This window comes from Trichomycterus rosablanca, chromosome 5, assembly GCF_030014385.1.
Source record: "Trichomycterus rosablanca isolate fTriRos1 chromosome 5, fTriRos1.hap1, whole genome shotgun sequence".
In the NCBI taxonomy this organism is placed as follows: Eukaryota; Metazoa; Chordata; class Actinopteri; order Siluriformes; family Trichomycteridae; genus Trichomycterus; species Trichomycterus rosablanca.
Genome location: NC_085992.1, coordinates 23,247,134 through 23,391,312, shown reverse-complemented (window position 1 = coordinate 23,391,312; position 144,179 = coordinate 23,247,134). Strand labels below are relative to the sequence as shown.

Here is a 144,179-nt window from a genome sequence, read left to right as displayed (position 1 = left end):
ATGTTTTCATGGCCCATGCCGTGTAGTAAGTGATCTTTTGCCATTCAACTAGTAAAAATATTATGTGGCCACTTACACTTATCAGCCATAACATTAAAACCACCTCCTTGTTTCTACACTCACTGTCCATTTTATCAGCTCCACTTACCATATAGAACCACTTTGTAGTTCTACAATTACTGACTGTAGTCCATCTGTTTCTCTGCATGCTTTGTTAGCGGTCTTTCATGCTGTTCTTCAATGGTCAGGACTCTCCCAGGGCCACTACAGAGCAGGTATTATTTGGGTGGTGGATCATTCTCAGCACTGCAGTGACACTGACATGGTGGTGGTGTGTTAGTGTGTGTAGTCACAGCTGGATTGAGAATAATCCACCAACCAAAAATATCCAGCCAACAGCGCCCTGTGGGGAGTGTCCTGTGACCACTGATGAGGGTCTAGAAGATGACCAACTCAAACAGCAGCAATAGATGAGCGATCGTCTCTGACTTTACGTCTACAAGGTGGACCAACTAGGTAGGAGTGCCTAATAGAGTGAACAGTGAGCGGACACTGTATTTAAAAACTCTGATCCACTCATACCAGCACAACACACACTAACACACCACCACCATGTCATTGTTACTGCAATCCAACACCTAAATAATACCTACTCTGTAGTGGTCCTGTGGGGGTCCTGTGGGGGTCCTGACCATTGAAGAACAGGGTGAAAGCAGGCTAAAATAGTATGTAGAGAAACAGATGGACTACAGTCTGTAATTGTAGAACTACGAAGTGCTTCTATATGGTAAGTGGAGCTGATAAAATGGACAGTGAGTGTAGGAACAAGGAGGTGGTTTTAATGTTATAGCTGATCAGTGTATTTTCCTAGTAATGGCTTAGTGATCCATTTTTGCAGGAAAGTTAACATAAAAGTGAATTGGCTATTAGTTGCATTGAAAATGTTTCAAGTATCCTTTTAAAGAATGAGAATATAGTTTTAATATGCTGCAGCAGTAGACAATTTAAGGTTTCTTCATCCACATAATTAATCTTTAGATTGAACTTCAGACCACAGCCATCCAAGCCTGTGAGAGTTAAGCTTGGTTTTAGATTAGCCATTAAGACTTACATCAACTGGAAAAAAATAGTTGAAATTGAATGGAGGGTTTCAAGTACTGGAGTCGCCAGACGTTCTGTATTGGTCAGATTTTGGTACCATCATGCTATATATGGTCTAACTACATGGTCTATTGTTAAAAAAAAACCTGAATGTAAAACTGATTACTGAAAAAATAAAATGAATTTGATTTACACAAAAGCCTAACAGTATACTATGTACTACCACTGTTTAATAATTCACCCACACTTTTACCTGCTTGCAAACTAAGGGGCTGCTATATGTTTTTGGAAGATGGTAAGGAACAAGTACAGCAAGAAAACCCTTACATACATGAGTAAAACATGCAGAACCCCCGGTATCCCTGATTGCTCTGAGGCCCTCACACATCAGGTACATTATTCAAGTCACCCATTGTTTCTGCTTAGGCTCCAGACCCACCATGACCCTTATCAGGATGAAATGGCTACCCAAAGTAAATGAATGTATATGAAGAAATAGAAGAGGCTGAATTGCTTGCATAGGCTGAACTGCTTACTCCTATCCGAGGAGAGCCTTGACTAACGCACGTGTGCAGTAGCCGACTGCATCTTTTCACCTGCACAAGGCGAGTACAGAGAGACACACACTGATCCCCACTACATTTACATTTTCGGCATTTAGCAGACGCTTTTTTAATCCAAAGTGACTTACAGTTGACACAGTATACAATCTAAGCAATTAAGGGATAAGGGCCTTGCTCAAGGGCCCTACAGTGGCAACCTGGCAGTGGTGAGGCTTGAACCGGCAACCTTCTGATAACTGGACCAGTACCTTAACCACTAGGCTACAGCTGCCCACTATTCCTCGCCCTGGATACAGGTGCCATCAATCAGCCAGCAGAGGTCATAATTGCATCAGCTATGAGGAATCTCCTCCAGCATCCAACCCTGATGGACAAGCCAGTCCTCAATCATTTCAAAATAAATGAAGCTTGGCACAACCTTGAATCTTCCGAGATTTGACCATCTGGGCATGAAGGTAGGAAAGAAACTAACAGTCACTCTAAGAGCTCCGAAGGTCCTGTGCCAACTCCTACTGCAGAGTGGCAAGACAGACTGCACAACTGAATAAAAGGCATATATAAATGAATATTTATTATGTTGCGATCAGGCAGTACAACTATCAGTTAACTTTAAACTGTTGTGTTGCTGTATTCTGAGTAATTCTAATTTTAGCACAGGAATCTGATATAGCAGTGGTTCTCAAACTTTTTAGACCGAGTACCACCCATTGTCAAACCAAAACTTCCAAGTACCACCTATGTCTCTCATCACAGAACCACATATAGCACACATTAATTAGGTGTGTGTGTATATACAGTATATACTGTATATATATATATATATATATATATATATATATATATATATATATATATATATATATATATATATATATATATACAACCCCTGGCAAAAATTATGGAATCACCACTCTTGGAAGATGTTCTTTCAATTGTTTAATTTTGTAGAAAAAAAATAAATCACAGACATGCCACAAAACTATCATTTCTCAAACTGTCAACCCTCTGGCATTAAGAAACAATAAAAAAAGAAACAAATATAATAGTTGTGGTCAGTCACAATTGCTTTTTTTTAGATCAAGTAGAGGAAAAAAATATGGAATCACTCAAATCTGAGGAAAAAATTATGGAATCATTAGAAAACACTGCACCATTATTACTTTGTTGCACCACCTCTGGCTTTTATAATGGTTTAAACTCTCTGAGGCATGGAGTTAACTAATGACAAACAGTATTCTTCATCAATCTGCCTTCAACTGTCTCTTGCTGTTGCCAGATCAGCTTTGCAGGTTGGAACCTTGTCATTGACCATTTTCTTCAATTTCCACCAGAGATTTTCAAATGGATTGAGATCCGGACTATTTGCAGGCCATGCCATTGACATTATATGTTTTCTTGAAGGAAAGTTTTCACGTCCTTTGCCCTATGGCAAGATGCATTATCATCTTGAAAAATGAAGTCATCATCACCAAACATCCTGATGGAATAAGAAAAGCGTCCAAAATTTCAATGTGGACTTTGGCATTTATTGAAGACCATCTCCCCTGTGCCTTTACCCGACATGCAGGCCCATATCATCAACAACTGTGGAAATTAACATGTTTTCTTTAGGCAGTTATCTTCATAAATTTCATTGGACAGACACCAAACAAAAGTTCCAGCATCATCACCTTGCCCAATGCAGATTCGCGATTCATCACTGAAGATCACTTTTATCCAGTCACCCACAGTCCACGATTGCTTTTCTTTAGCCTACTTTAACCTTGTTCTTTTCTGTTTAGGTGTTAATGGTGGCTTTTGTTTGGCTTTTCTGTATGTAAATCCCATTTCTTTTAGGTGATTTCTTACAGTTCGGTCACAGACATTGACTCCACTTTCCGGCCACTTGTTTCTCATTTGTTTTGTTGTGCATTTTCTGTTTTCAAGACATATTGCTTTAAGTTTTCTATCTTGATGCTTTGATGTCTTACTTGGTCTACCAGTATGCTTCCCTTTTACAACCTTCCCATTTTGTTTGTACTTGGTCCAGATTTTAAACACAGCTTACTGGGAACAACCAACATCTTTTGCGACATTCCACAATGATTTATCTTCTTGAAGGAGTTTTATAATCCTCTCATTTGTTTCAACTGACATATCTTGTGTTGGAACCATGATTCATGACAATCTGCTTTGTGCAACAGCTCTCCGAGGTGTAAGCACTCTTTTTAAACTGAAGAATAATTAGCAAATCTAATCTGCTGCAGATGTTTTGTTTTTAAACTGCAAATTACAGAGTGATTCCATAATTTTTTCCTCAGATTTGAGTGATTCCATATTTTTTTCCTCTACTTGATCTAAAAAAAGCAATTGTGACTGACCACAACTATTATATTTGTTTCTTTTTTTTATTGTTTCTTAATGCCAGAAGGTTGACATTTTGAAAAATGATAGTTTTGTGGCATGTCTGTGATTTATTTTTTTTCTACAAAATTAAACAATTGACAGAACATCTTCCAAGAGTGGTGATTCCATAATTTTTGCCAGGGGTTGTATATATATATATATATATATATATATATATATATATATATATATAGGCAGTGATGGGAATTATGGCTTCTTGACAGGAGCCGGATATTTTGGCTTGGTTCCTTTTAAAGAGCCATTCAAAAAGTGAATCTTCGTGCTGCTAGGTAAACTATAAGACATCCCCGATATTAACATAAAATTTGCATTAAATGTAGGCCTAATTCAAACATCACTTAAATAAGAAAGATTAATTTCAAAAGGCAAAAAACTACAGGGAAGAGACAGACTTTGGTTGCATTTCATTAAGTTTTAGAAAAATCCTTTCTTGTACAAAGATGTGACTGAGTTTGATTCTGCTTTAAAACATAAGCACAATAAAATAATCAGATTTAACCTAATTAAACAAGTTTATAGTTTATTTCTGAATTATTTGTCATTATACTACTAGCTCTCTCTCTCTCTCTCTCTCTGTGTGTGTGTGTGTGTGTCGCTCGCTCATTCTCCGCGATACTGAAAGTGTTTTCGGATTTGAGTGAGTGCGCGTGTTTAGCGGAGCAGCCTGGTGATGTCAGGAACGAGATCAGTGAGATTCAAACACAGATCTGCTCTGACAAAAGCGAGAGAGCTACTGATAACTTTACTGATAACTTTACTGATAACTTTACTAATAACATTTTGGAAATTTCGAGATGGAAACTGCGAACGTGAAGTATAGACTTAATGAAGTACGGTGTCTGCGTAGCCCCGAATATTTTTAAAAACACATTAGTTTAAATACAACTTGTTTTAATTAAACTGATTTTATTAAAACAGAATTATAAGAACTTTGAAACAGATTTTATTAGTAATTTACACATTTTGTTTCATATTATTTTTTATTTATAATTATTAAATGATTTATTTTTTCGGTCCATGTAATTACTTTTCCGAGATTATCTGGCGTACCACCTCATGCTGCTTCACGTACCACCAGTGGTACGCGTACCACAGTTTGAGAACCACTGTGATATAGAATCTGAAATGTGCATTCTATGCTCAAGGATATATTAAATGTTGGGCTGAATGCAAGAGATCTGATCAGCATCAAGACCTGGGTGACTTTGATAATCATTATGACTAGTTGATGTATTTCTAAAACGTGAAGGAGTGCTCACAGGCAGTCATGGTAAATCACCGGCTATGGCGTCTTGTATGGACCAACAGAGGGACTACTGTGGCTTAATTAAAGTGATTTGGTGATTGTAGTAAGCCAGTCAAATTCAAAATTTGATTATATTTACAAAATATAAAATGAACATTTTGTAAATCTTTTTTTTTTTGTCAGTTAAATAATGGTTTAAGAAAATTAACAAATCACAGATTCTTGTTTTTATTGCACTTTACAAAATGCCCCAATCTTTCTACAGAAAGGTTTAACTAACCTGGCCGAGTGTCCACACACAGTTGGCTGCGTTTGAGGGAGGAAAAGTTTCTTCCCACTGCCGCTGTGATATGCAATCTCCAGGAACTGTTCCGGGTAATAAGGTAAGATAATAGGAAGGTGCTGCAGATAAGACGTGACGGAGAGGGCATGTGGTGATCTTTGATGAGATAGGAGGGGTTCTGCAAGTGGCAAGCAGACTGGATTGGAAGATAACGGTGGAGAAATCCAGAAAAAAGGCTCTGGTTTAAAAAAATTTATTCTAAAATGAATCAAAGTAAAATGCTCATAAAAGTCACAGCACAGTAAGTCTTAAGGAATTGGGTTTGATGTCAGGAGTTTCACATGTTCTTTCATGGGTTACCTTCAGGTATGCTGGTTTACACTCACTGTCCTCTGAATTACCCTTCGGCATAAGTTGTGTTTGTAAGTGTGTATGTTGGGATAGATTGGCATCCTGTCAAGGTCCCGGGTGTGTCAGAGTGGCACCAAACCATCCCCCCTTCCCCACCAGGAGCCTAATAAATGAAAAGTCAGGCAACAGCACCTTTAACTTGTTTATTTGGTTGTTTCAGTAATCGGTAAACACACTGAAATCCACGTAACCCATGGTAAAAACAATCAACAACGGTTGATGAACAGTAAGCAGAAGAAACACTTTAAATCTACTGAGCATCAATTTAAAAATAAAAAAGGCCAGCCTGTGAGGTAACGGCTATAAGGTTGCTATTTGAAATTTGGTAAAAGAAAAGCCTTGCAGAACATTCTTTACATTTATCAGCCTCATGCTCAAAGCGGAGGAGGATTATGGGTAATGTATTTGGCGCAACAGTAATGCATAAGGTAAACATTTCATTGTCGTACACTGCATGCAGCTCTCCTGAGGTCCTACAGGGGGCGCTCTGACAGGGAAGTGTAACTCTTCACTCGGGAAAAATATAGCGGTGTATACATTTTGTCCAGGTCAAATGCTGTGATGACGGTTTCTCCAGTTGATCTAAATAATCAGAGGATATTAAAAAGTAGATATAAGATTAGAGATATAAATTTAATTAGACTTATTAATCCAGACATTCTACTCACTAGAACTTTCGAAACAAATCTCACATGCAAATATTAAATCCGTGATATCATATATATTATTATTTAATATACATTATATTATATATCATCAGAGGTGGAAAGTAACGAGTTACATTTACTCGCGTTACTGTAATTGAGTAGTTTTTTTGTGTACTTGTACTTTTTAAAGTAGATTTTACAACCTGTAATTTTACTTTTACTTAAGTATGTTTTGTATTAAGAATTGTAATCCGCTACATTTTAAATAACATCCGTTACTGAGTAAAAAAAAAAAGAAAACAATAAAAAACTCGACATTAAACCGGCCCGTTAGGCTGTTTGATCCGGCCCGCTGAGCATTTACGCATTTGTGTGCTTTAGAGTAGGGCTTGCGAACTGAATCACTGAGTTAACGAGTCAGAAACGACTCACTCTGTTTCATTATGATGTTGTGCATAAACAACTCCATGAATCGGTTCATTTGGTGAAGAGATTCAGATGTATAAAGCAATCAGAGCTTCAGAATTCACATTCTGAGCGGAATTTCAATCTCTTTCTTCATTGGTTGTTGTATAAATGACAGTTTAGAGAACGAATCACCAATTTAAGCTTTTTACCGGGAAAGCCAAAAGAATAAATATAGTTTTCATTAGTTAGGTGGATAAAACAGTTGGGTATGGATTTATATATTCTGGAAACATACAAGATGGTCTTACATAAAGTGGATTATATCCCTAATGGGACAACACACGGATATAGATCAGGTAAGCAGATAAGTGGTTATGATTTTCTGCTGTTGCTGTGTGACTGATCTGGGTCGCGGTTCTGCTGTTTATGGTGCAACGTTCATTTTGCAACGATAGCAAAGCATTATGAAATATTGTGATTTTTTTATGTTCATTATTTTTGAGTATTTATTTAAATAAAATGGACAGCATAAATGTGATTGTGAGATTCTGCTGGTTTGTTTTTGATTTTGATCATGTTCCTATGACGGTGTAAGACCCGTCATATTTTTCATAGGTGCAACCCTAACCGCCTAACCCTTTTATTGAGGATAAACAGAAATAACGCTGTTTTGAATTGATAACAGCAATTGTTAGGTGTGTAGACTGGTTAAATCCACACATGAACTGCTAATATGCAGCATGGCTGGTGAGCTGTGTGTAGTCTGCTGTATCATTCATCTATCAACTTCTGTTGGAAAATGACGTCCCTCCTTCTGTTAAAAAAGTTACGAAGTTACGTTTACTCCGAGTACATTTTAAATGAGTTACTTTTTACTTGAGTAGATTTTTAGACTAGTAATTTTACTCGTACTTAAGTAAAAAATCATTAAAGTAATAGTACTTTTACTTGAATACAATATTTTAGTACTCTTTCCACCTCTGATATCATATATCAATATTATTTATTAGGATTTGTAAAAAATATTTTCTTTATGCATTTTCTCCCCTTTTTCTCCCTTTTAGCGCGTCCAATTGCCCGATTGCGTCATGCTTCCTCTCCACCAATGCCGATCCCTGCTCTGATTGAGGAGAACGAAGCTAACCCACGCCCCCTCCAACACGTGGGCAGCATGCCGTATGCATCTTATCACCTACACTTTGATGCATGCAGTGCAGCTCAGCGTTGTGTACGGAGAGACACACCCTGAGAGCACTCTTTTCTCATCTCTGTGCAGGCGCCATCAATCAGCCAGCAGAGGTCGTAATTGCACCAGTCATGAGAGAGAGAGACCCCATCCGGCTTAGTCTCACCCATATCGGAACAACAGGCCAATCGTTGTTCATGTGGCCGCTCAGAGCTGGAACCAGAGCTGGGATCTCGAATACATCGTATTGAATCTCAGCTCTGGTTCCAGCATGTGTTTTTACCACTGCGCCACCTGAGCAGCATTTATTAGGATTTTAACATCACGTTTTGCACACTTTTGTTACATTCATGACAGAACTGGTTACACAAATTTCCTCAGGTCACACGTTTAATGTCAAACACAGTCATGGACAATTTTGTATCTCCAATTCACCTGACTTGCATGTTTTTGGACTGTGGAAACTGGAGGTCCCACAGGCAACCCATGCAGACATGGGGAGAACATGCAAACTTTACACAGAAAGGACCTGGACCGCTCCACCTGGGAATCAAACCCAGTATCTTCTTGCTATGAGGCGACAGTGCTGCCCACTGAGCCGTCCGTGATATCAGTTAAGACTGCCAGTTCCTGCAGCAGAAAAACATCCCTCACATTACTGACCCACCTTCATGCTTGACCAGGGTCATGAGCCTCACTTTTCTTGCCCCAGACAAACTGTTGATGTATATGGCCTCACAGTTCCAGTTTTGATTCATCACTCCATAGAACTGTGTCCAAAAACTCTGCAGACCTATCTAAATTCCTTCTGGCATATTTTAGTCGCCCATTCTATTGCTTCTTGGTCAAAAGTGGCTTGCATCAAGGTGTCCAGCCATGAAGTCCTTGGTTGTTAAGTGATCATCTTCTGGTTAACACTGATGCATTTGTCTCAGGATTCATCAGGTCTTCTTGTAAGCCTTTTGCAGTAACACAGGGTTTTTTACTTGTTGTCCTGATGAGATTGCTGAGGCCTTTGGGTGAAATTTTGTGCTTTCTCCCACGGCCAAGCAGGTTTACTGCTGCATCATAAGTTCGGAACCTCTGGTCAATACTTTTAATGTTGTTGCTAGGAATGATCAAGGTCTTGAAAATCTTATACCTACTGCTCTTTTAGGTAGTAACAGTAGTAACAATACTAAATAACTAATCTATTTTAAATAAGTCATTTATTTTCTTTATTCATTTGCTGCAACATTCAACTGATACAGACTTCATTTAAAGCAAAATCTAGCTCTGCAGAAAGGTGTTGAGATATAAATCTCTATTTACTTTAGAAGGAGGGTTCTATATGGACAAGAACAACCTCAAACTATTCCATAGTGTGCACAGATGTACAGTACCTGTATGTGATGTGGCAGGAGTGGTGGATCCATACTAGCTTGTTGAAGCGTTGGCGCCCCCTGGAGAATAGCTGCAGTCCCACATGAAAGGAGCACTCTGACTCAGGCGCTGGGTTCCGCCTGCAGAACCGACTCTTCTGGTACTCGGGGACCTTCAGTAATCATAAGCAACATAAGCAAATCCACATTCGTTTCAACATTATTGCCAAGGTAATAAAATACATGAGCCCTGTACCAGTAACTATATCCACCAAGTGCTGCAATCATGTGGGTGTAGCTAATAAAACGGGGGTTAAAATACTAGGGATGTAAATGATTAACCAGTTAACTGATAACTGACAAGTAATTCACTGTTCGATTAATGACATTCATATTCATTACCAACAGGGTCATTCTATAATTTGGGGTACATTTCACATCACCAAAAAAGTACAAAAACAATGTTCTCTCAACATATCCACTAGCTGCAAAGCTTAAACATAATTATTTTTTATTTTATTTAAAAGGGCAAGTAGATGTAGACTACTAGGTAACTTAGTTGACAGGTAACATAGTTGACAATTTCCCTATTTTGACCCATAACTTCAGTGGTAGACCTTGCCTGGCTGACCACATGTCATTTCTTGAACAGAGTAATGTCTAATTTGAACATACATTTGAATTAAAATTATTTAAAAAAATTGTAACCATAACATAGTTGACGGTCAATTAATATACTCATTGACAACATTCTATTATAGATGAAATATTTAAAAAAATAAGAGAACATTCACCACAGTTTGTTCAATATGCCCTCTACAGAGAAAAATGATATCATGTAATGCTGGTCACATAGTTTTAGAACAAACCATTTTTGAGTTGCTGAGTGGAGTTCTGTTAGTAACATAGCTGACAGAACTTTTGCGGACATTAATAAATAAAGATATTTAAATTATTTAAAAGAGAAACTCAATTTAAAAAATATTATTTTTCTTTAGTATTTAAACTTTTGAAATAAATAAAAAATAGATGTTGTTGCCCTTAATGATTTTATTCATTATTTTGAAACCAAGGCACCCTTAACTTAAAAAACGGACACAGCAAAAACTGTTCATTTAGTTACAGTGCTTGTAACTTTTATAGTGTTCATTTGTATTCCTGGGTAAGGTAAGCTTCTGGTTAAAGTGTATATTTTTTGCTGTAACTTGTTCTAGACTATCTTTGTAACTTTGATTATTAACATTGCTAGAATTGAAGTAGCATTTAACTATTGTCAAAAGATAGTCTGTTGATGCATTAATCTGTGTTTTGCTGATTGGTTAAAGTGGCTTCAGGTGCCTATTGTTGGAGGCCTAGCTGTGAATTGAGGGGCAGGGCTAAGCTTAGTATAAAATTAAATCTCCGGTACCGTCTGTAGTGGCTGGTCTTCTCTATCACTAGGTTTTTTTCTACTAATCTAAACTAACTTTGGGTAAGTACTATCAGTCTCTGACATTGTTCAATCTATCAAACTTTTTTCTCAGCATGTGCTACTCAAACATTCCTGTGCTTATATCTCACAGACCCTGCAGACATCAGAGGGCACATTACAGGAGCAGCAACACCAGCAACCTCATCTACCCCCAAATGTTGCAACAATCTCAAACAGTGGTGGTAGGTGGGGTCTGGAACTGTCAATCAGCCATCCAGAAAGCTGACTTCATCTCAGCTTTTGCACTTTCTCACAGCCTTGACTTCCTGGCACTGACTGAGACATGGATCACCACCGAGAACTCAGCAACACCAGCAGCCTTATCCTCTGCCTACACCTTCTCTCATACACCGAGAGGATCTGGTAGGGGTGGTGGTACAGGTTTGCTCCTGACCAGGAAATGGCACTTGACTCCTGTGAATGTTTCTCACCTTTACATTTCATCCTTTGAATTTCATGCTATTACTGTTACTTTTCCGATTACTCTTCATATCGTTGTCATCTACAGACCACCTGGCGCACTGGGAGACTTCATAGAAGAGCTGGATGTTCTTCTGAGTTTCTTCCCTTCAGATGGAACTCCTCTGACTCTTCTTGGTGACTTTAATCTCCCTACACTTCAGTCCTCCTGTCTTCTTCCTCTTCTTTCATCTTTCGACCTCCTCTTTAACCACAGCCCTCCGACACACAAAGGGGGCAATCTTCTGGACCTGGTCTTCAGCCGTCCAGCTTCTGTTCTGGACCTCACTGTCACCCCACTCCACCTCTCTGACCATCACTTTGTGTCCTTCTCTCTCTGTCTCCCAACTCTTCCTACCTCCAACCACACTTTCACCCTTAAAACACGCCCCAATCTTCACTCTTTATCTTCCTCCCTGCTGATCTCCAACATCCTAACTTCACTACCGAACCCTGACATGCTTGCTACCCTTCCACTCAACTCCGCAACTAATACTCTACTCTCTTCTCTTTCAACATCCCTCGATCAGCTCTGTCCTCCTACCCTCAAACGAGGAAAACCTTCTCACCCTGCTCCTTGGCTTTCAGATGCACTGCGCAGCAACAGAAGAGAATTAAAGGCAGCTGAGAGAAAGTGGAGGAAATCTAAGCTCATTGTGGATCTCCACTCCTACCACGATCTGCTGTCCAGGTTCTCATCCGACGTGACTGCTGCAAAAACATATTTTTACAAATCCAAGCTTGAACAATCTGCTGCTGACCCACGTAAGCTTCATGCTATCTTTTCCTCTCTTCTGAACCCTCCTCCTCCTCCCCCATCTGCCTCTCTCACTGCTACTGACTTTGCAACATTCTTTCAGGACAAGATTGACAAAATCAATCAATCCTTCTCTCCGACTGACCCACTTTCAACTGACCCTCAACCCACCAACACACTCACCAGCTTCACCCCACTCACCATGGATGAGGTTACACAGCTCCTCTCATCCAGCAATCCCACCACATGCACACTTGACCCTATACCATCCACCATCCTTAAAGACATCTCACAGGACCTAATCCCCTCCATCACACCCATCATCAACAACTCCCTGACATCAGGTGTTGTCTCTACTGCTTTTAAGAAAGCTCAGGTTATTCCCCTTCTTAAGAAACCTACACTAGACACTACAGACATTAACAACTACAGACCTGTCTCACTCCTCTCTTTTCTATCCAAAATTCTTGAACGTGCGGTCTATAACCAACTATCTGCCTTTCTCACTCAGAATGACCTCCACGATCCGTACAAGTCTGGCTTCAAGGCAGTGCATTCTACGGAAACAGCACTTGTAGCTGTTACTGAGAAGCTTTATGCAGCCAAAGCAGCCAAACTGTCATCTGTCCTCATTCTTCTTGACCTCTCTGCAGCCTTCGACACAGTGAATCACGGCATTCTCCTGACCACTCTCTCCAACCTTGGAGTAACAGGTTCAGCATGGCAATGGATGGCCTCCTACCTGGAAGGGCACTCCTACCAAGTGTCATGGAGGGGATCCATATCTCCCCCATGCACTCTCTCAACCGGTGTTCCTCAGGGCTCTGTACTTGGCCCACTTCTTTTCTCTATCTACACCCGCTCTCTGGGCAAGGTCATAGCCTCCCATGGCTTCTCCTACCACTCCTATGCAGATGACACTCAGCTCGTTCTGTCATTTCCTCCTTCAGACACGCAAGTCTCAGCTCGCATCTCGGCATGTCTGCAAGATATCTCACAATGGATGTCGGCTCATCGTCTAAAACTTAATCCCAGCAAGACAGAGATGTTGCTCATTCCTGGAGATCAGTCTCCAACCCAGGACCTAGTCATTTCTCTGGATGACACCCAGATCAGACCATCTGATAAGGTAAGAAGTCTTGGTGTTGTCCTTGATAACCAGCTGACATTCTCTCCTCATATAGCCAACATGACAAGATCGTGCCGGTTCCTCCTGTACAACATCAGGAAGATTCGTCCATTTCTCTCCAGGGAAGCTACCCAGATTCTGGTGCAATCACTTGTAATCTTCCGGTTGGACTACTGCAACTCCCTTCTGGCTGGAGCGCCCATGTCCACTATTAAACCCTTACAGCTCATTCAAAATGCAGCTGCACGTCTGGTTTTTAACCAGCCCAAACACTGCCACATCACCCGACTGCTGCGTTCTCTTTACTGGCTTCCTGTAGCTGCACGCATTCAGTTTAAAACACTGACGCTCGCCTACAAAGCCAAAAATGGACCAGCCCCAAGCTACCTTCGTGGCCTAATCAAACCCTGCTCTGTACCACGCAACCTCCGAGCCACTAGTCTCGCTCGACTTGATCCTCCACCCAGGACTCAAGGAAGACAAGCATCAAGGCTGTTCTCTGTTCTAGCGCCGAAGTGGTGGAATGAACTTCCTCTGTCTGTCCGAACATCTGAGTCTCTTGCTGTCTTTAAAAAACGATTAAAAACCAACCTTTTTACTAAACACTTAGGCTGACTTGTACTTATTTACTAACATTTTGTTCCATTATTTTCCATTTCAAAAAAAAAAAAAGGCACTTTGGTTCTAACAGGTTTTAGCAGATTTATGTTCTTCGACTGTTTACCTAAACTTGAGAAATGAAATGTTCACTATAGAAGCACTTCTGTAAGTCGCTCTGGATAAGAGCGTCTGCTAAATGCTGAAAATGTAAATGTAAAAATCATGACACATTTCAAGCTAAATGAAGCATAGGATGCACATAATGTTTTTGTGATATTACAACATGTTTTCCATTAATAGGTAAAATATGACATTTTTAAAGAAAATAGTTAGAATAAATATAATTATTATCAGTGGACATGGAATGTACCCCAAATTATAGAATGACTCAACAGCTGATGCTTGATTTGATTGGAGGGAGCAAAGCCTGCAAATAATGCACACTGTTTCTTGATGCATGCTCAATAATCCAGGTACACAAATCCACAAAGTTGAATCAGTTCATCTGGACACAAGTTGACACACACTGGAATGCACACTGTTATGGGTGACAATTGTAGCCTAGCAGTTATGGTACTCGCCCACGGCTTGCTCAAGTGTTTTTTTGTCTGTTGGTCCTGGATTCTGTTTAAGACAATGTACATTGTAAAAAGCGCTATATACAGTGTATCACAAAAGTGAGTACACCCCTCACATTTCTGCAGATATTTAAGTATATCTTTTCATGGGACAACACTGACAAAATGAAACAATGAAAAGTAGTCTGTGTGCAGCTTATATAACAGTGTAAATTTATTCTTTCCTCAAAATAACTCAATATACAGCCATTAATGTCTAAACCACCAGCAACAAAAGTGAGTACACCCCTAAGAGACTACACCCCTAAATGTCCAAATTGAGCACTGCTTGTCATTTTCCCTCCAAAATGTCATGTGATTTGTTAGTGTTACTAGGTCTCAGGTGTGCATAGGGAGCAGGTGTGTTCAATTTAGTAGTACAGCTCTCACACTCTCTTATACTGGTCACTGAAAGTTCCAACATGGCACCTCATGGCAAAGAACTCTCTGAGGATCTTAAAAGACGAATTGTTGCGCTACATGAAGATGGCCAAGGCTACAAGAAGATTGCCAACACCCTGAAACTGAGCTGCAGCACAGTGGCCAAGATCATCCAGCATTTTAAAAGAGCAGGGTCCACTCAGAACAGACCTCGCAGTGTTCCAGCATGATAATGACCCCAAACACACCTCTAAGACGACCACTGCTTTATTGAAGAGGCTGAGGGTAAAGGTGATGGACTGGCCAAGCATGTCTCCAGACCTAAACCCAATAGAACATCTTTGGGGCATCCTCAAGCGGAAGGTGGAGGAGCGCAAAGTCTCGAATATCCGCCAGCTCCGTGATGTCGTCATGGAGGAGTGGAAAAACATTCCAGTGGCAACCTGTGAAGCTCTGGTAAACTCCATGCCCAGGAGAGTTAAGGCAGTTCTGGGAAATAATGGTGGCCATACAAAATATTGACACTTCAGGAACTTTCACTAAGGGGTGTACTCACTTTTGTTGCCGGTGGTTTAGACATTAATGGCTGTATATTGAGTTATTTTGAGGGAAGAATAAATTTACACTGTTATATAAGCTGCACACAAGACTACTTTTCATTGTGTCAAAGTGTCATTTTGTCAGTGTTGTCCCATGAAAAGATATACTTAAATATCTGCAGAAATGTGAGGGGTGTACTCACTTTTGTGATACACTGTAAATACATTTCACTTCACTAGTAATCAGAAGGTTGCTGGTTCAAACCCCACCAATGCCTTGAGCAAGGCACTTAACCCCTAATTGCTTAGGATGTATACTGTAAGTCACTTTGGATACAAGTGTCTGCTAAATGCCGAAAATGTAAATGAGTGACAGCTTAATTTACTAATTGGGGCTAAATAATGCATCTTGTGTGCATGGTTTATTTTTGTATTTTGAACATCTTGATTCAAAGACTAACACAGCATTACCCAAATAATATACTGTAAATTCTTACCCTGTTAGTGTTACATTATAACATGACAGTCAGTTAAACTAATGGCAATATTTATTCTAGACTGGATGCTACTAGATGGGAAATACTGTTTTCACACAGCCATACAGCTCAATAAGTCAGCCTGGGTAAGCTTCCAACACAATGGGCCTAATGTTGGTCATGATGTCTTCAGGTTTTAGTGAGCAAACAAACAATGTTCCACAAGACTATCATTTTTTGCTATCAAAGACACCAAAAAGTGTTGCATAAATGCCTAGAAGAAATCACCTTCTGCTAGATAAATCAAAACCAGTTTCTCTAATGTCTTAACCAACCAACACAGTAACACACTCTGGTTAGGTCTGGGGTGGGAGTGGCCAGGCCCTGTGATGGATTGGCGTCCTGTCCAATCAGGTCTGTATGTAGACACCCGACCAGCCGATAGAAATGCTGGGAATTCGAACTCTGGAACTCTGGATCCTAGTGGTGCAACACACCTTAAACACTGAAGCAAATAAACGCTTGTTGTTGAATTTCCCATTGGTGTAATCATGTTAGAACCCAGTCAAGCTAGCAATAGGTTTTAAGCTCTTAAATATTATTGTAGGTGTTGAAAAATTGTGGAAGTATTAACACAGCAGGAGTAAAAAAAATCTTCTACTTCCTAATTCTCTAAATAACATTATTCATTTTCTTTATTTGCTGTATTATTCAACTGATACAGACTTCATAAATACCTAGAAGAAATCACTTTCTGCTAGATGTATCAACATCAGTTTCTCTAATGTCTCAACCATCCAATGCAGTAACACACTCTGGACAGGGCACCAATCCATCGCAGGGCCTGGCCACTCCCACATCAGACCTAGCCAATCAGTTCAATATGTAGACACCTAACCAGCTGACTCTGGATCCTAGTTCTGCAAAACACCTTGAACACTGAAGCAAATGAAGACTGTTGAATTCCCATTGGAGTAACATGTTAAAACCTACTGCTAGCTTGACCTAATGCTGGGTTCTAAGCTCTGCAATACTATGAAGGGGTTAAATAATTGTGGAAGTATTAACACAGCATGAGTAATAACACATCCTGCTTCTTTTAATAACAGCATGAGTAATAACACATCCTGCTTCTTTTAATAACATCATTCATTGTCTTTATTTGATGTATCATTCAACTAATACAGAATTAATAAATGCCTAGAAGATGTCTCAACCATCCAATACAGTAACATACTCTAGACAGGGCACCAATCCATCGCAGGGCCTGGCCGCTCCCACCTCAGTCCTAGCCGATCAGCTCAATATGTAGAGCACTACTGGAAATTCAAACTCTAAAACTTTGCACCACCTGAGCACTCTGAAAATTACTCAAGCTAAAAATATCAGAAGAACATAAATAATAGTACAGCAGCACATACAAAATGAATATTCTAGATTAACACAGACAAGGCTTACCTCCTCCTTTCTTTTCGAGACAACGACATAAACTTTGGTTTGATTGTCTGTGTCCTGGGACAGCCGATAGTGGCCACACAAAATCGAGTCAATCCTGGACAAAACACAGTAAACACACTTTAGCATTTAATAATACAAACCTAACCACATAGTTTCACAAATAAAAGGTTCTGATGACTTTGAGGATGATGTAATTAATGCCAGGGTTTGGACTTGCAAATACTGTTTCTTTAGATCTACAATGTTTATCACACAGTTGCTGTTCAGTTTGTCCCAGTCCCTACACCCTACATACACACATACATATCTAAGTAGGTAATTATTTGAATGGTGGTAAACAGAAGGAGGAAAAAAAGCTGGGTTAGTGAGGAGAAGAACATTTGCAGCAGAAAATTATCCATTTCACAAAACATTATACCCCATTATATGTTAATTGGCAATGGAACAATTATAATTATCATGTTGGCAGCTTTCTGGCAGACTACATGTTCTAGTACCAATGTGGTAGTGCTGTTACTTTTTAAATTGAATGATTATTGTAGATGAAAAAATCATCTACATTAATAAAGGCTATGTTCGGTTTTCTTAGGAGCGCTGCTTAAACACAGTACCGCAGAGATCCAGGGTTCAAAAAGTGGGCTACAATCGGCCAGTGGGGCATTTATACAGACATTATTGTCTGGGAGAGGGCACAACCAAACAGCCTAGCCATTGGGAGGTGCGCTTGTCAATGTGATCTCCTGTGCCGGCATTAAAACTGTGCCAAATCTGGCATGCAGACCAAAATCAATCATTCTCGCCCAATTTTTGGCCAGTGATTTTGCAGTTTCACCATTGCCTTATCTTGGTCAGGGTCAAATTGGGGTAGTTGTCCCTGAAAACACTGGGCACAATGCAGTAACACACCCAAACAGGACGTCAATCGAATTTATCCTGAGCCTCAGTCACTCACTTCAGACACAGCCAATCTTGTCTGTAGACACATGACTGGCCAATAGGACCGCTGGGATTTCAAACACTGGATTCCAGTGGTAGTGGGCTAACGTAACTTAGCGCTGCGCCACCCGAGCACAAAAATGTGATTTTCTTAATGCAAACATTTTGATGTAAAAACTGTATCTTTTACGTTAACATAATGAGGCTATTTATAGAGGACTGGATTTTTTAAAGTTCAACACGGCTGAGAAGGTGCAATTCTGTCTCCTAGATGCAACAGCCCCATCTCCATCTGAACCTTCAGGTGTTTTGTTTAAAGACATAACATAAATGACCACTTCAGGCATCTGATAAGCATAAACCAGTTCTAAATATATAAAAGCTGGAGTGTGTTAACAGTGTTTAGGGGTATCAGGGTTTAAAACACCTTGAGTTTTTGATGTGCAGACGTGGAACAACGACCAGGGGCTCCTCAGGTGTAGTCAACATAATCACTTTACCTTCAGGAAAGAAGCGTAGGTACCTGCAAACACACACACACACACACACGCGTGCAGTTTAACATTCAGTCTACTGGCAACACTCGATTCAACTTATTAACATATGCATGTATGTATGTATAGGCAGTCTGGTGGCGCAGCAGTCTATTGAGCTAAACCATCAACGCTGAGATTTGGGTTTGAATCACTGGAGTTGCTACACAGACATGACTGGCTATATTAGTGGTGGGCTAGCACATTAGACCCCTGCATCATCCAAGCAGCCCAGTATTTTTTTTTGACAGCTGCAAGAAAGTTCACTGATAACATATAATTTTTAAAGCTAGTGCAAGCAATTTACATTAAAGCCACATTTATGAACGTAAATCTATTATACAACAACCCGCAGACATACTATAGGGAAGCAGTTCACCCATTCAACTCATTTCCCATACACTGCATGTTATTTTTCTCTTGTTTGTAACATTAAAAGTGCTTGTTTATTAAAAGAAATGTTTTATTAGGGCTTTAATAAGGTTGCCGAATCCTCACACTGACAACCTTGATTGTTTAAATAAGTGTGTACTGCTAACTATTAGATTTTATTTTTAAATTATTCAGTTCAGCTTAATTTAATATTTCAATTTATGATTATAGTTTTTAGTATTTAACAATATAAACTCTGCAGTAAGAAGAGTTTAATAACTTATGTACCATTGATGCTGTTTCATTAATGGTCTACATTAAACACTGTGATGATATTAATAAAGCCACATGCCACATCCCAGGGTCAATTTCATATTTGCAAACAGGAATGACCTCAGTCGGCTACTACTGTTAGGGCCACAGCAGATCATTCCTTCACATATTTAGCTTGGTACATTTTTTATACCAGATTTTCTTTCCTGACAGGCTTGACACAGTCACTAAGGAAGCACTGATGTGTCCCATCAATGACTAAATTCCATAATACGCACACATGCACTCTCTGTATTTGTGAGCCCAGTCAGGTATTCAAACCCCTAGAACCCAGGCACTGCTCTTAATAGATGAGCCACAAGAGCTCAGTAGTTACTTGCAAAAATGGGAACTCAGTCATGCCATTAAGTGGGAACTGCAAAAAAAACCAATCAATTGTAAGGATATAAGCAGTATTTTAATAGTTAGCAGTTAACTTAAGTAACTGTATGGATTTAATAATGTGGAATCAGTCAGCACCAGATACTTTGAAGTCATCATTCCTGGAATTAGCACTAAAAGGCTTTGTTATGACTGATATTATGTGATGTGTTTTGTGCTGTAGCCAGCCACACACAGGCAGTTTGCAGAGATGTGTGTCTTATTCCTTACACAACCAATTTAGATCTAATTCATTAGCAGGCTTAATGAGGTGTGTTAAATGATGTGGAATCATAAGCGGTGAGCACAAGCCAACAGCTGCCTACCTGTAATAGTCCACCTGGTGCCATGCTCTGTAGAAGCCATCCAGAGACTCCTCACCCTGACGGCTGTATGATGTTTTACTAACGTAAACACCTGCAGAACAATCAACAAGAAAAAAACAAACAAAAATAATTTAATTTTGAATTGAAATCACAGAAATACTTTCAAAATATTTCCAAACAAATAGACAAAGTAAATAAAAATTCAACAAACTATTTATTAAATTATTTACACAAAACTAGAGAACACAAAAATAAAAGGCTCGGGGGGTGCAGCAGTGTACTAGGCTGATAAAAAAGTTGATAAAACGGAAAAAAACTCCAAGATGAATGAGGGGAAAAACTAAACAAATACACGCATATGATTTACCATCAAAGCGCACACGTGGTCTCTCTAAGAACATTTCCCTCCAGGAGGTGAAGGGCAGTATTTTGGTGCAGCTCCGGCCCCACACCCTCAAACAGGCCAAACGCCAAATCTCAGGGTCTCTGTGAGAACACATTAGGGTTCACATGTGATACAGAATTATTTCATTTTGTGTTACTTTTTGGTCTGTTGGTCCTGGAGTCTGTAAAGTTGCTTTGAGACAATGTCCATTGCAAAAAGCGCTATACAAATAAAATTGACTTGAAGGCTCTAATACAAATGTAATGATAAAACAGCCATTTAATAGTGACACATTTAAAGACTTTTTTTAACCAAAGAAAAACAACTGATTAGCCAGATGCATTATACTGTACATATGCAGGACATATGTATAAGCTTTACGGCACGTGCTACCAAAAGGTTTGTTTTTAAAGTATAAAAAAAAAAAAAAAAGGTACTAGACAATATTTTGACTGCTGCCATGCAGAATAAAAAACACCTCTCGACACATTAGTCACAACATATGTCATAATTATGAAAATGTTGTGATGTACATTATAACGAGCTGTCAAAGACACGCCATGTACGCCTACAGTTGCAGAGAATTTTACTCCCCAACCCCATACTGTTTGCACACACGACATGTTTGCAGACTTTTCAAGTGTGACCAGACACTGTTTTTCTTATTTATTTGCATCGACCAAAAGTCTGATTTGGGGTTGGGTACCTGACTTGGGAACCCCCAAAGCTGTATAAGTTGCGAGGTGTTATCTTGTGAGTGAGGTTGAACACTGGCCAGCGTACTCGTGGCAAGGTGAGGTGAATTATGGGAGGCATGACAAATTGAGCACTCCATTTCTGAAGTTGTGATGGCATTTAACATTCCTTTATCCACAGTGTCAAGTGAGTATGTAAAGAAGTCATAACCACCCACAGTGGACAATGCAGTGGCCGCCCACGGGTGCGTAATGATCATGGCCAAGTGACTCAGTCAAATCAGTTTCACACTCAATGCAGGAGGCCCCACACATATCTCTGGCAGGTCGATGCAGCATTATGCATAATAAAATCTTATAATAATGCCACGCTGACACATTTTTAGTCTGCTTGGCAGCAACACACCACCAGACAATCTAGCTATATTTACTATATACTATGGAGTCATTTAAAGTCCACCTTGCGCAAATGTAAAATCCCCTGCAGACTAGAGAGAGCTGTTCCAGCGCTCGCATATCCAAATCCCAGCTTACAACCCAACGAAAGATGTACATCAGCACCTCTGGAGGCAACGCTGCATACACACAACCAAAGAAGAACTTTAACACCCAAGATCAGGATATCAAAATCTCAAATTACAATGCCAACACCAGGTTTTAATTGTTACCTGAAATATGCACCTGTGATGTTTCCACCTCAGGATCACAAATCTTCTGAGAGAAATGCCCCAGAGTTAGCTTCTGCTGGAAATATGCAAGGAGATCATCTATCTCACCATCATTTTCATTCTCTTTTAAACTGGAGGAAAAAAGACAATAAGAATGCTAGAGGTTCCAGAGAAAAGTTAACATTAAAAACAAAAAACAAACAAAAAAACTAAAAACTCAAAGCACTCAAGTGGTGCAGATGTTCAACACACTCCTGAGTTCAAATCCCAAGCTCTGATAATGGCAGGCTGGGCTTACCGGAGGAGATTACTACTGCAATTACGACCTCTGCTGGCTGACCAATGGTGCCTGCAAAGAGGTTGCAATTGCAGTAGGAATCTTCTTGGCAAACCCAGTTTACCAGCAGCACAGCTGAGATTTGAACTTGTGAGTTTGAAATGTCAGTACTGGTGTATGTCAGTACTCTACATGAATTTGATCATGCAGTTAAAATTTCACTGTATATGCATTTATAGTCATTGTACTGCATTTTACAAAATTAATTTTTTATGGGAATTGGCTTTGAAAAATAACGTTATTAAAATACAAAAACAAGAATTTGTGATATGTTAATTCTTTCAACTTTTATTTAACTGACAAAAGTACAAAGAAAATATTTCCAATGTTTTCACAGACCAACTTAATAGTATTTTGTAAAAGTAAACAAATTTAGAATTTGATGAAAGTAACACCTTCAAAAGAAGTTGGGGTAGAGGTGCATTTACCACTGTGTTCCATCACCTTTCCTATTAAAAAGACTTAAATGGTTTGGGAACTGAGGAAACTAATTGTTGCAGATTCGCAAGTGGAAATATTGTCCATTTATGCTTGATACGATACTTTCACTGCCCAACAGACTGTGGTCACTGTTGTCTGATTCTCCTTTTCATGATACACCTTACATTTTAAAAAGGAGACAGATCTGGACTTCAGGCAGTCCAGTAAAATACTCTGGCACACTGTTGTAGCTTGTGCAGAATGAAGTCTGATATTTTCTTGCTGAACTAACCATGGGCTTCCTGAGAAAAAAAATGCCACCTTCATGGCAGCATGTGTTTGTCTAAAATTCCAATACATGCCTCCATGTACCATCACACACATGCAAGTCACCCATGTAATGGGCACTGATACACTGTCATAGTCTGGACAGTCCATTTTTTATTTGGCACAGAAAACTTCCCTAAAAAAACAAGCTGAAACATGGACTCATTGGCCCAGTTCAGCTCCGATGGAACGTGTGCTGTGTCAAGACAACTCAGCAGCAATTCCACAAAGAATTGGTGTATGGTTTTCCCTCAGGTTGCATTTCTTGGTGCAGTTGTACTCTGTGTTACGTGACAACAGTTCTCCGAAGTACTTCCATGCATATGTGGCTATAATCACAATAACATGACAGATGTTCATGCAGTGCCATCTGAGAGCTCAAACACCATGCACATTCAATTCACATGAACTAAGATTTCTGCCGATTCCCTAAAGATTTTCACAATATTAAGTATGGTAGACGGTAAAACACCTAAATAGGTCTAAAGGATTTTGTGGATCCCATTTTTATACCCAATCATGTGTCCCTCACCAATTATCAGTTCACCAGCTTGTTGTGGGATGTTACAAAACAGTGTAATTTGAACATTCTATAAACGGTTTAGTTTTATTTTGTCCCTAGTGCCGACTTTTGAGTGTGTTGCAGACATCAAATTATTATTTTTGAAATACATTTAAGATGGTCAGCCAAAACATTTAAAGTAAAATGTATTTGTACTTTAGTAAGATAACTAAATTTATAATAGAATCAACATTTCACAGATTCCTGTTTTAGTGCATTTTACAAAACTAACTTTCTAACTTTTCCAGAAACAGGGTTTGTATTTGTGTGTGTGTGTGTGTGTGTGTGTGTGTGTGTGTGTGTGTGTGTGTGTGTGCGCTATGCACTGTATGGAAGGAGAGACCGTGCAGTGTACTTACTAGCTCCCACCAACTCTATCTGGATCAGGAGATCTGCTGTAGTTGATTCTAAACTCAATGTCAGGTACAAGCTGCATTGCACTCTTATAGTACTTGATGGCTGCAATAACAAAACATGAAGTCATGAATGCAGGCTAATATTCTCAAACTCATTTTGTGTAAGTAATACATTTGTCTTGCAATTGAAATGTACCTTCATAAACGGCTCCATTTTGTTCCTTGTTGACAGCCTTCAGGAAAAGCTCTCGGGCCTGTGAAACAGTACATTCCCAATTAATACAATGATTGTTTACTAGTGCCTTTTATGTACTGAATATGTCTTGTAGGAATAAAGAGGGGAAAACAAGCTATTCTAAAAGTCATCCAAAAACTCTGTTCAAACAATTATGCATTGTTTTCCATGATTACATTAAAAAAAGAAGTTACTCAATAAGCGCTTCGGTGGCTGAGCAGTATAACACGCTAGCACACCACTTGCAAGTTCAAATCCCAGTAGTGTCACCGACCTGGCCAGGTGTATACACAATCACAACTGGCAGTGTTTATTTGAAGGTCTGACGGAGTATCCGGTCGCTGCTATATGCAATCTCCGGGATAGGGTCCGAGCGCCTCCGCAATGGAAAGGTTAAGAATAACACATGGAGCTTAATGTGGCTCTATGTACACAATACGGCTCCATGAAAAACCTGTTCATGTAAACGTGAACTTTTAAATGAGATTGAATGTGCTCCAACACCCTTTCAAGACTAATTCATCTAAAGGATGCATCCCAATTCACATTCCAATCACTAAATAGTCCTTTATTTTTATCCCAAATAAATCTGATGATTACCAATAAGTTTGTTTCAACAAGTTTGTTTTATACACAACACATTTACACTTTCAAATACAAAACATCTTCCAAAAAATGGCAGGTCATTTTATTTGATAGTGGGCATTTATTTAAACAGCACAAAAGAGACTTTTTTTTTTTTTCACCTAATTACCCATAGAGATTTTTGGAAATATATGCTCATTCCTGATTTAATGCATTTAACACATCCCAAAAAATATAAGACAGACCTAATTTATGGCTAGAGAGTTTGTGCATTAGAATAGGCATCAACAAAAATTGTGCTGAAGCCATTACATTTAGAACGAGTGTACAAATAAAGGATCAGACAAATAAGTTTATTAATTAAAACATTAAAGATCTTGTCTTTTTATGGTTTTAAAATGAATACAGGTCTAAAAAAAAATTGCAAACCATTGCTTTCCTTTTTTATTCACATGTTCCTCCACTGTCAAGTCTAATGATGATGGTATAACTTCAAATTGTCCAAAGTATGCTGTGCACTTTAAATTCACAGTACATACACAAACCTATTGCACAGTTACCTACTTTTTCCTCACGGACCAGCTCCTGCCTCTTTTTCAGATCAGCAGCTTTAGAAAGACCAGTCCTAATGCCAGAGTTGGGCTGCAGCTCTGACATCCACTGAGCCCTAAAAACACTAAGCTCCAACTGAAACAAAAGTATACAGATTACCACCCATATATATATATATACGTGTATATATATATATATACATATATATATATATATATATATTAGGGCTGTCGAAGTTAACGCGATAATAACGCATTAACGCAATCTCAATTTAACGCGATTAAAAATAATAGTGCCGTTAACGCAGATTCTAGTTCATGTTGAGACTTGACTGGTAGAACCAACGTTTTAATGTCGGACTTGCCACCGTTGTTCATTTGCGGTTTGTTAAAATAATATAACTGAGCGTCGTAGGGATGCACTTGCATAATAAAGAAATAAATACACGGTATATTCACAAGTTGTCGGGAGCAAAACACTTTATTAACAATCTGTTACGGCACTGAATACCGGAGTCAAGCACGCTAGTCCATGAACTATGGAAGCCCCAAAAGGGTCAAAACACACTCACTTCGTGTAGAAACGTCCACTTTTCACATTTCACTTAAAATACCTTGTTTTCTATAACATTTACACAGATTTTATTTAATGCGATTAATCGCGATTAACTATATGAAATTCTGAGATTAATCGCGATTAAAAATTTTAATCGTTTGACAGCCCTAATATATATATATATATATATAAACAAATGCAAAACAAGACACACACATACATATATACATACCAATATCATATGAGAGGGACTGTTGTTATACTAAATATTAAGTATATATGCTCAGGTAGCACAGCAGCATTGGGGTATCCCACTACCGCTGGGACCCAGGGTTCAGACCCACAGCAAACCCTACTGCCCTACTTGGCTATTGGGCGGTCAGTTGATGGCCTGTTATGGCTTTAGCACCCTGTCTGGTTTTGTTACTACATTGCAGGCAGTGATTTATAGGAAACCAAATCCACCAATCCATCCTCAGTCACCCCAACCTCCTGCATGTCTTCGGTCACGGCATCCATAAACCTCCATAAAACCCATCCAATCACTCCACAGCATTCCTGATATACTTTTCCTTCAAAATTACTACAGCATTTCTCCTCCCATCTGCGCCATGGTAGAACAGGTACACTCAGTTAACCTAGCCTTACTCTTCTTCTACTTGGTCTCCTAAATACATCGTTTGTCGACCTTTCTCTCCATCATATCAGCTAGCTCTCTGCATTTGCCAGTTATAGTGCCCACGTTCAATGTTCCAACTCTCATGCCACATTCCTATCCACTCTCTCTCTCTCTGCTGTAAAACATTCACAAATCATTAGCATATGGTGCCTCTTGGCCCAATAATAAAGTATGACTCTGGTGACCATTTTAATTAATTAATTTTGTTAAATAAAGCCTTGGGATAGCGGCTGCAGCTTTATTTATGGTTTATTGCCGTTTCAGCCCTTTAGGGGCCAATTCATGGCACACTCTTGTTGCTATTTACAGAGTAGAATTTGGATACAGTGGTTATATTGCTGCAGTGATTATATGAGCTGCTTCAAATTAAGGTGTTTCAAAAAGTCCAGGATTTTCTTAGGTGGGGTCTTCTCAAAGATGTCTTTAAGATTTTCTTCTTAGTAACATTTTTAATGCTGCTCATTTATTTAATTAGCCTATTTAGTTGTAAGGGTTTCTTTGTTGAAATCTACATTCTAAATATTGCTGGATTTAGAAACTGCAGCTACATTCATGTTGCTGTTCTATATTGCTGCAACATTAGCTAAATACGCTGGGTTTTTTTTTTCCATTTACCACTAAAGCACAAACACACTTGCACACCAAACAAATGCTGGCTTTCAGAGGAGCTACAGATGTATAATAGACAGCAAAAATGTATTAGTGGTCAGAAATGCTACAAACACTAGGCACAAAGCTCGTAGCAACACATTAACATTATACACACACCATTGAGTTTCATATCATCAAGGCATTTTAATTACCAGTTTTTTTCTTTCTGTAACTTCCAGTTTTGCGCATATATATGTGTTTCATTTTATTTTGCTATGTACATTTTGTTGACCTACCCGCAAATGGGAGTCCTCAGAATTTTCATCTTCCTCCTTATCGACAGAACCAGCACTGGCATTTTTGTTGCTTTCATCCTGTTTGTGGGTGAGAGAATAAGTTCTTGTAAAAGAGCTGTTATAAGCACAATCAGAATGCTGGTAAACAAACCTACTTCCTCATTTTTTAAATATCTCATACAGTACCATTAATCATTTATTCCCTAATGTTAGATTATACATTTGTTAAAGACTAGTGCTACAATGCTAGGGCCATCTGTGAGAGATATTTCAAAAAGTATAAGACTTATTTCCTATGATTTAACTGAAGAACTGAAAAATCCCAAAATCAGACAAATTGTTAGTTGGAATGCAGTATACACCGATCAGCCATAACATTAAAACCACCTCCTTGTTTCTACACTCACTGTCCATTTTATCAGCTCCACTTACCATATAGAAGCACTTTGTAGTTCTACAATTACTGACTGTAGTCCATCTGTTTATCTACATACCTTTTTAACCTGCTTTCACCCTGTTCTTCAATGGTCAGGACCCCCACAGGACCACCACAGAGTAGGTATTATTTAGGTGGTGGATCATTCTCAGCACTGCAGTGACAATGACATGGTGGTGGTGTGTTAGTGTGTGTTGTGCTGGTATGAGTGAATCAGACACAGCAGCACTGCTGGAGTTTTTAAATACCGTGTCCACTCACTGTCCACTCTATTAGACACTCCTACCTAGTTGGTCCAGCTTGTAGATGTAAAGTCAGAGACGATCGAACATCTATTGCTGCTGTTTGAGTTGGTTATCTTCTAGACCTTCATCAGTGGTCACAGGACGCTGCCTACAGGGCACTGTTGGCTTGATATTTTTGGTTGGTGGACTATTCTCACTCCAGCAGTGACAGTGAGGTGTTTAAAAACTCCAGCAGCATTGCTGTGTCTTATCCACTTATACCAGCACAATACACACTAACACACCATCACCATGTCAGTGTCACTGCAGTGCTGAGAATGATCCACCACCCAAATAATACCTACTCTGTGGTGGTCCTGTGGGGGTCCTGACCATTAAAGAACAGCATGAAAGAGGGATAACAAAGCATGCAGACACACAGATGGACTACAGTCAGTAACTGTAGAACTACAAAGTGCTTCTATATGGTAAGTGGAGCTGATAAAATGGAAATGTGTAAAAACAAGGAGGTGGTTTTAATGTTATGGCTAACTGTGTATATTGTTTTAATGTTTCAGTGTGAATTCAATCATAACTTATAAAGACACTGCACTTGAGTTAGAAGGTAAATCTTAATACATCAATCAATACTGTGAACTTTAAATGAATTACTACAATAACTATGCATTTCTGGTGATTTTTGTGTAATTTGCAAACAAAGCTTACACTTTTCTACACAGTGTTAGCCTCTCAGCCTGCCAGTCATTTTAGGTTCTGATAAATTACATTAATAAGAATGAACATGTTTAAAATTCAAAGTCCTGAAACAAAATCAGTTGTAGTTGTCTACTTGAGGTTGAACAAGCCTAGCCTGTGTGTGTGTGTGTTTCAGTTAACAGTTTTAACACAGGTGAACAAATACAAATTTGACTATGTGAAACACCTGCTTGGCAGGTTAAACATTAAACACAAATCTTTGTGTGAGTGATTACATAAGCTTCTCATAAAAAAAAAAACTGAAAGACCACACTGTGGTAATATAAGACATTAGGTTACACATTAATACAGTAATGTTAGCTATTACACTTTTTGCTTTTCATGTAGCTATTTGTTATGATTGACCAATTGACCTGAGACAATGTTACAAAAAAAATCTTTAAAAGCCCAGAGGCAGTAAGCAACCATGACCAGGCCTCTGTTTCTTGAATGAGGAAACCCCTATTAAGCTAAAGCTGCAGGACAAACATGTTTTTAAAAGTGCTGTTAAAATATAATACGAACCCAAATCTGAAAAAGTTGGGACAGTATGGAAAATGCAAATAATAATAATTAAAAAAACACTTGCATTTACTTTGACTTTTATATGATTGCAGACAGGATGAACCTGAGATATTTCATGTTTTATCTGCTCAACTTCATTTCATTTATTAATAAACATCCATTCCTGCATTTCAGGCCGGCAATACATTCCAAAAAAAGTTGGGACGGTAAAGCATTCACCACTTTGTAATGTTGCCATTCCTTTTCACCACACTGAAAAGACGTTTTGGCACCGAGGATATCAAGCGATTTAGTGTTTCAGCTTTTATCTTGTCCCATTTTCGCTGCAAACATGTCTTGAGATGTGCAACAGTACGGGGTCGTTGTCACATTTGTTCTTCCAAAATGCTCTACTGGGGACAGGTCAGGACTGCAGACAGGCCAGTCCAGTACCCGTACCCTCTTCTTCCGCAGCCATGCCTTTGTAATGTGTGCAGCATGTGGTTTTGCATTGTCTTGTTGAAAAATGCATGGACGTCCCTGGAAAAGATGACGTCCTGAAGGCAGCATATGTTGCTCTAAGATCTCAATGTACTTTTCTGCATTAATGCTGCCATCACAGAAGTGTAAATGACCTTTGCCAAGGGCACCGACACGACCCCATACCATGACAGACCCTGGCTTTTGGACTTTTGTTTTATTAGGATTTTAACATCATGTTTTACACTTCTGGTTATATTCATGACAGGAACGGTAGTCACTCATTACACAAGGTTAATCAGTTCACAAGGTTATATCAAACACAGTCATGGACAATTTTGTATCTCCAATTCACCTCACTTACATGTCTTTGGACTGTGGGAGGAAACCAAAGCACCCGGAGGAAACCCACACGGACATGGGGAGAACATGCAAACTCCACACAGAAAACACCCGGACCGCCCCACCTGGGGATCGAACCCAGGACCTTTTTGCTGTGAGGCGACAGTGCTACCCACTTAGCCACCGTGCCGCCCTTTTGGACTTGTAGCTGATAATAGTCGGGATGGTTCGTTCGTCTTTGGTCCGGAGCACACAGCGTCCATTTTTCCAAAAAAAGACCTGGAACGCTGATTCATCTGACCACAGTTCCACACATTTCCACTGTGTGATGGTCCATCCTAGATGCCTCCGAGCCCAGAGAAGTCGACGCCGCTTATTGACATGGTTGACATAAGGCTTCATTTTTGCACAGTCAAGTTTTAAGTGGCATTTGTGCATAATAACAAAGGTTTGCAAAGTAATCCCTTGCCCATGTGGTTATATCAGCTATTGTTGAGTGGCGGTTCTTGATGCAGTGCCGTCTGAGGGATCAAAGATCACGAGCGTTCAGCTTAAGCTTGCACCTTTGGCCTTTACGCACTGAAATTCCTCCTGATTCCTTGAATGGTTTAATGATATTATGCACTGTAGAGGGAGACATATGCAAATACCTTCCCATCTTTCTCTGAGGTTCATTGTTTGTAAACATTTCAGTTATTTTCTTACACATCTGTTGAAAAACTGGAGATCCTCTGATCATACTTGCTTATCAAAGACTCAGCCTGTCCCAACGTTTTCTGATTTGGGGTTGTAAATAAAATACAGTACACTTTAGATTTGTAGAACATGTTGCTCGCTTCAGAACTCTTTGTTGCACTGTCTGTTAGTTTACTAGCACATTTATATGGTGCTTGTAATATCTGTAACAGTAATCCGCGCATACTGCAGCCAGCCAAGGCGTGACGTGACATTTTAAGCTACCCAACTGGCTGATCAGCCTCAGTCTATATTCGTATCAGATTGTAATTTACTGTGAGAGCATTGACATTAACGACACAGAAACTGTAAGATTACTACAGTACAAAATCCATTCGCGGAGGGGGTGTAACTTTCAAGTTGACAAATCGATGTAGCCACATGCCATTAGAGATGTTTGCTAATTTACTATAGTGTATTTAGGAAAGCTACCATTTCATATAGCTGTTTGTGACAATCAAATAGAACCGCTGTAGTTTATTATTATTTACTGTCATTTTGCTGCAGTGCTGGATTTGCTGCATGTAAACTTAGCCAGCCTTAACATTATAGTACATGCAGAAGTCTGTTGTTTTTCCCACTCGTATTCCGAAAGGCTAGTAAACTAGGATTGGCTGGTGGTATACCGCCCCTACATACTGATTCGACAATCTCCAAGTCTGTTAAAGCAAAGTAGGCGGGTCATAACTGAAAACAGGTGGGAAATGCAAATCTACGTCATAAACTTTGCATTAGCAATTTTAGTCAACAAGCAGATTAGCAAGCAGCTATATGCATCGAAAGATATTTACCATGTCGGTTTCTCTCTTAGCTTCTGGGTGCAGACGCTTTAATCGTGTAATATCAGCGTGTTTACAGATCACGGTCGGAAAAACGGACAACGCAGCGAGAAAATTTGCGAGCTCGCCACACGGCAGCCATCACGCTAAGTGTTTGAGTAGAATCTAACCTGCAAGATCGCTGCAGCTCTGCTTTATATAGCAGAGTCATGTGAAGCAAGTCGTACTCAAATACCTGCCAAACATCAGCTCTGATCTTCAAACTAAATGTTTAATCAAAGCAAACAGCACTGACTTTTAAACTGTCTTTTACAAAAAGTTTATTAAAATCATGATGGGTGCAACACAATCCAAGAAATGCAGAATTTTGCAGGGAATTTAAAGATTTTTACCACCTACAATCCATTACATTACTAAAAGATTCAGATAATCCAAAGAAATGGGCGGCACGGTGGCTTAGTAGGGTAGCAAGAAGGTCCCGCTAGATGCACAAACCAGTGCATTGTAGTGCCGGTCCCAAGCCCGGATAAAATAGGGAGGGTTGTGTCAGGAAGAGCATCCGGCATAAAAATTGTGCCAAATCAATGTGGATCATGATCCGCCAAGAGCCGACCCCGCAACCGAACGGGGCAAAGGCCGAGGAAGAATAAAATAATCCAAAGAAATATGCATGCATAAAGTGACACCCCCCCCCCCCCCCCCCCCCAAAAAAAAGGAGAATTAAAAGCCTGTGACTTTTGATACCTATTAATGTAACCACATGAGGTTGCTACTTTACTGTGCAAAGCAAGAGCAGCACGATGACTTCAATTGGTACCACTGTCGCCTCACAGCAAGAAGGTCCTGGGTTTGATTATCAGGGGGAGCGTTCTTACCGTGTCTGTGTGGGTTTCCTCCAGGGCTCCGGGTTCCTCCCACAGTCCAAATACATGCAAGTGTGGTGAATTGGAGATACAAAATTGTTTGCAACTGTGTTTGAAATTAAAAAGACTTAAACTGATAAATCTTGCGTAATCAGTAACTACCTGTCCTGTCATGAATGTATCCAAAGTGTGTAAAACATGATGTTTAAATCATAATAAATAATATAAATAAAAAATAATACTGTGCAAAAAGCTAAATAATACAGATATTCCGAAACTGCAATGATTTTTCTAGGGATTTGACAAGGTATACAGAGCAACAGATGGACCTTGGTCAGTAAATGTATGCCCCCACTGCATCTATATAGAAGGTGTACCTTCTAAAAGGAAAATGAATTGACATTTAAGACAGGTGTTCCTAATTAAGTGCTTGAATACAGGTCAAAAATGATTTGCAAATCATTGTTGTCTGCTTTTATTTACAGTTATCCTATTTGAGCAACTATTATAGAACTAGAGTTGTAAAATACTGTAGCTCTGATTTTAAGAACAAAGTGAACAGTTTGATTATTATATAAAGTGGGATTATTGGGGTGTAAAAAAATCCATAAATAAGTTTTTATTTACTTATTAATTGTATCAGTGTTTTTAGTGGGTAAAACAGTTGTTGATGCAGCACACCAACATGGATTCTGGGGACCTGCATTCAAGCCTTGCCCTAGGTCACTGTTTGTGAGAGGTTATGCATGTTCTACCTGTCTTCACATGAGTTTCTCTCACCCTCCAAGACACAGATAATGTAGATTACCTGCTCTAAACTGTCTGTAAGTGTAAATAAGTAAAATACTTTGTTAGTGTGTGTTGTCTGCTCATGGTTTGATTGTTAAACGTCTGTTCTCAGTTTTTGGAGAAAAGACACAAACATTTTCTACAATAAGGAGGCCAATTTGGACCCAGTTATTTCTCACTGGAGTGGCACAATTCAACCTCTTCATGATGCTCTAAAATCTTAGTGTACTTTTCTGCTTTAATGCTGCCATCACACACCAGGCGCAAGTAGATAGCTCACAGACAGCCATGGTGAGTACCCACCAACAGTGGACAAGCCATGCAGGCACTGGAACTGGACATCGGAGCAATAGATAAAGATCAACTGAACTGACGAATCCTGTTTTCTCCAATACTTTGTGGATGGCCAGGCATATGCACATCATTTAAATGGCACCAGAATGCACTGTAGGATGGCTCATCAGTGTATGTCTGTATTGACAATGAGGAGGTATTTTTTTCCAAAAGAATGGCCAAATAATTTTCAAGGATCACAGTGAAATTTCAGACATTAGATCCTAGTCAGAACATCTTCCTAACTACAGTCTAGTGCCCAGCTACACGTCCTGATATTGCAGAGTGAGACGTGGCCCTGGGTCAACAGGGGAGGTGCTTCAATCGAAATCGTTCAACCAGTCACAAACTAGCCGCCGCTATGACATCACCACATTTGCCGGGCCTTTCTCGTTTTTCTCCTTTTTTTCTATTTTTCTCATTTTTTAACCTCAACCAGAGAAAAAGCTCCGTGCCACGCACGCACTGAATCCCCTTGTTATAATACATGCTTAACATGTAGTAGTACAGTTTTTTTTGCTTACACAGAATAATATTTTACATATTGTAGCTAGCCTTGGCTTGGCTAATCTCTCATAGCTTTTTGCTATGCTAGCTAGTAGTAGTTAAGCTAGCTGGCTAACCTAATGGTAAATCTGAGAAATTTATTTCATGCTTTGCACACTGTTAATATTTTGCTTGGAACAATGATTTCCAACATTCTTTCAAATACTGAAAGTAACACAGTTGCCGGATCTTTTAGCTTGCATACTCATTATACCTAGCTAGGATTAGCTAGCCCCGGCAAATGTGGTGATGTCATAGCAGCAGCTAGTTTGTGATTGGTCGAACGATTTCAATTGAAGCACCTCCCCTGTTGACCCAGGGCCACATCTCACTCTGCAATATCAGGTTGTGCAATGCCAGCTACATAACCAGAAGTTGTAAATTGGTTGGAAGGGTTCTGGAAAAAAACGAATTAAACACCTAGACTTTGCCAGACGTTTAACTAAAAATGTAAGCGGGGCCGAGTCAAATTACACAAAATTAGAGCTTTTTGGCTACAAATGTCAAATAAAGATGCACCCATACATGATGGTGGATCTGTGATATTATGGGGCTGCTTTTTTTCAAAGACCCTGGACAACTTGTTTGATATATTTTATCACAGATTCCATTATGTACCAGCAGATATTAAATCAAAACCTGAAAGACTCAGCCAGGAAGCTTAAACTGTAGTTGTTTGGAATTAACTTCCAGCAGGACAGTGATCTATGGCACACCTTATAATCAACACAAAAAAAGTTCACTGACAACAGAATCAAGGTTTTGTCATGACCGTCCCAGTCTCCTGACTTAATAGGAGAGTCCACATGCTGACCTTGGAATCTGAAGGATCTGGAGAGATTCTGTATGGAGAAAAGGTCTGCCATGTATTATACGGATATATACGATATATATACGGATATTAAACATTATAAGACAAGCTGTTATGTGTAAAATCATGCTGAGATTTAGTTGCCAGATTTAGTTTAACTTCTCTTGATAACTGTACATATGATATGTAAGTGCAGTTGACAGATCAAAAGGATAAGCAATAAAGTTTTTTTAATCACCTTTTTAGTTAATTTTCAGAGGATCAAGTAGATTGGCTTTGGGTTAATAAGAAAGATAAGAAGAGCTCTAAAAGCCCTGTGCAGGAAACTGTTGGATGTAACATGATGTAACTTGATGTAACTATATCTGCAGCATTCCATAAATCAGACATGTATGATGAGGCAAAATTACTTGCCTAATATTTGACATTTTCGGCATTTAGCAGCTGCTTTTATCCAAAGCGACTTACAGTACTGTGACAGTATATTGTCTAAGCAACTAAAGGTTAAGGGCCTTGCTCAAGGGCCCAACAGTGGCGGGGTTTGAACCAGCAACCTTTCAATTACTAGTCCAGTACCTTAACCACTAGGCTACAACTTTATTACAAATTTATTTATTTATTACAAATACTTGTAATAAATGTTTATAATTAAGCTACTTTTTAAATTAAACTTACAGTTCATGTTGCCTTCAAGATGACATATTGTCCAGTAATGTCTATGCATTTTTCAACAAGACAATGAAAAACCACAAGCTGCACACATTACAAAGGTATGTCTGCAGAAGAAGAGTACGCGTAGTGGACTGGGCTGAGAATTTTGAAACAAAAAAATTCGACATTGACAACATGTTTGCAGAAAGAATAGGACAAAATGACCTGAAACAATCCATCATTTAGTATCCTCTGTGCCAAAACATCTTTTAAGTGTTGTGAAAAGAAATTTTAGCTTAATTAAAGCAAAAAATACAACAACCCCCTCCATGCTATAAGTGTAAAAACATGCAAATTTTTTGTCAAAGATATCATTGCTTGGGTCTCCTGGGGTTAAGCCATAACAAACTCAGGAACAAAAGGGCAGTTGTTGCTCAGAAGTTAAGTTAATTAGAGTTCATTAAAGTTAATTACTGAACTAGTAATTAGAGGACTGCTAGTTCAAGCCTCACCATCGTCAATATGCCACTGTTGGGCTCCTGAACAAGGAAGGTCCTTAACCGTCAATTGCTTCAACTATATTCAGTCACAATTTTTAACAGATGCTTTTATCCAAAGCGTTTTAATACTGCAAATGTAATGTCGGACAAGCTCACCAAACCTTCTTATAAACATCCTGACCAAGGTGGGAAAGAGGGTAACTATTCATTAATCATCTGACCTTTACTCGCTTCCCCAGCCATTGGCATGTCTTCATTTGATTAAAACTAATTATTGCTTACACCTGTTAATCCCGTGTGCACATACAACTTTCACGGGATATCTCTAGATGATTTGTTATTTTTCCATTCCATTGACTTTGGTCTATTTTGGTCTTGAGAAACACTTCAATTCAAACATTCAGTTTGTCATTTCCAAACTGCTTAGTTTCTGCGTTATCCTTGTACAGGTACACACACAAGTACAGTATGGTTTCTCTTCTAGAACTGTACCTGAAAAGAAAAACGTGTATTCTTGGTTATACTGATTATGTCGACTGTGCAAGAAGAATGTCATTATTTTCAACTGAAGTAGAACTAAAGCCCATTTTCATATCAACTCAAATAACCCAAAGTTAAGAAAAATACTCCACATGGGCATAATAAATTCATAATTTCATAACATAATAGAATAATAAGAAAAGTGTCGCCTATAAAATGTTTTCATATGTTTAAGTTTTTAAAACGTGGCTGTTTGAATTTTGTGTGGATTTCTCATGTTCCTGACTTGCTTTACTGTTGTGTTTACAAATGGCACACCAATGTACTGGGAAAGCGCAGTTTCCTATTAGGTAAAGGAGGAGGAGGAGGGGTTAGTAGCTCGCGTTGTACAGTATTTGTTACATCCATCTATCCATTCACGTCTATTCGAAACGTTAAATGCTATATTAAAATACCAACACGAATAATCTGTAATAAACGGGTTTGATTGTTTATTTTCAGGTTTAGTAAATGCGCGCGTGTTGTGAAGCTTTATGGCTGGATTAGAGTGAATCATCTTTAGCTAGGCTAGCGAGCGTTACAACGGGTATGCCTGGTACTAACAGGAGGCCTGAACTGCGTTGTTAAATCGTTTAAATAAAAAAGAAAAACACAGTTTTTGTGTCGCAATGGAGGAAATTCTAAGAAAGCTTCAGAAGGACGCATCTGGGAATAAATACAAAGCTATTCGTGATGCTTGCGGCGTGGCGTATGGTGAGTGTTCATGTGTTTGTGCATTACACCTGTCAACATCTCCATATTACATTCATTACAGTCGGAGATTTAAGTCTCCGTTTATATACAGCTTTACAGCTATACTTTTAGTATTATACTTGCTATTTACATGAGTGTCATTCATAATGTGGTGTTCTACAAAAAGACTATATTTTAAAGCTTCAAAATGTAAATTTGCTTTGACAGTAACTGTAAAATGTAACGTCTCCTAACGTCTGCCTACTACACTTATTAGTACAGTTGCTAACAATATTATTTATTATTTATCTGTTTGCAATAAACCAGTCACACAAGAACAATTTAAATAGCCCACAACTAATATAACAAGTGGTTAATCCAAATTCAACACTAACTGCACTCTCAGAATTATTCAAACCCTTCATGACAAGCGTCTTTAGTACTGATTAGAGCATCATTTTGCATTATGACCTGCTGCAAACATGATGCACAGCCAGACACCAGCTTCTGGCAGCGTTTTTAAGGAGTCTTAGCCCATTCCTCATGGGCAGGGGCGGCACGGTGGCTAAGTGGGTAGCACTGTCGCCTCACAGCAATAAGGTCCTGGGTTCGATCCTCAGGTAGGGCGATCTGGGTCCTTTCTGTGTGGAGTTTGCATGTTCTCCCTGTGTCCGCATGGGTTTCCTTCCACAGTCCAAAGACATGCAAGTGAGGTGAATTAGAGACACTAAATTGTCCAAGACTGTTCCATATTCCATTCATGTCATGAATGTAACCAAAGTGTAAAACATGACGTTAAAAGCCTAATAAACAAACAAACAAACTCATGGGCAATGGCCTCCAGTTCACTAATATTCTTGGGTTTACACACTGCAACCCCCTTTTTTAAATCCCACTCAATATTTGTATGGGTGGTTAAGTCAGGTGACTGTAACGGCCCCTTCAGAATCTTCTAGGACTTAATCTGAAAACTGTTGGAGTCTGAGATATGCTTGGGAGTGTCGCCCAAGCTTCAGCTTTCTAACTGAGGGCATTATGTTTTCTCCTAGAATTGCTGAGCCACTGCCATGCTTCACTTTTGTTTCATCGCTGTACAGAACATAATCCCAAAACTTTTGTGGCTTACTTATATGGTTTTGAGGATGCTGGAGCTTTTGGGTTAGTAGAGGTGTACATCTTGGAGTTTGGGCATGGAGTATGCTCCTTACTGTGCAAACTGAAACTCAATGTCTGCTGCCACCACATCTTGCTGCAGGTCCTATGCAGTCACTTAAGGGTTTTTGAATACCTGCTTCTTAAGGAATCTGGTGGCAGCCATTGATCGCTTCCTCCTTGTGCCACGAGTGGGTAGTGTAGCCAGTTTTTGTTTAACCTGCAAACTCTGCTTCCAACTGTATTTTTAGGAACATATCCAGTTCCTTGTTTGTGCAAGGTAATTATAATGTCTTTTAACTTTTTGGATAACTGTATTGACATATTTCTTACATGCAGTCAAACCTCAGTCAAAAAGCCCCTAGCCAGTCAAGTTATTTTATGTGTTTTATCTTAAGCACACCTGAGGCAACCAATAAAGCCCTTAATTAGTTGCTTTAGGTGTGCTTGAGACAACCCCATTTGCAAATGTGTGCTGTTATGATGGATTTGATTGAGATTTGAATATCACTCTAAGACTGCAGTAGTCATTAATAGTGGCACTTTGTGTTGAATTTGGAGAAACCACTTGTTATATTAGTTGTGTTGAGCCATTTAGGGTATTTGTTGTGTTTAGATGTTCTTATTTGATTGGTTTATTGTAAACACCACTGTAACACCACAGGTGGTGTTCTATTTTAACATAGTTGCAATCAAAATTCATCAATTTATTTAAATTAAATGTATTATTACATTTATATTCATTTGGACTATAATGCTTAGATTTGCCATGCACTAGATTACTGTTTTGGGTCTTTATTATTGCATTTATTTCTGGACTGGTAGGTAAGCATATGTTAAGACTTGATCAGTATATCAGATTGCATTAAATATTCTAAAGTAAATAGCAGATTTGATACCCATCAACGTTGTGTAGTGGTAAACTTGGGTTGTGTGGACTGTCTTACGTCCTCCAGTGTCTGTATGGATTTTTTCACATTCCAAAATATGCCACCAGGTTGAATGGCCTAGGTGTGTGATGAATATTTTTGAATTATTGGTTCAGAGTGCAATTTTAACATGTACACATTATGTTGACCCTGTACAGTGTGTACCCCACCTTTGTGCTTAGTGTTCTCATGATAGCTGATCCAGAGCAACCCCAACCCTGATCATGATAAAACAGCTGCTGACAAATAAATAAATAAGAATTGTAACCACATTGCAAAAAAGACTGGTTAAAAGCTTTCTTTGATGTGTCTAAAAAATTTAATTAAGCAAAAATTGTATACTGCTGAAAAGCTATGGAAGTGCAGAACATCAACAATGGACTAGTACGCACACAAAGCAGTGATTAGTCACCAGTATATTGAACTGTGTAATTTGTTACAAAAAAGACTAAATTACTTGTGCAAAATGTTTGAATCACTGTTGTTGGTAATCTCATATTCTACCTATATATCTTTTTCTTTCGGGTGCTCCCATATTTTGGAGTTGCCACGGTTGATCATTCTTGACTGCATACCCGATTTGGCACAATCTTTACTCCAGATGCCAATCTTGTCACAACCCTTCTTATTTTATTTGGGCCTGGGATCGACACTAAAGGCACATGGTCTCATGTCTGCATGGATGCCTGACTCCTGCTGAGATTTGAACCCTGGACTCAGTGGTAGTTGGCTAGTGTGTTTTACCGCTGTGCCACCCGAGCGCCTGTTTATAAAGTTATTATAAATATTATGTCAACATTCTCATGCAACACTCTGTTTGGAGTACAACATGTTTGGAGTGTTGCATGAAGTATCTGTTTGGCTATTTACTTCAACATTTATGTAGTTATATGCTGACCCCAGGGCTGACATTGCAATATAAAGGGAAAAATGGACCATGTAGTATGGGCCATGTAGGAAATGTTGATGCATGAGGCAACTTATTTCCATGATAAACAATATAGGATAGCCTTTTATTATCCCACAGGGGAAATTTGCAACGTTACAGCTACTTAAAGAGATATAAAAGTGTTTATACATATATGATTTTGGCATTTTAATTTATTTAATTATGTCAACAACATCAAAATGTTTTTGACCAACCGCTGACAAAGCCAGACTGCACCTTGGTTGGGAAAGGCTTGTTTAAGGTAAAATAACCACGACACCTAAATATCCACATAGCCAATATTAAATATATGCTCCAAAAACCGGATTGTCATGGTTATGTTTTCTTGTCAGATTGCCCTCAGCGGGAGCTCTAAGGAATTTGACAGGCATCATGCTGTCTCCTTTTGATGTGTTAATAGTGTAGCATGTATGCCAAAGTGAGACTAATTGAATTGTGTTGCAGGGGTGCAGATCATTTCAGGCCATGGCCATAAACATGTAATGGGATTTTTGGGTAACATATTTTGGGTTCTTTATTTCTTTTGCTTTAACAGAAACCCTGAATGCTCAAAATGGATCGATCAGAATGTCACCCTCTAAGCTCAGGTAAGCAGTGTTGGATTTCATTTCTAATGACTCACTATTTTTGTTCCCTGAGGGATAAAGATGTTCAGCCTTAAGTGTAAACTGCTGTCTTTTTGTCCTTAGCTACAACCACAAAGCACTGCAGTGTCTGCACCAAAGCACCATAACAGCTTTTTATGTTTGGATTGTTATATTTGAGCTCTTTACTAAAGGTTTTTGAAGGATTTTGTAGACACGACAGGCTTTGAAAGCAACGCACTGAGCAGTATTGCATGAGTCACTGTTCTCTTTTGAAGGCCACCAGCGATTTTTAATGACTGCAGATTATTTTGGTACACATGCATTTTCTCCTAGTGAATCAAATAACTACATAATTAAAGCATTCTATAACAGGTGTGTGCCAGGTGTACAAGTAACTTTTTCTGCAATTTCCCCACCGCCGCAGACTTAATCTTTCCTTAGCCGCTGCAGAATCCAACAGCTGTAGACTCCAACCCTGACTGTATTGCATATGGAGAGCCACGCTGAGCTCCATGTGATGGTCATAAACCTAAAGGGCTACTCCATGTACAGTTCGCCCTCACAATGTCCAACAGGGGGCGTCTTGCCAATCCCGACTAGACAATGATAGCATCATTTATGGGGCTACAAGGAGGACCTATATGCAACCTCTAAATTCCATTCCTCACCATGGTCTAAGACCAGCCCTATGAGTTTTCAGAACAGCTCAGCTGGAAAGCTTATATGTAGAAGCAGATGAACCTTCAAAGGCACCAATTAGCCTGCAATACATTGTTAAACTCCTAGACTACAGACAAAACTAAATCTAGAAAACATCCACATCCTAAAGGACACTTTAATAAAAGCACACACACAATAAGAACTCCCTCTGTGGAAATTTATATAAAGTCATTTTTACTACTGACTGTATATAAATCTGCACCCATGTGTTTCTGTTCTGGAGCCATCAGTGTAGATTTAGTGATTTGGGTAGTTTCCACTGATGTTATAAAACTGCTTTTGGTAGGTCATGGGGAGGTGTTTTGTTTTGGGTCTCAGTTAGTTTAAAAATGACTTTATATACATTTATATAAAGTCATGTATATAAGTATGTATATAAAGTCATGTATATAAAGTCATTTTTAAACTAACTGAGACCCAAAACAAAACACCTCCCCATGACCTACCAAAAGCAGTTTTATAACATCAGTGGAAACTACCCAAATCACTAAATCTACACTGATGGCTCCAGAACAGAAACACATGGGTGCAGATTTTGTAACAACTGACCAACAACACAGCATCCATTTATCCAAACATAGTTCCACCACTGCAGAAGCTTACTCCCTATTACTCACTGTGGACTTCATACAACAAAACAAAAAACATCTGTTTTTTAATCTGTTCAGACTCTAAATCCTGCCAACAAACTACGGAATCTCAAACCATCCCATCACTGATAACATTTTCATAAAGGTGGAACAACTAAGAGATGGAAACCACAGAATAATCTTCTGCTGGGTTATCTTGTCACTGCAGGCTACCAGGAAATGAGCAGGCAGGACAGACTTGCAAGAAATACTGCAAGAAAAGAAACTACCAATTGCTACTTTCCATCGTCAGATGCTTTTTCCACAATAAATACATAGCAAAAAACCAAAAGACTAGAAGATAGGAACAGTCAATCAAACCACATGAAATTAGAGAAGACCACACCCAAGAAAATCCTAGATTTGTTGAAACAACTGCTTTTAAGACACTTAACATAATTACTGCCGATACATAACTTCTCTATTGAAGCCTTAAACTGTAAACACAAACAAGAGTATGCCATAGACATTGCCTATTGTGTCTATTAAGTGGCAATTAACCATAAATAACCTTGCTGTCTCTGTTCTGAATAACGGAAGCTAAATTCTGACTCCAAAGCTTAAACTGTAGTTCTTTCTGTTCTCATTAGCTAGTGCTGGAAGCTTAGCAATACATATACAGCCATGTTGTAGAGTTTTTTGTAAGGTACCATCTGCCTGCTCTTTTTTTTTAGGGAGAGATGCCTCTACCCACTTCAGCTCGCTCTGGAGTCCAAAAACCCCAAGCTGGCACAAACTGCTCTTGCAGGAATGCAGGTAAGGCAGGGCATTTTTAAAAATTTGTTTAACCAGATTTTTTAGCACAATGGGAAAATTAAAGCCTGTTTAAATGACCTTTATATTTTTATGGACTGGATACGATACTGCTGAGAATTCTGAGATTTCGTCTTTGTCTTTTGAGATTTTGCTATGACATCCAGCAAGTTCCCGGAGCAAACCACTCAGTGAAGCTCTGTCACAAGCGGATCAACGATTGAAAAAAGATGTCTTAGTTGATACCATTGAGTTTTGTTTGAAGCAGATACAATTGGGTCAAGCAGCAGACGAAACATGCTAGGCTGTGAAACATTATTGTTAAGCTGGCTGACCTGAGAAACACGCTGTCTACAAAAAGATCTAAAACTTTTTTGGCAGGTTGGAGCAGGGGTGGGGAGTTCAGAAAAGAAAGCTACATGAGAAATCATTCACATATACAGTATGTCTGCTAAATAAGAACCATTTATACAGAAGCTACATTTGCATTTTCAGCATTTAGCAGACACCTTCATCCAAAGTGACTTACAGTACTGTGACAGTATACAGTCCAAGCAATTGAGGGTTAAGGGCCTTGCTCAAGGGCCCAACATCAGCAACCTAGTACTGAGAAAATATCCTTCGTAATAAATCTTTGCTCAATCTTTTTCAGAAGATTCTGTGTGAGGATCGCTTTGTTGCCGTGGAATCAGAAGTGCCAGAAAAGCAGCTGTTGAATCAAATGCTGGAGGTTGTAAGCGTGACGCCCTCCCTTCACGAAGACTTGCAGGTTGAGGTCATGAAGGTCAGTCATTTATCTCTATGCAATCAAAAATCAAATCAACATCTTTTGTTTGAACCTTTTTACTGCTATGCTCCATGTGATTTGTGGAGCATTACAGAGATGGTAACATTTCCGGTTGTAGGGTAAGCTGTGCGCGTTTTGTGCTGCTGCTCCTGCCGGTGCTTCTTTTTCTCTGTTTCGTGTGCTTTATAATTTTCGTTTTTGTGACCTGTTTTTTTTTCTGGATTTTCTGCTTTGACTCTTCGCTTTTTCTGGATCATGACTAACGCTAAGCCTTCCACTTTTGCCGGTTGCTATGTGCTTGTGTGCGAGCTCTCTTCACATAGGCCGTTCCTTTAGCTTCAACATGGGTGAATGAACTTCACTTCTCTCAATCTGTTGTTTACTGCCAGTCCGGCTTTAGTTACGTCCATTGCTGATTACCGGTCTGTGGTTCTGGTTGTGTCTCGGGCTAACGCAGCCTAGCTTTTAGCTTTTAGCTTCCCGGTATTTTTATGTGGAGATTGTATGGCTAGCGGTTGGATTCATGTAGGTCTTCTGCTTGCGCGAGCCTACTTGTACCTGCACGATTTCTTGGAACTGTTATGTTACCTTATTTTTTGTCTGGATCACTCACCTGTGGATTATTCGCCTAGTCATGTGGCAGCTGGCGGATTTTAAAGAAATCTCTCAGCGTGTTTACTCCTTGGCTGAACTTTATCATCTATGCTCTTCATATCGTCTTGACTCCACAACTTACTATTTATGTCATTCCATTGGCATTACACGTGTTTTAAGTGAGGTCCCACGATCCATATCTCTGTGCACCTAGGCTGAGTGGTCGTGGTGGGGGTCTAGCCGTCTTCTTTAGCAGTAAATTAAAAATAAATATGTGTAAGATGTAGAAACGGCTCATTTTGAGTACATGGCTCTTAGGATCTTGGGCCCTAGTCCAACTGTTGTACTATTAGTTTACCGTCCCCCTAGCAACCCCCACATTGACTCCTGTGGGAGTCAATGTTTTTTTTACATCCTGCCCCTTGGTGAAATATTTTGTCATCATGGGTTGAATTTTCACTGCTACGTTGACGACACCCAGGTTTATCTAAACCTTATACCATCTGATCCATTTCCACCCCCATCCCTTACCGAGTGCATCCGGGATCTTAACTCATGGCTGTGTGCGAACTTTCTTCTACTGAATGCCCATAAGACTGAGTATCTCATTATTGGTTCTAAATCCGCTGTCTCTTCTCTCTCTAACACATCCCTCACTATTGCTGGTATCTCTGTTCAGTCCTCTTCCAAGGCACGTAATCTTGGGGTGCTGTTCGACCCTCTCCTGTCACTGGAGCCACATATAAGTTCATTGGCAAAGTCTGCCTTCTTCCAGCTTCGAAAGGTCACTCGTCTGCGTCCGTTCCTATCTTTTAAAGCTGCTGAGACCCTAAACTGGACTACTGCAATTCTCTCCTCTATGGACTTTCCCTCCAATCCTTGCAGATTGCTCAGAATGCTGCTGCCCGAGTACTGACCCGGTCAAAAAAACATGACCATATCACCCCGGTACTTGAACAACTTCATTGGCTTCCAGTCAATTGTACGGCCTTTATAGCAATGGATGGGCTTGTAAAGAGATGTAGACACATCTCATGTAAAAGTAAAGCAAACAGGAGGCACCAGATCACAATTTGGAGCGTGACAACAAAGGTCTGAATTAGAGATGGGACGATCGATCGGCTATGAATCGGTATCGGCCGATTTTTAATCAAAATATGCTATCGGCGATCGGCGATATTTCCTAAAAGTAGCCGACCCGATCGTGTGATATATAAAGATCACGTTAAGTTAACAGCTCAGTGGATTGATCCAGACTTTGAGCTACGAAGCACCAACCATCACATCACCATTCATCAACCATCGTACAGAAACCATCGTGAAAGCTCTTCATGACCTAAAATAACATCATTAACGTTGTGCATCATACATACGATGTAATTTTGCTGATTGTAATATTTACTTTAAAAAGATAATTCAACCCGGTCACATCTGAGTCGATTCTATCAGCACGTTATATAAACTCCTGGTTCACTTTGGTAAATCGTGAGCGGTTCTTACTTGTGATGTAGATGAGAACAGAAAACGTTACAGAGCCAATACGAGGCAAAAGTTTATTCATTACCAAATTCGTTAGTTCAGGATCATCTGCTGAACTTTTAGCTCCTTAGACGGAACGAGTCTGACTCGGTTACAGATCTGTGGTAATAGCAGTTTAATTAAGCTTTTTAATGAAGCTTTTTAATGTAAGAGAGTCACACAAAATGTTCTGTAGTAGTTGGTGTTTATTTAAAACCACGACATTTAATTAATAACAGTAAACACGGAGAGATAACTGAGAAGAGAAACTTACGCTTCGCGAAAAATGACTCGTGAATCAATGAATCACTTATAGCGATACTATAAGTGATCGCAATCGGCTATCGGCAGATGTCCCTGAAAGGAGATCGGAATCGGTGCCAAAAACCTTGATCGTCCCATCTCTAGTCTGAATAACTGAATACATGAATCATCAATTACAATTATGACATTATCAATTTGTAACTTGTGTGTCTTTTTGTCAGGTTTTGTTGTGTGTCACCTACTCCTCCAGCTTTGAGATGACTGGAAACAACATTTTAAAAATTGCTGAGGTAAGACTTCTACAACCGAAACAAAAAACTCTTAAATTCTGCCCATTTAAGCAGTTGAGCACAAGGTTGTTGTGTGTTATTGCAAATAACATTACAGCTGTGATTTTGTAGCAGGCACAAGACAACCTTAAGTGTTCTATTGCTTTTATAGTATAGTTTCCCATCAGTGTTTATTTTAAAACTTTTACTTTTATGTATATTTGCCTTTTGTGCTTTTTTACTAGCTTTTGTAGCCAAAGTATTTAGTGCTTTATATATTATGTGCTAGTAGCAGATAATCAGTACCTAGTTTTTAATTAACCAAACATTTCTGTATCAGGTTTTATTTTTAATGTTTATGAAGTAACATACAAATTAGCATCTTGTTTCATTGGTGTGACAATCCAGAATGTCAAGATGACCCCAATGCATGTTGGTGTTTTAATAAATTAAGTGTCTGGATGTGTTGCAGCTGTGTATTCAGATCTACACACCGAGCTGCCATCAGCGCAGCATTAACACTGCAGTGAGAGCTACACTCAGTCAGATACTAGGGGATCTCACTCTTCAACTGCACCACAGAAAGGACGGCTCGGTAGGCCATTCGACTCAAAGAACACGAACACACACACACACACAAACAAATGTAATGACAACAATAGAATTCAGAACAACAGTTCTGATATAATTTATGTAGCCAGAGTAGAATCGTCAGACTATTATCCACAGTGGTTAATAAAACTACTCTTTACTACCGTAGGTAGCAGAAAATCTTATAATGCACAACACATCAAACCCTGGAAGTGGCCGGTTTACAATAACAGATGGCCACATTGGATTCTACTTCTGCCAGCCACAACCTGCTATCTGGGGCTACAGTGAGCAGTGTGTAGGTTTATTAAAACTGGCCAAAAATGACCTGGACTAATAAACGCTGATTTTAAAAGTCAACTGTTAATGGAATCACTGTGCAGCTGTAAAAGACAGGACAGGACATTCAATTTTCTCATATTTTATGAAAAATAAGGCACAAAGAGATCACAATTAATAGCTAATAAAGACTGGCTTTTATTTATTGGTGTTTAGGTTTGTACATGCATGTGTGCATATATTTCGAAATTAGATTCAGTTACTTTATCATATTTAACAAATGCATAGAGATTTTAAAACTTTTACATTTGGATTTAAATAAAATTTGGATTTGGATGGTGCTGCCAGAACACCACAGGAAAGTGTTCAAATTCATCAGTTCGAATCATAGCAGTGCCACTGACCTGGCTGGGTGTCACAAACACAATTGGCCATGACTGAGAGATGGAAGGTTAGTAAGGGGCACTGCAATATGCAATCCCAAGGACTCTCTCTTGCAATACAGTTCTTGTGTGGGATTCTAACACTGGCAAGTGATGAACTGCCACGTATTTGAAACATGTTAGTGTGGGCGTGTGGTAATCTGGAAAATTTGGGACATTTTGTGAAAAGCAATAAAACAAGAATCTGATTTGTCATATCTGTGATTTAAATAAAGGTTTAAGAAAATTAACAAAATCCAAAGAAAAGATTTCCAGTATTATCACTGACCATTAAATATAGAATTTCATGTCTGCAACACACTTAAGAGGTGAGATAGGCAGGTTTGTATTAGGGCTGGTACCAATCTGATATTGGCCCAAATCACTGCATCGGATATCGGAAGGAAAAAAAACGTGTAATTCGATCCGATACTGTTGCTTAATGTAAATAACACTTAATGTAAATAAGGCCATTGTTTGTGTGTAAAGCAAATAACACACAAAGATACGTTCCAACAGAGCGCCGTTTATTGCCAGCTCACTCTGCAACTGCCACAACTTGATGACAAAATGAACATGTGCCACTGATCTACAACTCATCCGCAACAGCCATTCAGAAATTAAAACACACTGATCTACTAAAGCTTTTAGCATTTTAAAAAATCTTATACTACTGCCACATCTAAAAACACTGTTTAAACACAATAAAAATCGCTTTATGTAATCTTGTCCCAGCTTGGAGATCTCTCACATCCTCAACGATTAATCCATTAGTGTTATGAAATAAAACAAACTAAACCGTTTCCCGTTTAGTCTTTGAATAGTTTTGTAGTTTTTTAAATAAGTCCGCTTTGGTTTTTAATAATCTAAAAACGCGACAGAACTTTAACAGAAAATCTCAACTCTGCATCAATTCTAATTGGTCCATCGCGTTTGATTGACATCCACATCTTCCAATTGTAGACACTTTTGTTAAACAAGCCAAAAATGCTGCTAAATGTTCTGTGTGTAAAAGTTAAAATAAAAAAGCAGTTTTGTGTAAGTGTGATGTTGTAGGTTCTGTATTTATTCCTTTATTTATTTATTATTTTTACAGTCTGAGTATTATTATTTAAATAGCTAGTCTAACCATGGGGCATTGAGACATGTATTATTACTGCTTAGTTGTTTGAGAGGAGAAATGACGGTATCGGATTGGTATCGGTATCGGCAGATACTCAATTTGCAGTATCAGTATCGGACATAAAAAAGTGGTATCGAGTCAGCCCTAGTTTGTATTATAAACACATCTTATTTCTACACCTTTAAAAACATTTTGCTGGTTTTAAGTGCTTTGTTCTGTGCTTTAGACTGCAGATGGACTGGAGTCTTCGGTGCCAACATACCAGCGCAAAGGTACAGGTATTTAAGTTCATTAACACCTGAACTGAAAACAAAACTGCAACTAACCAAGTTCATGAGTTACTAATAAAGAAACTGGCAGAATTGTTTTTTTGAAAGGTACACTTTTTTGCCAAATCTATGTGGACATGCCACATGAGCTTGTTCTATTCCGGGACCATTGGCATAAATATGGAGTTGTCACCCCTTCCTCTTTGTCTGAGGGAATTTTGAATTTGTGAGGACAAGATGTCCTGTTGGACAAGAAGCCCTGACTCACAGTTAATATTGCAATTCCAAGATATTGCAAAGGTGTTCAACGATGTTGAAGTCAGGACTCTTCTTTCTTTCATCAAACCATGTCTTTTTGGACCTTGCTCAGTATTTAGGGGCATAATCTTGTGTATAGTGTATAGTTGTGATTGATTTCATACACCTGTTAGTGATGGGTGTGGTGGAAACGTTACTTTTGGTAACAGGGTTGTTATATATATATATATATATATATATATATATATATATATATATACAGTATATATATATATATATATATATACAGTGTATCACAAAAGTGAGTACACCCCTCACATTTCTGCAGATATTTAAGTATATCTTTTCATGGGACAACACTGACAAAATGACACTTTGACACATCTGCAGAAATGTGAGGGGTGTACTCACTTTTGTGATACACTGTATATATATATATATATACATATATACAGTGTATCACAAAAGTGAGTACACCCCTCACATTTCTGCAGATATTTAAGTATATCTTTTCATGGGACAACACTGACAAAATGACACTTTGACACAATGAAAAGTAGTCTGTGTGCAGCTTATATAACAGTGTAAATTTATTCTTCCCTCAAAATAACTCAATATACAGCCATTAATGTCTAAACCACCGGCAACAAAAGTGAGTACACCCCTAAGAGACTACACCCCTAAATGTCCAAATTGAGCACTGCTTGTCATTTTCCCTCCAAAATGTCATGTGATTTGTTAGTGTTACTAGGTTACTCAGGTGTGCATAGGGAGCAGGTGTGTTCAATTTAGTAGTACAGCTCTCACACTCTCTCATACTGGTCACTGAAAGTTCCAACATGGCACCTCATGGCAAAGAACTCTCTGAGGATCTTAAAAGACGAATTGTTGCGCTACATGAAGATGGCCAAGGCTACAAGAAGATTGCCAACACCCTGAAACTGAGCTGCAGCACAGTGGCCAAGATCATCCAGCGTTTTAAAAGAGCAGGGTCCACTCAGAACAGACCTCGCGTTGGTCGTCCAAAGAAGCTGAGTGCACGTGCTCAGCGTCACATCCAACTGCTGTCTTTGAAAGATAGGCGCAGGAGTGCTGTCAGCATTGCTGCAGAGATTGAAAAGGTGGGGGGTCAGCCTGTCAGTGCTCAGACCATACGCCGCACACTACATCAAATTGGTCTGCATGGCTGTCACCCCAGAAGGAAGCCTCTTCTGAAGTCTCTACACAAGAAAGCCCGCAAACAGTTTGCTGAAGACATGTCAACAAAGGACATGGATTACTGGAACTATGTCCTATGGTCTGATGAGACCAAGATTAATTTGTTTGGTTCAGATGGTCTCAAGCATGTGTGGCGGCAATCAGGTGAGGAGTACAAAGATAAGTGTGTCATGCCTACAGTCAAGCATGGTGGTGGGAATGCCATGGTCTGGGGCAGCATGAGTGCAGCAGGTGTTGGGGAGTTACATTTCATTGAGGGACACATAAACTCCAATATGTACTGTGAAATACTGAAGCAGAGCATGATCCCCTCCCTCCGGAAACTGGGTCGCAGGGCAGTGTTCCAGCATGATAATGACCCCAAACACACCTCTAAGACGACCACTGCTTTATTGAAGAGGCTGAGGGTAAAGGTGATGGACTGGCCAAGCATGTCTCCAGACCTAAACCCAATAGAACATCTTTGGGGCATCATCAAGCGGAAGGTGGAGGAGCGCAAAGTCTCGAATATCCGCCAGCTCCGTGATGTCGTCATGGAGGAGTGGAAAAGCATTCCAGTGGCAACCTGTGAAGCTCTGGTAAACTCCATGCCCAGGAGAGTTAAGGCAGTTCTGGGAAATAATGGTGGCCACACAAAATATTGACACTTCAGGAACTTTCACTAAGGGGTGTACTCACTTTTGTTGCCGGTGGTTTAGACATTAATGGCTGTATATTGAGTTATTTTGAGGGAAGAATAAATTTACACTGTTATATAAGCTGCACACAGACTACTTTTCATTGTGTCAAAGTGTCATTTTGTCAGTGTTGTCCCATGAAAAGATATACTTAAATATCTGCAGAAATGTGAGGGGTGTACTCACATTTGTGATACACTGTACAGGGGTTGGACAATGAAACTGAAACACCTGGTTTTAGACCACAATCATTTATTAGTATGGTGTAGGGCCTCCTTTTGCGGCCAATACAGCGTCAATTCTTCTTGGAAATGACATATACAAGTCCTGCACAGTGGTCAGAGGGATTTTAAGCCATTCTTCTTGCAGGATAGTGGCCAGGTCACTACGTGATGCTGGTGGAGGAAAACGTTTCCTGACTCGCTTCTCCAAAACACCCCAAAGTGGCTCAATAATATTTAGATCTGGTGACTGTGCAGGCCATGGGAGATGTTCAACTTCACTTTCATGTTCATCAAACCAATCTTTCACCAGTCTTGCTGTGTGTATTGGTGCATTGTCATCCTGATACACGGCACCGCCTTCAGGATACAATGTTTGAACCATTGGATGCACATGGTCCTCCAGAATGGTTCGGTAGTCCTTGGCAGTGACGCGCCCATCTAGCACAAGTATTGGGCCAAGGGAATGCCATGATATGGCAGCCCAAACCATCACTGATCCACCCCCATGCTTCACTCTGGGCATGCAACAGTCTGGGTGGTACGCTTCTTTGGGGCTTCTCCACACCGTAACTCTCCCGGATGTGGGGAAAACAGTAAAGGTGGACTCATCAGAGAACAATACATGTTTCACATTGTCCACAGCCCAAGATTTGCGCTCCTTGCACCATTGAAACCGACGTTTGGCATTGGCACGAGTGACCAAAGGTTTGGCTATAGCAGCCCGGCCGTGTATATGGACCCTGTGGAGCTCCCGACGGACAGTTCTGGTGGAAACAGGAGAGTTGAGGTGCACATTTAATTCTGCCGTGATTTGGGCAGCCGTGGTTTTATGTTTTTTGGATACAATCCGGGTTAGCACCCGAACATCCCTTTCAGACAGCTTCCTCTTGCGTCCACAGTTAATCCTGTTGGATGTGGTTTGTCCTTCTTGGTGGTATGCTGACATTACCCTGGATACCGTGGCTCTTGATACATCACAAAGACTTGCTGTCTTGGTCACAGATGCGCCAGCAAGACGTGCACCAACAATTTGTCCTCTTTTGAACTCTGGTATGTCACCCATAATGTTGTGTGCATTGCAATATTTTGAGCAAAACTGTGCTCTTACCCTGCTAATTGAACCTTCACATTCTTCATTAATTGCACATTGCACCAGTAAGAGCAGATTGGCCACCAGACTGGTCCAATTTAGCCATGAAACCTCCCACACTAAAATGACAGGTGTTTCAGTTTCATTGTCCAACCCCTGTATATATATATATATATACTGTTACTGTATGTATGAATTTTGGCATGTTTTTCCCATGTCCACGTGGGTTTGTGCTGAAGGCTTCTAGTTACTCAGCTTTAGCTGCACCCACACTACTGCCTCATATACAGTAGACTACCAATTGCTACCTTCAACACACATAAAGAGATTTACCTCTTCTTTTCACAAGCCAGTGGCGGACATAACAGCCAGTAGTGTCCGTAGAGCGTCTTGCCAGGCCGGGGTTACTACAGGGTTAGAATATGCGCTACCCAAGCTCTTACATTTCATAACAAATTTGGAGGTTCCAGATGTTCCTCCATGCCAAATTCCCCAAACCATGTCTGTATGCACATTGTTTTGTACACAGGGGTGCAGTCATGCTGGAACAGGAAAGGGCTTTCCCTGAAATCTTGTGTCAAAGTTTTATTCATTTTATACCCCATTTTAGAGATGGTGGCTCAGTGGGTAGCACTGTCGCCTCACAGCAAGAAGGTCCTGGGTTCGATTTCCGGGTGGAACGGTCCGGGTCCTTTCTGTGTGGAGTTCTCCCCGTGTCTGCGTGTCCTCCCACAGTCCAAAAACTTGCAAGTGGTGATATGGAGATACAAAATTGTTCATGACTGTGTTTGACATTAAAGGCTTGAACTGATAAATCTTGTGTAACCAGTAACTACCAAAGTGTGTGAAACATGACATTAAAACCCCAATAAATAAAATAAATAGCCCATTTCCAGAAAGAAATGGTACATTTTTCTAAAACGACAACTGTAATTTGTTAAATGGCTTGAGCTTTTATATAACTGATAAGCTGTAGGTGGCACATTCTGTAGTTTTAATTAATTAACAAATTTTTAAAAGCATTTTTAGACAGTGTCCTAACTTTTCTATAAATGGAGTTTGTACTTTGGTCATATAGTTTATTTTTCTGGGCTGGGTAAATAAAATCCCCAGTACTAAGAAATATGAGCAGTCTATGTTTTAATCATTTGTTCAGGAAGCAGCTGTGTCCAGTTCTGGTGGTGATTATGGGAAACCCTGTCAATGACAAGACCATCACTTCAGCTCATGGTACTCCATCACAGGAGGTGGATGCCACGTCCGGCCCAGGGGTGAGCGATCAGGGCCGGGGTTCTGGCTGTTCTTCCAGTGCCCCCGCCATGATCGGACCCGTGATCCGCACCATCTGCTACATTGCAGCCGAGCTGGTGCGTCTCGTAAGCTGTGTGGAATCCATGAAGCCTGTGCTGCAGTCTTTATACCACCGCATGCTGCTCTACCCGCCACCACAGCACAGAGTGGAGGCCATGAAGATCATGAAAGAGGTAAAGCCACCATAAATCCTTAGCTATCAATAACTTTTATTAATGGAGAAATGTTCATATTTTAATAAACAATCTTACCACCAGATACTTGGAAGTCCACAGCGCTTGTTTGATCTGGCTGGCCCATGTGTGCTTGAGCCTGAGCCCAGGAAGAGATCCTTCACTAAGAGGAAATCGTATCTTGACCTGTTTAAGTTGTAAGTGTGAATCTACCAACAAATAAACAAATCAGTAACCTGGGTGCCGGTTTTGTGTGCAGGCATTACAATTGTCATTATATTGCTAAACAAATAGGCTATAGGTTTTATTATTATTATCATTATTATTATTATTTTTTGCATTTTTCCCAATTTTCCTCCTAATCTAGTCGTATCCAATTACCCGATTGCATTATGCTTCCTCTCTACTGATGTTGATCTCCACCCTGGTTGAGGAGAGCCGAGACTAACACGACACGTGTTCAGTAGCCGAGTGCATCTTTTCACTTTCACGAGGGGAGTTCATATGCGGATCAGCATTGTGTAGGAGAGAAACACCCTGATCAATGCATTATTCCTCATCTCTGTGCAGGTGCCATTAATAAGCCAGCAGAGGCTGTAATTGCATCAGTTATGAGGTCCCGTCCAGCACCCCCCCCCAGAACAACAACCAATCGTTGTTCGTGTAGGCACCCAGCCTGGTGGCAGAGCTTAGCTTAGAACCGACGAGTTCGAAATACCTAGCTTTTATTATTTTTAGTATTATTTTGTGACCATGTTTCTTCTCCCATCAATCAAAAAAATAAAAAATAAACTTTTTTTTATTTGTATAATGCTAGCGATGGTGCTAGAGCAGTGGTGGGCAAACTGCGGCCCGTTAGGCTGTTTAATCCGGCCCGCTGAGTATTTACAAAACTGTCCTAAAACCGCATTAATTTAAATCTTTTTCCTGCACTAAACTTGCGTTTTAATTGATTCCACTAGATGGCGCACACCAGGCGGTTATGTTATGAAATATATAACGTGTCTCACACCGTCATAGGAACATGGATTCTGCTGTTTACCATTTATTATTTTTATTCTTTATAATAATAAACCAGAACCATGTTTTAGGCAAACCAACATCCATAAAGAACATCATGTAATCATGTAACCATAGTGCAACAACATTTTTACATAATTCGAACCTAGGGTGGAAAAACATGAGCCACGCGCTCTGCCCACTGCGCTACTCAAACAGCGGTGTAATGAACAGGCTGTTATGCTGATATTCCTGCGCACACATGGCGTTACTGAGACTAAACGTGAACACTAAGAATAATAACCAAACGCTTTCTAATTCCCACGGTAGCAGCAGTTTCCTTCTGTTTCATACAGATCGCCCCGTCTCTGTCTCATCTGCTGCATTTCTCTACCATTGATAAAAAATACAGAATAAAGTGCGTCCCGTATCAGTTCAATACGGAACGCAGCCTTTAGTTTCCAAATAAGGAAGGATTCCGTATTTTATGGGACGGTTGGCAACCCTACTATCACCCCAGCATGATCAAACCACTTGACTGGTTTAAAATGTTACACATAAACCATTAACTTATGTTGAAAGTGCTGCTTTAAAGGCTGAATTGGTTTTGTTTAGACGGCGATACACCAAGTGGAAACAAAGATAAAAATAATTTTAAAAAATGCATTAAAAAAAATCACATTCACGCATGTGTAAATGTGCACATAAAAGGATGAGTCTGGTGTTTCATTTATATTAAAATATTCATCCTTTAATCACGAAAATAAAGGTTTAAACGTGAACTTATATTAGTTCCAAACCCCCGCACCCACCCGGCCCGTCTGTCAATTTTTAAAACCCAGTGTGGCCCTTGAGCCGAAAAGTTTGCCCACCCCTGTGCTAGAGCGTGTGGAACAGCAGCCTTCGATCCCTTCAAATGTCACTTTGTGTGTGGATTTCTTGTTTTCCATGTCTGTTTGGGTTTCCTCTGTCTGATCTGGTTTCCTGCTACACTAAATTAAAGCAAGTGAGTAAATGTCTGAGTGTGGGTTGCCCTGGAATGGTTTGGTGGCCTGTCCAGGGTGAACACCTGCCAGGAACCACTGGACCCACAGCTCAGGATGAAGCTCTCTCTGAAAATAAATAATAATAAAACACTAAAGCAAGTTTGACTTTAGACAGTTGAAAAGCTTATTTGCGCTGACCAGAGATGGATTCGTATTGAGAGCTTTACTGGATAATTAGGTACAAGCTACTGTGCCCTTCCACTACTCATGCCGACACATCAGACAGACTGTAGTAGAGTATTAGATGTTGCAGCAACAGGTGATTTCCCCATTCATCCTTTTACTCCCTCAGACACAGCCAAGTGTGTATGTTGGGTGTCCCTTCACGCTAATAGCACCACCAAGACTTCAACTCAAAAATCTTTTTAGAGGTAATAGACCAGTGTAATAGTCTACTGCTTCACTCATGCCCCAACATCCCTAGTTTTAGATAATTCAAAACACGGGACCAGGAAATGTTCTTGCCCAGTGGTTTGGCCTAAAATGATTGGTTACAAAAGCTAATATTAATAAAGGATATAGTTTAATAGGATTCTGAGGACCGCTCAGGTGGCGCAGCAGTAAAAACACATGCTGGAACACCAGAGCTGAGATCTCGAATACATCGTATCGAGTCTCAGCTCTGCCTGCCGGCCGGGCTGAGCACCCACGTTAACAACGATTGGCCTGTTGTTCAGACGGGTAGGATATTAAAGCCGGATAGGGACTCCCTCATAACTAATGCAATTACGACCTCTGCTGGCTGATTGATTGATGGCGCCTGCACAGAGACGGGAAAAGAGTGCTGTCAGGGTGTGTCTCTCCGTACACTGTGCTGATCCGCATTGCACTCGTCGAAGTGTAGGTGACAAAATGCATACGGCCGCTGCCCACGTGTCGGAGAGGGTGTGGGTTAGCTTCGTTCTCCTCAATCAGAGCGGGGATTGGCATTGGTGGAGAGGAAGCATGACGCAATCGGGCAATTGGACGTGCTAAAAAGGGAGAAAAAGGGGAGAAAATGCATAAACAAAATATAAATCAAATAAAATAAAGGATTCCAAGGTTGACATTCTGTTTCCTTAGGGTGATGGATGGCATGACTGAGGCTTGCATAAAGGGTGGCGTTGAGGCCTGCTATTCCTCTGTTTCTTGCGCCTGTGCTCTTCTTGCTGCCCTGGATGAGCTCAGCCAGGGAAGAGGATTACAGATGGACCAGGCACAGCTTTTGCTCCGTCGCTTAGACGATTTGAAAGAGGGGGCAGAGTTGGAGCTAAACGAGGCTGACTTTTGGAGGCAGCGGCACGTTCTGTCATCTGAGCGAGCTGCCTGGGAGGCTGGCCTTTCTCAATGCAGCCCAGATATCAGTATCAGCGTCACTACCGACACAGGACAAACGACTTTGGAAGGGGGTTTGGGCAGAACCACTCCAGAAGATCGCATGGATGATGCACACCTACCTTCACCATCCTTTTGTGGGGGCGCAGCAGGGGAGAGTGGCGCTCCACCGGATGTGGTTCAGCGCAGCCATGCCCTGGCCTACCCTGACCTGACTAACTTCCTGTCAGTAGAGTCCCGCACACGTTCACATGGCTCACGCTACAGCGAGAGCAACTTCAGCGTCGATGAGCAGGAGCTCTCGCGCACAGAATTCGACTCATGCGATCAGTTCTCCACTGCTGCTGAGAAAGACTCTGGGCGGTCGGATGTCTCTGATGTGGGCTCGGACAACGGCTCGTTGGCTGACGATGAGCAGACCCTGAGGCAAGGCCCCGCCCACTGTTCACTACACACCGCTGCGCTCTCACTTAAGCTGCTCAAGAATCAAGAAGCAGACCAACAAAGTGCACGCCTGTTCGTCCAGTCACTGGCTGCACTTCTACCACGTCTACTCGTCCTGCAATGCCCCACTGATGTGGATGTAGCACTTCAGAACTTCTCCTCCACATTCTGCTCAGGCTTGCAAGCAGGTACGTTAACAAATACACTAAATATGGCTTTAGGTTACTTGACCACACCCATTATTAACATCAATATACACCGATCAGGCGTAACATTATGACCACCTTCCTAATATTGTGTTGTTCCCCCTTTTGCTGCCAAAACAGTCCTGACCCGTTGAGGCATGGACTCCACCAGACCCCTTAAGGTGTGCAGTGGTATCTGGCACCAAGATGTTAGCAGCAGATCTTTTAACTCTTTTAAGTTGTGAGGTGGGGCCTCCATGGATCGGACTTGTTTGTCCAGCACATCCCACAGACGCTCAATTGGATTGAGATCTGGGGGATTTGGAGGCCAAGTCAACACCTCAAACTCGTTGTTGTGCTCCTCAAACCATTCCTGAATTATTTTGCTTTGTGGCAGGGCACATTATCCTGCTGAAAGAGGCCACAGCCATCAGGGAATACCATTTCCATGAAAGGGTGTACATGGTCTGGAACAATGCTTAGGTAGGTGGTACGTGTCAAAGTAACATCCACATGGATGACAGGACTTAATACGCAACAAACTGTGATGCATTGTGTATTCTGACACCTTTCTATCAGAACCAGCATTAACTTCTTCAGCAATTTGAGCTACAGTAGCTCATCTGTTGGATCAGATCACACGAGCCAGCCTTCAATCACCACGTGCATCAGTGAGCCTTGGTCGCCGGTTTACTACTGTTCCTTTCTTGGACCACTTTTGATACATACTGACCACTGCGGACCAGGAACACCCCACAAGAGCTGCAGTTTTGGAGATGCTCTGACCCAGTCGTCTAGCCATCACAATTTGGCCCTTGTCAAACTCGCTCAAATCCTTACGCTTGCTCAATTTTCCTGCTTCTAACAGATCAACTTAGAAGATAAAATGTTCACTTGCTGCATAATATATCCCACCCACTAACAGATGCTGTGATTTAAGAGATAATCAGTGTTATTCACTTCACCTGTCAGTGTTCATAATGTTATGCCTGGTTGGTGTATAAAATCAATATTAAAAATAAATTGTTCCATACAGTGGATTCAGAAAGTATTCAGACCGCTTGACTTTTTCTACACTTTATTTTGTTATAACTTACTCATCAGTCTAATACTACTACAATCTACTAGAAAAGTGCCACATTTCACGGCAGTCATTAAATAACACTCATAAATTGAATGATAGAATAAATGGAAGCTACAATACAAACCACAGCCTACCTTAATGGTTGAATGTAAACCTAGAACATCCAGCGACGGTCTCAAAGACAAAAATACTCAGCCATGTTTTGACACACATAATTGGTTGGGAGTTTTCCAAACTCAGTTACCCGACTGGTGTTTTTTGCTGCTTTAGACTAACCGATTGCTAACTGAATTGCCGTAGGATTGCTCGAACTCCGTTGGGCTACCTGTTGCACTATGAATTGATTGGACATAGTTTGTAAAGGCAAACAGCTTTGTCTATAAAAGCCTCACAATTTACTTTGTACTGTCACAACAAAAAACAAATTATGAAGTCCAAAGAACTCCCAGACAGAATCTAAAGCAATATATCAGACTTTGAGTGTTGCCAGGATTATGGTGGCCTCAGGTATGAAAAGGAAGAACCTTGACACAACCTTCCTAGAGGCCATCCTGTCAAATTCTGCATCTGGGTAAGAAGGGCCTTGGCCAGCATGTTAAGTAAACAGACATGTAAAGGATTCTGACATTATGAGAGTCACAGTGATTAACAGCAATCTCTATGTCTAGCAAAAAACAGGCATTGCACATCACTTGGCTAATACAATTCCTACAGTGGTACATGGTTCTGGCAGCATAATGATATGAAAGTGCTTGAAAGCAGCTGTACCATGGAGACTTACAATAATAATAATAATAAGTTCAACTTATATAGCGCCTTTCACCAAGCTCAAGGTCGCTGTACAGTATAAAAAGTGAAAACAAACGACAACACGCAAAACAAGACAAAACAAAAACAAAACAAAAACAATTCAACAGTGTGTAAGGATAGGTTAGAGATATAAGTTCAAGAAGTAGAATGAAAATGTTGTGAGAAGAGATGAGTTTTTAGAGACACCTTGAAAGCAGAAAGAGAGTTGAGGGCTGCCAAATAGAGAAAGAAAACCACCTTCAAAGCACACAAACTCGAGGCCAGACGAGGCCAAAAGTTCACCCTTGACAGTGACTCAGGGCAAGTCCTAAAATGATGTTGAGTGGCCCAACCAAAGCTCAGACTTAAACTTCATCGTACTGAACATACAGACACGATTGGCTGTGTCTAGGGCTCGGTGGCCAAGGCGCCGTGATGGATTGGTGTCCTGGGTGTGTTACTGCATTATTCCTAATGATTTCAGAGAAGCCAGACCCACCACAACCCAAACCAGGAGAAAGCAGTGGTAAAACATGAAAATGAATTTGAATTTATGAACACTAGCATTAAGCCCTTGTTATGATCACTATGTAAGAAGTTTTGTTGTCCTGTTTTACTCCAGGGGGCATGCATTCTCCTGGCTTTGAGGCGAGTGAGAATTTAAGCTGCCAGGCTCTGATGAATGCAGATGGACTATACTTGGTGTCTTACTACGCTCTGCTGCTCAACCTCAAACTGTGCACTTGTGACTTCTACCAACAGAAAGTAACTCCTCATCTTGTCACTCTGGTAAGAACAAAGCGTTTTATCTTATTTTGGCTTAGTTCACAAATTTTACTTTGATTTGTTCTACTTCAGATCCTTAGATATTGAAGTTATTGGGGTTTCACTATTACACTAAATAGTGATACAAAAAGGCTGCTTGGGTGGCGCTGCAGTAAAAAAACGCTATCCAGGGTTCGAATCTCTGCCGTACCATTGGCCTGTCAGGCTTCTGCACAAGTGATTGTCTAGTGTCCTGTGGCTGAGACAGTCTAACCATTGAGGGTGCACTTGTTAGTGCACTCTTGGTGTACTGACATTCTTAGTATAAAAATATGAGCTCCTACAGCATCCCATTTGAAATTCATATGCATTAATATGGAGTTGGTCCTTCCTTTTCAGCCATAACAGTCTCCACTCTTCTGGTAAGATCTTTTACAAGATTTTGAAGTGTGTATTTAAGAATTTTTCCTTAGAGCATTTGTCAGGTTAGACACATGCAAAGAAGCTGACTGCTTTTTTTTCACCTGCATGAGGTGGGTTCAGATGGGGATCCACATCACGGGCAGCTAGCGTGTTTTACCGCTGTGCCACCCGTGCCCTCTGCAATCTCCTTTCTAGTTCTAGGTGTTTAATGGGTCTCTCACCTAACCATGTATTTTTGGACTGTTGGACTATCTAGACGCCTAAACTAAATAGATAGTACTGTTCCAAAAATAGTCCTACTTTATGTGTGTAAAGGTCTGACTGACTTAGAATAGCTGGTGTTTGCTCAATCTTAAATTTAAATGTTATTGGTCCTGTATATTTGTAGTTTAACTGCTGATTTGTATTTGTGTATGCATTAGTGGTGGTGTTGTTCATTTACCAGTTTTCGGATGAATGTTTGTCTCTGTAGAAAGAGTTTGTGCATCAGATCCAAAGCAGTGGTGTGCTGGTGGTGCTCTCTCAGGCTTGGATAGAAGAACTCTTCCACCAAGTGATAGAGAGGAACCTGCTGGCCGAGGCTGGCTATTCAGGCTCTCCAGAGGACCACTCACTTCCACTCATCACTATGCTCACAGGTAGCAAACACCTAGTCTGGGAGATGATGAACTTATGTATTAACAGGAATATTTCACAAGAAGATGAATTCTTTTTTGTTGCATTTTTTTATACATATGTGGTGGAAAATAAACTAGGTAGTTTCAGCATAAACATGCCTGTTTACAGACAGGAGTAGGAATAATAATAATGGAGTTTATTTCTATATTTTAAAGTACACATGTCACTAAGTGGTACTGAAATCACAATCGTTTCTAACCGACAGCACATAAACGACTTGGCAACTCCTGCAACTCCTTGTAGTTGCCTTCTCCCTAAGTCTTTGTAGATGTGCAGATCAAAGTCTATAAGTAAGCCCTTGCTTTTAACTGCAGTTAAAAATAACTGTGCTATGCTATTTGTTGTCAAACAGCAAAAAACAGTGAAGCTTCTTATACTACCAGTAGTCCATAACTTATAATCGCTCCTTAGTGGTGGAAGTAATCCATAACACTGTTAAAGATCAACCGAATACAGACAGCGGGTACAAGCCTAGTCTGGAAATACTTACAAATACAGCTCTAAATCACTTCTTTATTTATAATCAAATCACTGCTTTTTAACTGTAAAATATGTAAAAGCAAGATTTCAGTCCTTGATAATATATAGAAAATTAATGATTGTGTTTTAATGGCATTTCTGCTTTTGCATTGATATAAAGTTGGTATGAAATTTTACTGGTATGGTTATGGGCTATCAAAAACGTTAATTATTATATTCTTAAAGTAACCTTTTTTAGCTGAATTTTAAAAAAGTTGTGACAACAAATAAAAAACAATGCTGCATTAACCTACATTAAATTATAAACTGTCTAAAACACAATGTTAAATTTTTTACCCTGGGAATTTTTAAACCTTATGATTTTTGTGACATTTATTCTCAATTTAATGCCTACAACATATTCCATAAAAGTTTGGACAGAAGCATGGTAACCACAGCTTTAAATCACCTTATTTAAACAAATATTGAAATATTAGATTATTTTACAAGTAGAATATTTATATTAGAATTTACACCGATCCGCCATAACATTAAAACCACCTCCTTGTTTCTACACTCACTGTCCATTTTATCAGCTCCACTTACCACATAGAAGCACTTTGTAGTTCTACAATTACTGACTGTAGTCCATCTGTTTCTCTAGACACACACTAACACACCACCACCATGTCAGTGTCACTGCAGTGCTGAGAATGATCCACCACCCAAATAATACCTGCTCTGTGGTGGTCCTGTGGGGGTCCTGACCATTGAAGAACAGGGTGAAAGCAGGCTAAAAAATATCTAGAGAAACAGATGGACTACAGTCAGTAATTGTAGAACTACAAAGTGCTTTTATATGGTAAGTGAAGCCGATAAAATGGACAATGTGTGTAGAAACAAGGAGGTGGTTTTAATGTTATGACTGATCAGAATCAGAATCAGAATCACTTTATTTCGCCAGGTATGTTACACATACAAGGAATTTGCTTTGGTGATACACTCAATGATATACTCAACAGTCCACACAGTAGTACAAACAATACACATAGTACAGATAATTACACATGTATGACATGTAACATAGAACATATTTAACAGACCCGACAGCACACGGACTGTTAACCAGTATTTACCAACATTTGCCCAAGAGAACAACTTTGGTTAAAAAGTGTTACAGCTCTGGGGAAAAAGCTGTTAGTGTGTATGGATGTGTTTGTTTTTATTTTCCTGAGTCTTCTGCCAGATGGAAGAGTTTGAAAAAGGATGAGAGGGGTCTGCTGTAATTTTGCTGGCAGGCTTCAGCACTCTGCTGTTGTAGATGTCCTGAAGCGTTGGCAGACTACATCCAATGATCCTCTCCGCTGTCTTGATTATACGCTGGAGTTTGGCTCGTTCATGTGATGTTGAGGAACCAAACCAGATGGTGATAGACGATGTAAGGATGGGCTCTATTATTGCTGTGTAGAACTAGATCAGCAGACTCTGTGGCAGGTTGAATTTCTTCAGCTGTCTCAGGAAGAACATTCTCTGCTGAGCCCTCTTGGCGATGGAGACTGTGTTTTTTTCCCACTTTAGGTCCCTGGATAAGGTGGTGCCCAGGAACTTAAGTGACTCCACCACTAAGGCCATAGAGCCATTAATTGTGAGGGGGTGTAAGGAGGGCGCGTTGTGCCTGAAATCCACCACCATCTCTACAGTCTTTTGTGTGTTGATCAGCAGGTGGTTGTCGCTGCACCAGGAGACCAACTGCTCGACTTACTTTCTGTAGGCAGACGCCACCATCGATTATGAGGCCCACCACAGTGGTGTCATCAGCAAACTTAAGGATCATTGGTCATTGGTATAAAGACTGAAGAGAAGGGGTGAAAGCACACAGCCTTGTGGTACACCAGTACTTAGGTTCCGCTGGTCTGAAGTGTGTTTTCCTAGCCGTACCTGCTGTGTCCTATTTGTCAGAAAGTCCATGATCCACCGGCAGATGGCATCCGGCACTGACAGCTGGGACAGTTTTACCTGCAGCAGCTCTGGCACTATGGTGTTAAAAGCCGAGCTGAAGTCCACAAACAGAACTCGAGCATAGGTTCCAGGACTGTCGAGATGCTGTAGCATGAAGTGCAGGGCCACGCTGACTGCATCATCGACAGATCTATTTGCTCTGTATGCAAACTGCAGGGGATCTAGTAAAGGATTTGTGATGGTCTTCAGGTAGGCTAGGATCAAGCGTTCGAAGACCTTCATGACTACAGATGTCAGGGCTACAGGTCTGTAATCATTCAGTCCAGAAATGTTCGTTTTTTTGGGGACTGGTATGATGGTCGATGTTTTGAAGCATGAAGGAACAGAGCAAAGTTCTAATGATCTGTTAAAAATGTGAGTGAAATGCCGCTCAGGTGGCGCAGCGGTAAAAAGAAACGCGCTGCAACCAGGGCTGGATTCTGAGAACGTGGTATCGAATACAGCCTTGCTTTACCGGTTCGAAGCTGAGTGGCTATATGAGCAACGATTGGCCGGTTGCTCATATGGGGGGTGGGACAAAGAACCGGATGTGGGTCTCTCTCTGTCAGAATGCGATTGCGTTCTCTGCCGGCTGATTGGAGGCGCTTACACAGAGATGGGAGAGGGTGCCCTTAGGGTGTGTCTCTCTGCATGCAACGCTGGGTGGCGCCAAACTCGTCAATGTGTGGGTGGCAAAGATGCATCTGGCTGCTGCTCGTGTTTCTGAGGGGATACGGGTTAGCTTCAATCACCTCCGTCAGGGCAGGGTTCGGCATAGACAGAGACGAAGCACGATGCTAATTGAACAATTGGATGCGCTAAAAGGGGAGAAAAAGGGGTAAAAAGAAAAAAAAAGGTGAGTGAAGGTGGGCACCAGTTAATTGCTGCAGTGCTTAAGGGTGGATGGAGAGATTCCGTCTGGCCCAGGAGCTTTTCTCACCTTTTGTTTCTTAAAGAGTCTGTTAACGTCCCGCTCGTTGATGGTTAAAGGAGCCGGGGACAGAGGTGAGAGAGCCAGGGTGGAGGAGGAGGATGAAGAATTAGCTGAGAAAGGCTGAGAATTGTTCTTATTGTGTTCAAATCTGCAGTAGAACTCGTTCAGGTCGTTGGTGAGTTGACGGTCATTCAGGAGAAGGGGGGTCTTTCGCACCTTGTAGTTAGTGATCTCTTCGAGGCCCCTATTCGATTCCTTATTCAGTGTATATTCAGTGATCGGTGTATATACAGTAGAATATTTGTTCTTTAACTATCCAAGTCATTAACTGTTGTACTTTGTGTTTAGTGGGAGACTGGTGTTCACTGCAGGTATGCATATCTAGCACAGTGCTTCTTGAATATGCTTGCAAGCTATATGCAAAACATGCAAAATGTGGTCTGAAAAGTACTCTGCCTCTTAAGCCTTCTGTTGTGACAGATCCCTAGATTTTTCCACTTTAGCTTGGAGAACACGAGGTCCATTAGTTATATAAACAATCTAAAAGGTCAGCTCTTCAGCCACAGTACGTCTTTCCACTGTCCTCAATTCCATCCAAGCTACGCTAAAAGAAGTCTTGTATGTCTTTGACTGCATAGTACAGTTGAACTTGTATTTGTGAATGTAGTGCTGAACTGTGTTTATTGACAATGGTTTATGAGAGTATGGTTTATAGAAATCCCATCCATTGCAGGGCTTTGGCCATATCTCCCCACAGACATAGCCAAGCATGTCTGTCTAGACACCTAGCCAGCCAATAGAATCGCTTAGATTTAAAACTGGTTCTCAGCAGTGGTGTGCTAGCGCAATAGACTGCCACGCCACCCGACTTCCCCCTGGATTGTATTGTTATAGGTAACACTGATGTATCCTTGCTTGAGCTATTTGATTAGCTAAATTATAAAATCTTCATTAATCCAAGTTCTTGCTCTCTTTCTCTTACTCTCAGACATAGACGGCCTTGGCAGCAGTGCTATTGGAGGTCAGCTGATCAGACGCGCCACCTCACAGTCTCCTTTTACAAGTGATAATACCAACAACGACACTGTGTTGGCAGGTACAGTGTATGTTTTTCTGCACCTCACCCATATGTTTGCTTGAGTAAGTGTGTGTACATAAAGAAGTGGGTGGCAGGGTTTTATTCTGGTTGCCAGCTATCGCCATAGAAACAGGAATGCGTAAGTGTTGGACAAACAAAAGTGTTTTTGTGTTTGAAGAGTTTGTACAGTAGATGGTCTCTTTACTTCCATGCCACTTAAAAATATCAGATTAAATGCAGGGTTTTAGTTTTATACATACACAATTCAGTTTCACTTGAAAAATAGACTCAGTTCTTTATGTTAACGTTTGTTGTCTTACACTGTAGATTTTAAATATAGTACAGTTAGTTTTTTTTCCTTTTGCCCAGCTTTTTCTTCTAGTCTAGTTGTTTCCAATTCCCTATTGTAATAACTAGAGATGCATGAGTACCGATACTGGTATCGGGTATTTGCCCGATACTGGTATCGGGTATTTGCCCGATACCGCGCTCATTAACTTGTACTCGTACTCGCAAACAAGGCTCCGATACTAAACATCCGATACCTGCGTTATGCTGCGTTATGCCTAGTTCACACTACACGTTTTTTTCACTTTTTCGCTCGGCGACTGGTCGGCGCTAGATTTGCCGGCTCGGGAGCAACTCGGCGTTCGCTCGGCGATCAAAACTCGGCTCTCGATTGCTATGTGTGAACTATCCAACAACTCGATCCGACTGGCTCACCGAGCGCTCGGTGACCGGATCGAGTTTTCTAGCATGTCAGATATCTGATCCAATAGGTATTGGTATCGGTATTGGCAAGTACAAAAATACATGTACTTGTACTTGTACTCGGTTGGGGAAAAAATGGTATTTATGCATCCCTAGTAATAACAGTGTTTTTTCCATCATAACTTTTCTAACACTGAGAGTAACAACATGCTTACACTCTTATTTTTTTTTTACATAGAATTATTTTTACATAGAATAGTCACAACACAAGCTGGTAGAGATCGCACACACACGCATACACAAAGGAGTAGTCAAATCTTAGATCTTAAATCCCCAGTGCTAATTTTATTTCTTCTTTTGGCTGCCCCTGTATTTAGGGGTCGCCACATTGGATCATTCGGGTCTGCATACCTGATTTGACACAGTTTTTACACCAGTTGCCCTTCCTGATGCTTCCCTTCTTATTTTATCTGGGCTTGGGACCGGCACTGAGAGTGCGCTGATAAGTGCACCTCCCAATGTCTGGACTGTTTGGCCACTACTTTAAAACACAGCCAATCATGTCTGTATAGATATCCGACTAGCTCCTCTGAGATCAAGGGTTTGAATTTCTGGTCTAGGTTGATTTACCGCTGTGCCATGGGCTCGGTGGGTAGCACTGTCGCCTCACAGCAAGAAGGTCCTGGGTTCGATCCCCAGGCGGGGCGGTCTGGGTCCTTTCTGTGCGGAGTTTGCATGTTCTCCCCGTGTCTGCGTGGGTTTCCTCCGGGAGCTCCGGTTTCCTCCCACAGTCCAAATACATGCAGTCAGGTTAATTGAAGACACTGAATTGCCCTATAGGTGAATGGGTGTGTGTATGTGTGTCTGCCCTGCGATGGACTGGCACCCTGTCCAGGGTGTTACTGTGTGCCTTGCACCCATTGAAACGCTGGGATAGGCTACATCACCCCCTGCGACCCTAATTGGATAAGCGGTGAGTGAGTGAGTGAGTGTATGTCTATGCCTCCCTAGCCATCATATTTTGGTACTTTGCTCTACATTTAGCCAAGAACTTGGGGAATGTTTTAAATAAACTTAAGTCATGCTGCATTAAAGGGACTACCCATACATTGCAAAGACTCATACACTGTCTTCTTTTTTTATTTTGCTGTAGGTACAGTGTTTGCTCGCTATATTCTGATTGGCTGCTGGAAGAACCTTATTGACGTATTGTCCACTCCGCTGACGGGTCGGATGGCAGGCAACTCACGAGCTCTGGCCTTCATCATAGGGGCTGATGGAGCTAAAGTTCAGAATCAGAGGGAAAGAGACACTATCTGCCTCAGCCTGGATGGTCTGCGTAAGGCTGCCGCACTCAGCTGCGCTCTGGGTAAAAACCTTTATGCTTATATGTTCAGTTTGTTGATCACATGGCTGCTTCTAGATTTTAGATATTAATTGCAAGTTTTCTATTACTTGCGAGTTATTTTATTTTGAGTTTTGAAAGTATTATTTGCACCCTTTTTTAAATAATTGGAAAATTATTATATGAAAACAGAGAGAAAGTCATATTCTTAAGACATATTCTTTGTAAATTGGGACCTGTAGAAAATCTTTTATTCCTTTAGTGATTGGAGACAACAAGGATTTTTTGTGTACATCATCATATAGAAAGAAAAAAGGAATTTGTCATATCAGTAGTGGACTCCCTAGTCAAATATTGCTTATGTTGTCCCAGGCAGAGATGGCGCACACACAGCGACTTCAGACTTGACTCGTTTCAAATGACTCGGACTTGACTCGGTTAAGTTACGTGTGACAATTTTATATATATATATATATATATATATATATATATATATATATATATATATATATATACAGTATATATATATATATATATATATGATCCGACATCATTCTGATCGTGTCATTTTCTGCTCTCTAATAACGCTCCGGCCGTTTTAACTCGCAATGCACGCAATGAGTAAATGTTCCAGCCAGCTTCTGGCGTAGCGATGAAGCGTCGCTCCCTACCTTTGGAATGTCACTTAAAATGGTGAAATACCCTGCGTAGTGCACTTCACTGGAACAGCTGGTGTGAATGAAACGCTCCTACAGAATTGGCGCTAATGGTTGGAAGAACCGCTTTCTGAACCAATCAGACCTTCTGATTTAAATTTTTAGTAAGAAATGCTGTTATTTGCATTTATTTAGTTTGCAGCGTCACACAGATGATATGTCAATGAAATGCTTGATTGGCTTTCTAACAAGTTAGTGTTTTACTTCACAACCGGGAAAAGTTTGGAGGTTTTTAATTATATGCACATTTACAAAATAGCAGATTATATTCCTAATGGGACAACACACGCTTATAAATTTAATAGCATCTGGAAGTACAGAAGTTAAGGTAAGCCGTGGTTATGGATTTTTTTGCTGTGTTTTGGATTTTGGCCGCTGTGCCTGATTTATCACGCGCTTTTGTTTGGCAATGAAAACAAAACGTCAGTTTAAGCTTTTAACTGGTACCTAGGAAAGTAATGGCACTAAGTAAAATGGCAAAATACAGCCGCTAATCTGTTGTTGTTTTTATCTGAACGTACATATTATTTATTTATTTCGACGCTACATTTCCAATCTATGTTTTGTGTATATTATATTGACTCGTGACTTGACTCGGACTCTAGCCTAAAGACTCGTGACTTGACTCGGACTCTAGCCTAAAGACTCGTGACTTGACTCGGACTTGTATTTTGTGACTTGTGAACATCTCTGGTCCCAGGGTTGTGAGATTAAATCATGATGATGAACTTTTTAGCCTTAACTGGCATTCTTTGAAGTCAGGAATGGCAATGGGCATCAATGTTGGTGATGACCAAATTAACAATGATATGGAAAACATCACTTGGCACCATCACCAAGCTATTGTTGATAAAATCCTTGTTCTGGCCAGTAGACATATGTGGATGTAAAGCCCGGAGACTGAAGAAAGGATGAAAGACACAATCAGGCTTATGAGAACAAGTGCATCAGAATCTCATGGATGAAGATGATAACCACTGAGCAAGTTTACTAGATGACCAGAACAGAAAAGGAGCTACTAAACCACATTAAGCCCTGCAAGTGACAATACTATAGGCATGTGATGAGACACCCACATGACAACATTAGCCACATTTACATGCAGCCTGATAATTCATTAATAATCTGACTAATAGCTCAACAGCTTGTCCATGTATACACCTCAGTCTGACGGTCTGATTTAGGCCATTCCAAATACAATTTGACTGAATGAGGTGGGTATTTTTTAAAACATGCCATTGAATAGAATAATAATCACCATGTAAACACCTTTCCAACCAGAAAGTTTAAGTGCATTTTGCAAGGTAATACTGCAAACTTTAAAAGACTTAAAAGTAGTTATAGCAGGATGTAAAAATAGAAAAGCAGGATGGACGTCTGTACAGCACGCAATAATGAGTTATTTAGACAAGCTTTTTTTAAAGCACAAAAAAACAATAGATGCTCTAACTAAACTGACAACCTGACAACTCACTAGACTAACTTGATGCTTGTTGTCACGGTAACGTGCACTAAGTGGTACACATTCATCATTTTGGATTGTATTACTTGCATGAAGCGTGCATGTAAACAGAGATTTTATCAGATGTCTTGTGGAAGGACTACAAGAAATACAAGCTGAATACACGACTGAATTAGTCCTTCATCTCTTATCAGCTATTTCATCTGCTTCTTTTTCAACTGTGGACAGTGGCAGAGCCAGACAATTTTCATAGGGGTGGCCAGACTGAGACCATTGCTCACAGGGGTGGCACAGAAACAGTCTGATACCTTATTTTTTTATGTGGCAAGTTGCTGTGGATCTAGTAGTGTTTTGGTCACTCACTCATTTACCTATACAGGCAGTGAGTGCCATGTAGAATTACATCAAGCCTAGCATAATAAGCTTTTTATTTTTTCTTATTTTCCCTGACAAGTGAAAAACTAAAATATAGCCTATAACCTTAACAGTACGAGGAAGAATTTCAAAGATATTCCTTTGCAATCCTTGATCATTTGACTGCAAACTTGTGTGTACTGATGAGACTCATCTGAACCCCAGAACATGCTAGCGTGAATGCATGGAAAACAAATGTTAATGTTCTTTTAACAATATGATACAGACTGACCAACACTATTAAGCCAAATCAGCATTGAAAATTGACTTTACTTTTAATAGCCTTCTACAATGCTGGAGCTTCTTAAAACTTTTTTTTTTTTTTTTTTTTTTTTTTTTTTAAATAGAAGTGTTATTTAAATGCTATTAAATAGTTTTTTTTTTTTTTTTTTAACGCCCAATTTAGAGGAAAACCGCCCAATCTGGCAACACTGGAACGCGCAGAGCCTGTTGGTACCTTTACTCGGAGCGCACCACAACTACTAAGCAGTATTAGTACTAAGTAGTATTAGTACTCAGTAGTACTTCTTCTGTAATTGTGTTGGTGGTTGACATTTATGTTGAGTGTATTACTGCACTGTTTTGGTGGAGAACTACTTGCTTGAGGTGCGCTGTTGAATTGCGTCCCTGTGGGAACACCTGCGAGCAAAAATGCTTCCGCAAAAAACTGGCTTCGTGCCTGTGGCGTACGTCATCACGCACTGTGGCGTACGTCATCACGCACTGTGGCGTACGTCATCACGCACTGTGGCGTACGTCATCACGCACTGTGGCGTACGTCATCACGCACTGTGGCGTACGTCATCACGCACTGGCGTACGTCATCACGCACTGTGGCGTACGTCATCACGCACTGTGGCGTACGTCATCACGCACTGGCGTACGTCATCACGCACTGTGGCGTACGTCATCACGCACTGTGGCGTACGTCATCACGCACTTATTTTTTTTGTTTTATTTATGCATTTTCTCCCATTTTTCTCCCAATTTAGTGTAGTCAATTTGTTATCCCTTGCTGGGGGATCCCTAATTGCAGTCGAGGTGCGTTTATTGCTGCCCACGCCACCTCCAAGTCGCGCACAGCGCTTACATAACCTTTTTTCACCTTTACACTCTGCACAGGCACCTCTCTATCTGCCAACCAGGGTCCTTACACAGCGTTTAAAGACCCCACCCACATAGTCTAGTTAGCCAGCCCTAGCAGAACTCTGTGCCAGTTATGCCCGCTAGATGGCACCCAGCCAACCCGTGTCAACACCGAGTTTCAAACCGATTCTTCAAAGGGGTGTTTCTTTGCCATTTTTTTGCAAGAAGAAGGATAGTTTTTCAGTTGCTAGAATTGTGATGTGTATTTTTGTTTTGTCATAGCTTTTGCACTTTTTGTTGCTCAGTAGTTCTGGATTTTACTGTGCAGTTTATGCAATACAAAAAAATCCTTACTAGCCATTTCCACCCGAAAAAAATGTTGTTTATATGTCTCCTTCACTAAATTGTCGAATACGTACAATACACCACTGATTAAGTTTTGTGCATGTCTGCAGGCGTGGCTGCAAATTGTGCATCAGCCGTAGCTCAGATGGCAGCAGCTTCCTGTGTTCCAGAGGAGAAAGAGGAGAAGGAACTGGTTGTGGTTGGAGATGCTATTACTCAAGGTACTGACAAACACACACACACACAAACACACACACGCACACACGGTACTGTGCAAAGCTTGTAATCTTGTTATTAAGATAAAAACAGAAAATACAGGAAATATGTACACACAAAAAACACAATTTTCAGAAAAAATTGCTTTTAGGCTTCGTATTAAGCGTGACCTCCAATCTTTGACACTAAGCATATTTAACACTTATGCATAGTATATGCTTGTATATATAAACATACACATTGTTTCAGAATTTTTTACACACTATTAAATTAACTTTAATGAAATTAAAAGATCATTCAGCAGTAAATTAAACCCACTACAGTTGGGATCCATGGTTTGGTTCCTCAGCTGTGCTATCGGCTGCTCGGGTGTCTACATACAGACTATCTGACTGGCTATGTCAAAGCAGGTGCATATAATGGATTAACGTCCTGAGGTGTGTTACTGCATTGCGTCAGATTCTGGGAAGATACTGGGGAAACCAGTTGCACTGCAACCCTGATGAGGATAAACCAGTGCCTGCTAAATCTGAATCAACTGATGGCGGTAAAAAAGCTATAAAAAAAAATAAGCCAAGCAAATAGCAAAATAAAACAACTTGGTTGTCACATTGTTTATCAAATACTTTAACTTTAACTAAATGATGAGTCTTGAGTTATCTGACCTGAGCCTTTATTGATGATCTATATACTCAGGCAAACAGCCTATACAAAATGATGCTATCTATTTTTTTTCCTGGCTGCTCCAGTAGGTAGCAGTTGGGCATCACAGATCATTTTGGTCTGCATATCTGATTTGGCACAGTTTTTAAACTGGATGACCTTCCTAACACAACCCTTCTTATTTGTATCTGGTCTTGAGACCGGCACTAAGAGTGCACTGACAACCCCAGCTTAGACATAGCCAATCATGTTTGAGAAGACACCCAACCAGATAGTAAAGCTTAAATGCACAGAAAGCCAAATATATAAAGCAAAAAATAAAAGAAATGATTTTATCATATTTTTATCCTATTGTGGCACCGGCGAGTAGGAAGGAGAGCGTCGGGGCTGCGAGTGAGCTGCCCTTGGCAGTTCACTCAGTGGATTAGGACAGACACTCATTCATACACACAGACATTCATACAACAGACAAACATAAAGGCTGCCTATCCAGCCCTCACCGTAGCCACCCCAGCCCCAACACTGGGCTACACGGCCACGGTAAGTACGGACAGCATGGCCGCAAGGGCTTCTGGGTAAAGCCCGTGGCGGCCCCCTAGCGGTGACGCTACACTATTGAAATTTCTTTTCACAGTGACCTAATGTGACTGTGAAAGCTTGTTAATTTTATGTCCACCAACATAACCATTATATATTTGTAATAATTTAATGTAATGTATTTTTAATACTGTTGATGTTAATGAAGCAAATGCCAGAATTAATGGGTTGCTTGTGTATGCTGATGTTAGTTAAACAGAGAATGGAGCAGAAACTGGAGCAGATAGGTCGTTATCAGGGAGTGAAGCTGCACACTGCACACATGCTCTGCATGGACGCCATCCTGAATGTGGGTTTAGAGATGGGAAGCCACAATCATGACTGCTGGCCGCATGTCTTCAGGTACATGTCCTTTTGATTCTCAGAGAGAAATCAACCTGCTTTAAATTCGCAATCAATTGGTGTGCAACCAGTCTATTCTGGTGCAATGCTGACCAGGATAAAATAAACTGGGAAGAAAAGATCACATTTGGGTCACTATATACTTAATTTTTTTAGCCTGATTTTTTTTCTGTATTATTTTAGAGTGGTGGAGTATGTGAGCTCTCTGGAGCACAGCCACTTCAGTGATGGAAGTTCTCAGCCTCCTTTGGCCATTACTCAGACCCAACAGGCTTCATCGGTGATGGGGAATCCGGAGCTGAGCACTGAGTCTAGTCCTGAGCTGGAACTAAGCCTGAGTCACCCAGTCATCCAGCCTCTCACTATCCAGGAACTGTTGCGTGATAACAGCCAAGCAAAAAATTCTGACCTGCGGAGTGGCGGTCTACTCACAGGAACCAGTGCTGCTAAAGCTGTCTGCACACTCTCCACACAGGCGGACAGGTATCACATTCAGAACATTCTCTTATAAGTGTGGCCTTGTTCTATAATAATTCATTACACTACAGCTGAACGGATCTGAATGCATATTCTTTTATAATTTTAAATAGTTTAGAATGAATTGTAATTACGCAATTTTGTATGATTATAATGTGTGTTTCTTAATGGTCTTTTTGAAGGCTGTTTGAAGATGCAGTGAGCAAACTTAACCTTGTGAGTCTAGTGGGTTTCCTGCACCAACTGAGAAAAGCCTCCCAATCCCAGCTGTTCAACTCGGACACCGAAACAGGGGACTACTCTTTAGCCATACCAGGTAGAAACGAGAATTTTCAGTTTTTTTTACTAGGGTAATCATTGTCAAGATGTGATGATAAACTGCAAACTTGCTTGCATGTTTCTTTATTTAATTCTGCTTCTATTATTAAAGGGGAGGCGAAGTCAACGCAGGACAAGCGCACTGCTCTTCATCTCTTCAGGCTGGGTGAGGCCATGCTTCGTATCGTACGCAACAAGAGTCGACCACTTCTGCACATGATGAGAGCCTGGAGTGTGGTGGCTCCTCATCTGGTGGAGGTACTACAGAAAGAAAAAAAGTGGTAGTAATGATGTGTTATAAATTGTGTGACATATCTTGGATCCATGGTTACTATGAGACATTTTAGGTTGCCAGTATTTTGAACTGACGAGAATTGATTTGACTTTGATTTGACCCTGTTTTTTAATGACGCAATGCATTCTTAAGGCTGTAATGGCCCTTTTTAAAAGTATACAGCCCCCAAACCTGTTCCTATAAATAATAATTAAAACTAGAGACTGACATCAGCTTTTGTAAGGACCTTTATCTGTCTTAAGTCTGTTTGTACTCAATAAAATAAATGTTTCCTCTGCTACCGGTCGGCTGGGCATCATCTAGCGGGCACAATTGACAGTGCCTTCAGCAAACAAAATTGGCCACCGAGTCTGCTGGGTGGAAAAAGACGGTGGGTGGGGTCTTCAAACGCTGTGCAAGGACCCTGGTTAGTGGACCGAGGCGCTTGTCCACAAGTGAATGAGCCTCATGTGCGAATCCACCAAGGCACAGGCAAAAAGAAGGGGTTGAGGGACTGTGCACATGTCAAAGGGGGTGTGGAGCAGGCAATATACAGTCCTCGAATGCAATTGGGATCCCCATTAGCAAAAGACTAATTGGCTACGCTTAATTGGGAGAAAAAGGGGGAAAATGCATAAATAAATAGAAAAAAAAATCTATTTTTCATTTAGTTTTACTGATGCTGATATTTCCTTCGATTGAGAGCATCCCTACAACATGATGCTACCATCACCATATTTACAATGTGAAAGAAACATTGCACTTAAGTCTTATCAGAATACATTTTTCATCACTTTGTTGGGGAGTCCAACATTTTATCTTATTTATTAATTAATTAATTAATTCATTCATTAATAAGTATTTTTGACCTGTCAATATTCTTCATATGTAACAAGATACTGATCGAATAGAGTAACAACTTGATATACTGTTGTTTATGCTTCATGTTTTTCCATTCTGTCTCACAAGGCTGCATGTCATAAAGAACGCCATGTATCCCAAAAGGCTGTGTCATTCATCCATGATGTACTGATGGAGGTACTGAGCAGTTGGGCCGAACTGTCTCACTTTCACTTTAACGAGGCGCTGTTCCGGCCCTTCGAACATATCATGCAGCTGGAGCTCTGTGACGAAGATGTACAGGACCAGGTACGCTTATAAACACTGGCTCAATCATATATGTTGTCAGACACAGACCTTGTTTAGTTAGGTTTGTAGTTTAGCAACTTTAGGTTAAATAAACAGTTCTAGTTTTGCAAGAATTAAAAATGTTACCCTTTAAGATAAAGCAATAAGCCACGAGAGACCGTGCGTTACTGCGATTTTATCACGGGGAAGGATGTTTTTCCCCCGTGATAAAATCATAGCAGTAACGCACGGTCTCGAGTGGCTTATTGCTTTTATAAAACGGAGGTCAACATAAAATATAATAAAATACAACAATGTTCAATTTATAAATGTTTTTATTTACAAAAACACTTACAAAAAGCATTCTTCCGCGAAATCACGTAGTCTGTTAAGTGTTTCTAGGCAACATGAGGGCGAACATAACATTCACTTTTTCTTTTCAGTGGCGTATTAATATGGAATGATGTGAGGTGGTCATAGTTGTGCGTTTATAGGTGTGCGTTTTATAATTTACCTTTTACAGTTGTGGGTCAGAGGAAAAAGTGTATTAGGGCACCTGACCATGAGCTTGTCGGATATCCCATTTAAAAAACAAATGGTATTCAAGTGACCTCTGTGTGATCTTATCAGTTATAACAGCCAGTTCTTCACACAATACTTTGAAGGATGTTTGTGGGAATTTGTGCCTGTTTAGTCACAAGATCAGTCAAAAAAGCCGTTTCATATCAATTGATGTGCCATTTTATTGTAAAGCTGTTCAGTAGGGATGAGGACAGGGTTTTCCATTACTTTTGTCCATGTAGTGTACACCCTTTTCTATCATTAAGATAATTATTAGCAGTCATGTGTTACAAATCAAAGGAAAAACCTAAAAGCTACATCACATGCTGGTCGCCCCCTGGTCCCTATAAGCATGTTAAATGTTTACATTCATGATGGCACAATTAAAAAAGACTAAACAGGTATGGCATTCATGGAAGGGTGATGACAAAAAAGCTGCTTTTGCCTAAATGGACAGCATGATTACTTAGCTTTGCATTGCTTCTGAACAAATCTCTGGAACAATATACTTTTGGACTGATAAGACCAAGGTGGAGAGGGTGGAGTTATGACCAAACCCAGCATAACAAACACCTCATACTTAAATTGACTAACACTGGTTTTTGGAACAGAACAATGGTCCCAGTGACAAATCGGCATCAATTAAATATTAAATCATATTAAATAATCATATTAAATATTTGCAAGATGTATTGTCTTTCATGGGTACTATAGGCTCTACGCCATCCTCTTGCATCAGTGAGATAAACCGTTTACTTCAGTTCTGGTGATTTAAATCCCAGGCTCGGCTCAGAAATACAGAACGAACATGGCAGTATGTGAACCTAGCCAACGAGGGGTCACATATCATGGACCCTTAGTGCCGCTCCCAAGCCCATATAAATAGAAGGGTTGGGGCAGGTAGGGCATCTGGTATAAAAACTCTATCAATTATGCAGATGAATGATTCGCTGTGGCCTCTAACAGGAGCACCACAAAGGAATCATTCATTTAATCATTAAATCTATTACTTGTTATGTTTTTATGTTGTAATTCTTTTAAAGTCTAGATGTAGCCTATGTCTTTTAATATTATAACCTGCCATGTATGTTCTTTTAGAGTATTTACAGAACAGTAGTTAATGTAACACACAATCAATCATTACTGCTTTTCTAAATGGGTTGGAATTGTGAAGTATTAGGATGGAAAGTGATAACATTTCTTATTTACATGCTGGTGCATATGTTTGTGTGCAGGAGAAATGGACTATAAGCAGATAGGAGACTGTGTTCATGCAAATGGATTCAGTTCAACAGACCTGTGCCTTCCAGCCTTGGATTATTTAAGAAAGTGCTCACAGGTAACTAATTATTTACCAACGTCATTAAAAGCCCTCTGGATTGAATCGATTGAGGTCATTGTTAGACTTTCTAAAAACCAATTACAGCATTAAGCAGGTGTTTTTAATTAAAGCAACCTACAATTGGGAATACAGTGCAAGCAATTAAAGATTAAGGGCTTTGCTCAGAGGCCCAACAGTGGCAACCTGGTGGTGGTAAATCTTGAACCTGTAAAATGTCTGATCGCTAGTCCAATACCTTAATGATTACACTCCCACCATCACTGGCCTATGACTGACCAGTCAGTGATCTGCAAAAAATTTGCAGTACAGAGATCCAATAATAAAAAATGATATAAATTATTAACCAATAGCATAAATAATGTTCTTTTAACAAATGTAAATATAAAACATTACCAAATTTAATTCAGTAAATTGCGGCGGTCTAGCCTGCACACTTGCCCACCACTTCTGAGATCCAGGTTTGAATCTTGGTGGTGCTGTCTGTAGGCTGTCTACACAGAAGTGAGGCTATGTCACAAAGGCTATGTCTGTGTAGGGAAGGCCAAAGCCCTACAATGAATTGGCACCTTGTCCACGGTATTCCTGCCTTGTGCCCGGTGTTTCCTAGTGGAACAGGAGCAATTAATTGCATCATTAAATCCATTATTACCAATATTAAATTACATTTGCTGCATTTGGCGGCCGCTTTTATTCAAAGTCACTTATAATTATGACTGAACACAATCCGAGCAATTGAAAGTTAAGGGCCCTGCTCAGGGGTCCAACAGTGGCTACTTGACAGTGGTGGGGCTTGAACGGCAACCTTTTGATTGCTAGTCCAGTACTTTAATCACTGAGCTACCACTGCTCACAAGAATCAACATCCATGGCTATATGCTGTAGAGCTCTTTGTAGGAACCATAGACTAGTAAAACTCGCACTTGGTTACAATTGTGTATACAAAGTTTGATTACTGTAGATCTGAAATGGCATTATGTCAGATCATTGTGCTGAACCGTGATATGTATGGGTTCCAGCTGCTTGCCAAAATCTACAAGATGCCTTTAAAGCCAGTGTTTTTGGGTGCACGGTTGGCCAGCCTGCCCATGAGAGCCCAGGAGCGCTCTGTAATCAGTGATGATGGAATGGACTGCGTTCTGTCCGAGTTTGATGATGACACAGGTAACTCATTATGCACTTCATGACTTGAATAGGATTAGAATAGCACAAGCAAGGCAAAGTACACTATATGATTTGGTGTTGAGAAACAGTGCTCGGACACATAGCACAGAGCCCTGATCTCAGTTCACTTTAAACAACGTGAGTATGAGTTGGACCTCAATTGTGAGACAGGTTTTACCTCATTAATACCCTTTTAACTAAATCAGCACAACTTTTCTTAGATTTGTTTCCCTTTTTTTGTGGAAAGCCTTTCTAAAAGAGTGAAGGCTGTTATTGTCACAGAATATTCAGTAATCTTGTGGTCAGGTGACCACTTGTTTTTGGCCAATAATAGCAGCATTATGATAGTCATTTTTAAAATATAATGAAGTAAATTCAGTGGTTTTCATTTAAGCCAGTGTCGGATTAGTGCTAATCACATGGTTTTTTAAAAGAAGGCATGGTCAATCTGGAAGCAGTTAGCAATTACTGTTTCCTCATTATTTCATTCCTATTTCCGCAGAGCAGAAAATTTTTTGATATGTAAAGTTTTTTTACAACAGACCTGTGGTCAAGTTGTACAGTGGAGTTGGCAAACGTCGTTTTATTTGGTAATGGTAGAGCTAAGGGTATATATTAAATAAACAAAAACATTTTTATTTATTGCACCTGTTTCACGCATACTGATTCTATCATATATTGTGTCATTTTGTGGGGCCAAGCAAAGCTTATAGTACTCAAAACCTTCATTACAGTGGAGGAAATAAGTATTTGATCCCCTGCTGATTTTGTAAGTTTACCCCCTTACAAAGACTTGAACAGTCTATCATTTTTATGGAAGGTTTATTTTAACAGAGAGAGACAGAATATCAACAAAAAATCCAGAAAAAAAACATTAAATAAAAGTTATAAATTAATTTGTATTTAATTAAGGGAAATAAGTATTTGATCCCCTACCAACCAGCAAGAATTCTGACCCCCACAGACCGGTTTTGTGCCCATGAGGCACACAAATTAGTCCTGTCCCTGTATAAAAGACTCCTGTCACAGAATCAGTTTCTTCCGTTCAAATCTCTCGACCACCATGGGCAAGACCAAAGAGCTATCAAAGGACGTCAGGGACAAGATTGTAGACCTGCACAAGGCTGGAATGGGCTACAAGACCATCAGCAAGAAGCTTGGTGAGAAAGAGACCACTGTTGGTGCGATAATTCAAAAATGAAAGAAATACAAGATCACAGTCAATCGCCCTCACTCTGGAGCTCCATGCAAGATCTCACCTGGTGGGGTAAGAATGATTCTGAGAAAGGTGAGGTCAGTCCAGAATTACATGGGAGGAGCTTGTCAATGATCTCAAGGGAGCTGAGAGCAGAGAAATGCTGGATATGACCCCAAGAACACCATCCCCACTGGGCATTTCTTTGCCTCCAAACACGGCGAGTGGAGTTGATGCCAAAGAGCTCAATTTTGATCTCATCTGACCATATCACATTCTCCCAAGCTTTCTCTGAATCATTCAGGTGTTCATTGGCAAACTTCAGACGGGCCTGTACATGAGCCTTCTTGAGCAGAGGGACTTTGCGGGCACTGCAGGATCTCAATCCATTACGGCGAAGTGTGTTACTAATGGTTTTCTTGATGTTATAGCTGTTAACGCTTTTGTTTCAGTTATTAATCCAGAGGTCAGTGCTTTGTGTGTTTTCTGTGGTCTCAGAGAGACAGTTTTTCATTGTTTTTTAGAATGTCGGAGGCTAAAACCCCTTGTTGACACACTTGGTTTGATTTATCAGAGGGTTGGGGTTGATTTTAACCCTATCGTTTTTATATTTGGGGCTGGATATAGTCAAAAAGAAAGAGTTAAGTGGCAGTTGCTTAACTTTTTATCTGGCCAGGCAAAACTGGCTGTATATAACTCTAGGAAAAACAAAATGGAGGATAGATCAGGCCAAGAGGTGTTGCCATTGTTTCTAGCTCTTGTAGAGACCAGGATCCGTTTTGAGTTTGGCTTTCATAAGCTCATGAATACCATTGAGATTTTTGAAATAGAATGGTGTTACAAGGATTTTTTGTGTAGTGTGGAGGAAGGAAAGCTAGCCTTGGCCAGCCCCTGGAACTGAGTGTGTAAAGGTTTTTTTTTACTGTCTTTGTCTTAAGGGTCTTAAGTTATTGTATTGTGTGTTTAAATTGTGCTTTTTTGTGCAATAATTGAATAAAGTTGTTTTAAAAAAAATAAAAAATCTCTCTCTCTCTCTCTCTCTCTCTCTCTCTCTCTCTCTCTCTCTCTCTCTCTCTCTCTCTCTCTCTCTCTCTCTCTATGGCTTGTTTTTAGTGTTTTAGTATTTACTTTTTAATGACACACATGATAGTCAGATTATGTAAGATGTATCCATTCTATCAACCACCTTTTTTAGCTCTGTTAACAATTTGGCACCATGTTTGCTTTGTGTGATCTAAGTGGTCTTATAACATTTTATACTGTCCAATTTTACATGTTACACTGTGTCATGTGACATGCACATAATGTCAGATTATATGCTGTAATTCTTTAATGACAGGCCTCAATACAGGATATAAAATGTCAAGTAGGGAAATATGAAGTGTTTAAGTCTGGCTAGAGAATTAAATTCTTAAGTTCTAAAGAGAACAGAAGTTATGAAGTATTATTTTCACACTTATGAGCATTTGTGGCAGCTGCTATGTCAATGTAACTAGACTTATTAGGTTGATTTTTTTTTTTTAATAATGGTTCGTTGGTTCACTTGATTAATCTATATAACAAAGTCACTGTGTTCCCTACATTAGTTTTATTACTGCTGTCCTCGGTTTGGTGGTTTCTAGCGATCACACTGTTAGATTTTGATACACAATTTTTGACTCTGTCAGAACTTTTTCAGTTGAAGTTGCATCAGAGCCTCGGTTATCGCAGTGTAATGCCAGCTTTACATGTCACTACATCCAACATGTACATTTGTGTTTACACTTACGCCATTCACCAGGTGTTTACAGTTGAGAATAGGTGTGGTTACATTGCCCCATGTACACCAAACCACCCTTTAATATTACTCACCATAGATATCACATCATTAATAGATAGTAGAAATAAATGCTTGATAACTAGAACAATAACACAGTGTCCCTGTATCAATGTTGGAATTACACTAGATGTCCTAGAATGTCTTATTATTGATCATGGATCTTCAAATTTTTACTGCCAAATTGATTGTTAGTTAAAAGCTTTTTGTTTGAAAACAAAGCTGAAAGCATTGATCTAAGCATCTAAATGAAATCTGGACCTGACTGTTTCCCTTTAACCAGTAAATGTCTGTGTTTTGGTGTAGATATGGGCTATGAGAGTCTTATTAACCTGATGCTGAAGGACTTATTTAAGCTGTTGGTGGCTTGTGTGGCTGAGCCTGCAGAGACCATCTCCAGAGTGGGCTGTTCCTGTATCAGGTGTGTGTGTGTGTGGATGTTCAGCTGTGTTTTTAGAGGCAAGATCATTCCAGAAAGGATTGCAGGTTTACAGATTAAGCAAAGTTAGGAAACATGCTACATTTTTCTTATTTTAAACAGTACGCTACGCAGGCCCACTGGTGACATCCTATATAAATAAAAATAATGCTTGGCCATGCTAAATATGTGAGAACGAGAGCCTAATGAATTACTGTGAAGAAGACCTTTATTTGTCATATACAGTAGTGTTCAAAAAAATAGCAGTGATTTTAAAAAAGTGAATAAAGCACAAAATCATTATAATAACTTTTATTTCCATGAATGCAAATGCACTGAAAATACTACACTTTCAATTCTAAATCAAAACATTAACAAAATTTAGCCAGTTTGTGTTCATCCTTTACAGAAAATTAAGAAAAATGAATATTAGGCTGTTCAAAAAAATAGCAGTGCCAGCATTTTTCTCAAAAAATGTATCTATAAACTAAAAATGTTTGAGGTTTCACTTTAGTTTAAATTACTGAACTAATATTTAGTGGCATAACAATTGTTTCCGAGATCTGTGTTGCATGGAGTCGACCAACTTCTGGCACCTCTGAACAGGTATTCCAGTCCAGGATGATCACACTACATTCCACAGTTCTTCTGCAATTTTGGGTTTTGCCTCAAAAGAACACATTTCAGATATCAGAACACAAGTTCTCTATGGGATTGAGGTCAGGGGATTGGGCTGGTCACTCTATTACCTCAATCTTGTTTGTCTGTAACCAAGATGTTTTGGGTCATTGTCATGTTGAAACACCCATTTTAAGCACATTTCTTCTTCGACATAGGGCGACATGATGATCTCAAGTATTCTGATATATTTAAATTGATCCATGATCCCTCGTATGTGATAACTAGGCGTAACACCATGGTATGAAAAACATCCCCATATCATCATTTTGTACCACCATGCTTTACTGTCTTCACAGTGTACTGTGGCTTGAATTCAGTGCTCGAGGGGCGTCAGACATACTGTCTACGGCCACTAGACCAAAAAAATACAATTTTGCTTTCACCAGTCCACAAATGTTGAGCCATTTCTCTTTGGACCAGTTAATGTGTTCCTTGGCAAATTTGAACCCATTCAGGACGTGTCTTTTTCTTAACAACGGGACTTTGCAAGGAGTTCTTGCTGGTAAATTGGCTTCACTTAATCATCTTCTGTACTCACTGGTAACTTCAGATGTTCCTTGATCAATCTGGAGGTGATCATTGGCTGAACCTTTGCCATTTTGGCTATTCTTCGATCCAATCGAACAGTAGTTCCACGCTTCCTTCTGCATCTTTCAGGTTTTGGTTGTCACTTCAAGACATTTGAGATCATTTTAGCTGAGCAGCCAATAATTTGCTGCACTTCTCTGTATGTTTTTTCCCTCTACTATCAACTTTTTAATCAAAGTATGCTGTTCATCAGAACAATGTCTGGAACAACCCATTTTACCCAGTATTTCAGAAGGAAATGCGCTATTACCAACCTGTGCAACATTTGCCACCCTCCTACCTTAAATAAGGGCCAAAATTGACACCCGTTCTTCTGCAGAATGAATGACTTCACCAATTGAACTCCTCACTGCTATTATTTTGAACAACCCCCTTTCAATCAATGCTTCGATTACTCACAATGAGCGGCATGCATGTCCTAATTGTTGAGTTTGTTTTGTTTTCATTACTCTACTACACTTTCAAGTAAAATTTTTGCTATGTAGAAATAGCATTTCTACTAAAAACAGTGATTTATCAGGTCAATGGTGTTGGACTGCTATTTTTTTGAACACCACTGTATACATATACATATGTACAATACAATTAAATTCTTTTTTCGCATATCCCACCTTGCAAACAAGAGTGCAGGGTCAGCCATTGTACAGTGCCCCTGGAGATGAGAGGGTTAAGGGCCTTGCTCAAGGGCTCAACAGTAGCTGTGTGATAGAGCTAAGATTAGAACCCTCACCCTCACCCTATAGGCTTAACACCCCTTAATCCACAAGGAACAGTATAGAAAAACCTAAGCCATAGCAGAAAAAGTTGGAAGCTGGTCTGCATGAATCTGGCATTGGCCATAGCAAATAATGCTGATAATGCTGATTTGAGTTAAACACAACTATCTTCGGAATGTCTCTTTATATAACCTAAATGACTGGATTTGGCTGTGCTTTTGTATATAGGTATGTGCTGGTGACAGCGGGGCCTGTGTTTACAGAGGAGATGTGGAGGCTGGCCTGTTGTGCCCTACAAGATGCCTTTTCAGCTACTCTTGAAGCTGTCAAGGTACACCACATTATGATTCATAAGCACAGCAACTGAAAATGACTGATTTCATTAAATGACAAAGGAAGAAAAAAGATGTTTTTAGATGTTACAGATGTAGTGGCCTATTGAAGCAAAATGTTTGTGTACAATATCCCACAGAACCTACTTGCTTGTTTTCGGAGTGGTTCTGACACTTTCACGGGGGATGCATGTGAGGTGAAAGTAGCAGCTCCAACACACTCTGCTTCTGCAGAGGCAGAGTACTTGAGGATTCGGGCCATGGCACAACAGGTAATCTTAAACAATACTAATACAGTCTGTACATGCTCTGGCCTTAGTTTTTATTTTTAGAGGTGAAACAAAAATGTACATTTTGTGTTTTGGAACACACTGGTTAGATCTTTGACCCATAATATACCTTTCTGCAAAGTATAGTCAAAGATAGACTGTAATTGTATTTAAAAAACTGCTAAAATGGAATTTGTCTCTGTGCTGGTGCATGATCACGTGTGTAGAGAAACACACTTTTTCATTGATTACGGAATCCCCAAAGGGACAAAATGCACTCAATATGTAAACACATACATCAACGTTGTCAGCACACTACACCACAGAAAAGTCTGTTACACTAACCTAATTGACGTATGATTGCTAGGACCACAAGTAGGGCCTTACTTATAGGCTTTTGGGCAAAAACATCCCTACTGATTCATGCCAGATCAGTTTTGTCTGAAATTTCTTGAATTACATCTGACCTTTCAGAAAAAAATCTTTATGCATTATTATATGTCAGTTTGTGTTTTCTTTTTGACCCTGGCAAAAGGCTACTGTTTTATTTATTTTAATTGGTGCAGCCAGACTGGTCCTGTTTATATGGGCACAGAGAAGTTACTTCCAGCAGTCAGTCCTAATCATTAACAAAGCCATACCACAGAGTTTTATGTCATTATAGGTCAACCATCACAGCAGATATTCATAGAAAACCCAAAGTAAACCCATAAAATAAATCAAATTCGTAAACGTTTTCCCCCTAAATTACAAGTATGTCTTTCAATATGTGAGCTGCAGAATGATAACAGTTACAGTTATCATTGAATTCCAAAATTGCCATGATGTACCTGTCCCACATATGCATGTAAACTTAAGATTTTACTATAGGTATACAAAACAAACAGTGGTGTTGGCCTACATAAAAATAAGGATAGATATGGAAAAACAAAACAAAAAAGACAATTGATTATTTGATCCAACTTTTTTTTATTCACGCTATTATAAAATAACTAGCTATGTATGTCAAATGTAGTTACCTAAACTACCTCTAGATAGTGACCGTGTACCAATTGAGTTTAGCACAATGTGTACCAAAAGATATCAGAAATTTTTGTTTTTTTATTGTTTTCTGCAAATTATTATCATTATTACAACATTATTATAATTCATAGCATTAGACAAAGAACATGCATTGTGTTCAGAACCTGAGCAGAAATTTTTAACACTAAATATTAACTTCCATTACGTTCAGTAGTATAAAGTTCAGTAGTTCATTTCATCCTTTCATATTGGGAGCAGAGTTTTCATTTGGGGTTTGTTTTTATGTGTTTTAGGTCTTTATGTTGGATACTCAGTGCTCCCCCAAGACTCCCAACAGTAAAGAAGGATTTGAGCATGCTCAGTCCTGTGTTCTGATCATTGAACTTCCTGCAGACCAGCAGTCCAATGGCCACACTCAGAAACGGTATAAAGTTTTTTATCTTTCTAATAACAACATAACAAAACATTATACAATACAGTACTGTCACTGGACAGACATATGGACACCATCATTTAGAAAATAAATATTTAATTATAATTAAAATATTTAAATACAAAAGATTTAACACTGTCTTGCAGACTATATTTAAATAAATATCTCCACCTTATAAAAATAACACTAATATGTATACTAACATTTTTTAGATTTACCAATAAATAAAGAAACATCCACAAAGAAAGCACTTTTGTTAGTCACTCTGAATAGGAGTTTCAGCTAAATGCTGTCAATGTAAACAAAGCTTGGTAAATATGTTGTACTTGACTTTTGCAAATTTTGGACTGTTTGCATATCATGTGTTTTCATTTTTTCCTTCCTTCCCTCATGCTGAACTCTGTGTAGGAAAATTGGGTAAGATGCCTTGATTCATAATAATTACAGTATATTAGCATGTTGAGCTCCCAATGGCTTCCTTCTGTAAACCAGTGTAATAGCTAGTTAACACTGAATGTTAATACAGGCATCATTTGATTTTGTTTATTAATGTTATATAAAAGTATTATAAAAAATACAGATATTAAAGTAAACGTTCCGTAGCAGCTCTGCATTCAGTATACTGGTTTAACTTTTTTTTTTCTTTTTTCTTTATGCATTTTCTCCATTTTTTTCTCTTGATTTAGTGTAGTAATTTGTTTTCTGCTGCTGTGGATCCCTGATTGCGTTCGAGGAGGGTATATTTGCTGCTCACGTGCCCTCCGTTGCACGCGCAGTCCTAATGGACCCCTTCTTTACGCCCGTGTTTCTGCACAGGCGCCTCTATCTGCTAACCAGGGTCCTTGCACAGCGTTTGAAGACCCCACCCACATAGTCCAGGCATTTCCCCACCCAGCAGACACGGTGGCCAATTTCTGTCTGCTGCAAGCACTGCCAATTGTGCCCGCTAGATGGTGCCCAGCCGACTGGTAGTAGAGCGGAGATTCGAACCGGGGTGTTCAAAATCTCGGCGCTGGTGCACTAGCAGAATATCCTGGCGCTGGTGCACTGGCTTCGGTTCTTTATGGAGTTGAGAGTTTTTTTTACAGCCCTTTTTTACAGCCCCAGTTTTGATCCCTTCATTAAGCAGTTACAAGTGCTAAATCAGGTTAAAAAAAAAGTCTATCCCATAAATACAGGACAGAATTAAAGTTGTGATATGTCTAATTTGTTGCAATTGAAAATACAAGTGCAGATTTTGTTTTACAAGTTCTCAAGTTTTGCAAAATAATTACCTTATGGTCCTTATGTTTGAACTTATCAGTGTATGAATCAGTGCACACTGTAGTGAGTCTGGTTGGCATTTTTTCCTGGGTCACTTTAGCTTTAATATCTGAAGCTCTCATTCTTTGATCTACACAGCTTGATTTGTCTGTGAAATATACAAATATGTATATAAATACATCTATAGATACACAGGTATGTACGGAATAAGAGTGGGTAACCCTAAACATGCTCTTAGCCATGTAATCTTGTATTATTATATATAAACCCTAGAAATGCAATTGTTTATTTAATTTAGAAGTTTTTTATAATGCATCTCCATGCTCTGCTTTACAGGATTCCATTCCGGACCATTGTGGTGAGTCTGCTGTCCCACCAGGTGCTGCTGCAGAATCTTTATGACATCTTGCTAGAAGAGTTTGTCAAAGGCTCGGGCAGCGCAGATGTGCACGATCGACTAACACCTGTCTCCGAGCCCAAAGCTGTTGGTTTTCTGCGCTACATTTCCATGCAAAACCTGGCCATCATCCTGGACTTACTCCTGGAGTCCTACCGCACCGCACGAGACTTTGACACCAGGCCTGGACTGAAATATCTCCTTATGAAGGTGTCAGGGGTGTGTGGAGCTGCTAATCTCTATCGTCAATCTGCAATGAGCTTCAACATTGTTAGGATAAATCTTTTAGTTCAAAAGGTCCTGAAGAAAGCAGTCGGGAAGTCCAGAAAGTACTCTTTAAAACACTTTATTAAGTGTAAAAATGATCTGTGAATATATATCAGAGCTAAGCCGACCGACGCTCCTTTCTCCTGCAGTATAGAAAACAACCACGTAAGAAAAAGCGACCGAGCCTCTCTCCCCGCCGGTTTTTAAACTCAGCTAGGCTCCTCCTCCTTTACTGCTGGTGGAGCCAATGAAGTGTGCTAACAAGCCCCGGGCTCTGCCTCCCCCCCTCGGTAGGAGTCAGGGAGGGAGCCTAGCCGGCGCCATGTTGGACAAAAGACCATGCGGCCTGGATGTCGTAAAGTTTGGAAAATGCCGTAAAACTTCCCATATTAAATGTACGTTTTTATGTTCCGAAAAACCTAACAACATCTACTTTCAAGTGAGTATTTAAAGCTTGGAGTATATATTTGTGATCACTGTTGTCTGCTTAAAATTTCATGATGAGTCAGTTTTCTGGTCCCATGGAGACCCAGTGTAGAAATGTTCCTCATGTTGTGCTTAAAAGGCAAAAACAGGGCACCCTAAGGTGCAACTTGTCTCTGCAAAGAAAGAGATCCTGAAACATAAATTAAATGGTAAGCTGTGTCTGCTAGGACTCAACACAGTGCTTTGGCTTCTATTTCACATAGACTGGGTAGTTGGAAAAGTCTGCTCCAATTCAACGTCTGGTCAAGACATGGCCTGAAGGTTCCCAGATGAGCCATTTTAGGTTGACTAAGAACTAGGGGTGGGTTTATAAAATCGATTTTTCGATTCGAATCGATCTTTATTTGAATTATCCGATATCGATTCATATAAACGTGAGATCGATCTTTTAAATACGCCCCTTTTTACGGTGTACACGGAGATCTGGGCATTGTACGGCCCGCGGGCCACATCCGGCCCGCGAGACATCCCCAACCGGCCCGCATGAGGTTCGTGGCAAATACAAATTAGACGTAAATAAATGTACATCACACATGCAATATAACAGGATTGATTTTGACGGGAGCGCTGTGTCTTTAAATATCCGGAAGTTTTGATTCACGTATGCGCATGTGTGCGCGAGTGTGTGGAGCTTCACCGTAACAGAACAGAACTGAATGTGACTAACCGTGAAGTTTTTAACAAGACATGAACTTCTGAAGTATTTATTAAGTCAGGTGTAACGCTGGTTAAGGATCCCAATTTAGGCTTTAAATCGCGGTACAAAACAGAAATACAAGAGCATGAATGATGCGGAGCATCACACCTGAAACTTTTATAAAGTTTAACACATCCAGAACTGAAGCAGTCAGGACCAGCTTTGTGATTTTAATAAGAATATCCAACAATAACAACGGACTGAAATTAGACTCAAAACAAAATAGTATAAAAACCTGCACATTTTGTTCAAATTTTTTTTATTTTTTATTTTATTTATTTCTTTGTTTAAATAGTGAAATAATGTTGACGTTTTTTGACGCTTACTTCTAATTTTGTGATTGTAACATCTAAACATTAACAGCTTATCAAAACTGCACAATTTACTGCTTTTAATAAAGAGTGGGCAGTAGTCTAGTGCTTAAGATACTGGACTAGTAATTAGAAGGTTGCTGGTTCAAGCCCCTCCACTGCCAGGTTGCTGCTGTTGGGCTGACTCTAGCGCGCGTCTGTTCTGTACCATAACAGAGAAGGTGAATAAAGTTTTATGCTCCCGACGATCTGTTATGTGTCGTGTATTTGTTCCTTTATTAATCCAGTGCATTACTAAGACACTCGGTTACAGTAGTTTGGGAGAGCAGACAGACTCATCTGAGATTCTTCCTGGTGATAGATGGTGTAGTGTGAAACCCTCTATCACCGATCACTCGTGCAGTGTGAACTGTACAGCGACCCAGACCGGCAAATCAGAAAGTCGTGTAGTGTGAACTTGGCATAAGCTGTGCAACAGCCAGGTGTATGTTTACATTACATGTACACTGTTGTAGCGTGTCAGACATATAAAATAATAATAATTAAAAAAATAATGTTACTGTTTTTTGTTTTGGATAAATTATTTATGTAAAAACAAATATTTTTTAATAATAAATGTTCTTTGTACAATTATCACATTTGTTCTGTGAACATCTGTACATATTTAAACAAAACCTGTTAATGTAACTCAAATATGCCTAAATGTGTTGAATCGAAATTGAATCGAAAATCGAATCGAGAATCGAAAATCGAAGATCGAATCGAATCGGGACCTTGTGAATCGGAATCGATCCAGGAAATTAGTGGCAATACCCAGCCCTACTAAGAACCTCCAGAAGGAGTGGGTTAAGGGTTAATCGAGTAGTGTCACAACATCAAATGTCTGCTTGAGTGTACCACCCCTATAGCCCAGTGCACACCCATAAAAAGTCTGTGGCTCTGGGCTCTGAGAGGGATGGGGAGTAGCTCTTGCTGTGACTACAGGGCTGAATTTTTTCCTGTGTATTTAGCCCCAGGTGTTAATAAGTATATGTATCTGTATGTCATCTGCTCTTAAGTCTAAAGAATGCAGTAACTCCTAAGCTGCAAGCAATAAGTTTGCAGTTTCTACCAGGTTTGATAGCCGTAGTTAGGATATGTCCAGGAAAAAGGTCACCTTCAACTTTGGTGTGGTTTAGGCACAATGTTGATCTTTTGACTAGACGGTACCCAAGTTGCCATGCTCATATATATATACATATATATATATATATATACAGTGTATATATATATATATATATATACAGTGTATCACAAAAGTGAGTACACCCCTCACATTTCTGCAAATATTTCATTATATCTTTTCATGGGACAACACTATAGACATGAAACTTGGATATAACTTAGAGTAGTCAGTGTACAACTTGTATAGCAGTGTAGATTTACTGTCTTCTGAAAATAACTCAACACACAGCCATTAATGTCTAAATAGCTGGCAACATAAGTGAGTACACCCCACAGTGAACATGTCCAAATTGTGCCCAAATGTGTCGTTGTCCCTCCCTGGTGTCATGTGTCAAGGTCCCAGGTGTAAATGGGGAGCAGGGCTGTTAAATTTGGTGTTTTGGGTACAATTCTCTCATACTGGCCACTGGATATTCAATATGGCACCTCATGGCAAAGAACTCTCTGAGGATGTGAGAAATAGAATTGTTGCTCTCCACAAAGATGGCCTGGGCTATAAGAAGATTGCTAACACCCTGAAACTGAGCTACAGCATGGTGGCCAAGGTCATACAGCGGTTTTCCAGGACAGGTTCCACTCGGAACAGGCTTCGCCAGGGTCGACCAAAGAAGTTGAGTCCACGTGTTCGGCGTCATATCCAGAGGTTGGCTTTAAAAAATAGACACATGAGTGCTGCCAACATTGCTGCAGAGGTTGAAGACGTGGGAGGTCAGCCTGTCAGTGCTCAGACCATACGCCGCACACTGCATCAACTCGGTCTGCATGGTCGTCATCCCAGAAGGAAGCTGACGCACAAGAAAGCCCGCAAACAGTTTGCTGAAGACAAGCAGTCCAAGAACATGGATTACTGGAATGCCCTGTGGTCTGACGAGACCAAGATAAACTTGTTTGGCTCAGATGGTGTCCAGCATGTGTGGCGGCGCCCTGGTGAGAAGTACCAAGACAACTGTATCTTGCCTACAGTCAAGCATGGTGGTGGTAGCATCATGGTCTTGGGCTGCATGAGTGTTGCTGGCACTGGGGAGCTGCGGTTCATTGAGGGAAACATGAATTCCAACATGTACTGTGACATTCTAAAACAGAGCATGATCCCCTCCCTTCGAAAACTGGGCCTCATGGCAGTTTTCCAACAGGATAACGACCCCAAACACAACCTCCAAGATGACAACTGCCTTGCTGAGGAAGCTGAAGGTAAAGGTGATGGACTAAACCCAATTGAGCACCTGTGGCGCATCCTCAAGTGGAAGGTGGAGGAGTTCAAGGTGTCTAACATCCACCAGCTCCGTGATGTCATCATGGAGGAGTGGAAGAGGATTCCAGTAGCAACCTGTGCAGCTCTGGTGAATTCCATGCCCAGGAGGGTTAAGGCAGTGCTGGATAATAATGGTGGTCACACAAAATATTGACACTTTGGGCACAATTTGGACATGTTCACTGTGGGGTGTACTCACTTATGTTGCCAGCCATTTAGACATTAATGGCTGTGTGTTGAGTTATTTTCAGAAGACAGTAAATCTACACTGCTATACAAGTTGTACACTGACTACTCTAAGTTATATCCAAGTTTTATTTCTATAGTGTTGTCCCATGAAAAGATATAATAAAATATTTGCAGAAATGTGAGGGGTGTACTCACTTTTGTGATACACTGTATATACATACATACATATATATATATATATACAGTGTATCACAAAAGTGAGTACACCCCTCACATTTCTGCAGATATTTAAGTATATCTTTTCATGGGACAACACTGACAAAATGACACTTTGACACAATGAAAAGTAGTCTGTGTGCAGCTTATATAACAGTGTAAATTTATTCTTCCCTCAAAATAACTAAATATACAGCCATTAATGTCTAAACCACTGGCAACAAAAGTGAGTACACCCCTAAGTGAAAGTTCCTGAAGTGTCAATATTTTGTGTGGCCACCATTATTTCCCAGAACTGCCTTAACTCTCCTGGGCATGGAGTTTACCAGAGCTTCACAGGTTGCCACTGGAATGCTTTTCCACTCCTCCATGACGACATCCCGGAGCTGGCGGATATTCGAGACTTTGCGCTCCTCCACCTTCCGCTTGAGGATGCCCCAAAGATGATCTATTGGGTTTAGGTCTGAAGACATGCTTGGCCAGTCCATCACCTTTACCCTCAGCCTCTTCAATAAAGCAGTGGTCATCTTAGCGGTGTGTTTGGGGTCATTATCATGCTGGAACACTGCCCTGCGACCCAGTTTCCGGAGGGAGGGGATCATGCTCTGCTTCAGTATTTCACAGTACATATTGGAGTTCATGTGTCCCTCAATGAAATGTAACTCCCCAACACCTGCTGCACTCATGCAGCCCCAGACCATGGCATTCCCACCACCATGCTTGACTGTAGGCATGACACACTTATCTTTGTACTCCTCACCTGATTGCCGCCACACATGCTTGAGACCATCTGAACCAAACAAATTAATCTTGGTCTCATCAGACCATAGGACATGGTTCCAGTAATCCATGTCCTTTGTTGACATGTCTTCAGCAAACTGTTTGCGGGCTTTCTTGTGAAGAGACTTCAGAAGAGGCTTCCTTCTGGGGTGACAGCCATGCAGACCAATTTGATGTAGTGTGCGGCGTATGGTCTGAGCACTGACAGGCTGACCCCCCACCTTTTCAATCTCTGCAGCAATGCTGACAGCACTCCTGCGCCTATCTTTCAAAGACAGCAGTTGGATGTGACGCTGAGCACGTGCACTCAGCTTCTTTGGACGACCAACGCGAGGTCTGTTCTGAGTGGACCCTGCTCTTTTAAAACGCTGGATGATCTTGGCCACTGTGCTGCAGCTCAGTTTCAGGGTGTTGGCAATCTTCTTGTAGCCTTGGCCATCTTCATGTAGCGGAACAATTCGTCTTTTAAGATCCTCAGAAAGTTCTTTGCCATGAGGTGCCATGTTGGAACTTTCAGTGACCAGTATGAGAGAGTGTGAGAGCTGTACTACTAAATTGAACACACCTGCTCCCTATGCACACCTGAGACCTAGTAACACTAACGAGTCACATGACATTTTGGAGGGAAAATGACAAGCAGTGCTCAATTTGGACATTTAGGGGTGTAGTCTCTTAGGGGTGTACTCACTTTTGTTGCCGGTGGTTTAGACATTAATGGCTGTATATTGAGTTATTTTGAGGGAAGAATAAATTTACACTGTTATATAAGCTGCACACAGACTACTTTTCATTGTGTCAAAGTGTCATTTTGTCAGTGTTGTCCCATGAAAAGATATACTTAAATATCTGCAGAAATGTGAGGGGTGTACTCACTTTTGTGATACACTGTATACTGTATATATACTGTACATACAGTGAGCAAACATTCAGACAGCGGACGGTGTTTTCTTCTGTGTTTTCTTTGTATTTTGTAAAATTCTATATTAAAATGGCCCCAAAGAATGTGCAGAGAAAGCTTAGTGGTGAGAAAATGAAAAAATCTATTACTATTTGTTGTTGTATAATTACTTCTGCCAGTAGCTGTCACTGTGTATCAGGCAGAGGGGACAGTGAGTGAGAGAGAAGAAGAAAATCGTAAAATATTCTTTCTTTCATGCAATTACACCTACAAAATACAACACTATTTTTTCCCCCCTTTTTCTCCCCCTTTTAGCGCATCCAATTGTTCAATTTGCATCGTGCTTCCTCTCTGTCTATGCCGAACCCTGCCCTGACAGAGGAGATCGAAGCTAACCCATATCCCCTCTGAAACATGAGCAGCAGCCGGATGCATTTTTGCCACCCACACACATTGATGAGTTTGGCGCCACCTAGCATTGCATGTGGAGAGACACACCCTAAGGGCACTCTTCCTCATCTCTTGTGCAGGCGCCTCTAATCAGCCGGCAGAGATTGTAATAGCATTCTGACAGAGAGAGACCCACATCCGGTTCTTTGTCCCACCCACCAACTGAGCAACCGGTCAATCGTTGCTCATACAGCCGCTCAGCCTCGAACCGGGGAGGCAGAGCTGGATTCGAAACGATGTACTCAGAATCCAGCTCTGGTGCAGCGTGTCTTTTTACCACTGCGCCACCTGAGCGGCTCCAAAATACAACACTATTGGAATAAAGAAGGAAATATGAGTTATTGTTGTTTCTGGTAGATACATTTTATAAAAAAGAAGGAAATTGATTATGGTGTATGGTACAGCACACGTACTGTACTGAAATGTGATGTGTGTTTTTATATACTGTACTACTGTGTATTGTTGTTTATTATTGTTTATTACAGGACTGTCTATTCTATTATTTAAGATTTAAGGGAAAATATACTTGTATTTATAACAAAAACCATTTAAAACATTAGAAAGCTTATGTAAGGGGGTGGTTTGGGAGGTCTGGCACGGATTAATTGTATTTACATTATTTTTTATGGGAAAAAATAGGTTTAACTAACGAACATTTTGACTTAAGAACAGCCCTTCGGAACCAATTAAATTCATAAGTCAAGGGTCTACTGTATATGGAGGTGATGTGGTTAGAAAATGGAATGGGATTTTTTATATAAGGGTTTTATGAGCTGTTGAATTATTGCACCTAGAATGTAACTTCAAAATGCATTTTTGCAGAAGTCACACTAATTGTGTGTCAAAAAAAAAAACAGCAGCACTCCCATCTCCAATCAAAAATTACACTAGGGAAGTTCAACCTCCCTAATCCTCCCATTAATGTCCATTATAAAAGATTATTACTGTTATCACTGTCACTGTTACCCAGCGACTGGAGGATGAATAGCAGTAAAGGCAGCTGAACCTGCCAATGGGCGGGTTTAACCAGAGGTCCTGTGATTTAGTGTGTTACACAGTGACCAATCAGCAGGGTTGGCAAATACCCAATCAGAGTTTTAAGGGTGAGTTTACTGTGGTTTTTATTAGAAACAGTACAAAATGAAAATTAATCATTTTGTGAATGATGAGGAGGAACGCAGAACCTCCAGGGCTGTAAAGAGTTCTTAATCAAACCTCAAATCAAAATAAAGTTGTACAACAAGGCAGTAAAAGAAAGAGTTTGTTAGAGGGTTCTGAGTGAAAATTGTAGGTGTGCTTGAGCCTCAGTTACAGTAAAAAGGAGATTAAAATAAAAGTTTAAAATAACCTGAAATTCTAATTAAAAATCATAAGGTGATAAAATACAAAATTGTTAACAGACAAAGAGTATGGTGGGGAGAATAGAGTACAGGAGAGAAAAGAACAAAAAAAGTAAACGAATCAACATCACATGTCAAGACAAAATCATCAGAACAAACACATACATCCTCACTTTTAATAGACCACTTCCTCTTGAGAAAATTGTATTGGATACCTGGGAACATCAGTAAATCTGCACATCCCTAATCCACTTAAATTCTACAAGTGCCAAAAATACAGTCATGAAGATACCACCTGTAGAAGTAACGCCATCTGTTACAACTGCAGTGAACCAGAACATGGTTCTCATGGACTCAGGATGTCAAAACACATCAAAATGCACCAACTGTTCAGAGAACCACAATATTGTATCAAAAGACTGTCCAGAAATAGTCAAATCCAAACTTACAGTGAACAGAGGAAGTCCGAAATTGGATGAGCCTATGATTTCAATGTTTTGCTTTTCGGTATGAATTTGAGTCCAGCCCTCCATGGGTTGATGATTTTGGTTTCCATTAACTGTTGTTATGTAATTATATAAATATATATAAATAAATAAATATATATATATATATATATATATATATATATATATATATATATATATATATATATATATATATATATATATATATATATATATATATACATACATACACACACACACACACACACACACACACACACACACACACACATCGATAAGCCATAACATTAAAACCACCTCCTTGTTTCTACACTCACTGTCCATTTTATCAGCTCCACTTACCATATAGAAGCACTTTGTAGTTCTACAATTACTGTCTGTAGTCCATCTGTTTCTCTGCATGCTTTGTTAGCCCCCTTTCGTGCTGTTCTTTAATGATCAGGACCCCCACAGGACCACTACAGAACAGGTATTATTTGGGTGGTGGGTCATTCTCAGCACTGCAGTGACACTGACATGGTGGTGGTGTGTTAGTGTGTGTTGTGCAGGTATGAGTGAATAAGACACGGCAATGCTTATGCTGGAGTTTTTAAACACCTCAGTGTCACTGCTGGACTGAGAATAGTCCACCAACCAAAAATATCCACCCAACAGTGCCCTGTAGACGTCCTGTGACCGCTGATGAAGGTCTAGAATATGAGCAACTCAAACAGCAGCAATAGATGAGTGATTGTCTCTGACTTTACATCTACAAGGTGAACCAACTAGGTAGGAGTGTCTAATAGAGTGGACAGTGAGTGGACACTATTTAAAAACTCCAGCAGCGCTACTGTGTCTGATCCACTCATACCAGCACAACACAGCTAATGGTATGTGGAGCTGATAAAATGAACAGCGAGTGTAGAAACATGGAGGTGGTTTTATTGTTATGGCTGATCAGTGTATACTGTATATATTTAATTGTAAACAAATAGTTAAAATTAATTGTTTAAAGAGGATAATGGGATAAGGTGCTAAACATTTGCTACTTTGTCAGAGCTTGTCTTGTCTGAGTTTGAGTTTATTGATGTTTTCTGGTATTTCCAGGCTGTTCTGTGTGCCATGCTGACCAACCAGGAGCAGATCACTGTGGATCAGGTGAAGAAGATCCTCAGTGAAGAGGAGGAGGACGATTCATCACAAGCATGCTCATCTGAGGATGAGGACATATTCGATGAGACGGCAAGGGTGAGCCCTCCTCGCCGTTGGCGTACCCGCATGTCTGGTCTGAGCACACAGCCCGTCAGTGGCACAGACTGGGCATGGCTGCTCAAACGCATGCACAAGGTCTGCATGGACCTTTGCACAAACTACATCCAGATGCACCTGGACATGGAAAGCAGCACAGAGGAATTACCTTCCACTATCCGGACAGACTCCTTGTTCTTCTTGCCTCTCTTTCCCTCCGAGAGCTCCACCCCTTCTACAGGCGGCCATTCGGGACATGGTACACCGTTGGAGGACTGCAGCCCCCGCCTCTATGTGCCCAGTGTGCCCTCTTTTGAAGAGGAGGAGAGAAGGAGGAAAAAGGAGTGGTGGGAGAATGCTGGCAACAAGCTCTACACTATTGCCACTGACAAGACCATCGCCAAGCTCATGATGGAGTACAAGAAACGCAAGCAGCATCAACAACAGCAGCAGCATCACAGCTCACTAACCAAGAAAACGGGGGAGAGAATGACACCAGAATCACCTGCGCCACAAAGACCCCAGTTGCTGGTTGATCAGAGGACCATGAGGCACTCATTCAGCGCTGGCCCAGAGTTACTACGCCAGGACAAGAGACCTCGCTCAGGCTCTACAGCCAGCTCTCATAACATCTCTATTAGAGACTCGGAGGCTCAGATTCAAGTAAGCAGATGTGTTTGTGTTTTTTTATATTTCTGTCAGAAGGCCAACATATAAGTTGTATTGGCAAAAATCAGGGGGAAGAATGCAATTCCCCATACAGCCTTTCCTTCCTCAGACACAGCTAATTGTAACTGTTGAGCACAAACCAGGCTGGTGGCACTGCTGAGACACAGACTAGGGTCTTTGTAGTACTGGACTAGCTAATTAGACTGCTGTGCCACCTGAGTGCATGCTATTAAAAAACTAAGAATTGTTTGGCCTGTAATGTTTCCAATAAAGCTAGTACACTATGAATAGGGAGCTAATAAATTCACAGAAAAATTTGCTTAACTTCACAGACCCCGTTTTTCAAAAATCACAGATTTCAAGGATTTTTAAACAAAAGTTCCACATTTCACGACAGTCATTATATAACACTCATGAATTGAATGATAGAATCAATGGAAGCTACAAATCAAAGGACCTTAAATTTTGAATTTCACAGCAAATTGCATGTGTCACAGGAAATGGCTCATAAATTAGGTAGGGCCTTAACTATGAGTAATTGTGCTATAGGATAACAATGACAGGTTGGTGTTCAACAGTTTAAACATGAAATGGAAGTTGGTTGTTTTCTTTAAACAGCACACCCTGGAGTGATTTTTTTTAATGATAACCTGCCTAATGCACCATTAAAATAACCTAATATAAAGCTGCACGCATCTATCTGGTATGTACATTCATTGATTATTTGATCAGCCACACCTATGTTGTTTCAAATCGGCTCTGGTTTTCTGCGCTCTCAATTGGGATTAAGCATCAGCTGTTGCAAATGAACGTAAAAGACAACAATTGAACAATTAATTATTTGTTTGTTATCTGTTAACCGGTTAAACATTCATAAGCCGTCTTAGGGTCTGTTCGACAACCTAGTGAGCTAATGCCTACATAGGCAGCTGCCTAAGTAGAGAGGATTCTAATAAGTCATCGACTCATAAGTCGGGTTATTCGAATGCACTACTTAGACAGCAATTCCATCAGTTTTTGCTTACTAAGCTAACACAGTATGCCATTCAAATCAATGGGATGAGGTGGCACAATGCGCTAGCATGTTAACTAACATCTCCCTCCGTGTACTGAAAACGGTTAAATTCGCTGACAAGCCTGAATTTGTAAATAAATGACACATGTATACCTTTACACAAATTAAAAATCAATAATAATGTATTTACGTTTGAAAATAACTCTGTTCGTTGCTCCGCATCCGTCCGCCATATTTGTAATTTTATGTGAGAAAAGTTGTGCCCCACTGAATGCTGGGATTGCCTTCACCACTAAAGCAGCATCGAATGCTCTCTCGTTGTTCAGTCAAAATACTGGTCAAATTTAAGGTGCCTTACTAGGCAGCATTTTAAGGCATCTAAGAATTCGAATAGCCTAATTCTCGTGAGCGTGCGTAGGATGACGTAAAATGCTGTCTATGTAGAGAGCTCACTAGGTTTTTGAACACACCTGTAGTGTTTAGTACTGTATATTCACATTGAGTTGTCACGCTAATGTGTTGAATGTGATCAAAACTAGTCTCAAAGCTGGAATGACAAATGATATATGTACTTTAAAAAAAATAAAAAAATACTAGGTGGTGCAGCGGGATATTCCGCTGTTTCTGAACTCCTCAGTTCGAAACTCGGTGTTGCCCCCGGTCGGCTGGGCGCCATCTGGCGGGCATAATTGCCAGTGCCTGCAGCAGGTACTAATTGGCCACCGGATCTGCAGGGTGGGGACCGGACTATGTGTGCGTGGGTGTGTCTTCATACGCTGTGTAAGGACCCTGATTGGCGGAAGAGAAGCCTGTGCAGAAAGCAGGGGCGAGAAGAGGAGGGCTGTGCACGTGTCGGAAGAGGCGTGTACAGCGACGTACTCTCCTTGGATGCAATCTGGTATCTCTCAGCAGCGGAAGACAAAATTGAGTGTGCTAAATCGGGAGGAAAATGGGGAGAAAATGCAAAAAAATAAAATAAAAAATACTAAATGCAATCTTAAACAAAAAATGTGTTTAAAGGGTTAAATATTTTTCAAGGCTCCTTATTTGGGGATACAATAATAAAAGCTATATTGTTGTTTAATCTAATATCAGTATTAATAGTTAAATCCTAATTCGTGATGTTTTTTTTTTTTTTATTGGTACTAGGCATGGACCAACATGGTCCTCACAATGCTCAACCAAATCCAGTCGTTGCCAGATGCCACCTTTGTGGCCCTGCAGCCAGCAGTATTTCCCTGCATCAGTCAGCTGACGTGTCATGTGATCGATCTCCGAGTGCGTCAAGCAGTGCGAGAGTGGCTGGGACGCGTGGGAAGAGTTTATGATATCGTCCTGTGAGAAGCTTGTATTTATTCAAGTTTCTAGTGTACATCGTTTTTTTGTCGACCCATATGATTGTAATCCATTTCCTTTCTTGTAATATGACTTGGAATGTGATTTTCTTTCTTGTATTGAGCTTATTTATTGCTGTACTCTACTGTAATCTTTGTATTCTGTGATCCTATTTATCTGAATGCTTTGCAGAACATATCTATATTGCCATGTTTCCTTTAAAAAAACCAACTCCTCTATCGATTTATGAAGGGCACAAGACCTATATCGACACAGCTAATAGCTGAATAAATCTGCCAAAGTGTATCAATAGTCTTAATTATTACAGTTAACACAGTCAAACCATTATTTTTGGGTTAATATGGCTACCAGGAATACACAATTTGACAGCCATTCCTGTACTAGCAAATTTAGTTTTTTTACTGCACATGATTCCATGTTCCTCAACAAATTTTTTATATTAATTTAGGAGTCACACTGTACATGCCTGAATCTGTGCTTGCAGTAGTGTATGTATATTATGCCTGGTTTTATTGGTTACAGGGTGATTGGCTTTTTCTTTTCATCTGTCGTATTGAGTGTTACTTTTTCTGTTTAAATATTAAACCAGTGACACATCTTTGACATGCTGACATTAATCACTACTATTTCTGTGTGCAGAGACTAGTGTGGAAGTGCAGGCAGTGCTATCTTCTGTCACATGCTACAGGTTATTAATCAAGGTTTTGAAGTAGAGCCTAATTATATTGACCTATTCGTGTTCCACAGTCGTATCATATAGTAGCCAGAATCATGCAGATAAAGCTAGAGGGCGCCAGAGAGCACTCATCACTTACTTCATGTAGCTTATACAAAGCCCAAGAATCACATTAAAATTTGATGGAGTTCCTGCTTGGGGTTTCAGTTGAGTGTGCTATTATAAGGTATGAACTTTAACATGTGAACTATTTTGTTTTTATTTTTTATTTTTGTGCCAACAATGCATATATCCACTTTAAATTTACCGCAACAGTTGATATGCACACCGAGACGGCTTCTATGTGATACAGCATCTATTAGAAGTTTAGAAGAGGCTTACTGACTGAGTTGGTCTTTCAAAATGTGATTCACACTTTTTTTATGTTTTGTTTAGACTTATTAAAATTCACTCTGCTTTCTTTCTTACCAGGATATTCCAAACCCTCATTAATATTCTTATAAACTGATTTCTTTCTGTAAAGTGCCTTCCAATTCTCAAATTTTAAATTTATAATTTGAATTGTTTAGAGACCCCCCAACCCTTTTTTTCAGACCCTTTTTTGTCTACACTAATTTGTCATTCTCCTGTTTATACATTGTTTTTGCTGTTGCAAAATCAGTCATTATAAAACTGTGTATACCAAATGACACAAAACAAGCAAACGATCAGAAATTAACCAGTCATTCTGCATAAAGTGTTTAAATCAAAGTTAAAAAGATTTCTGTAATGGCACTCGGGTGGCCCATCATCGCTAAGAATATTTGCTATATATACATATACAGGTGTACAATACAACAGAAATCTTTCTTCGCATATCCCAGCTTGTCAGGGCGCAGGGTCAGTCATTGTATGGCGCCCCTGGAGCAGAGAGAGTTCAGGGCCTTGCTCAAGGACCCAACAGTGGCAGCACGGCAGAGCCAGAATTTAAACCTTTAACCTTATGTTTAATAGCTCTACCCACTAGGCTACCACTGTCCCATAAAGATCCGGGTTTGAATCTCAGCAGTGCTATTGGCCGGCTGGGTGTATACACAGACATGACTGGCTGTGTCTAATTGGTGCAACTGTGGCCAAAGGCGTGATAAATTGTATACCTGTATATTTTGCCAACCATGTGTCATGTTCATTTATTTATCAGCTTAGATTGTATGTGCCAAGCGAATCTGTAAACATTGATGTTTTTAATATCATCATCCCTACTTGAAGAATAATTATTTAATGCTTATTTATTTTTTTAATTGATTTTTCATGGAACATTAAGGGAACTGATTTGATCCAGTTTTTTAGCTGAACAAAATATTAAGCTAAATAGACTGAACACCAATCCTTCAGTTTTGTTGTTGGTCTTGGAGATTCCAAAACTTCCCAAAGGTGATTTAAAAAGGCATTGCATATAATTAATATAATTAATCATACTCAATAGAATAGAATGCTTTTTTTTCCGCATATCCCAGCTTTGGAAGCTGTGGTCAGAGCGCAGGGTCGGCCACTGTACAGCACCCCTGGCTGCATGGCAGAGCTGGGATTCAAACGTTCAATCTTTCAGTTTATAGCTCAAAGCCCTACCCACTAGCCTACCACTGTCTTCATATCAGTTGCTCAGTCAGAATATGTCCCCAAAGCATCAAGTCCTTGATCCTGTAGTTGTTATGAGTGGGGGAGGAAGGACCCAAGGATGCAGAGGATTTAACGAAAAAGGATTTTATTTAACAAATAATAAACATACTATACAATAAAACAAAGAATAAAGGGAACAAAAAGACCTCGGGAGATCCCGAAGGCAGCCAATGACGTCGTGGGCTGAAAAAGAACAGAAAAACATACATAAGGGAAAAAACGGGGACTGCGAGGCGCAAACCCGGGTCGCTCGCCTCCAGTCCGGGAGCATACTCGACTTGCCACAGTGGAGCTGATGGCAAAATCGCTCCCTGGGCTGTTGAGGCGAGGAGTGGGTTCACCGGGTGGAATACCTCGTGGTGGACGGACGGAAAGGGAAGGTAAACCGGCAATAGATAACTCAAATGGCTCGGCCGCCAGCAGAAACTGCTGGAAAACGCCGAGCCGTTTACCGGGCGAGAGTATTTGTAAGCTCTAAAGAATGAGCGTTACGGCGCTATCACCAGCCATTCTGGCTGGGAAGTGGCCGTATTAAAAGAACGCCCCAGAATGGGAAAACGCGACACTGTCACCAGCGATCCGCGCTGGGAGGGGATCGCGTCCCTCTGGGCGCGTGAAAAGGGTTCCCAGCGGCGCTGTCACCGGCCGACATGACCGGGAAGTGGCCGCTTTAAGTGGGAAGCGCTCGGAGAGATGGCCGCGGCGCTGTCACCAGCGCTCTGCGCTGGGAGGTGGCCGCGCCACTCCGAAACGCGCCGAAAAATAATTCAAGCGTGCGGACTGACTCTGGGGTTAGACCCGCTATAGCGCGGCTCTAACTCGTGAGCCCGACGCTGGGTGAACACCCCAGAGGTCCGACAGCGCTTACAGTGGCGTGCGGTGGAAACGGTGACGTATACCGGCACCTGCCGGCAAACGCAAAACCCGAAAACAAAACCGCAGCGCGTGGGCTGCACAAAGTCGCACCAAAACTAAAAATCTAACCCTACCTTACCTCCGCCTTACGACGTACCCACCCTGACGCTATACAGCGCCTGGGGAACCGGCTAGCCCTAGGCAAAGGAAAGTGGCTGGTGCGGTGCAGCCAAAAGAAAATAAACGAACATAAAAGGGCACCGTAGTGCCAAACAAACTAAAGGAAAAGAAAAGCAAACAACCCGGGAAAAACAGAAGGTGCGACACCTGCAGCTTAGCGCCATCCCCTTAAATAAGGGGAGGCGCAGCTGCAGCGCGTTCGCCCTAACGAGCTGGCCAGGTACTTACAGCCAGCTCGTTTTCTGCTCTGTAAGGCCTGTGGCGTCAGGGAGAGATGGTGTATTCCCCTGACACCACAGAACCTAACAGTAGTAAAGCTGAATTGAAGGATTCAGCCCTCCTAATACTGTTGCCACAAATGTGGGCCATAAGAAATGTTTTTATATAATGGACATTTATACAACATACAGGTATAGCAGTAGATTTGGCTGCCACACCTGAATTAAATAATTTGGATGGGATGATTACACTTTTGGCTATATAGTGTATGTTGAACATGAATTACTAGCTACAAGTAAGTTGCATTTTTTCATTTTTTTTTATTTTCATGACCCTTCACCGCTGACTGAGGACGCCTCTCAACTGACATACGCTCCGGCACATACAGTCAGTACAGACTGCATTTTTCACTTGCACGAGTCGAGTTCATTCACTGAGTACGGAGGGCCACACACACCCATCAGCATCATTCCTCAGCCCTGTGCAGGGGCTGCAGTTGCACCAGTTATGAGGACCTATGATCCGACTGTTTTACCCCTATGAACAACAGCCAATCGTTGTTCATGCGGCCACCCAGCCCAGTCGGAAAGGCAGAGCTGAGATTCGATACGATGTATTCGAAACCCCAACTCTGGTGTGCTACCGTACTTTTTACTGTAAGTTGCATTTTTATGAAACCACAATTAATAAGTACAAAACCTTTACATGCAGTATTTTAGTGAGGTCATGAAAATAAAAGCTATGCTGAATCTGAATATAAAGCCCTCTGATTGGTTTTGGCATGGATGTGTTGGTCAGTGAATCAGACCAAAGATGTGTATTACTTTGAAATGATTGGAAGATTTAATTTATTTGTTGAAAGTGTACTATATAGTAAACGTTTTTGAGTGAAGGCGAGAGATAAATGTGTCTGCTGGAAACACGATGTTTGAATGTAATTAATCATCTGTTTTTCATTTATAGTTTATTCATTAGAAGTTCTATCATTTTACCTTGGCAAATCAAGGTAAGCACCATCAATCCTACTGCTGTGGCTGACACATGTAAAACAGCTATCTTGAAATTGCTATTTGTTGTATTTTTTTAAATAAATGTAGAATAATGCCATAAGAATTGTAAGTTTATGTGTGTATTAGATCTGTGCCGGGCCTTCTTTGTACAAATACAGACAATGCACAATTTTTTGTCATTTTGAAATCTGCCTAAAAAGGTGATTTTAGTAATTTTCCCATAAAGATTACCTTCCATTTTTAGTGCGAGTTTTGTCCCACATGCTGTTTATGTGTTATTAGTAATTATTTATGTACTGATTCAAGATGTATGTGGTTATACTTTTTACGTATTTATTTAAAAATGTACTGCATTTATGTGTATAAAGTATTTAATAACAGTTTGAACGTCTTAAATTGAAACCTTCGAAAGCCTTAAGCCCATTTCATTTTAATCTTTGTATTTAAACCCATGAAACAGACATAAATTTGATCAAGTGTATTAATACATAAATACAATTGAAGTCAAAAGTTTACATACATTTGTAAATAGCATGTATTGTATGTAATGGCATGGTGGGAACCCAGCACTGGCAGGTCATAAGAAGCAGCCACAGATTGCACATGTGTTGGAGAGGATGTGTGGTGATCCAGCTCTTCTTGATCAGATCGGGGTTGTACAAGCAGCAGTGGATTTACAATCGGGTATTGGAAATGACTACATTGGGGAATAAAGGGATGAAAATTCAGAAAAAAGCCCCTTTTGCTGATACACAAAAACAAAGGACCAATGACTTCTTTGTTGCACAGAAGCCTCTAAGCTCGTTTTACTGTAAAACTTGCTTTCCACCACCAGTTGAGTTGTTTAACTTTCTGTATGTCTATTTTCCACTGGATTTTTAGTAAATCCCACAATAAAGTTAACAAAAGAAGAATGTGTTTCAATCATTTGGTCAGAGAAAAATAACAGAAATCTTTAAAATCTAAAAAATGCCATTACCTACATGTCCCACACAGCTGTATAGAAACTGTTGAAGTATATTCTTCTGATTCTAAGAATTTGTAATGACCTGCTGACTGTTCAAATAGATTTTTCTGTGCATAAAATTACAAGTGGCAAATTGTTCTTACCTTTGTATGTGCCCAAACAATCAGACTGCTCCATTATCCTGTATGTGCACATGCTGAGTAAATGTTTGCCAAGTCATTTGTTGTGTTGTAGAATTAAAAAAAGCAAAGTCAGAATCTTGTGAATGGGCTTTCATTTATGCTGAAGAGTGGATTATGTGCTGTAGAATATTCTTACTGGATGAGTCTTAAAATAGACTATACTATATGGATAAAAGTATTGAAGCACTTTTTGTCATTTTTTTTAATTAATGTGTTTAGCCACAACAATGACAGGTAGGTATAATTAATCAGTTGTATAAAGGAAATTACTGTATATGCTTCTGTCTTTGCAGCAACAATTTAGAGAGGCTCTTTAGACTGGGCCCCTTATGCACAAAACAAGGTCTATAAAGACATGAAGAAAAGCTTGGTTTAGGATCTCCAGCCCTGACTGAACAGCTTTGATAAGAACTGGAACATCAATTGAGGCTTACTTAACCAACATCAGTGCCCAACCATACAAATGCTCATTTGACTAAATGGGCAGAAACTATCAGTTTTTCTATTTATGCAGTGTTCCCCAGTTTTGCTACCAATCTAGTCCTATCCAATTACCTAATCTCCATTATCCCCACGCTCATTGTTCTGGTTAGCGGAGGCCGTAATTGCAGCAGTTATGAGGAACTCTCTCCAGCAGTCCCACCTGCCGACGATTGTCAACATGATTAATGTTTTTTTTTTTTTTTACAAAATCAGCAAATTAACACCCTATATCTGGAGTAAGGATGGTCAACTTTGGTAGTGGTGGGGTAACACGACATCTGCTTAGAGAAAAGAAAATCGCAGCCTTGAAATGCACCAATACGGCCAGAAATAATATCACACAACATAAGCACAATACATGTAAACTACCTTGTACCCCTGTGGTTTTGAAAATGTAAGCATGCTGTCTGATGGAATTTGTCATGAAGGAAGGCTTCTGACATTTGAATAAGTGTAAAGAATTTATTTAGGTCATATAAGTCAAAAATGTGTGTTTCCAAGTGGAAGAGAAGTAAGGCTGGGATGGGAGGTGCATTGGAAGTGGGTTCAACTTGATCCACACTAAGGTTCATGTGGTTATATCAGCTATTAATAAATGATGGTTCTTGATGAAGTCACAGGAGTTCACCATAGGCTTGTGCCCTTGCCCTTTACGCACTGAAATATCGCATTAAATGATTCCATTAATCATTTAATGACATTAAGCACTATAGAGGGCAAAACATGCAACTCCATTTTTGTTCTTTGAAGAAAATTTTAAACATTTAAATTATTTTCTCATTTGTTGTTGTCCTCTATCTTTGCATCTCAAAGACAGCCTTTTTGTGGATCCTGCCTTCATTTAAAATCATGATTACAAGCACCTGTTGACATCACTTATTTGAAATTACATTCTTACTTAAATTTGTAACCTCATTACTAGCTTTAAATTGCCCCCATGTCAACTTTTTTAGAAGAGGTTACAGGCCTGAAATGCAGGAATGGATTTATATTAACAAATAAAATGAAGTTGACCAGATAGAACATTAAATATCTTGGGTTTATACTTTCTGCAATTAAATAAAAGTAATTTGCATTATTTGCATTTTCCATTCTGGCCCAAATTTTTCTGATTTGGGGTTGTACTTCTACCAAATAGCCAGACAGAGGAACAGAGCTGGATAGGATATACAGCAGGTTAGAAATGAGGAGAGTGTACTGAGAAAGTGGAAAAAGCTAATAAAATTTGAATATAAGAGAGAGGGTTGGATGGTATAGAAATAGCAAAGCAGGGGTGGTCTTGGATTAGCAAGAAGGAAGTGAGGGCAACTATAAAAAATGATGAGTGGAAAGGCAGTTGGGCCAGATGACATACGACTAGATGCATGGAAATGTTCAGGAGAGATGGCAGTGTAGTTTTTAACTTGATTGTTTAACAAAATCTTGGAATTTGAGAGGATGTCTAGGAAGTGGAGAAGAAAAGTAAAAGGTCTCAAAGAATATATACCAAGTGTGTGGGTGCTGAACTGGCCTGCCTGCATTCCAAACCTTTCACCAATAGAAAACATTTTCACTTAATGACACCAAAAATCTTGCATCAGACAAAAATGGGACACCATTCCTCTCCCAAAACTCCAACAATTGATCTATTTCCAGACATTTACAGACTGTTATTAAAAGAAGAGGGGATGCTACACAATGGTAGACGTGGCCCTGTCCCAACTTTTCTGAGACGCGTTACTGACATCTAGTTCTAAATAAGTTAATCATTTTCATGCAATTGTACAATGTCTCACTTTCAACATCTGTGTGTGTATTTAACATATGTATTCTGTATTCTTTTGTGAATAAAATATGGGCCTATGAGATTTGCAAATCATTGCATTCTGTTTTTATTTACATTTATTTCCATTTTACACAGCGTCGCAATTTTTTTGGAATTGGTGTTGTACTTAAGCACAGAGATACATAGAATACATACAATTTCCTCTGCTTCTCTATTTTAAAATACAGTGGACTGCAAACTGGCTTCAAAAAGATCAAAGAAACCGTGGAACTGCTTTTAATTTTCTTTAGAACTGAATATAAATTTGTGCAATCAGTGCAGGGTTACATCACCAGCAGAAATAAATATTCATTAATAAGCAATTTTGCTTGTAAAATTTGAATGAACCAGCTCTTGAGTTTCTGGAATATCATTATCCTGTTACTGAAGATTGTTGTGGAGCATAAATTATGATGCCTATTTATTCATACTATACTCAGCAAGTCTCTGTGCTGACACAGGTTGTGTGATTAAATCCCAGCTGGGTCAAGCTGCCCCAGGACACACTTTTAAGAAATTAGGTGTACAATTGCCTTGCACCACTCACATGTGTAAGTGTATCAGTTTGACTAAGAATTACAAAAACATCAAATATTTGGGTGCATATACACCGATCAGCCATTCCAATAAAACCACCTCCTTGTTTCTACACTCACTGTTCATTTTATCAGCTCCACTTACCATATAGAAACACATTGTAGTTCTACAATTACTGACTGTAGTCTATCTGTTTCTCTGCATGCTTTGTCAGCCCCCTTTCGTGCTGTTTTTCAATGGTCAGGACCCCCACAGGACCACTATAGAGTAGGTATTATTTGGTGGTGGGTAATTCTCAGCACTGCAGTGACACTGACATGGTGGTGGTGTGTTACTGTGTGTTGTGCTGGTATGAGGATCAGACACAGCAGTCACTGTCACTGCTGGACTGAGAATAGTCCACCAACCAAAAGTATTCAGCCAACAACGCCCCATGGGCAGCGTCCTGAAGAATTGAAGACCATTGAAGAACCGCATGAAAGGGGGCTAACAAAGCATGCAGAGAAACAGATGGACTACAGTCAGTAATTGTAGAACTGCAAAGTGCTTCTATATGGTAAGTGGAGCTGATAAAATGGACAGTGAGTGTAGAAACAAGGAGGGTGGTTTTAATGTTATGGCTGATCGGTGTATATTTACACTCATTTCTGTAAAACCCTTAAATTAGTTCTGGTACAAACAGTTGCAATTAGAGGTCACATAATTTATTGGGTATGACTGTGTGAAATGACAGTGTCACATGATTACAACATAAAAATACTACATCATCAACATGTCAAATAACATCATAAAGTCCAGGTTATGGAAAGTATTAATCAGGTATTAGTTATAAAGACATATACCAAATTTTGACCATGCCACAAAGCACCAATCCGATATTTAAAAGATGTATATTATATGGCCCAACTGAGGCTAAAAGCCCTTTTACAAAAATGTAGTGACTGGTAAGTAGGTTATTCGTCAAAAAGTAAACCAAGAGGAAAAAAATATGGAAGGAAAGCCTAGTTAAGAATTTAAAAATTCAGTGTATATTGATAATTAATGTGGTAATTAAGGCTTCATATATATATATATATATATATATATATATATATATATATATATATATATATATATACAGTGTATCACAAAAGTGAGTACACCCCTCACATTTCTGCAAATATTTCATTATATCTTTTCATGGGACAACACTATAGACATGAAACTTGGATATAACTTAGAGTAGTCAGTGTACAGCTTGTATAGCAGTGTAGATTTACTGTCTTCTGAAAATAACTCAACACACAGCCATTAATGTCTAAATAGCTGGCAACATAAGTGAGTACACCCCACAGTGAACATGTCCAAATTGTGCCCAAATGTGTCGTTGTCCCTCCCTGGTGTCATGTGTCAAGGTCCCAGGTGTGAATGGGGAGCAGGGCTGTTAAATTTGGTGTTTTGGGTACAATTCTCTCATACTGGCCACTGGATATTCAACATGGCACCTCATGGCAAAGAACTCTCTGAGGATGTGAGAAATAGAATTGTTGCTCTCCACAAAGATGGCCTGGGCTATAAGAAGATTGCTAACACCCTGAAACTGAGCTACAGCATGGTGGCCAAGGTCATACAGCGGTTTTCCAGGACAGGTTCCACTCGGAACAGGCTTCGCCAGGGTCGACCAAAAAAGTTGAGTCCACGTGTTCGGCGTCATATCCAGAGGTTGGCTTTAAAAAATAGACACATGAGTGCTGCCAGCATTGCTGCAGAGGTTGAAGACGTGGGAGGTCAGCCTGTCAGTGCTCAGACCATACGCCGCACACTGCATCAACTCGGTCTGCATGGTCGTCATCCCAGAAGGAAGCTGACGCACAAGAAAGCCAGCAAACAGTTTGCTGAAGACAAGCAGTCCAAGAACATGGATTACTGGAATGCCCTGTGGTCTGACGAGACCAAGATAAACTTGTTTGGCTCAGATGGTGTCCAGCATGTGTGGCGGCGCCCTGGTGAGAAGTACCAAGACAACTGTATCTTGCCTACAGTCAAGCATGGTGGTGGTAGCATCATGGTCTTGGGCTGCATGAGTGTTGCTGGCACTGGGGAGCTGCAGTTCATTGAGGGAAACATGAATTCCAACATGTACTGTGACATTCTGAAACAGAGCATGATCCCCTCCCTTCGAAAACTGGGCCTCATGGCAGTTTTCCAACAGGATAACGACCCCAAACACAACCTCCAAGATGACAACTGCCTTGCTGAGGAAGCTGAAGGTAAAGGTGATGGACTAAACCCAATTGAGCACCTGTGGCGGATCCTCAAGTGAAAGGTGGAGGAATTCAAGGTGTCTAACATCCACCAGCTCCGTGATGTCATCATGGAGGAGTGGAAGAGGATTCCAGTAGCAACCTGTGCAGCTCTGGTGAATTCCATGCCCAGGAGGGTTAAGGCAGTGCTGGATAATAATGGTGGTCACACAAAATATTGACACTTTGGGCACAATTTGGACATGTTCACTGTGGGGTGTACTCACTTATGTTGCCAGCCATTTAGACATTAATGGCTGTGTGTTGAGTTATTTTCAGAAGACAGTAAATCTACACTGCTATACAAGTTGTACACTGACTACTCTAAGTTATATCCAAGTTTCATGTCTATAGTGTTGTCCCATGAAAAGATATAATGAAATATTTGCAGAAATGTGAGGGGTGTACTCACTTTTGTGATACACTGTATATATATATATATTTTGTATTTTACCCCTTTTTCTCCCACTTTAGCGCATCCAATTTCTACCCGTCAATCATCCTCTCACTAATGCTGGTCCCTGCTCCTGACTGGGGAGGACGAGGCTGCTCCACGCCCCCTCCGACACGTGCACAGCAATCGCACATCTTATCACCTACACTTGACGAGTGCAGCTGCGGTACAGCGCTGTGCACGGAGGGCCACACCCTCTACCGCACTCCTTCCCCATCTCCGTGCAGGCGCCACCAACCAGCCAGCAGAGGTCGTAATCACACTAGTCTGAGATAGAGTCCCCCTCCGGCTTAGTCCCGCCCCTTATCTGAACAACAGGCCAATCGTTTTTCATGTAGCCGCCCATCCTCAGCCGGCAAGGCAGAGCTGAGATTCGATACGATATATTCAAGATCTCAGCTCTGGTGAACAGCGTGTGTTTTACCGCTGCGCCACCTGAGCGGCTATTAAGGCTTTTTGAAGCTTTTTTTAGCATATTTAGGTGTTAAAGTTGATAGATTTTTAACAAAAAGCAGCTGTTGAAGTGAAGTTCACCATCCTCAACCTACTTTATCTTGGCCAGAATTGTGCTTTACCTGGAGTCTGTCTTGGCAAAAGCGGCCTAAAGGTGTGAATATACGTAGGTCAGGCTTTCACAGGACCCTACACTCACAGTAATCTAAACTAAATAAAATCTGAAATAAGCAATACAATTGCATTTATGAATTTGGCTGACATGTTTAATCAAAGCAACTTTCATTTTACACAGTATACAATACAAGCAACTGAGGCTTAGACGGCACTGCTTAAAGGCTTGATAATGGCAGCTTGGCAGTGGTGGGGCTTGTACCTCTAATATTCTATTTAATACTTTATTACTTTAATTGCCTCCACTACCCTCTAACATCTACTAACACAGCTAGAATAAATCCCACATCGCTATAGGTAGAACAAGCTAAACTTCAAACATTAAACATGAGACCCTAGCATTTGTATGACATTACACTGTCTGGTGCTAATGTTCAAATAAGTTATTTGTTAATCTTAAGGCTTTTTCTATAGTGGCAGTCAACAAACCTGTAGCTGCGCCTTTTCCCATGGGAAAGTAAGTGTTCATGCATAATGAAATGCAGTTTAATTTTTATGACGAATGATTTTTTCTTTTTTCTCTTAATCCTCAATAAAAACTTACCTTGGCTGAGAAAGGTCACGCTGTTAAATGTCACTGTGCACTAATGATTCCTTCCTCAATTAAAATAAATCAGAACTCAAGGTAAAACAGTGATATTATCGGTCTGAATTTCAAAAGTGCCAGTAGCAACATAATCCAAAACAATGCTGCACATTTCCCTTTTTGTGTTAAAAAAAAACAAAACTGAAATGAAATCCAACAAATCACACATGAATAATGAATAATACAAATAAAGTATCCTCACATGAATTAATTTGGCTGGAAAATTCCAAACCTGGCAACCCTGTAGTGATGTCAACCAGGCGAGCTAAATAGCTTCAGTGCCCTCTGCTGTTTATAGTGAATATTGATTCATTATACATGTAAACCGTTTTGATTTTTAACTGTCTTGTGGTGCATCGTTACATCCCTAGTCAAGATGAATCAAAATACGACATTTGCCTGTAGAATATAAAAAACATTCATTTGTTACTAGGGCTGTCGTTAATCGCAATTAACGCGTTAAAATCTTAATCGCGATTAAACAAATTAACCGAGATTAAAATTTTTCATCAAACAATTTTCATTGGGCTGTTTGTGCCACGTAAATTTGTGTCTCTGTGGTCATTTGCGCTGCTTTAACACAGTAATATTGTGTTAAATCGGGTAGCGATAACGGCTCTTTTCCAGTTACAAATTACTCGAGCTGCTGCTGCTTCATATTGCAAATTATAGAATATTTTAAATAATGATTTTTGTTCTCAAAAAGCATTAGAAATCATCACTAGACAAAATTACAGTTATTAATTGACGCTTTAATATAATCTTTGGTCAAAGCACGGATTTGTGTCAGGCGTCTGCGCGCACGGATATGGGTCACAGGCTAAATGGACTCAGTCTAACTTTATTTCAGATGAATTTGGATGGAGTCCATGGACTGTACACGTCGTGTGAACATTACAAACACTTGTGTTAAATGGATCGCAATGGACTGTATAAACACTAACATAGTTAACGATTTAACTACAGGGTGGGCGGGGGGTGGGGCAGGTGCACTGGGACCCATGGCAGGAGGGGGGGTCCTCCACGACATTAACTCAACCACTCTCCTGACTATCACCCCCCCCATTTGCTTCACTTGCCATGTCGTCATTATTATATTAAATTATTATATTATTTAAGTAAAATTAAAATATCTAAAACTGTGCATTAAAAATACCATTAATATTTAATTCATTCTGATCAGCTATCAGTATATGCAATTTGTTGAGGTGGCCCAATTTGTTTTTTTGCACTGGGGCCCATGAGCTCCTAGTTACACCACTGGTGTTGCATCTAGAAATGGTTCATATTATAAGTACCTGTTTTCAAAGGCAAAGTTATGAACAGGTAAAGATCCTCACTTTTGTCAGATAATGTGAACAGACTTGTCATTTTAATTAACTGGCTGAAAGATGGGTAGCTGTTAACAACTCTATATAAACATTGGCTGGCTTTCTAAAAATAATTTAGATTTAATAATTGTATCATAATTGTATACATTTTTTTATTGGTAAACATGTTCTTGCAATAAAAATGTGTAATTGTTCAAATTGTGCTTTGTTATTTTTGCACGCGATTAATTATTTTGGTTCTTTAATCGCGATTAATCTCGATTAAAAATTTTAATCGCGTGACAGCCCTATTTGTTACATAATGTAGTTCTTACATTTAAAAATATTCACAACACTTTTTTTCTTCAAATCTAGACATATCCAATTACCCTGTTGTGTCTCCTCTCCTTCTGCAGACTCCTACCCTGATCAAAGAGGACCGTACCAAACACATGCACACTCACACAATCCCATTCCAAAATTTTCCAAGACTTCTTCTGAAACCAAGCCTTGGTGGACTTTGAGGTATGCTTGGTAACACTCTCCTGTCAGAAGGTCCAATGACACCCAAGCGTCCTCTTCCTGGGCACAAAAGGCATGATGATTGCTCCTAGGATTTCCTGATACTTGATTAAATCCATCCGGTCCTCCACATGCTTGTCTTTCAGTGGCAGAGGAAGCAAAGCAGCTCCAGCACATCACCAAGCCACTGTCATGCTTCACCGTAGAGTGTGTTCTTTTTCAGTGTATGCTTCATTGTTCCTTCTTCAGGCATACCACTGATCCATAGGCTTTTTAATATTGTTTTAAGCATACTGGAACTGACTTCTTTGTGCTCTTTGTACAACTATATTCACTTACCTATATTTCTAACATGCAATCAAATGTCACAGCCAGTTAAGGTACTGTATGTGTCTTACCTCATGCACACATGATGCAACTAATGAAGTTATCAGAAGTTATAGATCAGATCAGTGGTTGTACAGACAGCAGATAATTAACATAAATGCATCAGAAATTACTTTATTGGAAGATAAAGGGGGGAGGAAAGAAAGAGAGATTTAAAAAAATACTGAAAATGCTGAAAATCTTTGTAAACCAACATACAAAAATGACCCCAAAAGCACTACATGTCTTTTGTTTCTGTTTAAGTTTTTATATTGGATTAGTAATCATTACATCATAAACACAAATATCAATAAAATATTTTATACAAAGTTTAACTTCATACATACAATGAACAAACCTGCATTAAGGGAAAGGGCAACATAAAAGTCACTGCAAAGAGCATTCAGTCTTTACTCATCTTTTGCTTTTCGTGTAGGATCAAGACTCGTCCCCTCATAAATAGCTTTATTCCTAATTCCATCCTGAATAATCTTTTGCTGAGCCCGCAATTTTGCATTGTTAAACCGGCAGTAGAACCTGAAGTGAACATAAAAAATACAGTTATACTATATACAGACCTACAACAGTGATTTATTGTAAAGACATATAGAAAGTTGACATACACTTGTAAGGAAAATGTGTTATGGCATTCATCAATATCAGTTAATAATCACTTATTAAATGACTAATCACTTTAGTGATAATGAATGACAAAAGCTGGTGACTTCTCTGAGCCCATAAACATATGGTTAGTTTGGCTGTACCAATTAGTCTAAACCGCAAGCATTACAACTGGAAAGGCTTTGTACAGATATTAGAAAGCATATAGCAGTTTCACACTTATCAGACATGTCTTTAGGCCCCATGATAATCTGTACAAACAATTAAGTACATGGAACAATGGTCTCTTTGCCATAAGTTTAAAAAAAAAAATTATGAGCAGAAATACAGCCAAATACAGGAAAATCCTTAAAGACAATTTATTCAGAGCTCATTCAAACACAGATTGGGGTAACAGGTCACCTCTGAACACAGAACTGACCCAAAGCAAACAGCCAAAACAACACTGAAGTGGCTTTGGGGCAAATCTAAATATGTCCTTAAGTGGTCGATCTAAAGCACAGATTTAAATCTCAAAAAAGTGTAAAGACAGATGTTTGCCATCCAATCTAACATAAATTGAGAGGATTTGCCATGTAGTATGGGATAAACAGCCCAAATCCAGGTGGGCAAAACTTGTGGAGATGTATCTAAGAAAACTGTAATTGCTACCAATGGGAATTTTACAAAGTTTGGAGAAAAGAGATTTCAGTTTTTAATTTTTAATTAATTTTTTAATTAAATTAATATTTTTAAATTATTTTGTTTTTGTTAATAGTTTAAAATTATTTGTATATTTTAAATTATTAATTAAAACTGAATTTTTGTTATTATGGGCAATTAAGCATAGATGTTCATGTAAAAATGGCAATTATATCCTTTCAAAATCAAATCTACCGTATGTAATATGCAGACATTGGTGGAGGACTGCTCATGATAGCATCAGTGTTATTAATGCTACATTAAGGTATACTTTGCATTCTTATTTGTTTTACACTGGTGTGATGACAGAAGGAAACTTTGAAAACTAAAAATGACAGTCATTACTAAATAAAAATTATTTGTATAGCACCTTTTATGATATTTAAAAATAATTACATTCTCAATTATTTCTTAAAACCTATATGAGCAAATAAATAGCAACAGTTTCAGTAAAAATATCTGAAATATAGTTGGAAAATGAACACAAACAAAAAGCATGATGGATGCAATCATCCTTCAATTAGTTTTAGAATTTGATTTACTTCTAACAATAATTCAGCTGTTCAGAAGTGTGGTCACTTACCATGAAGCCAGTGTAGTCAACATGAATCCAGCCATCCCAACATCAAATGAACGCTTTACTCTGCCTGATAGTGAGAAAAAGAGAGAATCATGCTTTTATTTAAAACCATGACAGAGCAACCATGCTAATAAGTCCTAAAGAATCTATAGCAGGGGTATTCAACTAAAATTTAAAGAGGTCCAGTTAGAGAAAATTTCTTGAAGCAAAGGTCCGGAATGTTATATATATACAGTATATATACTGTATATATATATATATATACATTTTCAGCAGACGCTTTTATCCAAAGCTACTTACACAATGAGCTGAACACGATGAGAAACTGAGGGTTAAGGACCTTGCTCAAGGACCCAACAGTGGCAACTTGGTGGTGGCGGGGCTTGAACTATTCTGTTTAATAGTCCAGTACATTAACCACTGAGCTATCACTGCTATATATATATATATTATAACATATATATAACATATATATATATATATATATATATAACATATATATTATATATAAGTAGCCTAGTAGTTGTATCAACATCTGCATGTTATCAATAACTGACTGTCAAATCAGATGTCTGTTTATTTATTAGGATTTTAACATCATGTTTTACACTTTGGTTACATTCATGACAGAAACTGTAGTCACTCATTACACAAGACTCATCAGGTCACAAGTTTATATTGAACACAGTCATGGACAATTCAGTGTCTCCAATTCACCTCACTTGCACGTCTTTGTACTGTGGGAGGAAACCGGAGCACCGAAGGAAACCCACGCGGACACGGGGAGAACATGCAAACTCCACACAGAGAGGACCCGGACCGCCCCACCTTATCAAACCTTTCTCTTATCAAATTAAGAGAAAATAAAAATAAATTGTGCTCCAGTGGGAAGTAAGAACAGAAATGAGTCCCTCCATCACGGATTAAATGCTGTATTTTTGCTGTACACGTTTCTTTTTTGGAGAGCGCCATTTGTCTCCTGTCTCACTCGTCTTTTTCTTAACTTTCTCCTGCACAGACGTCTGTATCTCTCCCTTCGTTTTTTCTACGTTCGCTATCTTTCTTTTTCTATCCACCGTCTTTTCACATGTAACTCGCCTCTAACTCTCTCATCTGTCTGCACTGTAGAGTCGCAGTGTTTACCGGCTGGAATGCACAGACTTGATTGGCTGAGTGGTGTCACGTGATTGGTCTGTGCGTTTTCTCATCCGCTAAACCGCTACCGTAAAGACTACAAAAGCTGCGCCGGTTAAAATAGAAGCGCTCCGTCAGGTTTCAAATAACTTTCTGTTTTGGCTGTAGGTCCGGGTCCGTATGGGACAGCTTCTGGGTCCGGACCCGGACCGCCTGTTAGTGAACTCTGATCTATAGTTTCTTAACTATTGTTCTGGGGGCCAGTTACCTATTTTTTAACTCACTTAATTTAGCGTATTATATAATTATTATGCCCTCCATGAGTCAGATCAATAAAAAGATATTGTGGCAATGCAATATAGTGGCAGTGCAAAAATCATGTAATGTCAGATTATTTCCTATATACATAAATGTATCTTTGTAGGGCATCACAGTGGTTCTGTGGGTAGCACTGTCACCTTACAGCAAGGTCCTGGGTTTGATTCTCAGTTGAAGCGGTCTGGGACCATTTCTGTGTGCAGTTTGCATGTTCTCCCATATCCATGTAGGTTTCCTCTGGAAGCTCCAGTTTCCTCCCACAATCCTGTGGTTAACTGAGGTTAAATGAAGCTACTAAAATTGCCCTAGCTGTGAATGTGTGTGTGTTTGCCAAGTGATGGATTGGTGACTTGTCCGGGGTGTTACCGACAATGCATCTTATGAACTGTACCCACTGCAACACTGAATTGGCTAAAAACAGGTGGCAAAACAGACAAAACATTAATGAATGTATATCTGTATAATGTCAAATACTTACTAGTTGCCAGAAAGTGCACTAATCCGGCGATGGCAGATCCTCCTGCACCATGAAGAACAGCATCTCTTGCACAAGGAGTTTTCCCAATGTCCAGAATCCCTAAAAGCTTCACACTCTGCAAAGTTTAAAACAGCAATAAACACTTAGTTACAAGTTTATTATTTACAGCTACACTAAATTAAGACCAACCCTTCTTTCCCCTTGCAGTTAGAACACCGTCCACTCCACTAGGGAGGGTTTTCACAAGGTTTTGAAGTGTGTCTGTGGAAATGTTTGTGCCAATGCTGTCAACAGAGCATTTATGAGATCAGGATAACACATTGGATAACATTGGATAAAAAAAATGCCTTGCAGTTGGTGTTCCAAATGAGTTTCCTTCCAAATGAATTTATCCTAAATAACAACAAATCAGCCTACATCAAAGAGATTGGGAACCCAAAGAGCTGAAGCCTGAACACCAATTAACCTTAACTACAAGAAAACCAAATAACTATTTCAGGACTTCTGGATGAAGACTACTAACCCATCAACAGTGAGAAGGCAGGGACAGTTTGCAGCTTCAGATTCAATGATGACCGCAGGGGCTTCACTACTTAAGAAGCGTGAGAAACGCACAACTCCTGCAACAGCTGCTGGTAAACCTCTACAGATGCATTACTGAGTCCATTACCAAATACTGCATCCCAGTCTGGCACCTCTAAGAACAAAAAGTCACTCCAGCACCTCATCAAAACAGCACAGAGGACCTCGGTTTAGTGTAACATAAGTATCCATGTACAGTGGTGTTCAAAAAAATAGCAATCCAACACCATTAACTTGATAAATCAAAGTTTTTAGTAGAAATGCTATTTCTACATAGCAAAAAAATTCACTTGAAAGTGTAGTAGAGTATTGAAAACAAAACAAACCCAACAATTAGGACATGCATGCCGTTCATTCTGAGTAATCGAAGCATTGATTGAAAGGGGGTTGTTCAAAATAATAGCAGTGAGGAGTTCAATTGGTGAAGTCATTCATTCTGCAGAAGAATGGGTGTCAATTTTGGCACTTATTTAAGGTAGGAGGGTGGCAAATGTTGCACAGGTTGGTCATAGCGCATTTCCTTCTGAAATACTGGGTAAAATGGGTTGTTCCAGACATTGTTCTGATGAACAGCGTACTTTGATTAAAAAGTTGATTTTAGAGGGAAAAAACATACAGAGAAGTGCAGCAAATTATTGGCTGCTCAGCTAAAATGATCTCAAATGCCTTAAAGTGACAACCAAAACCTGAAAGATGCAGAAGGAAGCATGGAACTACTGTTTGAGTGGATCAAAGAATAGCCAGAATGGCAAAGGTTCAGCCAGTGATCACCTCTAGAAAGATCAAGGAACATCTGAAGTTCCCAGTGAGTACAGAAGATGATTAAGTGAAGCCAATTTACCAGCAAGAACTCCTTGCAAAGTCCCGTTGTTAGGAAACAGACGTGTCCTGAATGGGTTCAAATTTCCCAAAGAACACATTGACTGGTCCAAAGAGAAATGGCTCAACATTTGTGGACTGATGAAAGCAAAATTGTATTTTTTTGGGTCTAGTGGCCGTAGACAGTATGTCTGACGCCCCTCGAGCACTGAATTCAAGCCAAAGTTCACTGTGAAGACAGTAAAGCATGGTGGTACAAAACTATGATATGAGGATGTTTTTCATACCATGGTGTTACGTCTATTTATCACATACGAGGGATCATGAATCAGTTTAAATATATCAGAATACTTGAGGAGATCATGTTGCCCTATGTCGAAGAAGAAATGCCCTTAAAATGGGTGTTTTAACATGACAATGACCCAAAACATCTTGGTTACAGACAAACAAGATTGAGGTGACCAGCCCAATCCCCTGACTTCAATCCCATAGAGAACTTGTGGGCTGATATCTGAAACGTGTTTTTTTAGGCAAAACCCAAAATTGCAGAAGAACTGTGGAATGTAGTGTAATCATCCTGGACTGGAATACCTGTTCAGAGGTGCCAGAAGTTGGTCGACTCCATGCAACACAGATTTAGGAAACAATTGTTATGCCACTAAATATTAGTTCAGCAATTTAAAGTAAAGTGAAACCTCAAACATTTTCAGTTTATAGATAATTTTTTTGAGTTTTTAAAGAAAAATGCTGCACTGCTATTTTTTTGAACAGCCTAATATTCATTTTTCTTAATTTTCTGTAAAGGATGAACACAAACTGGCTAAATGTTGTTAATGTTTTGATTTAGAATTAAAAGTGTAGTATTTTCAGTGCATTTGCATTCATGGAAATAAAAGTTATTATAATGATTTTGTGCTTTATTCACTTTTTTAAAATCACTATTTTTTTGAACACTACTGTATTCAGTACATACAGGTTAAGTAATTTACCCAGTAATTTACTTTATGCAAGCGACTTTTTGACCTCCAAACCAAATCTTTAATGACCTCACATTACACACAGAAGTCTTTTCTAAATCATTACCATAAAGTTGGAAGCATATACATTTTGTACATAACTGATTTTATACATCTGTTAGCACTGAGCATGGCTAAAACTCCTGAACTTAAACCACTTTTGGCCATAAAGCTATGGCCATACTCGAGCAAAGAAGACATGGGACCTGTTACTTTTCACAGTATAAAACTGTAGCCACAGTATGATTCTCTTCATCTTTTTACTCCATCCCAGCTAACACAGAACGTTCCCGTAACGTTAGATTTTGGTTCCCCTATGGTTATTTTTAGGGAACCATCCCATAACGTTATGGTAACGTTCTATTTTCGTTAAAAAATCAGCGCTGTTCCCGGAACGTTCCGGGAACTATGAAACCTAACGTTCTCTCATGGTTTTATGAAAACTAACAGAGAACGTTATCTAAAAGTTGCCTTAAGGTTTTCTTTCTTATGTGTTTAAAGTAACGTTCCAGTAACGTTCCCGGAAGGTTTTCTTACGATCTTTAAAGTTTTTTTGTAGGAACAAAAAAAACAGCCTTTTGCTTGAGACGGTCCATGTAGATCAACCTTTACTTACAAGTACCAACTATAAAACAATGAAACCTAACGTTCTCTCATGGTTTTATGAGAACTAACAGAGAACATTAGTTAAAGCTTGTATAAGGTTTTATTTCTTATGTGTATAAAGTATCGTTCCAGTAACGTTCCCGGAAGGTTTCTAAGTTAACCCAGCTAGCACAATCATCTGGCCCATGTTGAACAGCGTCACCATGGCAACAGTGCGACGCGAGCCGTTGAAAATGAGGAATCGTTCGTTCGTATGAGGTAAATAAACGTTTAATCTTAACAACTTTTTACTTAGTAAAATGTAAGCAGAAAGTCTATGAATGAGTTCTGGATTAAGATAGAGAGTAATTTGGAAATGGAAACTGTTAGGTAATGTTATCTAGTGAGTTTTAGGTTAACTGGTGGTCTGAACTGAAACACTTCAGGTAACGTTAGCTAAAAGGCTAACAGTTTCTAGCATTAGACAACAGCTGCTAAATCATCGAATATAATAAAGTTCATTGAATACTGTGGATAACATTAACAGAAAAGATTTACAGAAAAGTTTAAAGAAACTTTAAACTCATGTATGTGGGGTTTAATTGATTTTCTACATTCATAATACTTTGTTAAAACTGACATTGCACAATGCGTCAGGGAAGTTTAATGAAGCGCTTTTAACGTATCTATGTGGTGATTAATTGAATTTTTACATTTCGAATTGACACGGCTCAATGTGTTTTCAGCATAGATAAGCATAAAAAGCGACAGTGGAACTGTAGAGCTACAAAGTGCACCTATAGATAGATAACTTTATTAATCCCATAGGGAAAGTCAGTAAATGGTTAGTAAACTATATGGTTAGTGGAGCTGATAGAAAAAGAGTATACATACAAGGAGGTGGTTTTAATGTTATGGCTGATCGTATATAATTTTATAACCCAAAGGTTGTCCCTTGTATTTTTTGTAGATATTCAAGTGTCCACTACCATCACTGAGCCACATTTGCTTATTCACCTCTCATACATGAGTAAAAACTATGAACACTACTCTGCAGCATCAAACAGCCGGTGTAGATCATCAGCCAAGGTCACAAGATCCAGCAAGAAGGTTCTGGGTTCGATCCCCAGGTGGGGCGGTCTGGGTCCTTTCTGTGTTGTTTGCATGTTCTCCCCATGTCCGCGTAGGTTTCATCTGGGTGCTCCGGTTTCCTCCCACAGTCCAAAGATATGCAAGTGAGGTGAATTGGAGACACTAACTTGTTCATGACTGTGTTCGATTTAACCTTGTGAACTGATGAATCTTGTGTTATGAGGTTAAAATCCTGATAAACAAACAAACAAACAGTACTTCTTTATATTGTTTATATATATATATATATATATATATATATATATATATATATATATATATATATATACTGTGTGTGTGTGTGTGTGTGTGTGTGCAATATGTTATTTTCTACATATAGTATTTATATAGCTGTCATTTTGGTTTGCTTTTGTAATTGGTCTTATTTATAATATTCTGATGATTATTATTACACTACTTGCTGCAATTATCTTAATAAAATACTTTCTGCTGCACAATCTGTAGTTAATCTGTAGTATAAATCAACTATTTTATCTATGAGGATGTGAAAGGAGAAGAAAACGGTAAATAAATAGTATTGCAGTGTTTTGGGGGCTATTCCGGCCCAGTTATGGGAGAGTCGGCGGAGATCTGGCATCCGGATTTGGGCCAGTGTATTTGGCCCGATTCTGGGCAGTCATTCAAAAAGAGTCAGAGCCGACACGGTCTGCCGGTGTTACCGGAGTGTTATTGCAAGGTTGTCTAAAGTTTTCAATAATTTAAAGGTTAGTACAAGGTTCCCTTAAGGTTTCAATCATTTAAAGATAAGTACAAGGTTCCCTTAAGGTTTCAATAATTTTAAGGTTACGGGAACGTTAGGGGAACGTTCCCACAACTATAATGCACAACCAAACGGGAACGTTCTATTTCCGTAAAGAAAACTTTCCTGGGGAACCAAAGGGCAACCAAAATGATCCGTTCCCAGAACGTTCTGGGAACCAAAAACTAATGTTCCCGGAACGTTCTGGGAACCAAAAATTGTTAGCTGGGTACCCACTTAGCCACCGTGCCGCCCTTTAATTAAATGTAGATAAAAATCGAACATAGTCATACAGTAAAAGGGCATAAGTTCAATATTTATCATTTAACAGAAAAAGAGAAAAAAAAGAAAAAAAAAGAAAAACAAAAATCAGTAAGCAAAAAATAATACCATTTGGGATTCAGATAACATTGAAAAGCTTTAACAATGAAATAGATCTACAACACTTCTTGCTTCTGTCGAAAATGTACCAATGTATCTATATACAGTAGTTACACAAGTCTGTTCTAACAAAGGTCATATATGTAGGTGTTTTTTTGGCAAATTTCATTTTATGTATATTTTAATTTGGCTAAAATTATAATCAGGTTAATTACAAAGCGCTCTTCAGGGTTAAATAAAAGGTCATTACAAATAAATAAAACATATTGGCCTTTCAGAGGAATTTCTTTTTAAGTCTAGGAAGAGATCAACACAGAAAGAATAGGAAAATACACAATTAAAAAATAAGTGTTCAATGGATTCTGTAGCCCCTTTACAGAAAACACATGCATCACTCACATCATAAAATGTACTCAGAATTGCATTTACAGGGTAGCATTTGTGTAAAATTTCAGCTCTTTTATTTTGTTATTAAGAACATATTTGTAAGGGAGAGTCCAAATTGAGCTGCTGTTTTTTCTTTGTTGAGCTGACCACTGGAAAGTTATTAATGGAGTGGATTTAAGGGATAAAAGCTGCCTTATAAAATGATTATTGCATTTCTTATCTATTATATCAACCCCATTCAAAGCTATACCATAGTTAGTTAAAGAAAAGTCTGTTGTTGCCTTATAGTTACTTTTAAGTAAAGAAAGAAGACCATCAGAAATAGAGTCACAAACCTTCTTAAATTCAGTATTGGAACTAAAAAAATTCAAATTTGTTACAGAAATCAGAGTAGGAAATAAAATTATAACAATCATCAAGTAACTGGTGAATGAACAGAATATCATTATTAAACCATAAATGTAAAAACAGTGATTTTCCCTTATAGGTGATGTATTCATAGTTCCAAAGTAAAGACAATGTAAAGTTGGGGTGAATAATTATGTTTGTAGATCAATAACCAATTTAACAAGGCTTGTCTGTAAAAAGCAGATAGTTTTATGGGTAGTCTATTAACTTTGTAGGGGCACATGAGTAAAAAGTTTAATCCACCAACTTTTTTTAAAACAAAATTAAGTATAAGACTCTACATACTTGCAGGATTTTTAAGAAGATTTTTAATCCATCTAATTTTAATAGTTTGGTTGGGGAGAGCAGTACTTGCAACCATGTAGTAGTGGTGGTAAATTTGGTTAATTCGGGTTAATCTGAGTCACTCAGTAAAGTGATCCGGTTCACTTCAGTCACTTGTACTGACATCTTAATTGCGATTGATTTACTGCATGAAAATGCATCCAAATATCACTTGTCTTCTGTGCACTCATCTGTAAATAAATCATTCTCTCTTAATTCTCTGGGCACCTCACACTTCTCTTGTCAGTGACAAGTTGACACTTTTTTCTAAGCGGAATCTTGATCATGGGGGAGAGGGGGGTAGACTCACCTACCAATCAGATGGGTATATTAATGAGTCAAGGGTTCAAGGGGGATGGTCAACAACAAACTGCCATAGTAACTTCACCCAGTCAGGCAGCCACAGTGGCACCAAAACAAACAGTCAATAAATTACCATGGGGGCTATGATACTCCTTAAGTGGTACAGTACTAAAGTAGCCTGTAAGCATTTGCATTTTAATAATAATATAAATATATTTTGTTGTTGTTTTGCTTACAAGAAAATATGCTGCATTACTAATCTATACCACTACCACTGATAATAATAATAATAATAGCATGTGCATAAAATCAGCCACATAACAAACACCAGTGTGTTTAACCGCTTGTTTATTGGAATACTTAATTTATTACTTAGATTCACGGACTGGAGTGAAGTCGGTTCAGTTAAATCATCTGAGTCCGCGGCGTTTCTGGTGAGTCTGCTCACTCACCTTGTGTACTTAGCAGCAGCCAGTTAAAGGACTCATAGGATCCGGGTTTATTGAGATTTCGGACTCGTGATTCCTGATTCAGTACAAAGATCTGAATCATTAAGCCAGGTGATTCAGGAACCACCCAGCTCTACCATGTAGTAGACGTACTCATTTGTCCCTTAAATAAGGTGACCATGTGTCCTTTGTTCCTATTGTTTGTGTGTTTTTACACTGATTTCACCTTTCTCTTTAGGTCCTGCCCTCTCACACTTCTCTTGCCCTAGCGCAAATGCAAATTCACAGACGAATTACAGAAAAAAAATGTTTTCGTCTCAGTCTGGATCCTTGGGAAGCAGAATGCATTACCTGCAATGCTGGCATGTACGTGTCAGTGTTAAATAAAGATGCCAGTTCAGCAAAACACAAAACTGCAGCTAAAGACGTGAGCTAAAAGAGTCTGTCAGGTAACTAAACTATTTTGTGAGACCAGGTAAAACTGAAGATGCTGTTACTGCTGCAGAGGGACTTATTGCATTTCATACCACAAAGCATCACAGCGGTTAGACGTAGTTCAATATTTAAAACCATACTCCATACACATTGTGCCACCAATTACATTAATTTACTTTCCTACAAAAAAACCTAACCTTCCACCCAGCACAGGTGTCCGTCTGCCCCATGTTGCCAGCCTGCCCTAAGTGTCCTCTTTCTGAAAACCAGAATCTGGTCATCCTACCTTAAAACAACATTTAGAAACCCTGGAATTGACTATTTTTAGTAAAAGAAATGGCTATTAGTTCACCTTAAAACTATTTACGAGAAATAAGGCAGCAAAAGCTGGAATTCCTGGAATTCCTCCTTGGAATAAGTGTGGCTGTGTAAAACTAAGTGGTAGATAAACAGAGCCCTACTAATTTCACAGGAAAATGTGCTTAATTTTTACAGACAATCTCAAAGACAAATTTTGACAACCAACCCCACCACCTTTTTAAAAAAAAGCTATGTTTATTAAGTAAAACACTAAATAATTTTCTCCAGTTAAATACATGTGAAATACTTTTTAGGCTAAAATTAATTTTTGGGCTATATATCATAATAACATGTCTATAAGCAACATTTTTTAAAATATTGTTTAAAAATGCCACTACATACAAAAAATATGACTAATTTTAGACTTTTTTTCATTTGGGGGACATGTCTATAGCTGAATACACTGTATGTGTAGTTGTATTTGATCACTAAAGTGATCAACTAAATTTGGTCATTACCTCAGGTGAGTATTTTTTTAGTCATAAACTGAGCCAACAGACAATAATAAACCATTAACATGAGCTACAGCATGAGGCAGACCTAGGTTCTGAAAGGACTTTATATTTGGCTCTGGAATCTGAAATCTGTGGCCTGGAATGGAAAGGTCTGAACTCCTAGCCTTCCACAACATGTAATTACAAAACTCCAATGTTAGGTTCACATGTTTGGTTAGTCTCAAAAATAAAGTAACGAAATTCCATTTTTGAGCTTAATATACTGTAGTTCTGATTTGGCTGTTTTATTTTAATGTTATCAATTATTCATTTATTAATAATAATAATAATGGATAAGGGGTCAGATGCCACCTTAAAACACAAAGCACAAGGCGAAAGTACACTTTGGACAGAATATCCATCCATCACAGCCCTTATTCCAGCCCTTACTCCTGCATAAACATCTGGTTTCTAGAAATGTTATTTCTAGAAACTGTTTCCTAGATCCAATCCCTATGTGTGCCCCTAAACAGCTTTGGGTTAAATTGGACAGTCAATTGCAAGCCAGGTCTTCTCATTACCACACAAATGCTATTTTTATTAAATGGACACAAATTTCCCACAGACACCATTTTAATGACCACAGGTTTTGGAGTGGGATGTCTAACAAAGTGTTAAGGTGTCCCCATACTTTTGGCCATATAGGGTCAGTGTCTTGTGGGTTAGTAACAGGCCATGCATGTGTGTGTGTTTACTTGCAGGGATAATTAGAAAGCAATTGCACACATAACTGAGTGTGTGTAAATAAAAAAAATATACTATCACTGTAAGCTTACATATTTACTTTTATAGTATATTATAATTATTTAGTTAAATGCTATGTTTTAAGTAATATAAGGCAGACCACTCCAGCTTCCACTGAAATCTTTGGGTGAAATCCAATACAAAAAAACAATGTAACTTAAATATTTGCATTAACAATATTACAATTTGAGCAGCAAGGTGGTGGGTGCTACATAGCAGTGGTTATAATGACCATAATGAGTATATCTAAGATACAAGATCTGAAATCACTGTTTGTGAGGAGTTTTGCATGCTCTTTCTGTCCCTGCGTTAGTTTGCTTTGGGTGTTATATATTTCTTGCACCTTTCGCAATATCCAAAACGTGTATTTACTACTAATGTAAGTCAGTGAGTGTTTGGTGCCCTGTTTTGGATTGCTGTCCTGTCCAAGGAGTATTCCTGCTTTGGAACTCAGTGTTTCCAGGAGGCACCAGGATGAAGTGGTTAGTAAAAGTAAATAATATAATGAATAAGAGGAGTTTGTGCCTATTCAGTGAAAAAAGCACTTATAGGGCACTCAGGTGGTGCAGCGGTAAAACACGCTAACACACCAGAGCTGACATCTGGAACTCGTGAGTTAGAATCTCGGCTCTGCTACCGACAGGCTGGGCGCCTACACTGACAATGGATGCTGAAAAGGAATTCCTTATCACTGATGCTGGTTGATCAATGGCACCTTCACAGAGACGAGGGATAATGGGATCAGTGTGTGACTCTCCGTGCACGAGTCCAATATGTAGTCGGCTATGCCACACATGTCGGAGGAGGCGTGTTAGTTGCAGCCCTCCTTGGTCAGGAGTGGAGGTCAGCAGCAGTAGAGAGAAAGCGAAATGAAATCAGGTGATGGGACACTACATTGGGAGGAAAATTGCAAAACAAAAAAACGCTTGAATTGATGTTCCAGTTCATTCTAAAGCTGTTTAGTGGGGCTGAGGTCAGGGCTCTATGCAGATCAAACAAGAGTTTATTTAAACCAAGCTCTTTTTCATATCTTTATAGACCTTGCTTTGTGTACAGGGACACAGTAATGCTGGAACAGGAAATGCCCTTCCCTAAACTATTGCTGCAAAGATGAAAGTATATAATTTTCATTTAGATAATTGATGTATTAAACCTGTTAGCGATTGTTGTGGCTGAAACACATGCATTTAAAAATTAGACGTCTCAATACTTTTGTCCATATAGTGTATCATATGCATATAAAATAAAAACATCTGAACGTTAGAGCCCTGTTCTGTGATCTAAATCTTAGTCCTGACTTGGGCTGGCTCGATACCACTTTTTTATGTCCGATACCGATATTGCAAAAAATACCGTTACCAATCCGATACCGTCATTTCTCCTTTCAAATAACTAGGCAGTAATAATACATGTATCAATGCACCATGGTTAAACTAGCTATCTATCATATGGAGACACTGGATTGCCCTATAGGTGAATGGGTGTATGTGTGTATGTGTGTCTGCCCTACGATGGACTGGCACCCCCGTCCAGGGTGATACTGTGTGCCTTCACCCGTTGAAAAGCTGGGATAGGCTCCAGCAAACGTCCTATTATAGAGGGTGTCTCAAAAGTAAAGAAACTCCTATATACAAACCCCATTTCCATAAAAGTTGGGACATAAAATGCAATACAAAGAAGAATAAGTGTTTGGTTTTTGGTCGTCCAGCTTTCAGTTTATTGACGACAGAACCTGTTTCTTGGAATTTGGCATTGTAGTCTGTGGGTGATGGGAGGCCGGTTTGGTTGGTGTGGGTTGAAATCCTTTGGAATTACATGTGTGCTTTGTTCACCAGACATAAGGACATGTTCAACATGTTCTGCTCGGGATAACACCATTCTTCACATCACCTGTACAAGAGGAAAATTACTGATTTAACATGAGAACAAATAAAGTTACATTAACATGAAGGACATCATTGATTTTTTCTGGAGAAAATCTCTACCAGTTTGATGTGTCACAATGTTGAAACTGAAGTTGAATCCAACTTTTTAATATGAATGTTACCTTACTTTTCAGACACCTTATATTGATCAGGTAACAGATCAAAATGACTTGAACTTCATTGACCCCTTTCTGCATTATAGTTGACAGCCTAAGGAACTCCAGTTTAAATTTCAAATTCTGGAAGACATTGTTGGTAAAAGTTGCCTGTGTGAGACATATGGAAATCTGTCTTATCCCTGAAGGCCTTCATAGCTGTGGGCTTTTGGATGGTGAAAATCTGAAGCAGATGGCAAACAGCACAAAAGAAGTGCAAAATAAGGACGACTCTAAAGTTTAATAATGCAATCGACACTTGAGACTACAAACCTTTATAGAAGACAACACTGACAGTCCATGGTCATGACTAGGGCTGGCACCAATCCGATACTCTGCATTTTGGAAAGGCTGAGTCTTTGATGAGCAAAGATGAGCAGAGGATCTCCAGTTTGTCAATAAATGCATGAAAAAAATTATTAAAATGTTTAAAAACAATGTTCAATGTTCCAAAGAAAGATTTACATAATTCTCATCTTACAGCACATTAATAAGGAATTTCAGCATGTAAAGGGCAAGAGTGCAAGCCTAAGCCGAACTCCATTATGTACACTCCCTCAGATGGCACAGTAGCTAATATAACCACATGGGCAAGGGATGACTTTGTTTAACCTTTGTGAAGAACTACAGGTGCATCTCAATAATTTTTTTCAGTAATTCAATTCAAAAAGTTAAACTCATATATCATATACATTTATTACACACAGAGTGATACATTTCAAGTGTTGCGTTCTTTCAATTTTGATGATTATGGCGTACAGCTAATGAAAATTCAAAAGTCAGTATCTCAAAAATTAGAATATTGTGAAAAAATTCAATATTGTAGACTCATTGTGTCACACTCTAATCAGCTAACCAACACAAAACACCTGCAAGAGTTTCCTAAGCCTTTAAATGGTCCCTCCGTCTGGTTCAGTAGGCTACACAATCATCGACACCCTCCACAAGGAGGGTAAGCCACAAAAGGTCATTGCTAAAGAAGCTGGCTGTTCACGGAGTGCTGTATCCAAGCATATTAGTGTACAGTTGAGTGGAAGGAAAAGTGTGGTAGAAAAATGTGCACAAGCAACAGGAATAACTGCGGCTTTGAAAAAATTGTCAAGAAAAAGCCATTTAAGAATTTGGGGGAGATTCACAACGAGTGGACTGCGGCCCAGAGTCTGGAGGAACAGTGAAGAGGCACATAATCCAAGTTGCTCGAGGTCCAGTGTGAAATTTACACAGTCAGTGATGGTTTGGGGAGCCATGTCATTTGCTGCTGTTGGTCGACTGTGTTATATCAAGTTCAAAGTCAGAGCAGCCGTCTACCAGGAAATTTTAGAGCACTTCATGCTTCCTTCTGCTGACAAGCTTGATGCTGATTTCATTTTCCAGCAGGACTTGGCACCTGCCCACACTGCCAAAAGTACCAATAACTGGTTTAATAACCACAATATCTCTGTGCTTGATTGGCCAGCAGACCCCCCTGACCGAAACACCATAGAGAATCTATGGGGTATTGTCAAGAGGAAGCTGAGAGACACCAGACCCAACAATGCAGACGAGCTGAAGGCCACTATCAAAGCAACCTGGGCTTCCATACCAGCTCAGCAGTGCCAAAGGCTACTGAGTGCATATACTGTACATACTTTTCAGTAGACCAACATTTCTGTATAAAAAATCCTGTTTTTATTAGTCTTATGTAATATTCAAATTTTTTGAGATACTGACTTTTGCGTTTTCATTAGCTGTAAGCCATAATCATCAAAATTGAAAGAAATCAACGCCTGAAATGTATCACTCTGTTTGTAATGAATCTATATAATATATGAGTTTAACTTTTTGAATTGAATTACTGAAATAAATTAATTTTTTCATGATATTCTAATTTATTGAGATGCACCTGTACAATACAGAGTTACATTCACAAATGTCAAGTCACAAAGTGCTTTAACACATTACTGTGCAGAAACATGAATTAACACCTGATACACTTCACTGCTTGGTATCCTCTGTGCCAAAATGTCCTTTAGTGTTAGAAGGAATGACAACATTACAAAGTGGTAATTCTTTACAGTCTTAACTTTTTTGGGAGATGTTGCAGGCCTTAAATGCAGGAATGGATGTTTATTAACATATGAAATAAAGTTGACCAGATAAAACATGAAATATCTTGGTTTCATACTGTCTGCATCAAAATAAAAGTCAATGTAAAAAACAGTGCATTTTTATTATTTGCATTATCCATAATGAAAGAAGTGTCCCATTTTTTTCTGATTTAGGGTTGTAACAGGCTAATGTAAAGCACATTTTCAGCTTTGTTGCTTTCTGGGTCAAAATGCATGTGCTGTAATAGTAATGGCTCGGTGGGTAGCACTGTCACCTCACAGCAAGAAGGTCCTGGGTTCAATCACCAGGCGGTGCGATCCGGGTCCTTTCTGTGTGGAGTTTGCATGTTCTTCCCGTGTCTGCGTGGGTTTTCTCCTGCCACAGTCCAAAAAAATGCAGTCAGGTTAATTGGAGACACTGAATTGCCCCATAGGTGAATGTGTGTGTGTGTGTGTGTGTAGGTGTGTCTACCCTGAGATGGACTGGCGCCCCATCCAGGGTGTTACTGTGTGCCTTGCGCCCATTGAAAAGCTGGGATAGGCTCCAACAGCCCCCCGTGACCCTAACTGGATAAGCGGTTAAGAAAGTGAGTGAGTGAGTGAGTGAAAAGACAAACTCATGGTTTTGCAAAAGTAAATCCCAATTAAATGTTTCTCTTCTTTTTTAGTAAAACCCTGGTTGTCCTTAATAATAATGTGGTGACGTTACATAAATTTGATGTAAACTAGGCCAATTATTACTCAAATAGACTTTATGTAACATGTTGTAAGCAGGCTGTAACCATAGCAAAATGATCTAAATTAGCTGTAAGAGCTCTATTGTTGCGTGGCGGTTGACAGGTGTCATATGCCACTTGACGTGCCACTAAACCTGTTAAAACCTGAGGCAACTGCCAATCAGCCTGCCATTAAGCCTGGTTTAACTTAAAGTGACATGCCACAGTGCTAATGACTACAGAGATACCTGCTTTAAAGTGAACACAAAACACCCTTAGTTAGACTTTTTCTGAATTGAGTTAGAATTTATTTTGTAAAAAGAAGTCAAATGATTTTGCTTAATTATACAAGATTTATGTTTTGTACTAAATTATGCTTGAGCCGCTATGTTGCCATTGCATCAGTGACTACATCATGAGGTTTGCTTGTTGGACAGCAGTTGCAGTAAGTTGCATGTAATTTTGAGAGAAAATTGCTTGTTGCTTCAGGCATAAGATGAAAACTGATCTGTGTTTTTTGGAGATTGGACAGTGGTAGCATAGCGGGTAGAGCTTTGGGCTATTAACTGAAAGGTTGAGAGTTCGAATCCGGGCTCTACCATGCAGCCACTGTTGGGCTCTTGAGCAAGGCCCTTAACCTTCTCTGCTCCAGGGGCGCCGTACAATGGCTGACCCAGCTTTCAAAAACAAGCTGGGATATGTGAAGAAAGAATTTGTTGTACTGTACACCTGTATATGTATAAATGACAAATAAAGGCGTTCTATTTTATTCTATTCTATGTTCTATTTAAGCCAGTATGGAGGGGATTTATGAACTCAACTGTATGAACTTAAATTTGTTTAAGCAGCAGTCAATTCCTCGAGGTGTGAAGAAAGTGAGCAACACCAGCTGGTGCAAGTATGGTAAGTGCATTTAAATGCCAACAGCAAGCAAATTGCAAATAGCAAATCTGCTATCAGGAGCTATTTCAGTTAACAGATACTCTGCTGTTAGATGGATGTCTTGGAGGTGCCCATGCTCTCCCTACACAAAGTCTGTGTTGAGACCCTGGAGTGGCCTATCAACAGCAGGTATTGTAACCTCAGTAAACAATTACTCTTTAGTGGGGTGTGCAAACTATTTATTTATGCATTTCTTCCTTTTTCTTACGATTTAGCGTAGTCAATTTGTCTTCCGCTGCTGTGGATCCCTGATTGCATTCAAGAGGAGTATATTTGCTGCTCACGTGCCCTCTGATGCGCGTGCAGTCCTAGCGGACTTTACGCTCTTGTTTCTGCACAGCTTCTTTACGCTCGTGTTTCTGCACAGCTGCCTCAGTCTGCTAACCAGGGTCCTTGCACAGCATTTGAAGACCCTATCCACTTAGTCTGGTCATTTCCCCAACCCAGCAGACACGGTGGCCAATTTGTGTCTGCTGCAGGCACTGCTAATTGTGCCCGCTAGATGGCACCAGCCGACCCGTAGCAGAGCCGAGACTCAAACCGGGGTGTTCAGAATCTCGGCGCTGGTGTGCTAGCGGAATATCCCACTGCACATAAAAAACAATCTAAAATTGTAAAATCTAATTGTTGCTTTTTTTCTCCCTAATTCAAAACATTAATATGGGGCGAGGTTCCTTTTCCCTAATATTAGGTGCCACTATTTCCCTACCTTCAGGGACATATAGCGGGGAAAATAAGTATTGAACGCATCAACATTTTTCTCAGTAAATGTATTTCTGATGGGACTACTGACATGAAATTTTCACCAGATGTTGGTAACAACCCAAGTAATCCACACATATAAAGCAGTCAAAACAAATAAGTCCAAAAATTAAGTTATGTGTAATTAAGTGAAATGACACAGGGAAAAAGTATTGAACACACTTACTGAAATTTATTTAATATTCAGTAGAAAAGCCTTTGTTGGTAATGACAGCTTCAAGACGCCTTCAGTATGAAGAAACTAGTCGCATGCATTGTTCAGGTGTGATTTTGGCCCATTCTTCCACACATACGTCTTCAGATCATGAAGGTTCCGGGGGCCTCTTCTATGAACTCTGATTTTCAGTTCTTTCCATAGATTTTCAATTGGATTCAAGTCAGATGATGGACTAGGCCATTCTAGCAGCTTTATTTTCTTTCTCTGAAACCACTTGAGAGTTTCCTTGTCTGTGTGTTTGGGATCTTTGTCTTGCTGAAATGTCCACCCTCATTTCATCTTCAGCATCCTGGTAGATGGCAGCAGATTCTTATCAAGAATGTCTCTGTACATTTCTCCATTCATCCTTTCTTCAATTACATGAAGTCTATCAGTACCATATGCTGAGAAACAGCCCCACACCATGATGTTCCCACCTCCAAACTTCACTGTTGGTATGGTGTTTTTGGGGTGATGTGCTGTGCCTTTTCTCCTCCAAACATGGTGTGTGCTATGACATCGATAGAGTTCAATTTTGGTCTCATCTGACCAGACTATATTCTCCCAGTATTTTATAGGCTTGTCCAAATGTTGTGCAGGAAACTTTAAACGAGCTTTAACATGCTTTTTCTTCAGAAATGGAGTCTTGCGCGGTGAGCGTGCATAAAGGCGGTTGAGTGCATTACTTATACTTTTCTTTGAAACAACTGTACCTGCTAATTCCAGGTCTTTCTGAAGCTCTCCGCGAGTGGTCCTTGGCTCTTGGACAACTCTTCTGATTATTCTTTTGACTCCTCTGTCAGAAATCTTGTGAAGAGCACCTGGTCGTGGCCGGTTTATGGTGAAATGATGTTCTTTCCACTTCCGGATAATGGCCCCAACGGTGCTCACTGGAACATTCCGAAGTTTAGAAATACGTCTGTAACCAATACCATCAGTATGTTTTGCAACAATAAGGTTGCGGAGGTCTTGAGAGAGCTCTTTGCTTTTACCCATCACGAGATGCTTCTTGTGTGACACCTTGGTAATGAAAACCTTTTTGTAGGCCATCAATTAGGACTAATCCAGCTGATATTAATGTGCACTGATAGGGGCAGGATTGCTTTCTAAATACTGACAGATTTCAGCTGGTGTTTTGGCTTTCCATGCCTTTTTGCACCTCCCTTTCTTCATGTGTTCAATACTTTTTCCCTGTGTTATTTCACTTTATTACACATTACTTAATTTTTGGACTTATTTGTTTTGACTGCTTTATATTTGTGGATTACTTGGGTTGTTACCAACATCTGGTGAAAATTTCATGTCAATAGTCCCATCAGAAATACATTTACTGAGAAAAATGTTGATGCGTTCAATACTTATTTCCCCCGCTGTATGTGTTGCTCAGAAAAGCTCAGGCTGTCAGTTAAGTGTTATGTGGGGTGAAGGCAGGGTGCCCTGATTATTATCCAGCAATGATCTTTATTTTTTAATCTATCCGTGTTTACATTTTAGCTAGAGGTGTTCTAAAGTGTATTGGATTGTGATTACTTAGGGTATTTTTATGATATGTGATAAATGATGTGTTATTTGATATATGATATGTTACTGTTTGATTTGTCAGGAAACAGCTGCTGTAATGTAATAATGATCCCATTAAGATTATTTACTGGTAAGCGAAATCTTAGTTGACACAACACTGTCAAAGATAGATCATTAAAGTTAGTCAGTCAAATGAAAAGGATGAAAAGGATGTACAGTAGTTGATAATAATCAAGTAGGCCTGTTATTTTTTTATTTGTTTTATTACACAGAGTCTGTGGCCCGTCATTGCATATTTTATCTACATCTGACCCCTAATAATAAATGCTTGGACACTCCTGCTGTTTACTATTTAGTCATGTACCAGGGCTCAAAACAATATAACCTTAGGTAAGTGAATGGATTTTCTTTTCCTTTTTGTTCAATTACCTTCCACTGCATTTTCAACTTCTGCCTCATCCACAACATCCATGCCGGCTAAAAAGGGCTGCAGGTTTTTAATTTCTCCTAGCTATTTGGGATTATTAGGACCTAATAAGTGAAAAGTCTAAGTGCTGTCATTGAAAAGAAAGTAGTGTCCTCATATGGGTACAGTGGTTTTATTTGACCATATAACACAATAACATCAATAACAATAACAGTTTTGTTTTTTTTTGTATTTTTCCCTTTTTCTCCTGACTTTTAGTTTATCCAATTGCCCGATTGCATCACGCTTCCTCTCCACTAATGCCGATCCCTGCTCTGATTTGAGGAGAACAAAGCTAACCCATGCCCCCTCCGACACGTGGGCAGCAGCCGTATGCATCTCTTCACCTGCACTAGTTGAGTGCTAATGTGAATTAGCCCTGTGAGAGACATGTATGGAGAGACATGTATGGAGAGCCCAGTATGGAGAGACACACCCTGATCAACGCACTCATTCCCCGCCCCTGTGCAGGTACCATCAGCAGGTACCATCAGTCTGCCAGCAGAGGTTGTAGTTGCATCAGTTACGAGGAGACCCTATCTTGCTAAATACCCCACCCCTATATGAACAACAGGCCAATCGTTGTTCATGTGGTTGCTCAGCCCAGCCAAATGGCAGAGCTGAGATTCGATATGATGTATTTGAGATCCCAGCTCCTGTGTGCTAGTGTGTGTTTTTACTGCTGCGCCACCTGAGTGGTCTAACATCAACAGTTTATAACAAAATGTAAAACTATTTACAGGTATATGCCTGAACATTGATGTACAACCTTATACCTGAAGATGACTATATAGAAACAAAAAATAAAAACAAAGACAAAAAATATCACCTTTTTAAAGTTTTGTAACTATGCATACATTTTCCTTGAACCATATTCCAAACTAGGAATGTAATTTTGGACTGTAGTAACACTGGGTCACACCTTTTGACTTGTATGAAATTCTGCAAAACAGTTGTGTTCACTTTGCAAGCAGAGAAACACAATTTTACTCTGCAACGTTTTACTCTGCAAAGCATTGTATTTTTTAGATTAACCATCTCTGGAAGATTCTAAGCAGAAACTGTGTGGACTGAGATGTCAGGTACTGGTGTGATCAGATGACTTTTGCCTTGTTTAGAAAGGTGTGCATTTTATTAGTGTCCATGATCGACATCAGCATCACACTTGTTCAAATAGGCCTGAGCCACTGTCATGCACTCAAGGAATTGCTCTATGCTCTTTCTTGTTGTCTTGCTGGAAAAATAGCCAAATGTTGGCTAAAGCAAGGTCAGTGAAGTGCATCAGCATCCGAATGTCTTAACTTCTTGGGTAGTAACTCATCATCCAGTCTACCAATGTAACCCCACTTATCTTGGAGTTGTACTCATGCACAGTACTAGGTTGTTTGACAGTCACATATTGTTTGTTCATCTTGGACCACCGCTTGCAGGTGTCTTCTGGTTGTTCAGCATGAACAGCGGAAAGCATTAATATTGGTTTGTTGACATACCACTTCAATACACATACACTAAACCATCTCCCCTGGTAACTGATGCTGAGGCACCTCTTCCTTGCCGTTTTATGGTTTGGTCACTTAGTAGCTTCTGCAGTGCTCTGGTTACACGACTCGTCATTACAGTAACAGTGTAGTAAATGTTCTTCCTAAGTATTTGATCCACAGCTTTCATAGTTGTTAAGAATTGATCACACACTGATATACTTTTGTACCAGGATACAGAGTTTTAGTCAGACATGTGAGAACCAAATCCCCCAAACCTAGTCCCACTGATTTTTAAACCTGCACCTTGATATACTTCAGAGTGCAACACAATAACATATGTTGGAGCCAGCACAAAGTTCTTCATGCCTAGTGGATTGGGCAAAAAAAGACAGGCTCCTGTAGATAAAAGCATCTGTTTATCAATTGATACACATTCCGGTCGAGCCTAAAGCAATATAATCCATAAAAGGCCTTATCTTCCAGAATCGGTCAGATGCTTTCTCTTTACTAATGTTAAACTCCTCCCTGGTTGAGGAGAGCCGTGACTAACACACGCCCGCTCCGACACGTGTGGATATGTGGATCAGCTTTGTGTATGGAGAGCCACACCCTGATCCTCATTATCCCTCAACTCTGTGCAGGTGCCATCAATCAGCCAACAGAGGTCGTAATTGCATCAGTTAGGAGGACCCGTCCGGCACGCCCTTGAACAACAGCCAATCGTTGTTCATGAAGACGCCCAGCCTGGCATGGCAGAGCTGAGTTTTAAACCAACAAGTTCGAAATGTCAGCTCTGGTGTGTCAGCTCACGCCACCTGAGTGCCAATGACTACTTTTAAATGTTTCCTTAGTTTGAAAAATCTGTCACGCTTGATTTTGTAACTTATGCCAGGGATTTGTAAGGCACTGGACCAGAACATTCTAATTTGTGCGTAAGGCACACAAGACATTAAAATTGATGCACCAAAAATATATAAATCTTATCAACTGAAGTGTTAAGAGAAACACCACTGTCAGCTCATAACAAAGCATTTGTGTACTAGGCAATGAGTTTCATTAACTCTGTGTCAATGTGCTGTTCCACATAGTCTCCCTGCCAGTCTCGTTGCTCATGCAGATTTTCACCTTCAGGCTCAAACTGAACCAAGTCTGGAGTAAATGTAGTAGATTTCCTGCCTGGTTACTGTAATCATGTTCTCATGTCTCTATCACCATCACCACACTGATCTCTGCACATAGTGAGTGTCAGTAAGGTTGCATGGTTGTGGGCTGTGTTGTGGCTCTCTGTCACTATTATAACTACTCTGCTGATTAGATTCTGAGTCAGGTGGGATATAATCTATATCACTTAGTTGTTCCACACCAGAATCAACAACATCACAATCAAACAAATTGTCAACCTCAGAGTCTCCTTATATTGCAGTCAACATTTTTCATCTTTAGACAGAGAAGTATGTCCTGGAATTTTAACACATAAGAATGAAAAATAAAATAATTATATACCTCATTAATTATATACAATTCACAATAATTAGGACGACAGACAAAAATTATTTTTCCTTTCCAAATGTATCAGAGATACGGTATGTATCCCTACATTTTACACCTTTATTTTCCATCAACAATTATGAAGTCCCAATGTCCTTAAATGAGTACTTGCTAATTAGCAGAGGTGGAAGGTAACGAATTACATTGACTCGCGTTACTGTAATTGAGTAGTTTTTTTGTGTACTTTTTAAAGTAGATTTTACAACCAGTAATTTTACTTTTACTTAAGTATGTTTTGTATTAAGAATTGTAATTCGCTACATTTTAAATAACATCCATTACTGAGTAAAAAAAAAAGCTAAAAAAATTGCGTCTGGGAAACTGCTGCAGTGAATTCTGCGATAAAAAATAAACTGGTGCTAAAATAAAGGAGCTGTAATCTAGGTATAGAGTAGGGAAGGGTGATTGGAGTTTGATGTTTTGTTATTTGACAACATAGTCTGATGTCAAAGAATGGCAAAGTTCTTTGGGTCATTTAGTGAAAGTCACAACACTTGTAACCTTGACTTGTTTTGAGTTATGAGATTTGCAGTATGACTGTTGTTTGGTATTTGTTGGTGATGAAAAGTAGGCTGGTCTATAGAATCCACAATTAATGCCAACTTCAGTGGTTATACAGTTTAAAAAAGTGTTATGGGATGGTCTGTACTAAAATGACACATTACACATCTCTAAATGTTGTTTCTATAATATTTGAATTAAAAACAACTATTGTGAGATTTACAGTGTATCACAAAAGTGAGTACACCCCTCACATTTCTGCAGATATTTAAGTATATCTTTTCATGGGACAACACTGACAAAATGACACTTTGACACAATGAAAAGTAGTCTGTGTGCAGCTTATATAACAGTGTAAATTTATTCTTCCCTCAAAATAACTCAATATACAGCCATTAATGTCTAAACCACCGGCAACAAAAGTGAGTACACCCCTTAGTGAAAGTTCCTGAAGTGTCAATATTTTGTGTGGCCACCATTATTTCCCAGAACTGCCTTAACTCTCCTGGGCATGGAGTTTACCAGAGCTTCACAGGTTGCCACTGGAATGCTTTTCCACTCCTCCATGACGACATCACGGAGCTGGCGGATATTCGAGACTTTGCGCTCCTCCACCTTCCGCTTGAGGATGCCCCAAAGATGTTCTATTGGGTTTAGGTCTGGAGACATGCTTGGCCAGTTCATCACCTTTACCCTCAGCCTCTTCAATAAAGCAGTGGTCGTCTTAGAGGTGTGTTTGGGGTCATTATCATGCTGGAACACTGCCCTGCGACCCAGTTTCCGGAGGGAGGGGATCATGCTCTGCTTCAGTATTTCACAGTACATATTGGAGTTCATGTGTCCCTCAATGAAATGTAACTCCCCAACACCTGCTGCACTCATGCAGCCCCACACCATGGCATTCCCACCACCATGCTTGACTGTAGGCATGACACACTTATCTTTGTACTCCTCACCTGATTGCTGCCACACATGCTTGAGACCATCTGAACCAAACAAATTAATCTTGGTCTCATCAGACCATAGGACATGGTTCCAGTAATCCATGTCCTTTGTTGACATGTCTTCAGCAAACTGTTTGCGGGCTTTCTTGTGTAGAGACTTCAGAAGAGGCTTCCTTCTGGGGTGACAGCCATGCAGACCAATTTGATGTAGTGTGCGGCGTATGGTCTGAGCACTGACAGGCTGACCCCCCACCTTTTCAATCTCTGCAGCAATGCTGACAGCACTCCTGCGCCTATCTTTCAAAGACAGCAGTTGGATGTGACGCTGAGCACGTGCACTCAGCTTCTTTGGACGACCAACGCGAGTTCTGTTCTGAGTGGACCCTGCTCTTTTAAAACGCTGGATGATCTTGGCCACTGTGCTGCAGCTCAGTTTCAGGGTGTTGGCAATCTTCTTGTAGCCTTGGCCATCTTCATGTAGCGCAACAATTCGTCTTTTAGGATCCTCAGAGAGTTCTTTGCCATGAGGTGCCATGTTGGAACTTTCAGTGACCAGTATGAGAGAGTGTGAGAGCTGTACTACTAAATTGAACACACCTGCTCCCTATGCACACCTGAGACCTAGTAACACTAACAAATCACATGACATTTTGGAAGGAAAATGACAAGCAGTGCTCAATTTGGACATTTAGGGGTGTAGTCTCTTAGGGGTGTACTCACTTTTGTTGCCGGTGGTTTAGACATTAATGGCTGTATATTGAGTTATTTTGAGGGAAGAATAAATTTACACTGTTATATAAGCTGCACACAGACTACTTTTCATTGTGTCAAAGTGTCATTTTGTCAGTGTTGTCCCATGAAAAGATATACTTAAATATCTGCAGAAATGTGAGGGGTGTACTCACTTTTGTGATACACTGTATATCCACTTTTCCTGTTTGCATTACACAGAAGAGACACCCTCTGCGGGTAAAAAAGTAACTATAAGTAATGCTTACCCTGAGTACATTTTAAATGAGTTACTTTTTACTTGAGTAGATTTTTAGACAGTATACTCGTACTTAAGTAAAAAATCATTAAAGTAATAGTACTTTTACTTGAGTACAATATTTTAGTACTCTTTCCACCTCTGCTAATTAGCAACGTTCTGCCTTGTTACTATTGCTACATTTGATCAAGTTTGTATTCTATTTCAAACTACAAACTACTACTACTTGATATTTTCATACCTTTTACACTTTTACCTCTGAATTGACCATAAAACATGTTGAGGGACATTGGGGTCATCTTGTTTTACCTTATTTATTGTCTAGTACTTTTGCTACCACTAGATGGCAGACAAGTGTCTAATGGGGACAACAGGTCCAAGTTTAGCAGAACAAGGTACATTGATCAGCCATAATATTAAAACCACCTCCTTGTTTCTACACTCACTGTCCATTTTATCAGCTCCACTTACCATATAGTAGGTATTATTTGGGTGGTGGATCATTCTCAGCACTGCAGTGACAATGACATGGTGGTGGTGTGTTAGTGTGTGTTGTGCTG

At 39.7% G+C, this 144,179-nt stretch overlaps 4 protein-coding genes across 5 annotated transcripts in view; 2 read left to right on the top strand and 2 right to left on the bottom strand.

Annotated features, from left to right (window-relative positions):
- The window catches only part of elovl5 (ELOVL fatty acid elongase 5), a 26,557-nt gene extending 26,438 nt beyond the window's left edge, over positions 1-119 (top strand). The window contains exon 8 of the mRNA XM_062995872.1: positions 1-119. This exon is cut by the window's left edge and continues 1,039 nt beyond it. The gene's annotated coding sequence lies outside the window, so the exon portion shown is untranslated.
- Positions 120-6,139: 6,020 nt separating this feature from the next.
- fbxo9 (F-box protein 9) lies at positions 6,140-32,011 on the bottom strand. 2 transcript variants are annotated; one of them, XM_062994987.1, is made up of 13 exons: positions 31,871-32,011; positions 27,603-27,680; positions 25,494-25,616; positions 24,306-24,363; positions 24,113-24,212; positions 22,108-22,238; positions 21,900-22,014; positions 20,727-20,845; positions 20,360-20,450; positions 18,863-18,958; positions 17,500-17,593; positions 9,634-9,785; positions 6,140-6,592 (listed from the first exon to the last, which is right to left on the bottom strand). In XM_062994987.1, the coding sequence occupies exons 1-13, from the start codon at positions 31,871-31,873 to the stop codon at positions 6,484-6,486; spliced, it is 1,269 nt and encodes a 422-aa protein (XP_062851057.1). In that variant the 5' UTR covers positions 31,874-32,011; the 3' UTR covers positions 6,140-6,483. The 2 variants fall into 2 exon arrangements, with proteins under 2 accessions (XP_062851057.1, XP_062851058.1); XM_062994988.1 differs by lacking the exons at positions 6,140-6,592; positions 9,634-9,785 and adding an exon at positions 17,198-17,417.
- Positions 32,012-37,290: 5,279 nt separating this feature from the next.
- On the top strand, positions 37,291-102,231 carry LOC134314755 (brefeldin A-inhibited guanine nucleotide-exchange protein 3-like). The gene is made up of 32 exons (XM_062995449.1): positions 37,291-37,584; positions 41,129-41,180; positions 43,204-43,285; positions 43,935-44,066; positions 46,667-46,735; positions 47,187-47,309; positions 49,356-49,407; positions 53,476-53,488; positions 54,022-54,349; positions 54,434-54,546; positions 57,457-58,340; positions 60,833-60,999; positions 61,871-62,036; positions 66,456-66,563; positions 68,410-68,625; positions 72,735-72,845; positions 74,292-74,442; positions 74,626-74,925; positions 75,102-75,235; positions 75,350-75,495; positions 76,481-76,660; positions 77,393-77,399; positions 78,436-78,539; positions 79,559-79,703; positions 83,021-83,135; positions 85,346-85,448; positions 85,590-85,721; positions 87,035-87,165; positions 87,583-87,591; positions 88,774-89,104; positions 98,471-99,301; positions 101,472-102,231. The coding sequence occupies exons 1-32, from the start codon at positions 37,500-37,502 to the stop codon at positions 101,661-101,663; spliced, it is 5,712 nt and encodes a 1,903-aa protein (XP_062851519.1). The 5' UTR covers positions 37,291-37,499; the 3' UTR covers positions 101,664-102,231.
- A 14,514-nt stretch (positions 102,232-116,745) lies between these two features.
- LOC134314754 (cytochrome c oxidase assembly protein COX20, mitochondrial-like) lies at positions 116,746-120,330 on the bottom strand (the record flags this gene model as incomplete). Its single annotated transcript, XM_062995448.1, has 3 exons — positions 116,746-116,934; positions 118,283-118,346; positions 120,210-120,330. Coding segments are annotated over 3 exons (312 nt in total), but the record flags the coding sequence as incomplete, so codon positions are not given.
- Between the last annotated feature and the right edge of the window lie 23,849 nt (positions 120,331-144,179).

Bases quoted from the DNA above. Each gene is read 5' to 3' on its own strand.
- fbxo9 (XM_062994987.1), bottom strand. The intron at 22,239-24,112 runs GTAAGTACACTG...TTTTTCCTCCAG, and splicing joins GATAGAGTTGGTGGGAGCTA to TTTAAAAGAGAATGAAAATG. The intron at 6,593-9,633 runs GTACTGTACATC...CTGATTATTTAG, and splicing joins TCCTGCCACATCACATACAG to ATCAACTGGAGAAACCGTCA.
- LOC134314755 (XM_062995449.1), top strand. From the start codon at position 37,500: ATGGAGGAAATTCTAAGAAAGCTTCAGAAGGACGCATCTGGGAATAAA. The intron at 54,350-54,433 runs GTAAAGCCACCA...TCTTACCACCAG, and splicing joins CCATGAAGATCATGAAAGAG to ATACTTGGAAGTCCACAGCG. The intron at 83,136-85,345 runs GTGTGTGTGTGT...TTTTGTATATAG, and splicing joins GTGGGCTGTTCCTGTATCAG to GTATGTGCTGGTGACAGCGG.